The 142,173-nt window shown below is 41.7% G+C and overlaps 2 protein-coding genes and 1 long non-coding RNA gene across 5 annotated transcripts; 1 reads left to right on the forward strand and 2 right to left on the reverse strand.

Annotated features, from left to right (window-relative positions):
* Window positions 1-21,983: 21,983 nt before the first annotated feature.
* Window positions 21,984-24,871, reverse strand: LOC116489272. The gene is made up of 3 exons (XR_004253259.1): window positions 24,780-24,871; window positions 23,270-23,351; window positions 21,984-22,068 (listed from the first exon to the last, which is right to left on the reverse strand). It is a non-coding gene; the product is annotated as an uncharacterized LOC116489272 (long non-coding RNA).
* A 157-nt stretch (window positions 24,872-25,028) lies between these two features.
* Window positions 25,029-30,175, forward strand: PAQR3 (progestin and adipoQ receptor family member 3). 2 transcript variants are annotated; one of them, XM_032187274.1, is made up of 7 exons: window positions 25,029-25,330; window positions 25,452-25,614; window positions 26,075-26,230; window positions 26,977-27,174; window positions 28,404-28,494; window positions 28,814-28,958; window positions 29,847-30,175. In XM_032187274.1, exons 1-6 carry the CDS (start codon window positions 25,146-25,148, stop codon window positions 28,954-28,956), a joined length of 936 nt encoding a protein of 311 aa, XP_032043165.1. In that variant the 5' UTR covers window positions 25,029-25,145; the 3' UTR covers window positions 28,957-28,958; window positions 29,847-30,175. The 2 variants fall into 2 exon arrangements, with proteins under 2 accessions (XP_032043165.1, XP_032043164.1); XM_032187273.1 differs by having other exon boundaries at window positions 25,032-25,330; window positions 28,814-30,175.
* A 1,042-nt stretch (window positions 30,176-31,217) lies between these two features.
* Window positions 31,218-95,340, reverse strand: BMP2K (BMP2 inducible kinase). 2 transcript variants are annotated; one of them, XM_032186518.1, is made up of 16 exons: window positions 95,115-95,340; window positions 72,449-72,567; window positions 71,204-71,309; window positions 69,641-69,783; window positions 69,214-69,335; window positions 68,098-68,179; window positions 67,269-67,401; window positions 65,096-65,199; window positions 62,010-62,089; window positions 60,296-60,456; window positions 58,077-58,255; window positions 56,926-57,021; window positions 56,121-56,308; window positions 54,012-54,169; window positions 49,604-49,717; window positions 31,218-36,840 (listed from the first exon to the last, which is right to left on the reverse strand). In XM_032186518.1, exons 1-16 carry the CDS (start codon window positions 95,308-95,310, stop codon window positions 35,411-35,413), a joined length of 3,411 nt encoding a protein of 1,136 aa, XP_032042409.1. In that variant the 5' UTR covers window positions 95,311-95,340; the 3' UTR covers window positions 31,218-35,410. The 2 variants fall into 2 exon arrangements, with proteins under 2 accessions (XP_032042409.1, XP_032042410.1); XM_032186519.1 differs by lacking the exon at window positions 49,604-49,717.
* Between the last annotated feature and the right edge of the window lie 46,833 nt (window positions 95,341-142,173).

Raw genomic sequence — 142,173 nt, forward strand, 5'->3', positions numbered from 1 at the left:
AAGAGCAATTTATACCAGATCTTCAGAGCTGACCTCTTCTCTCTTGTGCTAGCTGTTTCTTAGTGTCTCATCATCAGTCCATGCAACTGGGCTTTCAGAGTCCAAGAGGATGCAGAACACCATGAAATATGTGAGTGTTTGTCAAAAGCACAGCCTAAATAGTTACAGTGACATAAATACAACATCAACAGCTGCTGTTTCAGTTCAAGGTATGAAAGAACAGCTGATGTAAATTGTACCAGTGTGCTATCAACATAAAACAACAGGGCTCGATATATTGCTGCAGGCCCCAAGCACTCCACATCTGTCTTTACACCAGTGTGAGTTTGACACCCACAAGTTCCAAAAATAAAATACTGTTTGCAAAGGGAATTGTTTTTGCCCTGCATTGGAGAGCTCCTCCCTACAACAGGGCAGAGAGACAGTACTCTCTTTACAGGCAGCCATTAAGAAATTAATGTAAGGAAGCAAGAAGCAAATATGATGATAATCTCTACAGGAAAGTGCCTGTCAGAACAAGCCTCAGTCCAGCTGGGTGTTTATGCCGGCATATAACCTCAAGCACCGATTTGAAGAGAGCTGCTTGCAATCTTCAAGTTATGCACATACTTAAGCTGTACCATATACTAGGGCATGCTAAAACTGATTTACTGGATGCTGCCTCACCACACCATTTCAACTAGACTAAATGATGTTGCTGGCCAGAGCCAGCTTGGGGCTCAGCCTTCACTCCACCACAGATTTCACCACACCTATTACCACCTCGACACAATCACAAACATCACCTCCCCACTCCTACCCTCTTCAGGTCAGTGCTTCAGGGCTTTGCATGACGTGGATCTGAACAGGTACAAAGAATTCAGGGTACATGTTGGCAGAGCACATCACTCCAGGCCAAGCCTGAAGCATGCAAACCACCAGATTGAAGTCTATCCCATACCTAAGCAGCCAGCTGAACTGAGCCCTGAAGTCACACGAGCTGGAAAACAAGATGGGACTATGGTCTACTCCATGTTCATTTTGCAGTGGCACCACCTATTCCGGACACCACTGGCAGGGTCATCGATTTCCAAGGACAGCCCCAGTTGCCTTACTCAGACTCGAACCTTCAGGTGCAAACTTGGCCATAGGGAACGACTGGAGCAGAAGCAGAGCGGGGCCAGGCACAACAAGCATTTGTGGCTATTAGTGAGCACTGCATATTGCCAACCATTATGAAATACAAGCAAATACCAAGTGAGGCTTTAGCCAGTTTAGATAATCCTGCAGGGAATACTCCCAACAGAAACTAATACATATGCAAGCAATAGCAAGCTGCCTGGAAAACTGAGCATTTTGCCTTCAGTGTCAGATAAAATGCAACACTTAAATTGCCTTTGGCCTAGCATAAGTGTATTATTTAACATACATATACCCTAAAAAGTCTGTTCATGAATATCTACACAGGTTTTATCCTCTCTTCAAAGTTTCAGCACAGGAGGTCAATATCGTGCTCGGGGTCTGAATTTAGAGCAACTCCTGCAGCCTATCTGGAAAAAGTCCAGATTTTTCCCTAAGTAACTGGGAGCACAGCTTGCCCACACAGAGACATCTCTCAGCCCCAAGGTTGTCAGCAGTCACTTGGGATTTCTTTGCAATATGCAGAATTTCTGTGTTTAACCATCCTGCATTGTACCGCTGGACTTGCATTGTACTCGATCTGCTCGCTCACCCACTCCTGCTGTTGGTGTCAACTCAATTTGTCTCTCCCGCCACAATCCTCTTCTCCTCTTGCAGGGGGGTGGGCTCGCTCTCCATTGTGTGATCATGCTGCATATGTTTGTAAAACACTAATATCCCAGAGAAAGGGAGCGGGTGAAGGCCCACATGCGACATAATAGCACTGCTATGCCAGGAACAAAACATCCCCAAATGAGGGTGGTCGGCAGTACAAGTGGCTATCAGAAAGTCAGTGCAAAATTCAAGAGGCTGAGCACTTTCAATTACGATTCAAATCTGCCATTTAGTTCATCATGTTTATTTAGGCATTAAAAGCAATTTTCCAAGCACATGTCTGTCACATTTAGACACAATGGACTAGCCTGTAATTAGGAAGTATATGACCTCACTGGCTTTAATTGGGAGAAGCCTGCATCCAATCCGTGTACCAGATGATAGAAGGCAACTGGCATTAGAAGGGAAGTTGAGCGTCAGCTGGTAGAATGCACACAATACCTGCTGTAATGGCTCCCAATTCATCATCACCCCCTCTACCATCAGGACTTTGTCAATGGTTTCTTCATCAATTTGCTCGTGTACCACCTCAAGAGAGCAGGAGACAGATACTGCATGGTGAAGAATGACATTTATCAGGGGCCGGGAGAGGAAAAATAAATAAATACATAAATAGCAGAAATGGCAAATTCTGCTTTGGCGAGGGAGCCACACAGACATGGGGCCAAAGCCAGGTCTAGTTGTGGAGGCTATAACTCTGCTAACTTTATACCTGCTTACCCAAGGCCAGAGTAGAGCCCATACTACTCACCAGGGCATGCTGTAGCTTAAGCATACAAGAAAAAAAAAAAAAAAAGAAAAAAAATTAGGACTGAAGCATCCCCAGCAGAAAGCTCTTATAAGGAAAAGTCCATTTGTTGTAAGAAAATGCAATAACAACAACAAACAACAAAATCAGCCATATATACACCCAATTGCATAAGAAGTACAATTTTGGCCTGGTTAAGAGCTGACAGAACTCTCTCTCTACCTCTATTGTATTTCCAGTTATTTCCATAATGCTGCACAGATGCTCCTGATTACTGGACAGGCCACATAACTATGCTCCCCACTCTCCCCCAAAGCTCAGAGATAAACAGCTATTGAGAGAGAGCAAACCATCACCCTCCAAAGGGATCTACGCTCAGACTCAAGGAGTCCTGACAACTGATTTTTTTTTTTTATTTTTTTATTTTTTCAAAATAGGAAGGACAGAGAGGAAAAGCTATTGTGTGTAAAAACCCTTGTACCACTTGGAGAAGTTCATCAATGAAAAGCCACTGCAAAAGGGTCTGGGTCTCCAGCATGACCACATCCTAAATGAGGCATGCAGACAGTGCTGCATAAACAAGCATCCTTCTAGCCAAGTCTCCTTCTCCTATTGAGGAGAGCTGACTACTTAAAAGATCGAAGAAAAATGCATTCTAGAAGGAAACCCACCTCCTGAAAGCAATCCTCTCCTATCCTCTCTTGAGAGGTTGGTTTCTTTGCCTTTTTTGGTTTTGTTTTTTTTTAAATTATCACTGTGGGTTTTTTTGTTTGTTTATTGTGACAGCAATAGGACCTGCAGCTCTGCTACATTAAGATGCGGACAAGTCCAAGAGACAGAAGCGAAGAACGTACAGAAGAAGCATTACAGAGAAGAGAGACTCACACACACTTAACCAGGAAGAATCTCCATTCACTAAAATCACAACCTCTGAGAGAAATGTTCTGGGGTTGACTTGTCACCTCCATTTGCTTCTACACCTCTAAGAGCAGGTACTAGGTCAGTCAATGCATTTATTTCTCTTGTCTACATTGCTTCATCTCGAAGAAAAAAATCACAGATCTACTCCCTACTCTACAAGCAGCCCTCCTTTTCAGCTAACAGCATTATATCATCAGGAAAGAAGCACAGAAGCTGAAAATTCAGAATTTATGTACCTCAGCATTATCCAATATTAAAAATAAATAAATAAATAAAAATAGATAAACAGATAATCAGAGAGACAGATAGATTTTACCTCGATACACAAGAAAGGAGGGGGGAAAAAAAAGCTGAAAACTCATAACCTTTTGCAGAATGAAATTCTCCTTTGATTCCTTTTTTTTTAAATTTTTTTTATTTTACCAAATTGGGCAGAGTTACCACCTCACGGTCACCCTGGAGGAGGGAAACCAACATCCCATCCTTCTGCAAAGCATAAGAAAATCATAAACCTGCAACTCCAGTAGCTGAGGGAAAAGGAAAGCTCAGGGAGAGGAACATTCTCCAAAAGAACGCATCGCTGAAGCTGGAGGTGGTGTCAGCTTCTTCCCAACACTACTGCATTGAGGGAAAGCCAAACATCCAGCTGGTTCTGGGGGATTTGGCAGCCCCACACATGGGCCATCCTGGCTGCAGATCCTGCATTTTGAGGGAGTAATCCAAAGGATATTCAAACCCAGGGTGGCTGGAAACGAGGTACCTCTGTGTCCAAGCTTTTCCCTTCTCTGATTCTTTTTGTCTCTAATTCTCTGCCCTGCCCAGACCTTCTTCTTGCATAAATTGCCATTGTTCCTCTGACCATACTTGCACAGGATTTACTTCAGAGAAGAAATACTTCTTCAATGGCAGCCAGATGTTTTTAGGCCAGGTGAAATGCTACATGCCTAATGTACTTATCCTCGCACTTCAGCCTTTTGCTTTGCACACTGGCTAACTTTTCAGCACAACAACAAGGCCCAGCATTTAACAGAGGTTTTACGAGGTACAGCAGAATATTTACAAAGATACTTTTGCTTCTGCTCAGGTGGGCATAAAAGGTGCTGACACACATGAACAACTAGCACCTCTTCTTTAAAAAAGTGAATGATTTAAGTGCTACCTACCTGCCACTGCACTGGAAGCTGCTTGTGGTCAACTACAGCACAATGACAGAAGAGGTTGCAGGAATATGGGATAAACACACTTTGTCATTACTTGGAATACAGTGTGGAAATGTGTAAACTGATAGATGAAAATCTCTAGTTTCTACTGGAAACATTCTGTACAGGAAGCAAGGGCATTCCCAGCAGCCTTCCACCTGCTTGCTTGCTGTCAGACCTTCCAACTGCTTGGTCTTTTGAGGCTGACAGTTTTTAACGGGGCAAGAGAGAGAATGTAAGCAAATTAAGACAAATATTCAGGCACAAGGAAATGCACCAGGTAGGAAGAAATACAGGATGAAGCCACCTGGCTCTGCCACGTAACAATCTGATAGTAATTCTTAGCACTATTAATTGGTTCTCATGCTGAAAAACTGGCCTCCAAACAGGCACCCCAGGCCTGCACTGTCTGCAGCAAGGCCTCTTACTTCCATTTGCAGCTCCCTCCTTCATGCCTAAATTGGAATAATGCACTTCTCCACATGCTTTCTGTTTCATTTCTCTCTGCTCTTGGCCTGCTTCAGTTTTCCTCTGGCAACCCAGCTCCCATGCTCCTGTCCCAGTTATCCAGGGGTCGCCCTGAAAGACCAAATGACGAGGGAGAGCCAAGCTGGTTGCTGCAGCGTGCCCGATTTGTACTCGGGGCACAGCCAGGGACAGGCCCCAGCCTAAAACCACAGCTTTAGGGATGCAGATTTAGATTTGGGCCAGTGAGGGAGAGCGAAGCTGCCTCCTCGCCGTTTCCAGCAGACATAAAACACGATTCCCAACGTGTGCTCCTGATAAAGAGGGGCTAGGGAGTGGAATTAACAGCCATCTAGCGTATCGTGTACTAGATTGATGGGCTCAAGAAGTAGCTAGAAAAAAATAATACTGCATGCAAAGCAAAGGTGCAGGAAGAGGCTTATTATGTTATTTGTGTAAGAGGAAGGGAGCAGGCGATGGGCCTCGAGGGCCTGCAGAGCAATTAAGCTCCCGTGCTGTTTTTGGATAGGCAGGGCTGGCCGCGGCTGCGACTTGTGTGCAAGCCCGCGGCCATGGCAAGCTCCTCTCCGGAAGCCGCCGCCGCTGCTGTGACTCGGAGGCATCGCCTGCGAAAGCTGTCAGCACCACAGCCAGTTATTCCACAGCAGAGATGGTGGCGGAGGGGGTGGGGACGGCAGCGGGTGGGCTGTGCCGTGCACGAACGTGTGCCCAGGGGCTGGGGGGCCCAGCAGCGTCGGGAGGGGGTGCCGGTTGCAGGAGACACAGTGCCTGGCATTGCACATGGCTAAAGAGTGGAAGAGTACATCATTTCTTTCAACTCATCTTGCATTCAGCCAGCTGCATATAAATTTCCCTCTATCTCATCAAGCTCTCACTGTTTGGCCTCCTCTGACTGATATTGGCTCATCATACTTAATCTAGGGTGAAATTTCCTCGTCTGAGCTAAATTACTCGCAGCCATCAAGGGAAACGATATTTATTTTTCGTGGGGCTAATGACCTGTCCCCCGGACCCACCCACTGATGGTTATTTACTAGGGCCCAGATGCTTGGGCTCAAAATGAGTGCTAATGTCAGCGGGGGCCATTTCTCATTCAGGTCTCTGATTGAATTGGAGCGATCCCATTGACATTGACTCTGTGACTTTTAAGGCCATTACCCTCAGCAAGAGATGAACCTCTCATCATTGCTCCAACACTGACAGCTGATTAGCGACAAATTACAAGCGAAGATTTCGTTGGGTGAGGGTGGGAAGTGGGGGGAGAAGAGGAGGAGGGATTCGGAGCAGGCAGGGGAAAGCGCACGGTCGGGGAAGGTAGAATAAGTAGCAAAGGAGTAGGAAGGAGTGGGAGGAGAGAGCAGGGCTGAGACGCCGATGCAGCCTGTTGGCACTGGTACTGCTCCGCAGGCTTTCGCTGAATGCAGAACAGGGCTTGCAGCCAAAACTTGGAGCAAGCCAGTGAAGACGCACACTGATCGCAGGGGCTTTGAATGGAAGGGCCGGGAGGAGGAAACTCCGCTTGGGGTTAGTGAGTGAGGAACAGACAGCGGGGCCAAGCCACAGCTGGGTGCCCCAAGTGCCACCCGAGGGGACAGGCAGAGAGCTCAGGGGCTGTGCTCAGACTCTCGCAGGAACCGCGGGTCCCATGAAGAGAGAAAAATCTCCAGGAAGGCAAAAAGCAGTTTCTATGGACTGAGAGCTCTAGGACCAGGTAGGGCTCTGCCACCAGCTCTCACTGCACTCCCTCTGCCCGTCCCCTCACCTTGCTGCCTCAGTTTCCCCACTAAAGAACTGGGTGACACCAACCCAGGCAACATCTGCCTACAGCTATCAGCCACCAATGCTGACACACAAAACACTTGCCAAGCTGACGGAAAAGCTGCCTGACAGCCCCACTACATGTTTCAGTCACGACCCTTGCATTTTCAGTGTTCCTAGTTAGAGGGCAATAAATAGCACAAACACAGCCATAAACAATCATAGCACACCACCATCGTGACATATTTTGCCAAGCACAGCAAGACCCGGGTTTCTTCTTTTACTGTTATTACAGAACCTAAGGATAAAGTTTTGAATAATTCTGGGCTGCACTCACAGTTTTGTTTCTAACCCCAGAAATGGATCCGCTCCTGATGTGAACCACAGCTGCCGGCCAGTAACACGCACCAGCTTTCTGTATCAGCTCCTGCAAGAGAAAGGAGTGGATGTTACGATCAAGCTACCAGAGAAAAATTCTATCCCTTAAAAATGCTACCCACTGTGGATACGGTTCGTCTTGTCTGGCTGATTTGTGATGCAGACTTGGCTCCCCCAGGTAAAAGGGAATATTTTTAGTGACACAATTAATATAAATGGAGCCATCCTGAAAGGCATTACAAGGAGGCTTGTTGCTCTGCAGTCCTGCATAAGCAGGCTCGGAGATGCTTTACAGCTCACAAAACACCGGGCCCATTTAAAAGAACAAGCAGCATGATATACAAACAGAGAAAATGCTTGCGAGGCTGAACTGCTACGGTCACAAGAGCCCTCCCTGAATTAAAAACTGGCTTTGGACACTTGGGCAAACAAATGCAGTATGCCTAAGTACAGCCACGGCATGCCGTGTGAGCAGCTGAGCTGTGATTTCTGGTAGTCGAGATCTGAAAATCCAAATGGAGTTTCAACAGCAGCCACGTATGTCTGAATTTCATCCCTCATCCAAAGACAAGTTGCTCTGAGGGAACATGAGCTTGTGGCCAAACCTCACCTTGCTGCTCCGTGATGGCTGCATCTGGCGAGTCTCTGTCAGTGTTTCTGAGCAAAAACAGCAAAAGCAGTTCCACTCCTCTCCCTTCTCCTATCCTTTCACCCTGCTCTCCACACCATTTCTTTTACTGAGCTCAGGAAAGATACCGCGTACTCAGACACCCTAAAAACCTCCTGGGGACTTGGCAATGCGCAATGTATTGGACCAGTGTACAACTCACTGTGTTTTATGGTGTGCTTAGAACAACTGTGATCTCCGTTATGCTGATGCAAGTCTAGAGCTAATCCATTCACATAGATTGAGCCAACCTGCAGCAGAGCTGCAGGCTCTGCAATCAGATTTGGCTCCTGTTGACAAATGGATGCATGGTTTGTTACAGTGACTGGCTAGCAACCCCAGACAGCGCCCTTTACATGTTACAAGCCCTCTGCCACATTCTGTCATGTGCGTTGAACACTTGGTGGCTCCACAGAGTATCCTACAAGAGAACGCTGGTTGCCATTTTTACTTGAACATCAGCCATCGCAAACACACCAGCGTGAAAGATGTACTAAGGTCTGAGCGTGCATCCTCTTGTCAGCCCAGGTCTGATCCTAATGGAAAGTTTCCTGGAGTACAGCCTGTGTTTTAAGACATCCAGGTAGCAAAATTTCCTAAGGCTGCACCTCCAAGACCTCAGTCCTCACTGAGATTCTCCTCATATTGGGAACCCAAAAATCTAGGATTGTCCCTTCCTCTTACCTAATTTTAATCTATGCACAGCGGCCCATCAGTATGCAAGGAACTCACGTGCCCCTTTAGCACCTGTCAAACTTGTGTTGAGAGAAAGCATTGCCATAAACCCTTTTCCCAGCATTGCACACTTCCCCTCTACTGAGGCAGGATGATGTGTGCCTGGAGCAATCTCCGCAGAAATCAAAACTTTCTCTGAAAAACAGACTGGGTTTTATGAGGTTTTTGTTTGCTCCTCATTGGCTTCTTTTTTTTTTTTTTTTTTTTTTTTTGGTTTCTTCTTTAATGTGAGGACAAAACAGACTGACTAACATTCAGTAAGGTCAGAACATTCAGCTGCTCTGGTGTAGAGGAATGCTTACACCTTCCTATTTAAATCAATCTTTTCTCAAGAATAGGACAGAAACGGAATATCATTTCCCCTGGGAATTCAATTCTTCAACACATGCAGTCCTGTGGAGCTTTTGTCTTCTTTTAGAATTGAAAAGATACCTAAGTAACTGAAACAGACCTAGTTGCCGCTTGACCAACAAAACTCTATCCATTCACTAACTGAAGCATTACATCACTTTGTGGTCAAACTCCACCTCAGAGCATACAAATACTGCAAAAGATCTTGCATCGTACCTTAAAAGAAAAATAAATGAATAAAAAGGAAAAGAAGAGCTTTCTTGTAACACAGTCTGCAAAACCAAAATGAAGCTTGCTAAGTCTTTGATCTTTTGAGCTAAGCTGACAGGTAAAAGCAGCTCTAATTTCCGGCTCCTGAGCAGCAGCAGGAAAGAAAAGCTGATGGAGTGCCTGACTGCCTGCGTGAGCCGCACAGTTGCTGGGGTGGGCCTGTACGACCACGCATCCAAACAGGCTAATGTTCCCCTTACCAGCCTGATTGGTCAATTTGGATGACATATTTTGGGCATCTCTGCTTACTCAGTGACTGCAACTTGTACACCGTCCACAAATCCCCATCTGCATCTACAGATGGTCCACTTTTTTTTTTTTCCTCTTCCTTTCTTCATTGTGTCTAACAGCTCTTCGGGGTTGCAGAAAAGAGAGACAGAGATGTGGTTTTACTGTACCCTGCTTCAGAAGCCAGGTAGACATTAAATTCAACTGACGTAAAGAAAACCGAAATTCTCAATCTGCAATACTGTTTATTCTGCGCTGAAAAAACTATTTCTCCCGTTCCAGCTCCCACACAAAGCACAACGTAGCAGCAGCATCTAAACACTAACAAACATTTGCTGTGGGACAAAACAACCAGAAAAACCTTTCTGAGTTTTTAAGTATGTGACATTCATTTTTACTTTAATATTGCATGTCGTTTATTCCACACTTTGTAAAATGTTCTCTTTTTCTGTGCCTTATGAGGCATGACGAGATCTACTCAAATCTGGGGATACTTGACAAATGCTGAATCATCTGGTGAAGTGCTACAGGGAAACCAGGCTCCAGTTTTATCCGTGCTGCAAAATATCTACCTGTCTTCACATTTCCCCATTCATCTCTTTATTTTCTTCTTCACTGAGAAGAAAATACTGATACACCAAAGATTTAAGAAAAAAAAAGATTAATCATTCATTCTGTTTTATTTTGCTTAAGCTGTAGTGAAATTGTATCAAAAACACAGGAAACAAAACAAATTGGGAAGACTAAAGGAATTTGTTCTCCATAGGCATACACTCACACATACACTGCTTATTTTGAAGTCAGGAGTTAATTTACCTGTATGGCAGTACCTAATGCTGTGCAGTTAGTGCTGTCAACCAAGTTATTTTCAGGACTTGGGGCTTTTCGCCTATGAATTTAGAAAACGCATTTACTAGGACCAACCCATCCTGCCTTGCTACATCCTCACTCCTCTTTCACTCTGGAGGAGGCTGAATTTGCAATGATCTTTGCGCCTACATCCTCCTGCAGGATGCCGCTGTCACTACTGAGGTACGTTTTTCAGCTGTCATACATTACATTCCTTTACACCACAAACATCTTTTCCTCCATCATTTTTCAGTATACACCCTTGGAAGAATTCTGCATTTGTAGGGGACCACCTTGAGCAGCCTCAGTGAAATTTAATTTACACTGATTCAACCCTGGAAACACACCTCATGATATTTTGCCAGCTGGGCCCCAAACTATTATTCCATTTTTAAAATGCAGACCATTTTGCTTTTAATCACACACTTCTATTTTGAGTTGGGTGCACTGTAATCCATGGAGTTCTGTAATTTTCCACTTCATTTATTTTGGATTTAATGAGCTGGTAATAATGTATATTTCCAGCAGACTGCCTGAAATGTGGAGCAGAAAGTCACAAAAGTAAAGAACTTAGGGAGGGAAAATTCCTGCCTGAACTTCTGTGGAAATAAAATAAACGAACACTAAGACATGAAATATTGAAGAGAAATGTGCCAGGTACCACTGCGTGAAAGCTGCGGATAAACGATGATTTGATTTCTTTTAAGTACTAATTAATATTAAAGAAGTCAGACTGCACCTCAATACAGCACCAATTGCAACCACAACATTTAACAGAACAGGAGAAATAGGAGAAATGCCCTCTTCTGCAAAGCCTTTGGCCCAGCTCTCCTTGCAATTGACCTGGAAGGGCTCAGGGGAATGTCCAAAGTCAGGCTCCTATCTTTTACCTGGGCAGCTAGGCAAAGGGTTTGATTGTCAAGGGCTGAGCAAGCAGCAGCTCTCAGTGGGATCTGAAAATTAGGCCATTTAATTAGATTCTAAAATACGTGGCACTACCGCTCATCTTGAAGCATACCCTGAAGTACACATCTATCATTTCTTTCAGGGGTCAAAGATACCAACAGCTTTTCCTCTACTCCAGGAAGGTAACAAAGTTTGATCACAAGTACTAGAAAGAGTTTCCTGTGTTAAATGCTTGTTTCTGTCATGTTTGTGCTCTTCTGCTCCCTCTGGCCATGCACAATCAATGCTATCATGTCATTAAGCCACTAAAATCTTTTGTTTGCTTGTTTGCCAAAGATGGCAAGGATTAAATATCTACGAAGTGGTTATGCCTCATGTGAAAATACATGGCGTACACCCTTGTTTAACTTTAGAACTCAATACGAAAATCTGCATCTTCTGGTACAGCTTTGTTTTAAATTCAGTAACAGGTTAAAAATCAGCTCTGCTCTCTATTCTTTGTCAGTCCCACCAAGAAAAGAGGAAGTATTTACAGCAGCTATGCTAGACAACCATGCTCCCTGCGAGCACGTACAAACCGAATTGTGTGTTTCAGCACAGCTACTCCAGCGAGGATCTGGCCTGTTCAGCTCTGTGTCATCTAGGTTTCAAGAGGAAACTTGGCAAGGAACCTTGCCTGTGTCTTTAACAGTGAAACTGTTTTTAAGGACGATGTGTAAAATACTAGTTTAAATGCTACATTCACAGTCCTGCTCTGCAAACTGTAAACACAAGCTGATTAGCCCAAGACATTTTCCCCAATAATTAGAGTCACTCCTTTGTGGTTAAAAAAAAAAAAAAAAGAAAAAAGAAAAACCCACCACCCAACACACACCACACACACTTAAGGAAAAAAAAGTCATGTGGTATATTTTCAATGCTCTACATAGAGCTCTATGAATAATGTGGCTGTACTAATTGGTACCCATTAGGACACGGAATCAGAATCCCACTGCCCCAAACAGACTGCCTTTTCCTGATAATTATAATGCTAGGAAGCAACCCCCCAACAATTTCAGGACTAATCACAGAGAATATTGTATATAGTGTAACGTTGTATTATTCCAAAAGGTAATGAAATTCCAGGAAACATCAGATGCAGCAGGTACATGAAGATAATTTTGTTTTTATAACCAATTTCAGGCAGATAAATACTAGAATCCTTTCCAATTTTCCCCCCATGAAACTAAAGTGTCACTGAGATTTACAGCCCCCTCAAGTTCTCTTTTCAGAGGAACATTCATTTACATAAACAGATAATCCCAGATAAAAATTTCCATTAGACAAAGGTGAAATGGATCAATTTTCTCTGCCAAGACAAATCTTAAATCTTGAACAGATAGGGTCATTATTACACCAGGCCCATTTCAGAAATAATGTATTAAAAAAAAAAATCATCCGATAGCAGCCATTTCCAGCTTTCCAATTATCTTTAAGAAAAGCTTATTCTGTGGACAATAAAGCACATTACTGCACAATATGATACAGTCCATAAAGATCACAATGTTTTATGAAAGGTTAAAGAAAGCTCAGCACATTTAGGGGAATGTCATAACCCACAAAGTCTTTCAAGACTTAACTGAACCCACGCGCAGGCTGTGCAAATATTGTGCTACGGTTTGCAGTGCTCCTCTCCAGGTATCAAAACAGTGCTCTAGGAAGCATATGCCACCCAGCTTCCTCCCTGGAAATCAGGTATCTGCATGCCATAAAAATAGGAGGTGCTTGCACAGCTCTTCTTCCTCTGGGGACAAAGTTAATTCATCCATCCCCTTTTTACGTGCTGGGGAGGAAAGCACAGTCGCTTAGGAGCACTTACCAAAACGTGGGGTCCTTCTGCTCTTGTCTTCAAGACCACGTGGTTCTCCTCAAACCATTGGGATGTTTGGCCGCGCAAAGGCCACCGTCCGTCTCACCCTGCACATTGCCCTTCCATCTCCACCTCTACCCTCGAGCCAGTTTCGGCATTAACAAGGCAGAGCAAAAGCACAGCCTCTCCCTGGCCTCTGCCTACCCGTTGGACCCCTTGCTCCCATGCAGCCGCAGCCCTCGGTGTGAAGGCAGAGCAGAGTGACCAGAGCCCCTTGCCCAGCGCTGTGGGGACAGAGAGAGGCAAGGCAGTGGGGCAGGAACACCCTCCTGCCGCCGAGACACTGCGCTGCTCTCAAGTGCCACACAAGTTTGTCAGGCCCCCGGGAATGGGGTTTATGAGGGGTGACAGCAGCGAGGAGGAAGTGCCAGAAATCACTGCCTAATAGACACAGCCATCAAAGCAAAAACAAGCAGCAACATAGCCGGCTCCTGTTTTCATCTAAGAGAAATCAGATTTATTTGCCATTTAACTATCTGCTCCTTCCAAACATCACGTGCGCAACGGGGAGAGCAGTTCCAGGGGACTGAATGAAAGCTGGCTAGTGGCAAGAAAAGAAATCCAGGAGAGAACCTGCAGAAGGCTTTGTACCAGCCAGCACCGAATCCAGTCCTACAAAGTGCCAAGTGTTCTCACAAATTAAGGTGATGATGCTGCACAAATCTCTCCAAGACCTTTTGAGACCACCGCGCTTTAGGTCTGTGGATGTTCTGTCACTAACTGTGGAATACAAGAAATGAGAATTACCCCAAATGAAAAGCAAACCAACTTGCATACCTGGACACGCTTTTCCAAACAGTTTTCCACTGTAGCACAGTGCATGGCCAAGTTAATTTCATTTATTCATTAAGGGCAACTCAAGACCTTTGTGTGACCTGAACACTATATGGATATGGCTCTCTCCTGAGAGGGGTCCTCATTCAGTGACTTTGTCTCTCACGTCTTCCACCCTATCTTTCCTTTTCACGTTCTTCTTGGGGTTCTTCTTTTGAACTTGGAGCCCTGATGAACAGTTTGCCTTTACAGCGGCTAGCATTCAGGGTGCCCAGTTTCCTGCCTGCTCATCACCACTTTAGAAAATGCCACATTGGTGGAGTAACTGCAACTGTATTTGTCTCTGAAAGGGAGTCTCTCTCTCTACCACCATCTCTCTCTCTAAATTGCAAGAAAGAGGTGAATCTGCACAAGGAGTTTCCTAGGAGTTTCTGTACAAGGCTCTTCTGTTTTTGCTTCTTTTAGATATATATATTTTTTTTTAAAGACTTTGACCTAAAGGTCAGTTTCTTCACAGGAGCGATTGACTCAAGCAACTGCGATAATAAAGACTGGTCATGGTGCTCCCTCTGGGGCTCCATTTCCCAAAGCTGTTATACAGCGGTCGTATTTTTGAATCCCTCTGGGAGAAAGTTGCCCCATTTGCAAGAGAACAGCTGGAGCTGTAGGAGTATTCAAATGGCTAGCTTGTTGTTCTGTAAGACAACTAACATTCAGAGAGGCAATTTATACTTGTGGCAATAACATCTCTCTATTCAGTCTACAGGTAGCTACCAGAAACAGAGATAGCAAATTGGAAAGGAAAACCTACCTATCTGGAGTGCCTAAAAGCTGCTAAAACAAGTCAATGTATGACCAGTAACCAAAAGTTTCTTCCTACGCTGCCAGAAGTGCAAATACCTTTTACTGACACTGAAAGAAAAACCTGACATTATACAACCACGTAATTGTAGTGTTCGATATAGCTGTGTATCCACTGCATTAGCTAGTTGACAGCACTGATGCTGAATAAAACTACCCATGCTGTAAAAAATTAATGCTACTCTGAAATTAAATCTGGTCAGATTATTCAAGCAAAGTTTGTGCTTCTCTTTCTGTCCTGTATAAACAGGATAGAAAAACTGTTGCTTTCTTTTAGAAGTCAAAAGAAATTGTGAACTATTAAAAGAATCACTTTATGCAAAATATCTGAATGAGTAAAGGGATGCCATCTGTTTTAAAAAAGGTGATGTTCTGTAAACTAAATAAATGCCCCAGCGGTGAATTTAAATAACTACTTTAAATTAAACACAGAAAAGATATCTGTTCTATCCCACTATAAATAGCAAAATGCTCAGAAGCATCAAAGCTCCTTTTCACCTCTCTTAGCCCATGTTGAAAGGATCGTTACAGTTCAAAGAAGATGCAATAAAGTAAAAGATAAATCAGAACCTCACCTCTACCAACTCTTTCGGATATCAAGACTCTGTGGTTTGGGAACATGTAAGCCTTTACAAGAGGTATGCCCTTTTTGAGAAGGACGGAATTTTTACCTTACTAGCAGGTTTCTACAGGGGAGAACAGATCTCAAGAAGGATGTGTGATTTACGGACCACCGCACAAAAGTCACTGTAGAGGAAAGACTTGGGTTGCACAAATAGGGGTCACTGGATCATCTTTCACCTGTATATATGGTCCCAAATGCTTCGGAACAAAGTGCACAATTGCTGTTACTGAGAAATGCAAAACAAACCAAATCACAGGCTTTTCCTGTGATCCAATGCAACTATGGAAGACCAGGTTGGGGTCTACTCTACTTCACGATGCACCATTATCACCTGAATTCAGATTGGCTGAAGATGCAGGAATCACATGGAAAGAAAAATGATTTTCAGTTTTGAAATTGTCAGGCTATGTGACTAAAGCTCTCCAGCACAAAAATCAGCATGGGTTGAATAACCAGACACTTGTGGCTCTCTAGAATACCTGTCTTCATAATTTCACAAAGTTGATTCATTTATAAGGTGGGAAAATCTTCCAAGTAGAGCCATACTTTCTTTAACTGTTATTTGAAACTTTGTTGGTGTGCGGAAATAGTTACTATTGCAATCGCTGCAGTATCAGTCATAACATCTAATGATGTGGAGATTGTTGCCTTATAAAATTCACAGCTGGGTAGCTACATGGCTCAAGGCTAAAACCTATTTTAAAATCCAGTGTTTTAGGAGGGAGAGTGTTTATTAAAACATTTTGCCTATTAAAAATATATGACACATCATCGGTCATTCCATGTGATGTAGTGCCAGCCCTTTTTTAGGCAGTCCACTTGGGACAACTGCTGAAAACCTGGCCAGCCTGTTTGAAAAGTCCACATCCTAATCATTTACTAGTTCATCAAAAAACAAAAACAAACACAAAAAAAGCATTCCAGCAGACTGAAAGAAACTCACCAATGCCCCTCGCACAGCGTGCCCAGAAACTTGCACTCACATACAGCCACAGTGGGTCTCTTCCCACTGATTGACATTCAAAAAGGGAATAACACTTGATCCGCTCGTGTCAGAAGTTACACTGAAATAATGAGGCTGCAGCTCTTTCAGGGGTGGAGTAGTGAACATGATGGAGAGAGAAATACCAAAACACATTCTGTCAGTGATTCCACGATATCTGGCATCTGTTTCCACGAGTTGATGCATGTCTCAAAACTTGGAAAACACAAGGACAAAGACTATGAGGCTAAACAAAGATGAAGACTGCTGTCTCTTCTACCAAGCACCCCTCTGTGTTGTGTAAGGACAGCCTTTAAAACTCCACAGTAAGGGTCCCAGCTTTCACGGGTGAACACCAAGCAAGCAGTCCCGCACAGAGGTCAGTGGGACTACCAGAATGATGGATTCTGTGACAGAGTCCACCACCCGGTCCCACACCAGAAACAGCTACCGTGTCTGCAACCATTTTTGGAGAGAACTATCCAACTAAGAGGACTCGCTCCCTGAACTGCTGACTGGGCTTCTGGGAATGGAAGGGCAGCTGAGGAGCATGAGAGTGAATACAGATTAGCCTGAGTGAATCCAAGGAGGGCGGCATCACCTCAGATCAGAGGAGGCAATGGTGTTCTGTTCCATCCTTGCCATGTCACACTCAGCCACATTTTTAACAGAGGTAGAGTTACCTGCTCTTCCTACCCAGTATGCAGAAGAGAGAGACAAACCCAGAAAAAAAACAACAAACCAGACAGCTGTTAAAATGCTTGCCTGTAGCAGCAGAGGTTTCCTCAGGGAAGCTCAAGGGAGAGATGCACACAAATATATCCTAAGGACCCAACAAAACACAGACCATCCAACAGGCCTTTGGTTTTAAAAGACAGAAGTTAAACCTATGCTTTGGACTAACTGTTCAGCATGAAGAACACAATGTATTATACTTTAAACAAAAATGTCACCACTGCCAATATCCAGGAAAATAACCCCAACCTCATTGCACGTCCTCTTGTATGACAAAGTATGGATGCTGTTATTCATATACTGTACGAGTGTTCCCAAAATGTCAGCCTTTCCTAATGATACTAAAGTGATTGGAAATTAAAGTGCAGTTCTGGGCAGGAAAGCGACTCTATTTAAAAAAGAGAGAGACAGAGAGAGACCGTGGTCATTGCCCATAGCTGTTCCTAACTGTTTTCCAAGTTCTATCTATTAACTAAGCTTATGTACAAAAGCCATTTTTTTAACTACTGTCAGCACTGCAGAGCCGATACAGCAGCAATAGAGCAAGCTGTTCTGCCTCATGCCTCATCAACATTTCTCACAGTCTGTATCAAAGCACGAACATTAGCAAATTCAGCTGCCCTTCAAACTTCCAGCACCAGTCAGGAGAAAGCATCTGTGGCTGTTCAACTCCTTGCGAGGCTGACAAGGGGGTTGAAAAAGATGCTAGCTTGCCAGAAATGCCCATAACATCCAAGCCCAGTTGTTCTCCATGACACATGGCTGTAGGACAAGCAAGAGAGCTGTTGAGCTCTGCTCGCTTTCTAACACTCCATAATATTCATGCTTCACTCCAATTACCAGTCAAAATCCCTCCCCAGCAGCACAGATCAGTGGGTTAGCTGTAAGCTTTCATAACTCACTCATATCATTCAGCATGTCTACGGGAATCAGAAGATGTTAGCGAAGTGGCACACTTGAAATGGTTGCAAGATCTCTTCCTAGAGACACAGCAGAAGCTAACAAAATAGTGGCTTTAGTGATGTGTCTGTTACGGAGTAAAAAGCTTTCAATCTACCAGTCACTCAGAAAAAGGCAGGAAATACCGTCAGAAGGCATCCATCAGTTTTGCAGACTGTAGGAAAACAAGAAACAGAATAAAGATGAGCTTTGGGTGATAGAAGCAGAGTTTAAAAGTCTTATGGCTTAACCGTGTACAGTATGAACAGGGAGTTACATCTCTGCCTCATTTTACCTACATACAGCTTGGGAAGAAGAGACTATTATCTTTAAGATACAGAAAAAGGAGCAAGAATATAACAGAATTCTAAAGGTTGGTCAAATCAGAGTGCTCTGCAATCACTTTTGGGATATGCTTAATGATTCTTGTATGACAGACAAGATACAGCATGAAACATGGTTTATGAAGCAAAGGAAGGATGATGCAACTGAAGAAGAACAGAAAAAAATCAAACAAATTCTTACTAGACTGGAAAGATCTTGCATTGGCCTTGCTTACTGCCTGATAACTACAGGAAAAAAATTAGCAAGCTTAAATACGTAGAACTGATGAAATAAGCAAATTATTTCATGGGGAAAAAGAAAATAACTCACCTAACAAACAGACCAAAAAAAATATTCAAAAATAAAACATTAATGACAATTTCCATATTTTGCAACTTACACAGTACTTCATTCTTCACTGACCTCCCCAAGTTTCCTTAAAAAAATGTCTCCTCCATATATATTTGCACTTAAAAGTCTTGATGACATCAATAAGCGAGACAGGCAATGAGCATGAGAGGGGGATCATTATTTCTGTATCTTCTGGAAGACACACTTTCATGGGATTCCAATTTTAGTAATCAAGCTGACCATGGAAAAACTAAAATCTTCTAAGACCGACTAAGTAGCAATGGGAAAAAGAGTCCTGGCAGATGGGCAATGATACACACAACAGAGCCCACAAAAGCAAGACAATTGTTTCCTCTCTGATTCCCAAATTATTCCACCCAACAGGTTTTTGGAGGCAGGGCAAACGTTTCTTTAACATCTCATATTCTCAAACTACTTAGCAGTGATCTTGGCATTTAGCAACCGTCAGGAAAACATCATGATTTGCATACTCTTGTCTTGGCAGATGAAGGAAAAACAAGACCGAAGTAATGTGCTAAATGATCAACTTAAATCTTACGGCTCTGAAGTGACACTTCTTTCTCTAGGCCTATCCTTCATTTGACCATGAATTTCTGATCAAGTTGAAGCTCCACTACCCTCAATGCTAGTTCATAGAACTGCTGTAAAATAAATTTCAAATTGCCACAAAAGGCCACAAATACCAATTTATGTACAGGACTACTGTACAAAAAGGCTATTTTGATGTGTCACAGGGTCTTAGAAACATGGTTCCCCGCTACAGCGATTTATATCAAGGGTTTGATATAAATTCCATTGATAATAATATATTCCACTGATAATATTTATATTGATATAAGTAACAAATTCAATTGAGAATAATAATATTGATATAAATTCCTCCATCTCAGGGGAGACTAAGGCTTTCATGGGAATGGCCTAGCTCCTAGGAAAGTCAGAAACCTACCCTGTTGTCCAAGAGTGACATGACCGCATCAACCAAAGTCCACTAGCCCACAAGTCCTGGAGTTTCACCCTCACTGTAAATAAGTCACCTAAATCCATGACAACTAGAGAATCAAAACCTCTGTAGTCAAAATAGTTCATCCAGAAATGCCTTCTGTCACAGCATGAATTCCAGCTGTGATAAAATTTTATAGGCAAGCTGGAGTTAGTGAGACCTTTAAACCTGAAAAAACAACATGCACCTAAAATTCAGAACTCCACACAAAGTTTGTTTTCACCACCAGTTTTACCAGGAGCAGGTCATTGCACTAGGAAACATCCAGCTCACATTATTAAGCAGCTTTCCAAACAGTTTCTTCCTTTCCCTAAAAGTCCCCTCATTCCTCAAAATATATATAAAAAAAAAATCCTTTGTTGTGCTCTCACCACTCTCACCTTCAGAACCTACACACAATTAATTCCAGTCCTTCAGGTTCAGGACTCTGTTATGCTGCCCAATTGTTCACATTTGTCTGCTTAACAGGGATGGAAAAGATGCTGCTAAACTGGAGAAAAAATAGCAAGCTGGGCAGAAGAGGTGCCTTCTTCCATTGTGTGCACAGTGCATTTTTGCTGACTGTAAGCTCTCGCATGGCAGGAAAAAGCCCAAATGCCATTCTTGCTCTTGCTATTGGCAGCTGTTCTCTTATCACCAAAGAGAATTTATCGCACCACTGACAGATGCTGAGATTCAGAAGCTGGAACTGAAAGCCAAAGGGATTGAATCAGAAAACAGAAATCAGAAAAAAAAAAAAAAAAAAAAAAAAAAAAAGGAAGAGCCCTACCAAAACAAGTCACTTCACTGCACACATTGCACATGCATCTCTCCACGGGGAGAGGAAAAGAGAGCCTGAACCCCCCACGACAGATGTCAGGCGTGTCACTTCTGGAAGCTGCTCAGGTTCTACGCTGAGGAGTGCGGTACAAGATACCACAGAGAACTTCACCACAAAAATCCTAGCAGATACAGCACACGGAAGATGCATCTCCAGGGAAGAAGGCCTTAAAACCAAGCTTTCTTAGTACGAAGGTCACTCTAATTACTATACACAAGGTACTCACATTCTTCATGCTCTCTTATCGAAGGGAGTGTGTGGATTAGGGGCAGTGCAGTATTTCTATTTTTCCCCACTCTCGCTTTAAACGCCTCTCTGACTTCCACAAACCTATAAACCTTATTTTCTTATTTCCAACTTCCCCACATATCAACATCAAGTACTTAATTTCACAGATGCTCTGGCTACTTGCAAGAGAGGATACATCTGTTTTAGATAACAAGGGGCTTTAAATAACTTTATCTCCTGATGTAGCAGTCAGTAAACATATTCTATACAAGGCCATTTGCAAGTTTTCTTTGCACAGACATACAGAACAGAAAGTGCTTTATGCACATGAATAAATATATGGCCTTTATGGTCATAAACCAGTGCCTGTATTTTATTCACAGGCTCTGCATTGAAATACACTCCTGCACACAGTACTCTGAACTAGATCTACTTCCTTCCAGCCCCAGGGACAGAGGAATAAGAACGTGGCTATACACTGACACAGCAACGACAAGGTCTCTCTGCTGGTAGCATTATGCAAAGGAAGACACGCGATACCTTCAGCCAGTATTCCCAAATGCATTCTCTCAGCTAAGGTCAGACTAATGACAGATTTCATTTCCAGGCACTGATCTGTCTTTTCTGGAGAACGCAGAGCAAGCTGCGCACTCCCACAGCAGCAGATTCCATCAGTGGGAAAAGCAGTCCCAGGGCACCTCCTGTTTCCTTGTTCACAATGAACTAACGAAGGGCCAGGTCCCCATGAACCATAAATCGGGAGGTGTCTTGTTTAGGAATGAGATCAAATGACAAGTCGCACATTTTATTTTATTTTATTCCATTCTAGCACTGCTCTTACACTGATACAGGTCTGCAGCAAACAGCGTGGCCAAGCTGAGAACTCAAGTCACGGTACCAATTCTTTGTTAATTACGAAGTCAATGAAGAGGCACCTAATTGAGCTGGCGAGTATAACGAGCTCCTTCCCACCAGGACGGATGGAAGATACTCAGGCTGATAGCACAGTGCCAGAGCGACACCCTCAGGAAGAGCCAAGAATGAGCTCACTGAGAGGTTTCTAGCGTGGGAGATGGGTGGCCCGGCGTGGTCTCAAGTCACCTGCACCACATAACTGTCTCAGATGCTTTTATCACTCACCTGCTTTTCTGAGTCTCCTATTTTGCAGCCGCCACAGTTTGGAAAGCAGTTTTCTGAAATCTTGAAATCTTGTTCCCAGGGACCTTCTTGCTAGAAACAACCAATAATAAATAAATAAAAAATAAATAAACCAATGACTCAAAAAACAGCACCAAGAATATTTCAGTCGTCTTCATCCCTTCACATTCAAATTTGATTTTTTTAACGTTCCATTTTTCTCACAAGCACTTGAAAAGATCTTTTACCTACATACTTTTTCTAACTCAATTGTCCCGTTTATGCCTCAAAAAAAAAAAAAAAAGTGCAAAATGGAGCAGAACATAAAAAAATACTGTTAGTATTATAGAGCTAATACTAGTTAATTAATTCATATAAACTTGCTGTTCTTTACCTATATTTTCCTTAAACTAGGGGCTGAAGACAGGTTAAGGGGTTATATTTCAGTTATCTAAATACGACGTTATCTGTTTATACTGACAAACACAGAAGAATCAAACTCAGCAGGGAGCTGTCTGGGTTAAGGAGAAACAGTTTAGGTCATTTGTCGCTTCCTCAGCTATCTCTTTAAAAGCCTTCTCTCTCTGCCTACATAGGTCATCTGGGTTTCAACAGAACATTATGGAACCTCTCCCACACATTTATTGTTACTCCCAATTAAGCTTATCTGCCAGTAAAATTAGGGATACAGTATAGGAATTAGGGCAAGCTAGGTAGTTACTGAAGAAGGTCAATTTAGGTCAAAGCTATCTTGCCCAGATGGCTAATTTCAATCACTTACGCATACAACACAATTGTTCAATAAGCTCAAAATAAATAGTGTAAGTAATTAATTTAAAGCTGCCCTAATTGTTTCTCAATTTTCCCTATTAACTTAACCTATAACACTTCTTCTATCAAAGCTTCAAAGCTTTAACTTAACAGCCAATTAAAGCTACTTTTAAAAAAAAAAAAAAAAAAAAAGTGCTGTCAGCTCTGATTCCTTCTGACTGAACTCTTTGAAGCACTCGGGATTTAATTTAAATTGCACAGGGCTTAGAAACAAAGTCTTTTTTTTTTCCAGGTATAATGTTCTCAGTGAGCTAATGATTCAATGGACAATTACAACTAATTACGGTTTTAACCTGGTAACAACTTTCAAAGCAGCATTTGGCTTGACAAAAGAGTGTGTCCACTTGAGCGAGCAATGAATCTCCCCGCTTATCAGCAGGAGCTGGGGAGGACACCGCTGCTTTCCCTGCTTGGTTTCACAGTGGCAATGAAAGACTTCACGGGACGGTTGGGGTTCTCTCACCTGAAGTAACGTGGCAGCTCTGTTCTTATTCCTTTATGTGCATATGTGTGCACAAATACTTATTTCCCTCATTCTCCAGGCACTGCAAAGAGAAGAAGAAGGGTGATACTTCTTAGTAAAAAGATTACCACCACATAGAGATCATTCTCATTAGCAGGATCCCACTATTTTGGTTTAGAGATTTCAGTTTTCACGTGCAAAACATTGACCCAAACAGGATGCTTTCCTATTTTTAGTGCAGCTGATTGAGGTCAACTGGAAAGTGAACTGTTCTTCCATCTCAGAACAGAAACATCTAGCACTGTAGAAACTATTTCCCTTTCAAGCAAGCTGCAACATAACTCCTTCATAACTTCCTAAGACTTTGTTTCCTGGAAACTCTGGCATTTGAATTCTCAGCCCTCCCATGAACCCATTACATGGGAGAGTCACCGAGCCATCTCCTGAGTATCAGCCAACTTAGCACTTCTCTCTGCCAGGTGTTTTCTTACACTGGACTTCCCTGTGCACTTAGTATGACTCTGCTGCCTACAGAAGGGATATCCTGTGCCCCATCCTAAACATAGCCACGTGCGTTATCCCCATCACTCTCCTCCAGTCACAACTATGCCTAGGGATCTTTCCGAATGTGCTTTCTCTGCGCATTCTTAAAGAATTTAATATTAATAGTTTAATATCCAGCTAGGGAAAAACGTGAAGGAGAGAAGCCATATGGAAAAAGAAGACAGAAACAAAGAGGAATGAGCTATTTAAAGGTGTGCTTCTGAGATGTCCCAGAAAGGTGAACACGAGAAAATTAAAGCTAAGTCTGCTGAGTTACTGATATGAATACGCTTCCTCTGGGTACGTCTGCAAAAACCTGCAGTATGTACAGGAGAAAAACATACCCAGCATTCAGACCAGCTAAAGAGGGAGAAGGCACGAGGAACTGTCAGCAGCTCTGCAGAGGTAGGTGGAACAGAATTTCAGAGCATTCATGTGCAGAAATCACAGTGAACAATTATTTGAAATATTCAAGAGCTGTTGGTGACCAGAATGAACGTAACTGGTACAACCAAGTGGTGTAACACGGAGGTTTCTGGGTGATGCAGCAGAGCAGGTTACCAGGCTATTTCTGGGACCCACACACCTGGTCCTCATGGTCATTCTCTCATTTCAAATGCCCCTCAGCCTGTGTCTTTTACTTCACCATACACATCTCTCTGCCATGGGAAAACGCTCTGTTCTTGTCACAGCACCTCAGTGAAATATGTCCACGTTTGGTTTAAACGAGAGAAAAGACCTCTGAAAAATACGGCTTGGTGCAATACCAGAGGGGAGGAACAGCTCAACGAGCAAGGAGCACCACTCAGGACACTTGTTTTTAACTTCCGAGACAGATATGGGGAAAATGGGTCCAGTTAACACCTACTAATAGCATTTTTGAATAAAATAAATAAAACCACCGACTCCGTGTGCTTATTGGCGTGGCGCACCGGGCACAAACCTACGGACACACTCTCTCCCTTACCCACAGCAGCTGTTTTTTTTAAATAAAAACTGGTGAAGCAAATCCTCCGGGAGACTCTTCTTCAGTCCTAATACTTTATATTTCTGTCATTTTACCCCTTCCCTTTACGACCCCGTCACGACAGCAGCGCCGCTCCGCCCTCCCCCTCACGAACCCTCCCTCACGGGGCCCAACGGCCGCCCCGCGCCACGTCATCGCCTCGCGCCGCGTGAGGCGGGCGGGTGCGGGCCGCCGCCAGCCGGGCCCCGGCGGAGGGGCGCTGCTGGGGGCTGAGCGCGGCGGTCGCGATCGTCGCGACAGAGCCGGGGGGCGCGGGGCCGATGAGGCGGCGGCGGCGGCAGCAGCAGCAGCGGCTGGGCGGGCGAGATGCAGCCGAAGCTGCTGCGGAGCTCGCACTACATCGAGCTGGGCGGCTACCAGTACTGGCCCGTGATGGTGCCCCGCGCCATCCGCCTGTACACGTACGAGCAGATCCCCGGCTTCCTGAGGGACAACCCCTACATCACCGACGGGTACCGCGCCTACCTGCCCTCCCGCCTCTGCATCAAGAGGTGAGCGGGGCAGGGCACCTCCGGCACCACATGGGTCGCCCCCCCGGGCTGCCCCCTCCAGCCCCAGCCCCAGCCCTGCTCCCCTTCATCTTCTTCTTCTTCTTCTTCTTCCTCCCCGCAGCCTCTTCATCCTCTCCAACGAGACCGTCAACATCTGGAGCCACCTGCTCGGCTTCCTGCTCTTCCTGGCGCTGGGTGTCTACGACCTGGTGGCCGTCCTGCCGGCAGCGGGTGCCTCCCGAGAGGACTTTGTCATCTGCTTCGTCTGCCTCTTCTGCTTCCAGGTAGCGTGGTGCCGGGAGCCACCTTCGTGGTGGTGCTGCTGCGCGAGGCTTTTACCCAAGATTTTTAAGGGTTAAATCTGTGCTCAGCACCAGTGATATCACTTCGTGTCATGGTTTAAAGCTCTATTAGAAGACACAACCCCTAAAAAAAAGTGTGTACGCCCCCGCTCCCGTGTGTACTGGGACCTTTTTGGCCTCGAGCTCCAGGCCACTGTACCCTTATTGCTGTGCAGCCCATGGTTACCAAGTCTTGCAGAGTTTCCTACTTCTTCTTCAGGCCGCTAGAGAAGGTTGGGTTATTTTCCACTGATTACTGGCAGATATCATGATTGCCTACACCAAGTAGCACTGCAAGACACGTAACAAGTTGTTTTCTGCTCTGAGCTTCAGAGTTGAAGCTTGCTGTAATCCCTGTAAGTTACCAAGAAATTAATGTGTCCCCATTTCAATATGTGTATAGGTCTGTATGCTTTGTTCAGTGGGATATCATCTCTTCTGTTGCCATCGTTCAGAGAAGACCAGCCGGCGATGGATGGCCTTAGATTATGCGGGAATTTCCATTGCTATCCTGGGCTGCTACGTATCAGGCGTGTTTTATGCCTTTTACTGTAATAATGTAAGTCTCATGTTTTCATATGACATTTAATGTCTGCAGTCTCACTGCCATGGCCTGTATGCCTCGGGAAGGGAGTTCATCGCATCGTGTCCAAGTGGCACATTAGTCAGGAGACAGTGATGGGAACTGAAACAGGTTTTGACACTAGCAGAACTTTGTTTGCAGAAGTGACAGGTAAACATGGATATTTCTTTCAAGCCGTCAACTGCACATGTTTCAAGACAGCATTGAAAGTTATAGGAAGTCAGCATAAACTTGACAGTCATGCCTTTGTCAAATGCATGAGGCTGTTTATGGGATGTATCCCCATCAAAACTAATTCAAGTGTTTCCAACTGAGTATCTCACATGGGGCAGAAACAAGCTCTTTTTGCTTTGGAGTCTTAAACCACATCCACCTTTGTACCTCCCAGCTCCCTGTACAAGCAGTGCACTGAAAGCACTAAGCAGGTAGTTGAACCAGCTCTCTTAGGCAGGGTTATGTTTAAAATATGGTTTAGTGAAGGCAGTGTTTGAAATCAATGTTCTACCACCTGTACCTGAGCAATAGAGTTCCTTCCCCTCCCTTCCCATTCCCTTGACTTTATTAATAAGAATATATTCCTTCAGTGCTGTAATTTGTGGTCTCAGAAGTGAGAGGACAGTGATGAATCATTGCACTTAGTAATGTGATCTTTCTACCCAGAATTTGCCTTAACACAAGATGAGAAAATATACAAACTTGCTTTTGTTTCTTTTCTCCCTCAGTACTGGCGTCAGGTATACTTAATCATTATGCTGGCAATGATCCTGGCAGTATTTTTTGCTCAGATTCATCCCAGTTACCTCACACAACAGTGTCACAGACTGCGCTCCGTCATCTTTTGCTCAGTGTCTGGCTATGGAATTATTCCTACCGTCCACTGGGTCGGGCTCAACGGCGGCATTGGTGCATCTATTGTACAGGTAAAAGAAAATAATAGCAAAGGAAAGAAGCATTCCTTTTGCTTTTCACTTGCCATCTTCCCTCAGTCTCTTAGACTGTAGAAGTAGTGAAAATCTCTTAAGAGCATAGAATTCCTTTCGATGTTACAGTCCGAATGCAAATGCTCAGATTTACTGAAAGCCAGTAAACAGATTGAGTAGATTAAATTTTTACAGATTTAAAACGGCGTCGTGAGAAGGCCGACCGGATACCAAGGCAACTGTGTGCTTGCCTGAGGGGCAGAGCAGTCTGTGCAGGTAGGCCAGGGCGAGGCTCGGGAGTCAGCTGGTGCGTAGGAAGTGGTTGGTCAGGCTACACTAGCGCCTGGGGCTCTCTGCCCCCGCAGTTCCAGAGGAGGAAGGAGCCATAAGACCATTTTATTCCTCTTCTGTGCCCTGGGCTTGTGGCAAAATGAGTATTTGCCTACACAGCCCTCTGTCTCGCATGCAAACCTCATTTAACATCGCTGTGAAGTTATAAACTCTTTTCCCATTCTTGTTTTACCACTTAAAATTATGGTTAAAAATTGTCCAACTCTGGAAAAATAGGAAGCACAGCACTGTTAAAAGAGGTGAAGCCTGCCCCAAGGTGTAAACCCCAGGAATAGTTGATTACCCAGGGACCTAATTGTGCTGAAGAAAACCTTTGCTTTTCATAGTAAGCACCACGAGTGCAAGTACTTGGACTACCACTTCAAGAAGACTGGCTTCTAGGGTGGTGGTTTTGCCTGGTCCAGAGCACCTGTTGAATCTGGAAGAGCAGCATTTACAAATAAGTAGCTTTAGAACTGGCACTGAACACTGGCCTTCTAAACATCAGATAAGCAGTAATTGCTTCCCCACCCTCCCCATTTAGTTAGTCCGGGTGTAACAGAATGGTAGATATGGTACTCATTTTGTTTCCATAGCTAACAAAAATGCTCTGCTTCCAGTAATTGAAGTGTTACAAAAACTAAGTCATATGAATGAGTTGCTTTCCAGGGGCTATTTTTTTTTTTTTTCTTTCCGGTCTCCTATGTAGTATTTCTGTGGCCTTCCATTCAGTTTTTTTCAAGTTTTGGCATTAGCTCCTCAACTGGACTCTAGATAACACAGGCAGCCAAGTAAAATTGTTTGGTCTTGCCTTTTGCTTTTTTAAATATAGGTAGAGATTTTTTATTGTTTTATTTCTATCTTGTAACAGAGTAAAAAAGCTTCATTTTCTTTTGCAGGAGTTTGCTCCGCGTGTACTTGTCATGTACTTCATCGCTGCTGTCGCTTTTCTCTTCTATATTTCCAAAGTTCCTGAAAGATACTTCCCAGGTAGGAAATCCTCTGGTGTATTTTTTTTTTTAATGCAGTTCAGCTTCCTACAGTGTCTCAGTCTTGGCTGTGAGTCCCAAATTTATTGAGAGAGCAGGTTGATGATTTTCTACCTTGTGTTCTTACACAGAGTGAAGTTTTATGTGTATTTGCATCAAAAGAAATCAGACAACGTCTGATCAAGTTTGTTAAAGAATTGACACTGCCTCCCAGCCAGCTGAGTGTACATGTATAGCGAGCCTCTGAGGAGACAGCTCACATTGCATGAGTTAATGCTGAACTGAGCAACTTAACAGCTTGCCCTTTTTGTTCCCCGCAGGACAGCTGAACTACCTCGGCTCCAGTCACCAAGTGTGGCATATCCTGGCAGTGGTCATGTTGTACTGGTGGCATCAATCTGTAGTGTACATCATGCAGTACAGACACAGCAAGCCCTGTCCTGAGTATAGCGTGGACTTGTGAAGGTAAAGCAGTTTTTGTACGCATGGGAACACGATATTTTAACAAGCATAGGGTTAAGTAATCTTGTTTTTAACACATCATAAGGTGCAATTAACCTCCCTAATCTAATTAGCTCCCCCAGAAAAAATGCTGAGTGGTGTAATACTTTTTTGTTCGTAAACAAGTAGTTATCTTGATACTCCACTAATCTACGCTGCTGCACTGCAGGAACCTCCAGGAGGCTGCATTGCCCTCAGGCAGAGTTTTGGAGCAGGCTGGACAGATGTTTGCCTGGTCCCTTTCAGCTCTGTTTGACAGCTGCAGTAGTCTCAAGCAGTTACCCATATTTGTTCCTACATAGCAAGAGATTGCACAGCCTAGCCATGGGCTGGGAAAACCTTGGGCAACCCTACGAAAAGCTGCGTGACACACAAACCCTTACTGAACTACCAGCCTCATCTGTGCTGCTCTGTCCTCTCAGTGAGGGTTGACCCTTCATGGGCTTGAGCTTGCTCAGAGTGCTGGAGAGCCTGCCTATCAGCAAAGTGCTCCTGGAGGCTGGCAAGGTGCTGTTCACTCCCACCAAAGCTGCCTCAACTGGGCTCAGCAAGCCCAGCTCCCTCAGCCTTCCTCCCAAGGAACGTGCCAAGGAGATGTGGCCAAGAGCAGAGCAATAGACATTTACCGTCAATTATTTGATCACTTATCAGGGGTGGAGAAGGCAGGATACTACCTTCTTTGCCAGTAGGCAGGAGAGCAGTGCTGTCACTTAATTTCAGTGTTTCTCTCTCCTCCCAACACCAGAAACCATAACTGGAAAGAACTAACTCTGCATTTAAAATTCAAATCCCAGACTTGTGAGCCTTCCCATGTGAATATATTCTTGTGTTGTTTTTTTTTAAACTTGACAGTGAAGCAAGTTTAAAGTGCACTAATGATTACTACTGAAGCCTGACAAGGAACCTTCAATTATAAAAGCCTGTTTCCATTATCATGTGAACAATATTTGAAGAATGTGTGATTGTGTATTGAAAGCGTACTGATTTGATGGTTCTTTTTTTTTTTTTTTTTGTAAACTAACTACTGTAGCAGTTTTCACTGGATAAGAAAACTGATTGTGAAGTTGTACATTTTTATTACCCTGACAAAATTCCATCAAGCTGCATGATGGTCTTTTATGTAAATACTGAACCTGTAAATAAATACTGAACCTGTAAAAATAAAATTTATGAGGAAAGGCTGAGAGACCTGGGTCTGTTGAGCCTGGAGAAAAGAAGACTGAGAGGGGATCTTATCAATGTGTATAAATACCTGAAGTGTGGAAGACAGAGGGATTTGGTCAACCTCTTCTCAGTGGTTTGTGGGGACAGGATAAGGGGGAATGACCACTAAATGGAGCACGGGAAGTTCCGCACCAACATGTGAAAGAACTTCTTCACGGTGAGGGTGATGGAGCACTGGAACAGGCTGCCCACGGAGGTTGTGGAGTCTCCTTCTCTGGAGATGTTCAAGGCCCGTCTGGATGCCTACCTGGGGAGCCTCCTTCTGTGAAATTCTGGTTCACTGAATGTTTGCTTGGGGTGACATTTTTGTTTTGAATACTGTACTCAAGCATCTCCCAACTGCCATACATCAACTGCTTCACCACACATTTGGTACCTCCCCAAGGTTTAAAATAAATGGGGAGGCTGTCCAGGCACAGCATGGACTGGCAGGACATGTACTCTAACTGCACTGCACTAACCGGACTTAAAACTTTAAGGCACAAACTTTTAACAGCTGTGCTTGTTCACTTCTGCTCAAGCTGAAGCTTCCAATTAAAATGTGGAGTTGCTTGTAAGAAAATTAGGCCAAAAAGGGTAATAGATAAAGGACAGAAGAACCAAGACATGAGCTACAATGTAGTATGTGTCCTGCTGCCACTCAGTCTTGTTACACATTTTGTTCTTTTTTCAGCTTCCGTAATAGTGAAATCAGTACAAGCAAGCTCCAAAAAATGCTCTGTCAAACCGTTGGCAGAATAGGTAAATCAAGTGAAAATTATGTCTAGAAGATTAGAAGTGCAGAGCTGAGTCTGAAGTTGAATGGAAAGTACACTGAAAGTTTTGGCCACTTTGAAAAGGGACAAAGCTTCAGTTAGTGCCTAGGAAGCTGAATGCATCCTTTTAAAACCATTCTGCAGGAAGGCTTTAAGGGGTAATACTGAAACTACGAAATAAAAGCAATACATTATCAACAGGTTTTCACAAGTTGAACAAAGATGGTTGTATTACCTGCCCAACTGTCACCTTTAACATGTAAAAAAATACCAACAGTAATCTACAGTTACAAAAAGCAACCAGAAAAAGTAGCATTGCTTATAGTGAATAACTTAAAGCCTAAACATGAATACTTAATCATGCCATGTTTAAGGAGATCTGCAAAGTCACTGTTATCATGTTTGTTTATTTAACAACTGCAGTATTTTATGATGTACATCAGTTTCACAAAAAAGTTAAAAGTTCTCTGTTTAGTGGTACACAAAAAAAAGCTTTAGAAACTTGAAGTCTAACAAGAAATGGAAGTGTAGTTCAGGAAAGTGCACTTAAAAGCTGAATGCCAGCAATTTTAAAATAGTTTTTATGCTCTTTAATAGTAGGTGATGCCTTAGTCACAGACTTCGTTATACACACAATTTCCTTGATTTTCCTTTCAAAAGAAGCAGGAAAAGTAACTCAGCAGCCACCCTTTACATTTTTTCTTTTGCAGATTTCACTCATTCGCTCTTCCTAATTCCATCAAAATGATTGTGGCTGCACTGTTACTAAAAATATAGCATGATGTGTGTGATCACGTGTATATTTTATATATACTTTTCATATATAAAAATACACAATATAGTATAAAATACTCCAGATAAACTCTTATTCTCACAGTAGCAAACATATCAACTTATTTTCACAGTACTTAGTTTTACTAACTGGGACATCCAGAATGATCAGAAGTTACTTCCTTGCAAGTTGGTTTTTGCAGGTCCCACGTTACAAGTCAGCAAAAGCAATTACGCACATCTCAAGGCTATCTGAGAGTCTGCAGAGAAACTCAACTTCTTGTTTTACTTTTCATGACCGTCACCATGAAGGGCTCGTTAGTACCTCTGACAGAACCTCTGTCCTGAGCAGCCAATTCTGAAAGGTCTATGGTGCAGTCATTCAACACGCTGAAAGAACTGTAAAAATTAATTGATATTTTCTGTTGGAAGGGAAGTGTTAGTTCCTTACCTTGCCATCATTGTCTTCACAGACAGTATGGTACAAGTCTGGTCTTTCCAGTACTTCACGTAAGGTCACAATAGACTCCGTGACAAGTGCACAGATGAGCATGCACACACACTCAATACAGACAAAAGTATACCATGTTCCCCAGCAGTACCATGTTTTGTCTCTGTTGAATCTTAGCTCAATTTAAACCCAAGCTGCAAACCAAATACAGCACGCCAAGTCAAGTGAGGCATGCTGATCTCTTCTCAGTCAGAAGAAAAAAACAATCATTTTCACTTCAGAAACATAAAAATTACGTTTATGCAAAAAGCTGTTCCATAAGTAGAGTACAAAGAGCAAGGTTTATTAAGGCCAGAATAAAGTAAGCATCGTTGGCCCTAACTCATATGCAGCCAGAGGCATTCTGCCAGTTTTATGCCAGTTTTAGAGTAACTTGGGTTTACGTTTCGCTTTCATCTCCTCTACCAGTTTGTGTACAACCCAACTCTAGCTTTCCTGTAATGAAACCACTTATGAGCCTTCTGTCAAAAACAAACAAAATAACAAAAAAAGACACAACACCCACCACACAAGGAAAACCTGTTACACTCCTCAGCCTGCATCTCAGGGTCATCAGACAAAAACCAAACCCAACTCCCTCTTCACTGGATTTACCTGAGGAGTTAGACCAACGCTAGGTCTGTCGGCACACTGCCTTTCCCCTCAGCGTTCAAGGGCGAACCACTGCTGCTCTCAGGCAGTGGTGTTAAGCCCAGTCCCGGTGCACATTGCTAACCCACATCTCCAGCACCCAATGGCTGTGCAAACCCTGATGCTGCTCCTCCACCAGCAAAAGCAGCGGGTCAGTTCCTTCTTGTTTTCTTCTTGTTTCCACCTATCTGCCCCATTTGTCATAATACTCTGTTCTAACAAGTGTCTTTAGGCAGGTAAGTAACAGTTCAAAAGGAAACTGTAGGAAGGCAGCTAATAAGCACGCGCATAAAAACAAAATCACAGTTAACCTGAGTATCAGAAAATGCTACAGACTTGGCGTGCGTTTCTTACAGCCTTTGGCATAAAAAAAACCCAACAGGTGAGAACAGTAGTAATAAAGCCTAAGAAACTCCTGTGCAAATAGAGTTGAAACATTTCTACTCACGTATTCCTAAAAGCTTAAGTTCTAAGCCTGAACAAGTCATTCGTAACCAAGCAGAGCTGTAATATTTCTCTTTCACCTTGTCAGAAAAAAAATAAAAATTAATAAAGGAAGATAATCAAAGTGTACAGATATGCATGAGCTAGTTTCAGAATCCAGGACTAAGGGAAACAAACTCACTAGATATGTGAGGCAGCATTTTATCAAACCAGCCCACGAAAGAAAAAAGGGATTTGTTTTTAACGTGCCATCTTTAAACAGATATTTTAAGGGATCTACCCTGATCCTCTCAGATCACAGGGTGACTGTATAACCAGCAGTAGACTTCAGGAAAAAAAAATACACAACCCTAAATATTTCACTTCACCTCCTGCTAAGGGGGAGAAGGGAGGGCAGGGAAAAACAACCTTAAACTTTTATGATCACCATATGTGAATATCTACTTTACATTTACTCTTCAACATTTGGTAGAGCAGGACATAGAGCTGAGACAAGCAGAGGAGCCACCTCCTGCCACCTCCTCTTTCAGACTGCCATGGAAACGGCAAATTGGGCCGTTCTGATTTGTACTCGCTCTGCAGTCGGTGCTAACGGCTTGATGCAGGCCGCGAGGCAGCGGGGTGCAGGCCCACCTGCACACGACGCACGAAGGACATCTCTCCAGCAAGCCTGTTCGTGTCCCCTCCCTTCCCAGCAGCTGCCGGCATGGCTCCAAGCTCTCAGCCACGTCTTATGCACCTAATGTCTCGGAGGTACTGTGCAGCAGGACGGGAGTCCTGCCTGTAAGGCTTCGTGGTGTGAAACGCAGTTTACTGGTACAGTAGCGATCAGCATCTGCAGGCTACCTGCTGCTTACTGCTTCTGGTCTGAAACAAATCCAGTTTCAGATAAGCTTCTTCAAAGCTCAGTGCATTTAGCAAAACTTTCTTATAAAATACACTTAAGTACAATAGCAGATTCATCAGAACTTGAGAACATCAGGTTACAGTCATTTCATAAAATTATTATTGTTTTAAAAAACAACATGAGTTTTGAAAGAATACACGCTTTCTTTGCAATAAAAATCCAAGAGGAAAAGAAAAGGTGTTTTCGGACACAAACCCCAATTTGTAATCAAATAAAACTGATGGTGCATTTCACAGTCAACTGTTCAAGTCATCTGGAATACTCCATCTGTGCCAGATTCTTACTCATGTAAACCAGCCTCTCTTCCCCAGCGTACTGAGTAGTCTTCAAAGTGCTGCAAACACTGGCTGCATCCCTGCCGGTTTACTCCCTACATTCATACTTTCCATTTCACAAACCATTATATTCTCTGTATCTTTAGTTTTAATTCTAGACTTCCAGTTTGCTATTTTACATTAATGGCACTTACTGTAAAAAAATAATAATAATAAAATTGAACATTTAGGCACACAAAAAAATAATCTGCCTCTCAGCTCTGCAGCTGCATAGATGTCTATCAGGTCCCAAGCCATAGCCACGCTCTGGAATTCTGGGCCACAGCCCCTTGAAGACTTGGCTTCTTTATTTTATAATTAATAAAGGTAGTTTTCATCTAGGAAGCAAAGACGACTATTTCCAGCATATCAATCTGGATATTAGTACGTTTAGGTTCTTGGGCCTACTGCGACCGAGACACAAAGAAGAACCACAGTTCCTTTAGCCTACCTGTGTATGTGGAAAACCTTTCCCATGTGATCTCTGCCCGTCCCCCTCCCTCCACCTCAGCACATCACCGAGGGCTGAAAAGGCAATGCGAAAGTGCAGAATGACAACATGTTCCAGGGCCAAGAGTCAGTGACAGACACTGATTCACATCTGATTCCTCTTTATGTTCTGGGAGCCATCTGTCATAACAAAAGGATGCTCCTGTGGTGTTTTGTTTTTTTCTATTTTTCTCCAAAAATAAATGATAACAATTGCTATAATTCTGAATTTCATTGTGCAAGTTGGCCATGCCTTCTTTAACTTGAATAAACTATAACCCAGGTCCCTGTCAACCAGATAAATTACTCCACTAATTAAAACCACTACCAAGTGACTCCGAGAGGTGGAGGGGGGAACCCACTGGAAGCATTTACTGTTTGGAAGGAAACGGAGCTGCTCCAAAGGGATCCAACTCAAGCGCCTGCTGCTGCTGGCTCTGAGCACTCTGCACAACAAGTTCTGTGAAGGGTACTGCACCAAAGTCATCTGTTTTCAGCCCATCGCCACTGTGGACGGCTCCATGCAAGGAGCTCTGCCTAGGCCTACTCGCCACTACTACTGCACCGTGATCCCCGCAGTTGTCACCAAACCCTTGGTGCTGGGGATGCCGCATCAAGTCCGGTGGGTGGAAGGGTTTGGCTCCAAAAGGATCCAGCAGATTCTCGTCTGTCTGCAGAGGGTTGGTTCGATCTTTGCTGTCCGTCAAGGAGACGCTTATGTTCTCTTTGGAGTCCGAGATGGTCAGGAACTCATTGCTACTCTGGGAGTCCCTGCGGCCTGCTTTCTTGTGCCTGCGGGCTCTCTCTGGGGTGCGATAGTTGGGCTTCAAAGGCTTCTTCGTGGTGGTTGGGGTGCCATGGTGGCGCTTGCCGTTGTTCTTGGAGACCTCCTGTTTCATGCGCCTTTGGCGGGACGAAAGTTTCTGCAGGTTTCGCTGCTGCTTCACCTTTTGCTGCTGCTGACTCCCTGTGATCTCTTCAAAAGGAATCAGCCCGAACAGGTCCTCTTTACTCCCGCTCACCCTGGGGAGAAGGGAAGGCTGAAATGGGGTGCAGCCAAAAACATCGACGCCCCGTGGCGAGGTGGGCGAGAGTTGAGTCTCAGCGCCCACCAGCTGACCATCCTGCTGTGACACCTTTTTGCTGAATGGGGCTTTTGTGAAAACATCGAAGTCATCCTGCTCTTGGTTCAGGCTGGGAAAAGCAGTCTGAGAAGAGGTATTTTTGTCACTCTTCTCTCTTGCTTGAGGCTGAAGAGAAAAAAAGGGTACTGCCCCAAACACATCAAATTCTTGGACGGGGCTCGCCTTGATTACAGTAGTTGGCACCTGAGACGTATGCATTAAACTGGGTTCTTTAACTTCACTGATGCCCACGCCACCTCGGAACCTACTGCTCGGGAGCCCTTTCACAGATTTTTGCTTGGTGCGATCAGAATCGGAGTCAGAACTTTGCTTTTCTTCCTCCTCTTCCTCTGCCTCTTCCTCAGAGTCCATGAGGAGAGGCCGGTGGCCTAAGTTCTCCGGTTCCGTATCGTTGTCATCGTTGAAGTCTCCATTCTCACCTTGTAAGACTTCCTCATCCTCCTGCTCTTCTTCTTCCTCGCTGCTCTTTGGAGAGGGAGGATCAGATTCAAAATCACTCTCTGACTCATCGCCACCTTTTGGCACTTGTCCCTCTGCTGTCTTCCTCCCTGCCCGGGGATCTCTAAAAGCATGGCTCAGTTTTCCAGCCTTGGTTGCAGTCCCTAAGTTATTTCCTTGATTGCTGGACGAGTTATCCATTTGTTTTCCAGGGGAACCTGCAGGTCCAAAGAAAAATGCAGAACAAAACTTTAAATAGGCTCCAAAAACCAACACTTATTACACATACACAATAGCCACACATACCAGGAGTCAATGCAAATATACGTTCCGTGAATACTGAGGGAAATGAGCTAAAATCATACATGATGTTTCAAATGACATGAATGAAATGGGTTAATTGTCAGACCTTACAGCTTTCCTTCTCACACACAGGACCTTTAGAAACAATGTTAACAGGTTTTAGCCAGGGACAAACCACTGGGCGAGGTGGTCTGCAGAACCAGCTCGTCAAATACACTCATCACCCAGCCACTCCTCTCCAGGGAAAGAGGAGTCAGTGTGCTTGAAAGAAAGTGTTTTTGTTTTTTAAAACATGAACGTAAAAACATAAAGAAACAGCATGGGAGGCTCCATGCTGCTGTCCTGCTGGTGCAATTTCTGTGCCAGCAAACACACCTTGCTGGCAATCACGTCCCTTCTTAATGCTGCCTTTTGAAAAGGTTCTCCAAGACCGACCCGCTGTCCTAAGGCTCATACCACGCAGCCAGATATGTGGAAAAATACTGATGTACCCAGTACAGTTTCAAATGGGAAACAAGTGCATGACATCCTATTAGTTCTCAGCCTTTCCTCTCCCAAGTTTTCATTGCACTGGACTATCCTACCCAACATCTCCAAGATAATTATCTTTATATATGGCCTATGAAAATGAGCAATTGGGTGACAGAATAAGCTTGTACATGTTCCAGCTGTAGGGAAGACTTCATGAGGTCACCACCTCTCTGTCCTGCCCTCATGGTAGCAACACCTTACAAGAACTTAACAAGCAGGACTTGGAACCTGCCAACAGCCACAATAAAGCCATGGGCTCTGTTCTTTTTCTTTTCCTCAGTAGTACGTTTTGAGGCATATGAGGAGAAAATGGCCAAGACATCAGTATCTATAGGGAAATAGAATCATAGAATCAACTAGGTTGGAAAATACCTCTAAAATGATCTGGCCCATCCTTTAACCTGGCACTGCCAAGTCTACCATTACACCATGTCACCAAGCACCACACCTACACATTTTTTGAAGACCTCCATTCATGATGATTCAACACAAATAGCAAAGCAATCAACAGCATAACAATGAAGAAATAGAAATGAAGGGACAAATGCATTTTCCAGCATTTCCGAACTTGAAATAACTTGAAATAACCCCCCCACACACCCCAATCCTTGAGTTATAACTGTAATTTGGACTCTTAAATCCCACTGAAAATTAAGCTAGATTGTCGTGGCCATTTGTGCATTTGAAGAGGTGTCTCCAGGTGCTTTCTCTGTGTGTCAGCAGAAACAGCCTCTCCCTATTAGGGCCTTTCCCATGATTTATGCCAACAGAATTTGAAATTGTGAAATGCATTGTGAAAGCAACATTGGAGGCTTTTACAAGTTTTGTTTCATTTTGTTTTTAAGCAACACTTGCTTGGTGTTTGCAATCTATGCTTTGAGCATATCTTTCAGTCCCTTCTAACTTCTAGAGCAGCAATTCAGGCAAAAATAAATTATCCAGTTGGCTTAAGTTTCAGAGAAGTGTTTTCTTGTTTGTTTGCAACTAAGATCGATCAGCTCAGTTTCTCCCCAGCAATGGAATCTATTTATTCATTTTGTTCTGACATCTTCATCCCTGATATTTACTAACAACTAGAGCTAAGAGGACTCTTTCATGGGGCAGTTAGCTTTGAAATACTGGGAGCAGCAAAAACTTTGTCAGTATACTAAACAGATGCCAACAGCACACAGACTAGATAAGCTTGCCTAGTGCCACTAGTATGGCACTCATCACACATACAAAACAAGTTTCACTCTGTGATGAAGCCATGCTGCTGCATGGAGAGGTTTTCATGAGCATAAGTGACTTTCAGAAGTCTATCGGAAGAGAATGAGTAGGAGGAAAGGCAAAGCAGTTTCAGCCGGGCAAAGTTTATTTTTGCTCTTGTGACATCCTTTTCTCTCCACCAGATCACACCACAGACAAGTAGGTTTGTAAAATACCTGACACTTAACACTAAGAACAGCAATGCTAATTCACTTCTTTGTGCACAGAGTAACTACCTCAAACTGGAATGCAAGACTTTGAAGTGAGGCTGTATTACAATCAGACCGAGTATTATGTTGGTACCAGCCTTCAGGTGGGGATTAGAACAATGGCAAAACCCAGTTCCTGTTCAATAAGCTACCACAGCTGTGCAGCTTTGTGTCTGCTTTTAATTAAGGAATGACAAATGCAGTGGCAATACTGCCTGTATCACAAGACATCTCTCTTCCCCAGTTCACCTACCTTCATACTTACATTGTACCTGACTTCAGGCTTTTGAATTTGTAGAGGTTTGCTTATCAGTGACCAAACCTCTCAATGCCATGAGACAAAACTGTTGCGTGCTGCAGGATGTTGGTTTGGCATCCAAGAGCAAACACAGCGTGTCGGAGTCTGCTTGTAAGCTTGCAGAGCAGAGAGAACGTTCCTCTCGCTCCTTCGTGAGTTAATATCAGCCAGCACAATCCTTCTGAGGTCCATGAAGACAGTGCCAACAATTCCTTTTCAGTAGTGGGATTGCTTTAGAGGAACGTTAGGTGACACTGCTCATCAATTCCACAACAGAGCCTCTGCTCAGACCAACCTGTGTGCAGTCCGTGCGCTGCAACTGACGCTGGGCACACACACCCAGAGCTTCTTTTTACTTGACCCTAGTGTAGGGCTACCTCTCCTGCATGCAAAGTACTCCCAGCCCTCTGAACAGAGCTGGACTCGTAACTGCTAAAGAGCAGGTATTCAGCAAGCCCTCCAACACATCTCCCAGCGCGCTGGGAAGTTATCCCTAAACCAGGCACGGCTCAGGGGAACACGTGATTGTATGCAGACACACAAGAAAGGTATTATACAGTCATAACTGCCTAACGCGCATATATTGTTGCTTCAAGCTATTTCTGACAACTAAGTAACCTATGTTGTGGAAGGGAAATACTACCCACGTTGCGCTTTGTGGAACCTAAGAAGTTTCCTTTATAACTTCAAGACAAGACATTTATCCTACTCAAAGCTATTTTTGTTGCTACACTCTGTTGCCACACAGTGGGAAAGAAGTTGAGTTCTCAGACTATCGCTTTTGAGGTTTTATAACAAATGAGGCTTTCAATATGCCCTGTGAACACTCTAGGAGGACCCTCTTTAAGATTTCAGCTCGTAGTCAAGTGTAGGAAAGATGCCCATATGTTGACAGCATTTTAAACTTGGAAGCAACATGCTCAGTTCAGAGGTAGCTCTTATCAAATCAAACAATGAAGAAGTATGTTACTTCTCACGTTCCTGTGCAGGAATTAAACTGCTTCATGATGCAGAACTGGAAGAGAGCTGGTGGATGCAAAGAAAAGTGGGTTTGCAGAAGCAGCAGATGAAGCAGGAAGCATCACATCCAGCTGGAATCCCCTCAGAAGGGTTATAATCTCTCCTATGTAGAGATAATACCCATCTACTTAGGAGACCTTCTCCACCTCACCTGTCACTGTCTACTTCCAAGACTAGCCTTAACTGCACATGCATTTCTCCAGGACAGCCAAATCCTCTCTTAAAACTTCAATTTCATAAAGTCTTCAGCCTTCAAGAACCACATGCAGTTGTGCTACTAGCAGCAGGTACAGCCACCTGTAGAAGAATGCAACAACGCCTTCGTGTTCTGCATTCATCTTGCTCCCACAAGTATTTAGTATTATCATTTATTCTAAAAAATGTTTTTTAGAGAGAAAAAGCCTATATAAGATCCTCAGCTCTTATGAGAAACAGGTTTTCCCCAACTGCCAAAACTCATCCAAAACATTACTTACGTAACCTCACTTACACATTACAGAAAACAAGAGAAACGAACAAGTCTAACACCTACTTGGGACAATCTCTACTGCTTTGTGGGTAGGAAAATGTCAGATATAAATTTAACCATCTCTCGTCTACCCAATTCAGTCATAATCCATTTGACCCCTGTTCCCTCAGCACTTCCAGGTTTGGTCCAACATACTGACTGTATTTGATAAAGCCACATGCAATTTTGGAGGCTGTTCAGCTCTTGGAGCTAAAAAAGCATTCTGCTCCATCAATTCATATACCTTTTTTTTTTTTTTCCTGGTGATCCAAATAAATGTTCATATAATGCACCAAGATAAATTCAAACATCAAAGAAGGACTTCACTGACAACCAGCTTATGCTTGCCTGAAGGCCATAGCAAGTTGAATTTACCTATGAAGATGCACATACCCCACTAAGCAGCCTGAACTAATAAGACACTGGGCACCATGAACACAGGACACTGCGTGCTTGGCACTAACTTCTTACGTCTCTAGCATCAATCCTGGGAACAAGGGATGTTCCTCATGAAAGCTGTTATTAACAAGCTCCATGCACATCGAACTAGGTTCCTGGCCTTCTAAGCTAATGAAAAGTAATGCTTCCCATTTAGCATTTATTTTTGTTAAAAAAATGCTGCAGTTTCATCAACTCAGTATGTTCTTAGGATTGAAAAAGCTGAGGGATGGACGTATGCACCACTTCTTCCTCAAAAATAATTCAACCATCTTATTATCTCTTGTTCTTGTAAAACAAAAAGCAATCACATTTCAGGCCATTTCTTCTTTCACAGGGAAATCAGCATACAACTTCCAAGCCAAGTAAGGTTCTCTCTTCCTATGCTTAAATTTAGACTGGAACATTAAGTTTTAGAAGGTAAATTTCTTCCTTTTTTGAGAAGGAATTAATAACCATTTTCTTCATTCAGCAGCCATTTTGCTCGTTTGCAACTGCACCCCAACTCACAATAGGAGTTTGCAGTAATGTATTTCATGTATGGATTTAAAAACAAGCTGACCAAAATGACTAAAAACATCAGGTGATTAGGGGCTGTGAGCTGTTTCTTGTTTGCTTCTGGTGTCAGATTGCTTCTTATCTACTGTAATTTTAAATGCTACGTATTTGCTTTACCACTAAATTAGAATCTGGATTATTTGGCTGCTTGCTCTAGATTTCCCAAAGGTACAGCCTTCACATTGCGCTGTAAAACCCTCTATCTCCCAAATCCCGCTGTTGTCAGTATTTACTGGAACACTAATGTTAACATAAATGCAATTAGATTTAAAAGGGGGAAAAATGAAATATTTCTAGGCTAGATAGCACCAGCATGTACACAACAAAAAACCCTTAATGTTTGTGAATATCTATGTGAGTTTACACTCTATGCTTAGACCTTTACAGATAATTTACATATGCTGAACACTGTTTAAAAAGTAAAGGGTTTTGGGACAAGAAGGGAACACACAATGGATCTTGCAAAAAGGATTTAAATATTATTTGTTAATTGTTGTCACAGTCACACTCGCCGGAAGACAAACTGCAGAAGGACATCAGCAGGACAGAAGAGATGATACCAACAGCTGCTGACATGCTGCACAAATAATTTAAGTCACACTTTTCAGGCTCTCAGCACACCTCTCCAGACAAAACATACATCAGACAGGACTCGACAATGCGTGGTCAGACATGGAAAACAGTTTCACAAAGCATATTCCATGCGCTGGTACCAATATAGGAAGCATTACAGCATCTGTCAGTAGGCACACTTAGGACTGTTACTCTTGCTGACAATATCCAGGTGATTTTGGGAGTCAATCTAGTCTTCAGGGAATCCGTATTAGCATCCTAAATCTCCTTCTTGAATCTAACAGCTACAACCCCTAGAAGTGGGATGAAGTCAGGAACAATTCGTTGAGGGACTGCACTTTCTTGAAACTCCCTTGATAAGCAAATATAAGCAAAGTTCAGTAAGTATAGAGACACTGCCTGCTCACAGTGCATGAAGTCCACATGTTGCTTGAATACTTCCAACTCCAAATCGCTCAAGTGAAACGGTAAGCACATTACTTCCAGACAGATGCAGAGACATCATGGAAGGTGTTTATAGAACTAGCAGCAGTATTGGAGTCTCCAATATTGATTAGTTTCAACAACATCTGCTATCTATCCTGGCACTAGCCATCTTTCTGACTTCTTGTTTTTGTAATGGCACTAGGGCTCAGTCATCATGCACTGCCTGCAGCTTCAACGTCCTTGTTGAGCCATCTTAGGAATGGAGAAACACAAAGGAAGAGGAAGCACAAGCCTGTGCTTATACAAATCCACTGGCCCGCTTAAGAAAACTCCCTAGAAATCCTTTCCAGTTGTACCACCATCACAGCGACAGGCAATTAATTACTTGCCTGGTAGCTCATCAGCTTCACACCCCTCATTTCAATGCCAACAACCTCTGAACAGGCTTTCTCCATTTCTAGGTCTTAAACCCTGAAGTTCCTCACATCCACCTTCTCTCTCCTCCCAGCAGGTATCAATGTTAATGCTTTATCACAGCAAGACACTTAATGCATTTTGTACAGAAACAAAATAGGCAAACAGACAGTGACTTTTACAGGGATTAGCAATGCACACGCTACAGTCACAGCACAACCTTATTAAAAGTTTCAGGATCAGCACCTATGACCCTACGTGCACAGCCTGAACAAGAAAGCAAGTAGCATATGTCAAGTGACACTCCTAGCTGCAGCTCCTCCTACTACAGGCTTTTCAAGAAAAGCCTTGAAAAAGCTTTTCAAGAAAAAGTTGTGAAATATTTCAGAAGTGGTGACCTGACTGCTCCCACATTTATGTTTTTCAGGAAACAGCCAGTATCTTGCTTTCTTCTTCATTTTGTATCAAGGTGATGTAAATCAACAGAGCCACCTGCTCCATGCAGGCTTCAGTTTAAGACACTGCTCTTACACCTCTTCTAGACTGATGCAGCCAAAATTAGAAAATGGTTCTGCACATGCTCTCATCTGCAGTGTCTGTGGCTTACTCCCAGTGACAGGGAGAAAATGGCAGCAGACTGGTGTCAAAACCAGACCAAAGGAACAAAAACATCTTCCATATAGCTGTCAGCTTTAAAGCTAGGATGGGAATGATTTTGTTCTAGTGTTTTCAACAGCATTTCAAAATCTTTCACTCCTCAGGAAGTTAGTAAACTAAATAAATACTAAAAGCACTACAAGTAGAAACTTATTGTGCCAAAATGGAAAAATTTCCCTGTTAATGACAAGTTAATGCTCTGGTCAAATAGATACCAAAAATTAAGTGTTCCGTCATGTTGATTTCATGCAATCTTCTCAAACTGAACTGCTGCAAAGACTGTTCAGATGAATATTTATAGAAAAGCTGAAAAATGTGGAGTAACATCTGTTTGTAATGTACTGTTCAGATTACTACACTTCTAATCAGGTTTGCATCTTGTAGGAGACAATTGTTCTTCGCTCAAATGCAAGCCAGGTGGAACATCTTTAATCATATAAGAAGATCCCAATCTTCAAGGAAATTTTCTGTTCTGATGTTCTTTTTCTAGACATCCGATTATAAGAGGATGAATTCCCTCTAACAACTGAAGTAATTACATGCCTTCTGCTGGTTCATCATTTTAGGGTATTGCGGGAGTGGCAAAAGAGTGGGGCATAAGGGCTTTAAGCTTTCTTTGAATTGGTAACATACTGCCGCCATCATTCCAGAGCAATTTGCCACATGTCAGGCCCAAGGATTACCCATGCGCTGCAACTAAATCTGCACTACTTCTTTGACAACAGCCAGAGCAGCAGCTGCTGAATACTGTAATGGATTTGCACTGCTTACCACCTTTATTTTCAAGAACAACAACAAAAAAGAATAAAACGCTTCTGCCTAGCATCTCTTGCTTAGAAATTCTTTTGAATACTTGCATAGTCTGTGTGTTGAAGCACATAGAGAAAAAAGGGCGACCGTGACTGTTCGAAGATTTGACTAGAAAAAAAATAAATCAGTGAAGCATTTTGGAGAGGAAAAAGCACACCACTGGCACAGACTGCATATACCATTTATTTTTGCCAAGTGTGAATTATTTCAAGCTCCTTTGAAAGTCTTATTGGGAAAAGACATCTGAAGATGATCTTGATACAGGGAAGCACCCTGAATGTGCACTCCGCAAATATTAACCATGTCCGAAAGCCGTACTGAGGAAAGGTTATGCAGTAAAACATCCGTATTTTCAGGAAGTAAAAAAAACGATATGAACCAATTTTAATTGTCAAGTCAACCAAATCTGGAGGACTGCACAAATGCCCAGGCTTGTGCATTTTTAAACACAATTCAAGAATATCAGTTGCCCAAGCAGCGTTAACTGATGACATGAGCTCTTCAGTGTTGTACAGGAAGCTGATACAAGTTACTTGTGTACTCATGGTTGGTATTTCATGCTAAATGACAGCATGTTGTGTCTCATTTAAGCTCCAGACTGCACCGTAGTCCAATGGCTCCAAGGCTATGGTATATAAATTCCTTGTGGTTTGAAATGTCATTAGAAGCAGCATACAAAATAAGTAACCAAATGAGTAGTCTCTGGCAATTCTTCATGCTGGAAGAATGCACTTCCCTGGTGCAAAGCAGTGCACAGTAATCATCAGCTACTGCTGCAGAGTCCATTCAGTGACACGTCCAGAGCTCCAGACTGCTTCCATCATACTGCTATTAGTGTGCAGTTAGCCCGTTTTCTGCCTGATCCATATAGCTGTGACTATGCGAGTTACATACCACACCACGAAATTGCTCTTATTCCAAGACATATACCATAACGACCACATTAATGAGTCTTTGAGTGCAAAGAATCTGGAAATAAAAAGGAAGACACAGAACCATGCTTCCTTTTATTCCTGGTCTCTGCACAGTGAACACACATGCAGTGACTGGAAAGGGATTGCCTATATATGTTTGAAGAAACAATAGTTAGTTCATCAAGAACCGCTACGTATACAGCACAAAAGATGAGCTTTACAGATATTCAGTAGGACAATTAAACAAACCAGAACTGGAGCTTTATCCTAGTAAGAGAAGCCAGCTCACTGAGGTTCTCCACTGGAGCAAAGCACTTAGTAGATGGCTTCAGGTCCACCACACTGGGGTGGAAATCCCAGGTTTTCCAACTTCTCCACTCCTTACACGGTTCACCAGCATCACAGCAACATTTTGAGAGTTAACTTCAAATATTTTATTACTTTTGTGAATTCCAGTATTAAACTGAGGGAAGCAAAAGGCAAGGCAATTTAGCCCATTCTAATCCCAGAAAGAATTAGCACAGCAAACCGTACTGTGTTCAATACATTTGCTTCTTAGAATTTGGTAACTGCAGTAAAGTTACATCTGTTCCGAGTTTCAGAAATGCTCAAGATGTTGATAAAAGACATTACAAGAGATGCTTAACACACGTGTGAACCAAGTTTCCATTCCAAAATGCTGACTACATGACCCAGTTTTTCCACTGCAACCATCCATTGATTCAGGCAGTGTATTCAGGAACTGCAATCTGTTTTCCACATGCTAGGTGTCTGTCCTAACTGACTACTCAGTGGCTATTCAGCTGTGCTTCCTCCCTCTCTTTTTAGTAAAATACTTGCAATGTTTGTTTTGTTTCCATCAGATTGAGTGGTGGAATTCCTTCTCAACATTTTCTACTCCATTCACCTCAAGCTCTAAGTAATTTCACTGAGCAATAAAATAGATTGTACAACAAGTTTACACGTGGTACTTCCAAAAACACTTTTAATGGGACAGAAACCAAGTGTGTATAACACTAAGTGCTTCTACACCACTTTCTTATCAGCCACAATAGAAGGAACCCATCGTGTTTTGGCTAATTTCAGTATCTGCATAGCCTGCCAAGTGACGCACGTGCTGTTGCTGCCTGTCCATTCCCACCTGAGAAGAGTAAGCAGAGGAGCTCTGACAGACAAGCAGCGTGAGACCATCCACTTCCAGGTTCTCCTTCCCGGTGATCCTTGCAGCAGCAGCAGCCTTAAGTCCACTCCCAGCTCCCCAGGGAAAATCCCAGGGACTCACCACTCACAATGCTGCACAGTCTTTTCCAGGTGAGGTGATCAAAGTTTTAATGTTTTAGCCTCTGTACCACCGTTAGCCTTGCACCACCTTCCCAGACACACGTAGATGATAGCACTTGGCTGGAATACCAGCACCTCATATTAAGTTGTTAAGTCAGAAGATGATACATAACCTTTGGCTTCTTTGCAGCTAACTCATAGCAAATAATAGAGATTTAGTCAAATACTTCTTTCAGAAAATCTGTAAGCTTCCAAAACACAGAAAATTGTCTGGGTCATTCTACCCAGCTACAGTCCACATACAGTAACTTATATGAACCTGAGACTGATGTCACAACAACAAGAAAAAAGCAGAAACAGACCACAATTACAACCCAAAGATTAATAGAATAGAACACGTCTTCAATAGCAACTCTTGCTGCTTAATGAAGTCAAATTTTTACTTTGTTTTTAATTTTAAATAACCTGTACTGGTAACATTAACATTCCATCTTATCACAGATCAAAAAGTCAAAAGTCAGTAGTCAAATCTGGGTGAATAGTAAGAAAACACTCCTTATTTGCACTGTAGACACATTACAAAAATAAATGAAACTTTTTCTCTAAATAGATAAAGCCAGCTTCTTCCCCAAATATTGAGGAAGTGTTTGATATATTAATCATGTTTCACTTCCTACTCAGTCACCCTCCCTCTGACTCCCTGAATGAGATACTCATGAAGACTCTCTCTTAGTTAAATCTCTTATAATAACACAGAACAAGACAGAAAAATAACATTTTACAGCAATGGTAAGAACAAGAGAACATACAAATAAGATTGTTTGTCATTTCTTTTCTAGAAAACACCCACCTAGAAAGAAAATATATCTAAGTCAACATCATTCTTCTTTCCTTAGGTGGCTTACAACACATGCTTTAAAGACACTTCCAAGAACAATCCTGTGTGGAATTCTACAATTTAGTTTGTAGAAGACATTTTCAGATTTAAACACCTATCAGATCACATTTGTTGGCTAAGCATAATTCACTGTTAACAGTGAATTAAGAATACCTTCCTTGAAATCAAGCCCGTATGTACTCTAGTTTAAATCCCAGCTCTGAGCCAGTAGACAAAAGCTACTGAAAAACAAGGGTTTCTTTGTTCCCCTTTGTTTGTTTTTAACAAGCATACATATCAGTTCCAAAACAACTCCAGATTTCTCAAGCAGTGTGTTTTTAGTCCATGACTGAACTTTTGTATTGTTTTGCATGTCAAGAATTAAAGCTCAGATTGAATTTAACCAAGGCAAATTCACATGACATAACATATCGACGCCACTGATTGAAGTCTAAGCTGCATTATATGTACCTTCAAAACAGCAACAATTAGATTTCAAAGGCCAAAGGTGAGAAAATAAATAAAAGTAACTCCTATACACGTGGTTATCAGTGTGTAGAAGAGCAGGCACCTGATAGTTGCCATTGAAAGTTAAAGGTAACTATTATTGTTTATTTGGCATGTAAATTTAGGCTCACCCATAAAACAAACCAACCTCTTTCATGAAGACTGTAGGGTAAATGCTTCCAAACTGACTACTATTGGCAGAGCAAGTTCTCTTCACTTCAGAACTGCTTTCAAATTGTATTAAAATACTGCACTCTAACAAGATGACTCAAAACAACCTTGTCCTCACTGAGTGAGCAGAATGAAGAGAAACTAAGAAAACAGCAATAGACTTAATAGAATTAATTGTTCCTGAATTAAGAATTAAATCTTTCTGACAACAGGAGCAGACACTAATACAGAGACTTGGTGGTTTTTATCCCCCGAACAAACTGCCTTCTACAATACAAAAGCATTACCCTGTTAATTCTTCACCATGTATAGTACAAGAGCATTTGTGAGCAATAAACCCTAGCAGATGATCTTTAAGAATGCAAGGTGAAAGCAAAAGTAAACATAGTTTCTAACTCAGGTTGACCCCGAAGTGATTTATTTTAAGGCACTTTACGCTTTTGAAATTAGATAAAAACAGGTAACAGTTATATTAAGGCACCTTTATGCCAACACAGTCTCAACAAAACATAGGGAAGTGTTTAAGTGGCTCCATAAGCAGCTGAAACTCTTCTGACCATTAATTCTTACACAGCTTTTACTTTACCTCAGGTATCAAAATTATGATTCAAGTACTGATCAGAAAAATGTTAAAACATTAAGTTGCAGGATTATGTAGTTTTACTTTCACAATCAGTGGTCACATACAATGTTATTTTTACTTCCATCCAAGTTAAAAAAAAAAAAAAAATCAACTAAAACACAGTGAATCCCACCCACTCCAAATTTACATATGACAAGATATTTCCCTTGTTTTGAACCAACTTTCTCCAAAAAATATTCAATTCAGTGCAGCAAAAACATACATTCCTTACTTGTCTGGAAAACTGAACTAGTGAAACAGAATTATTTAGAAGTAGGCTATAGGAAATAATCAAAATCTGGTCATAGCAAGTAATTTGCTTTCAGCAGAACTACTGGATCTACTTGAGATTCATACCTCAGTTGTTCAATGTATTTTCACTGCCAAGACAACAGTGTCTGTACATTGTTCAAGTACCAGGAATTGGATGCAGAGATATTTTTTTACTTAGAGGTAATCAACTTAAAAAAATACTGTTAAAAATCATCTACTGCAATGAGGCAGCCAACGTCTTTGATCTTTCTTTGGTCATTTAACTGGACACACATACTCAACAGATGCAGATATATAAGTAGACACATAAACATGAGGTAGTGATGTTACAGTTGTAACTTGCCTGGGTGAGAAATGAAAGGAACAGAACCAAAGGGATCTTCGGGAGGATTTTTCTGTGGAGCAGAATGTAGCTCCACATTCTTATCTGAAGATGCTCTCCTGTCCACCAGCCTGTCTGTAAAAAATAAAAATGAAACAGAACAAAAAATAAAATAAAATAAAATAAAATAAAAATGGCAGGTGTTATGCCAACATAAAGATATCTACTCTTCAGGGTGAGGGAGCTATATACTTGATTTTTACTTTCTTGTTTTATTATGTTTTAAAAGATTTTTCACATCTTAAATTCATACTTCTTGACCATTCAGGAAAATTCACTTGCACAAACTTTTGTTTGTTTTTGTTTGTTTGTTTTTTGGTTTGCCTTTTTTTTTTTTTTTTCCTTTTAATAATACCTCTGCCTAACCAGAAGCATATATTTCCTGGCCAAATGTTTAACACGAGGGCATCTTTTACACCTTATATGCAGCCTATGTGTTCAGCAATATAAACAACTAGTCCTCTGTACTTTTCAGCCTTTTAAACCAGAATCATTATCCAAATGCAGCTGAGACTGCAGATATGAGAGAGCTATGATCAGGTACCACTTGCCACAGCTGACTCTTCACAAGTTATTTATCCCATGACATCCAATACCGTATTTATCCAAGACATACAGCTGTTTCCATTTGAATGACAGGCCCAAAACTGTTCACAGATCCATTCTCTGGGGACTGTCTCAAGTACCAGAAGCACATCTGCACAAAGAAAACCTGCTAAGTGCTACAGCTCCTCAGTTCCTTCAGACTACATACACATCCTGCAAAGGGCACAGGCCCAGAGCAGCATGGGCTTTGCATCCACAGGGGTCTTTGCTAAAGCATTGAGATGGTTTTGGGACTAACAACAATCTTTGTGCAGCGTGAAGCATACTGGAGTATTTGTTCCTGGTGAGAATGCTGACTGTCCATAGCTCCCAGTTTCACAGAGCATTAAGTAATTACAGGAGCTCCTTCAGTAACAATCCATAAACCAGACAAACAGTGTACACAGAGACCACAAACTCCATCTTTTGACTACATCAAAGTGCTCCACAATAAGTACTCAGTTCAGAAGTCTTCATGCAACTGCTTATTAATTCATATAGCAATGATCATCTTTTTACTATGGAAATCTTCCCCAAGTCTAAGCAAAGTATTCTGCTCTAGGAGCTAGCTCCCTTCGTAAAGATAAAAAAATGAATCACCAGAGCAATACCCATCACTAAGCACACCAAACATTAACCTGTTATAAATACAAAAAAATCAAATAGCAAAGGTAGCCTGACAAAAACAGTGACGTCTCGATCCTCTGACAAGGGCTGTACATATTCCTGTATTATTGGCATGAGCAACAAATTCAAAAATATTTTGAATTCATGTATAATGAATGCATCAGCTCAACAATACAAGCCAAGCTTTTGCACATGGAAAGAAAGGATTAGCATTCTGAATGCCACACTCAGCACTACGTAACACAACCAAAAAACAGACTTATGCAACACTGTACACGAGTTCTACAGGACAGGACAGCCAGTGGATTTAGTAACAGAAAATAAAACAATCTCTTTGCCAAACCCAAATCTTCAATTCTCCTTCGTCCAGATGGCAAAATGATTCACAGTAAACTCAAAAACTGAACACAATTACTTGGCAGTAAAACATCAACTTTCTCTCACAAGAAATAACCTAAATCTAAAGAGAATTGAGCATTGACCCTTAAGACACATTTGAGAAAATTCCAGAAAGTATTACACAGTTAGTTTTATAGCCACAATTTTTAATTGTACAACAAATCTCCCAATTTCTCATTACTCCAGGTAAATTTGAGCTAGTACAAGTAGACAAAATTCAGCATAAATATTTTGCAGCAGCAGTAACACTGCAAGGGAAGCTCGTAAGATCTTTGGCACAACTCCTGTAATACCAAAAAAAAAAAAAAAAAAAGTTAAAAGGACCTTGAAATCTTTTACTTATGTATCTGTGTGCACACAAACACACAGATTAGAACTAACAACCCCACCAGCTCCACTTAACCTCTAACTGAAATCAAGCCAGAAGCCCGAAGACAATCTCCAGCTCCATCTCATTACGTATAAACAAGCCTGCCACCTAGTGTACTATTGGTCAAGTCAACAATAATGATTTTTGACATTTTCTGTATTCCAGTGACTGAAAAACCCTAGCATTGGTTATTACTGAGCAGAACTATGCCATTATGTTTACATTCCTCATAGAGCATTTGAAAGTATATGGCATATTATCACATCGAGCTCTTGTGTGCACTGATTTATTGTCGCTCAGAGGTGAAGGAAGAGCCAAAAACATGCCTAAATTAGATCTATTCTTTAAAGTGTTTATAGCATTTTAGCACATAGTACAAACATTGGATAAGGGAATTAAAGTAGCAGTTAACTGTCCTATCTGCTACAGATTTAATGGAAGCCGTTAGCAGCATTTAGTTCCAAGTTATTCTTTCTTCTTCTATAAATGCAGTCTAACAGTTCATATCCAGTTCAGCATTTTGGCATATAGAAGGGATTGCACTGTCATGCTCTCACGTTGGTGAGCCAGCTGCAACTGTTAGGAGGCAAGCAGTGACAGCCAGGACCTCTGGACAGCTTTATGACTATCTGAGCCACCCTCTGCTTTGTGTTTGCATGGTTCTGTATCAAATTCTCATAACCCAACTTAAATACAATGTCAGAAGGCCTAACAATGAGGTGTACAGAATGAAATACACATAGCATAGGTGTTCAAGACTGTCATAAAGCTTCCTCACTGAACAGCTTTATAGGAAGCTTATGAGAGCCTACAAGGAAAGTAATCATCCCATTCTTAAAGCCATTGACTTAAATAATTCTTTATTATTCTAGACTTCCATTAAAATTTGTAAACAATCACAACGTGTAAAACAGAATAGTCAAATTCCGTTATTTTGCTTCATGTCTTCCAACAGTTGGTATTTTCCCAGATTACTAGAAGCAGCCTATTCAGCTACACCATGCCAACAATTTCTTATACAGCATCTTCCAGCTTTTCTGTAAAGCCACTTTAAGTATAACCTTGGTTAATATATTCTTCTCTACTTAAATTTGTTTGTAACACATGGCTTAGCCAAACCAAATTCATAAAATTTAACTAAACTATAGTCAGATATCCACCAGTCAGATAAAGATTCTGGAAATGGATAACGTTATACTGACCTTTTGATTCAAGCTAACCTACTTCAGATTCAAAGGTTCATCAATTCAAAGTCTTCTAAGGCTTTCTTTGAAATGAGCAAGCCTAACATATCCAATTCTACTACTTTGAAAAATAATTTCAAATCACAAACTTAGACTTGCAAAGAATCTTTACTCTTCAGCTAGTATGTTATCCATTTCCTCAAAATGATAGCAAGAATGGTTGTTTTACTGCAGAATGCATATAAGGCTCCATCTGCATCTCAAAAATAGGAGTCTTATGAGATCAATGCAGGAAACAAGTGGAAACCATCAGCTATCCCTGGAGACAGACACAAATCATACCAATGACGCTCCTTCAGGATGAATGTGTAACGCGCACATCTCATTCAGCTACATTTAAGCACCCAGAAATCCAAGAAGAAAGACTCAACTGAAAGCACCATTTTTTTCCAATTACCTGAAATTCCACTTTACTATCTTTTTAATTGCAATAGACTTGCTGAGAGTATATATGTTTGTTTTGTTTTTTGACATTGTCACATCTTACAAGTCTTGCAAATAAATCTGACCGTGAAAAATTGTTTTAGGAAGAGCATCTAATGAACATGTGTTAAGTAATTAAAAAAAAAGCAAATAACTCCAAGTAAAAACCATTGAGATAGCTGACTTCAAGAGAGAAAAAAAAGTTTATTCAACTATTGCCATATCAGAACAATAAAGCAGCCCTTACATGTAGCCACTCATCAAAAAGGACATTACAAAACATTAACATAATGTAATAGATCATTTTCTTTCAGGCATTTTCAAAGGACATATCAGACCCACAGAATCTTCTGCTCTCGTGTGCAAGAAAAAAAAGCTGAAGAGGAATGAAGCAAGCAGCCAAACTGTTCTGACAACATACCTCTGCTGTTCAGAGCTTTTTGACAACCAAGGTGACGTAAGCAGTGCTTAAGAGCTAAAATATAGCCATTTCTGCAGTATTTCAGCCAGTAACTACCAGTTATAGACAGTGAGCTCCTATTGCACACATTTTCAAAATGAGGAAGGAAAGAAGACAGGCCCAACTCTGCCCTCAAATGCTCAGAAAGAATTTTCTGTACACAGACCACAGGCCCTTCGATAAGACAGGTGATGGCACTGCTGAGCAACTATGGAGCCCTTATTTACTCTGAAGCAAAATAAGCCTTCAAGCGTCCCTTACTTGATCTTAGCAGGTCAAATTCTCTGTCCAGCAGCTCCTCCTCTGTCAACTTGGAAAAATTGTCCTCTCCAAATGGATTCCAGCCTGACATATCAGGTGGGTTATTGATGCTCTGCTTTGGGTAACTGGTAATTGTCTCAGCATCAGGAATACCTGACCTGTAAAGTCAGTTCATGGAAACAAAAAGTAATGTTATAGGATTGTCTATCTGGGTGAAAATGGATTATATGCTTCATTATGTCAAAATATTATATACAAATAACACACATGCATTAATGGCTTATCTGAAATATATCTGAAAACTAATTAAAGATAAAATGAAACACTTAGAACATGTGGTTTGGCTCCATCATTTCTGTATGCAAACCTTGTACACTTCGTCAATTTATTAATTGTAACAAAAGCACAGAACCTTTTGTCAGAATGGTCTGCAAGACTAAAAACTCTATTTCACCTTGTTCATTCCTATACTGTCATAGCAGTCTTGTTTTCTTAAGAAAAAGAAGAAAACAGCCCATCAGGTACATTCAAAATTTTTATTTACTCTCCTTATTTGCTTGGATACTAGAAAACCTTTGATCAGATGCATTTTCCATTTCAAGCAAGTTTTGGCAAATTAAGTCTATCACTTATCCAGTTGTCTGAATTGAACTAGAAAAGCAATCAAATAACAAGTTACTGCCTCTTAAATGGTTCTCCATCTATGCCTAGACGGGCGCTGCAGGCCACACATGCAGCCAAGCTCCACGAGCAACCATCGCTCCAAGGCAAGAGGAAGGGCAAAGGGCTCCCTCCTCTCAGTTCATGTCCTCTCAGCCCTTCCTACAGGACTACTTGCTCTTTCTACTGAGAGAAGGGCAACACATAATACATCACAATGCAATGCAACACACGTAGTACGTCAAGAGAAAATAAATTGCCCCTTGCTATAAGATAAGCAGTCATATTTTGGGTTAAAAGATCACCCTTAAGCAATGCAAATTGTTGCTATCTCTCTAGTCATTGATTTGAAGCTTAATAGCAGCCATAAATCTTTAGTCATACACACATAAGAATACTATTTACTCTGTCCAAAGGCTTGACCAAAGAACGGGTATTAAGTGGCAGATCTGGGCACAGAAGCACAGGCAAATACTTTCTGCTAGAGATTATACTACCTAATAGGTGTGATGAAGCCAAACAATATAGTGTATCAACCCAGCAGGAAAATATTTTGCCTTTTACTCTTTCAACACACAGCTAGAAGAGACTAAAAATGACAGCAGCAGGTGAAACATGCAGGTTTCAATATTAACTGAAAATCTGTATCGACAAAGACTGTACTATAGACTGCAGGGTTACCATTAAGTACAAAAGGCTTCTATTTCAAATGCAGTAATAGTAGGCAACTACATGTGCATGTGTCTCTACACACACACACACACACACACACACTAACCTAGCTCAGAACATCAGTGAAACTAGGCAAGTGTATGATTTTAAGTTATGAAAAAAACTTTTAGTTGTTACTTTAATTCTACATATTGCTTCCAGTGAGAATTCATGAGAAAGTCATTTTCCATTATACATTACTTAACAAGGGGAAATCCATGGGCTTCTTCAAAGGGACCTTCTCAGTGATACATTCCATCACAGAACAAAGTCAGACCACTGATCAACAGACAGAAGAGTTGAAACCTCTACCAAAACAATCTCAACTATAAAGCCTATCTTAAAGCAGTATCCTCCAAATTGGATTGAAGAACAAGAAATGGTAAAATTATGGTTTGAGATAAGTTTCAAATGCCCACTGCCTCATTAAATATATGCTATGAACACCCATACGTAGCAAGTTGCTCAGCAGTCAGTTTCCTGGGAAAAGCCCATGGACAAGAAAAAACAGAAGATAAGGACTTAAATTAAAGTTCTATCAGGCTCATCTATTGATGAGTTGAGTGTCCCTGTCTCCTCCCCTACAGTGCCCCAAATATCCATTACCACTAAGCAATTAGTTTTAGCAATTCTTTACTACTGAAAAAAGCAATTTGTGCAGAAGGGTAGTAGTGCTTATTACAATCAACAATGTAAGCAATTAGTAATCCTTGGGTACACCTGTGTCAGAATACTTGCCTGTTTGCAGCATAGGGAGAATCTGCCACCATTCCAGCACGTGCTGGAAGTGATGTAGGGTAGGAGATTAAGGCTGGTGAGAAGTCTTGTGGAGAAGTGATAAATTCAGGAGATTGCGGCTGTTGTGACCGCTGCTGCTGCTGAGCAAGCATCTGCTGCTGTATAAGAGCCTGCTGATATTGCTGCGCCTAAATAAGACAGTCACCACATTACTAAAATTCTCATAAGACAATGCAAAGCTTTTTGCTAACTAATAATACTGGCCTCACAGCCAAATGCACCAACAACTATCGAACTCCAGAAAAGGCTGGTAGCTTCACCAGAAACAAGAAACCAGTCTGTCCACTAAATAGGTGAAAAGGAATTGCCTTGTGATTTCTTCCTCTTCCAAAATATTGCTTAGCTTTCTATAATTATTGAAAACTACATACATGCACTAAATTAGTTTGACATACCATGTTCTTACAGATAAAGAATCAGTTTCACAACAATTTCTTTTGACTTCTGAAAACATGTTATGCCAGTTAGCTTTCTTGCTTTATGAATACCTTTTATATGTCTAAATTTACACCATGCTGTAGCTGCATCACATAGAGCATGCAACATTTACATTCTCCTGAAAACACTGAGAAAGTAACTAAAAAGACTTCTCTTCTTGAACCATGAGAAACAATAATAGCCAAAACATTTTTTGAAGTACTTAAAAGGGGTACTCTCAAACTTGTGTTGCTGGAACTTCACAACAGACTTATAAACTGAACATATATTTGAAAACTGTGCCATCTACATTCCGTTCTTGACATACCATAGCAGGATACTGAGATTGGGAAGGTTGCTGCTGGTACACAGACTGCATCAACAGCTGCTGTTGGACCATCTGCTGGTGCATTGCTTGTTGATACTGTATTTGGAAAGAACAAAATATCATTAGGAAACCACAATCCCCATATTTAGAATATACAGATATTTAGAAGAAGCATTGATTAAAATATCAGCTCTGTGTCTCAACAGTGTTCTTCAGTTAAGACACCACATGACTGGGAATCAGCTTATAACTCTGTCAATACATTTTAATGACTGTGCTTGGAGGCTTTTCCACTATGATTTTTTTTTTTTCCCAGCTAACACCAGCCTGATTAACAAAAAAATTACAATACGTATTTTGCACTGCCTTTTCCAAGGCAAGCCATTAAACACCCCGACTTCTGTCATTTTCAGGAGTACTATATCTCTTTGGAAAGCAATTCAGCTGTGCTTTTAATAATAGCACAACTCAACAAGAAAAAATAAAGAAATACCAAGTGTCTTGGACAGACTCTGAAAATTCCCATCTGATCTAGATGCTGTTTGGTTCTTCTTAAGAGTATTTCTGCTGTGCAACTTAAACAACCAGGCTTGAAAGTAAGCAAGGTGGGCAGTGTTATGATATTTAGTATCCATGAAAAATATTGGTTGACATAACTACAAAAAGGAAGCTCTTCATTGACCAAGAGAAAGCAAAAACAGCTACAAAAGTACTTAGATGGTCTACACACCAGAAGCATACCATCTACCACAAGCACAGCATCATCTACATCACTCCTAATATTTCTTTCAAGCATGTTCATGCATACATGAAACCTTAATTTGGGCCACACAGTGTTGATTCAAAGCAAGCAAGGTTTCTGGGTGAAGCAACAAAAGCGAGACAGCACAAAGAACTCAACTTTCCAGGATAAGCATTACAATGCAAAAGACAAATGTGAAAAGCTAAAAAAAAAAAAAAAAAAAAAAAAAAAAAAAAAAAAAAAAAAAAAAAAGAGGAGGGGCAGGAGCTACAGTCCCTTTCTTTATCCTAGCAGAAAGAAGCCAGGTCACAACAGCAGAAGCATTTAACTAGAGCACAATTAAAAATGCTACTAACAGACAGTAACATGCTGCTCTTTTAGCACAATTTGTAACACATTTGACTTGTACCTGCTGAATGTAAGCCTCCTGAATTGAAGGGTGCTGCTGCTGGTGATGTAAATGGTGCAACTGCTGTAGTCTCCAGTCCCCCTGCTGCAGCTGCTGGAGAACTCTGTTCTGCTGCGGATGATGCTGAGTGGTCCCTTGGGACAGCAAGATCTCTTGCCCATTTCCAGGTCTTGGGGTTCCTGTAATATTAAGACAACACTATTAACATACTGACTTCTGAAATTTAATTAAATGTTCATTAACATTTTAAGGTGAAACGTAGTCCCCTTCCTAGTTTGACCAGTGGTACAGTTTGTATATTATGCAATTCGGTTTTTATCTTCTAATAACTCAAACCACGCTTATCTCTTCTGACTCAAAACTGAGACATACCCTTACACTCTATATTCTTAAGACAATTTGATAAATTCATTCTTGAGAGAATGCAATTAAGCCTTTTGCATTTTATATACCTAAAAGTAAAGTACACAAAATACCCGAACATCAGCTTCATACAGCAGTTGTCCAAATACAGACCTGTGCCCCTTAAAATCTTGTTTTTTGTTTTTTGTTTTTTTAACTAGCTGTTGGGTCACGTTTTGTATGACTTAAACAGATCACTGTATGAGCTTCACAATTAAATTATTTTTGCTGCCTTTTAATTAAGCAGTTACTAACACAAATCAATTCATCTTGCATGCTTTATTTATCTTCTGAAGTGCACAGTAATCATCTGATACTTGTCGTATCAGGAAAAGCTTTCTAAGTTGTATATTATTTGGATCCTATCTAGTAGAAGTTGCTTACGCATGGGATGCCAACATTCCCAGTGGCCTTTTGATTGGAAGCTTTCCCAGCTCCATCCCTGAAGCTACTCTTCCATCAATCCCATCTCTGCTTGATAAGGCTAAATCAACAACAGGGCAATATCTTGGCTTTGGAGGAGCAGCACTGACAAGTAGTGGACTGCCAGCAACGTGCAACTCTGGTTCACTTACGTCCTGGTATTCACCGGGATAGAGTTAGCTTTCTTCCTGGTAGCTTGTATGGTGCTGTGTTTTGGACTTAGGATGAGAATAATGCTGACCACACACCAATGTTTTTAGCTGTTACAAAGCAGAGCTTACACTAAGCAAAGGACTTTCCAGCTTCTCATACCGCCCTGCCAGTGAGGAGGCTGGGGGTGCAGCAGGAGCTGTGAGGGGACAGAACCAGGACAGCTGACCCAAAGTGGCCAAGGGGATATTCCACCATATGGTATTGAGCTGAACAATAAAACTGGAGGGACTGCTGCTTGTGGGGTGGCTGGGCACCGGTGGTGAACAATTGTGCTGTGCATCACTTGCTTTGTATATTTTTATCATTATGATTACTATTATTATTTTCCTTTCCTGTCCTATTAAACTGTTTTTTTTATCTCAACCCACAAGTTTTTAACCCTCCTCTCCCCATCCCAGTGCAGAGAGGGAGGGAGTAAAAGGCTGTGTGGTGGTTAGCCACCTGCCAGGATAAACCACAACAACTTAGCAGTCATAACACGTACTGCAGTGCAAAAACACATAAGATCACAGAGTGCAATTAGGAAAGTACTTAAAATTAAATTAAAACTATTTCAGTGATTAGTACAGCCCTACCTCTCTTTGAATGAGGTACAGATCCTCAGAAAGGATTTATTGAAAATGCCACATGATTTTATCTGAATTACATCTCTGTTGCACCAACAGTACAATGTGAAATGCTCTGGTCAATCATTAGAAGAGTCAAGTTTTTACATGGTGCTAGCCTATCAATATCACCACCATTTTATTACTATCTCATAACTTACTGAGGCACAGGAAATGCATTTTTCCTAAGAGAATTAAAGCTTTACGTGATTAACAAAGAGTTCAGTGCTTGCACTGAACTACTTGGAAGTCACAACTGAGTATGAACTTCTATCCTGCAGTCCTCAGCAGGAAAGTTAGTCTAAATAAAATCAGTGTTATGTACACTGAGAAAAAAAAATACCTTGGCTTCTTCACTATTTGCATTTAGTTTTTGTGGCACCTATTCAAACTTACCACTTGCACATTTAGAGTCATCCAGAAGGGATGAAGATTTGTGGTCTTTTTTTTTTTTTTTGACAAACAAAAAAAAGGAAGTGAAATGAAGTTTCGAAGGTTATCCTTATTAGTTTAAGGAGGGAAACAAACTCGATTCTTCATTTGTTTCAGTCAGTCCTTAAGACTTGAGTAAGATACCTTTTTGCCCACGATTACCAAATGCACCAGGAACTTGTACTTTGACTGGAGTTGCTGAGCTGTGGATCGTCAGAACACTGGAAGTGGCAGTGCTTGAATTGGCCTTTGGTCTCTGTCGCGGTGCAATTGAGGTTTCCGTTGGTCCAACAGTATCTGTTATTCTGAAACAAGATTTCCACATAAGAAACTTCATTAAAGATTGCTTCTGCTTCTACCTTTTTCTTTATAGTTCAATTGCATCTCAATCATGTGGTACTGTACTTAAAAACTGCATTTAAATAGCTTAAAATTTGTTTTTACAATTCCTGTCACCACCCACTGCAGCCATAGAAGATAGCACTGCTGCACAACACCTTAAGAAGGAGCCATGCAACAGGATTATTCCCAAGGAGACCAAAGCACTTGATTAAATTTCTCTATGCAAGCTTTCCTTAGTTCACAGTAGTAATTAAAAATTATCTGCAAAGCTCGAGGCAGCAATCCTGTGACTAGAGATACGATTACTGTTCATATATACAGGAAATAAGATTAAGAAAAATCTTATCTGTTAAGTCAATTCATTTCTACTTTCAAAAGAGATTTAACCTCTAGTAGTTATATCACTCAAACTTCTCCAAGTATTTGTGTCTACCTTGCAGTACTTCAGACTTGTGTAATATTCCCCCAAAGGCAAAGAAGACGCTCAAAAAAGGACTTGGGAGCTTAATCTCCCTGTCAGGTTACAGTATAAGCATTTCTTAAAATTGTCCAACTGCTTAAAAACATTAATTCACCAGCTGAGCTCCAGTATCTAACACCTCATTAGTTCCTACCATATTATATTGAGATATCTATCTGCCTTAACCTTCTGTAACTTGAGCCATCAGAAACACATGACTTAGGAAGAACTATAAACTTTCCTACTAGCAGTCAGTTAAAAACATTATGCCATCACTATTCAATGCTGGCGCGCCACTGCATTTTACTAACTGACAGCAGAGCCAGCAAAAGCAATCACTACCTTAAAGCAACACACACATCTACACAGCTCAAAACATGGCTTAAATGAGCCCATTCGTTCGCTTCTCATTCACAATACACTAATGAAGTTGCTGATAATTGTAGCTGAACATCCACGTAATTAAGCTACACATTTGTAGGTTCAGAACTTGAAAAACTTCATTAACAAGGAATGAAAGTGTAAGGAATTCCTACAGTTTTAGTATTAAGCACACAGCATATACCGCTGCAGAATCAAAAAGCATGAATAAACACTCTGTTTTGTTTCTGTTTTTACTTAAAAGTACAAACAAGGCAATGATTTGGTATAGAAATCTGAATTTTCGTATACAAGTCCAGTTACCTTCAAGCAATTAATGAGATGATTGTACCTTTAAGTAACACTCCACAAAACCGTTCAATTGTACCATATTATTCTCACCCCCCACTGACATCTATTTCAAAATTCACTCATGACAATAGAATGAAATTAAGCAAATAAGGAACCGACTGCTAGTACTTACCCATACCATCACAAAATATGATCTCAGTTTCTCTCAGCAGATTCTCAAAACCACGAAAAACGAAGGAATGGAATCCACAAAGAGATCTGAAGCACTTATAAACACAGTTGATCTATTCTAAAGAACTACTCAGATCATTTTTATTAGGAAGCACATAAAAACAAGTTTCAGACAAATAAAGCAAATAAAGTAAAGCCATGTCATCTGCTCACCTTGCTTTTATTTGGCTTTTTCTAGCAGCTGCCTCACTAGCTGTCATGGGTTCAGGAAGAGTTGAAGGGACAGGAGAATTCTTGGGAAAAATAAATTTGAATAAATTAAAAAACCGAAATCCTGAAAGAAAAAAATCATTACAAATTGAAGAGGAATACTTGGTTTCAAGATTTTCATGCTACAAGGTTTCATGCAGAACTCAGTCACATGGCTGTAAATTGAAAGAGATTTCGTTTAATGCTATTTCTATGTCCTGTTATCTGTTACAAAAGTAAAAATTGTAAATATTACTGGTCTGACTTACTATTATGTCAACTACTTCAGTTCACTCACACCTTACCATGAACAATGTACCTACGAACAATGAGGTAAAACATTTTCTCCAAATGTTTTCTTCTAACTGCACAAAATAAAGATTAATTTTATCCTTGAGTCTAAGAATTAAAGCAAAGCCTAAACACAGACAAAATCAACAGTAGGTTTTTTAGCACAAATAGCTCTTCCACTGCAATGCAAAATCCACACAGAACTTAAGTTTCTATGGTCCTTGAACTAACACCCTTTCACAAATCACAGCCTAATCACATAAAAATTCGTTCTGCTTTCTGATACTAGCCCACTTCTCTAGCCAGAGACACCAATACTGCAGATAACATAAAGCAGTTCACTTCGTTCATGCTATGTTTGAATCACACTGAAAAACATTCCTCCACCAATGCAATCTGGAAATGCACCCCCACCTCAGTGACAGCAGGCACAGAGGAATACACTGAGCCCAACAAGAATGATAAGTTCGTCTTCCATGTCCTACCTTCCCCTGCCTCTGCCAAGTGTGCAAAGCCAAGCTTGCCTTTTTCACCTGTTCAAGGTCAAAATTTCCTTCTCCCCAAGTCCCAAATGCTCAATGACAATAGTGGCAGATAAAGGCACTGCAAATCCACAGTACCATCTCCCCTGAGAGTTTACCAGAGCACCAGCAATTTGGTTGATCCTGCTGGTACTTCTGACACCACAGCTTATGAACACCAGAAAATGAAGGACCACATCCTGCAGCTTTCTGCCAGTGAAGTTACAGCCAGCGTGCAATTTCAAGTCATTTCTCCTCTCTGGCCTTCAAGTATCTGTTTCACAATCCTCATCTGTACAGAAAGGGCCTAAATATACCCAGTCAGGAACTGGGATCTTCCCAACAGCTGGTCTCCACTTCACCAGTATATTTGAGCCAATTTCAACACTCCTCTTGCCCTCTGCAGAACCTTTCTTCAGAATATCCTTTCGCAGTTCTCATCTGCCGCTTCAAAGCTTAAAGAACATCTCAGTTTAATTTCTGAATTAATTACTATTCACCAAAGCTGCATTTAACCAAGGAAAATGGCTGTTTTGTGGAAGGGAGACAGAAAATGTGAAATTATACAAGGGTGATCTTCACATACAGTGAGGAAAGTAAATCTAACTCTGGTCACAAACATTATAACCAAGAGTTATCAGTTTTACAATACTGCTTCTGAAGACTACCTCAAGTACCAGAATTAGTCAAGAGATAAATTGGCAAAAGAGCAGCCCACCTCTGACTTCCCCCTGAAAAAACAGGCTGCTGTCACAGACAGCATACTGGACTCACCCCACTTCTGCTCTAACCTACAATGGTGATTCTTACATTCTCATGAACTTTGAGGGTTAAAATTAGGGATGTCCAGGTGCACATTTTTGTGCTTCTTCTCTTTTTGAGACAGCAGTGTGCTGTGCTTCTTCTTTATTTGAGATAGCAGTGGGTGCCAGAGAGGCGAGCACTACCAGAGGAAAACAATAGCAAGAGAAAACAGGGTGTAAACTCCTGCTTTTACTGCTGTCAGAGTAGAGAAGTGTCTTGAGTGTTGGAGGAAAACACACAAATCAGTTTCACTTGGTAAAAATACACCAAGCACTTCTACTTTTACATGTCTGTGACAAGGCAAAAGGCCAAGGAAGGAAGCAATTCCTTCCCAACAGGAAAAAGAATCCAAGAAACTGACATATGAGTCACCTGAAGAAGTTGACACTGCTCTTACAACATGTAACGTAGTAAATTCTCAACTGTATGTTAGATCAAGATAAAGCAATCCACTTGATTTTCTCTCAGTACAAAAGAGAAAGGATAATTATAGCACCACCTAACCGCACTCTGCAACAACCTTACGTAAAACCATTCATAACACTTGAAATTTAGCCTTTGCCTACAAACAGCAATGACTCCAAGGTTTTCTGACTTTTTTTTTTTATTAAAAAAATAAAAATAAAAAAATGCAAAGCCTATGCTAAGTCTCCACAAAGCAACACACACTACTGAACGCCTTCTTCTACAGGACCAAGGATCAGTGGTTTTAGGTTTCAAAGGCATCTCAGTTAAATTCATTCACCTGCCTTGGAAAACAGAGTTCACTGTAATTGACATTTGCTTCAAAATTAATTTTTCCTAACATCCTAATGCCTATCTTGGGAGTCTCTTTATAACATAGAACATTATGTGTCCTCCAATTCTATGGCACAGTACCTTAGTCCATCAATTAGATTGTCTTTGAAAGAAGGCTCAGAGTTTCAAACAGAGCTCAACCTCTCATGCAAAGCAAGGTCAGGAAAGGAGGCAAACCAAGACACTATTCTGTTTTACTTTCAAGTTCACTGTAGCCCTTCCAATTAATATTATGGTTCAGGCTGATTAAAAAGAAAGAAGGGATTATTCAGAACAAACCCAAATCCTCTTGACATGACAAAGATTTTCTACTGTCAATAAGTTCTACAGTGTACTTGATACTAATTGTATTAAACATAAAACTTGTACAAGTTCAAAGCACAAGTCGGGTACTGGTGCAATATCAATGCAATTCATGGAGCTATGCCCTCAAAATTCCCAAGTATTTTGTTTAGAGATATAACATTACATGTACACAGTATCAATGGGAAACATACTTTGCTCCATGTTTTGAATTTAGTAGCAAGGTTAATAAGGAACTGAATCTTCTTTCTCAGCTGATTTGCTATTTTTTTCCCAATGCTACAGAAGAACTACGAAATCCTTTAAAACCAGAAAAAGTCAAAGACTACTTACATTAATATTGGACACTGGACAATCCTTTTTGGCAAGTTTAAAGGCAAAGTGAGATACTTGAAAGATATCAGGTCTCTGATCTTGATCTGGTTCAAGCATATATCCTGTAAAATTGGTAAGACCAAATTGTCATTGTTTGACAGCAAACAGCCTACTGAGTTTACTACCAGCAAGAAGAATTCAGCTATTCTACCAACTAAGCTTTCCCCCAAAGGGATCATTATCTTGTTTCAATGCTTATCCTCAGGTTAAATATAGTTTTGGGGGTCAAATATTATTGATACAGATGCATGCTGTTTGGTATTTTGACTATCAGCTGTGGAAAAGATGCAAATCTTCTAGAAGATATTCAGCTGGGAAGATAAACTTTCATAGGTTTTTAGCTAAATTACCATTTCTGATGAGGAAATAGAAGTTACATTGCCAAAACCGTTCAGTAGTATAGCCAACTGTAAAAAAAGGTTTTGTATAAAATGAAGTAACCACTTTCTGTAATAATATCTTATGATTTTATTCAAAGATCTTATGATTTTATTCAAAGCCATTATCTCATGACCAAAATAGTTCACAGCAAATTCTATTTTTAATGTGTTTTTATAACATAAAGTTGATTTGAATTAACTGTGACACCACCATTACGTGGAAACAGGGCAGTCTGTAAGGTGACTCCTGCCACTTGATGCTGAAGTGCTAGGCTTATAAGGTAAACAATGTCCAGCTCGCCACTGTTGGTTTTTTTTTTTCACTTGTAAACAAAATAAATGAAGTCAGAAGTCCCTGAAATACCTTTTATGATCAGCTGCAGCTTTCTGTAGCTTCCATTCCAAAAGGACAGAAGGGAAGTTTATGTTATGAAATTCTTCCCCACCCACATATATTTCATACCAGGAAGTAATGCTTATCTTTGCACAACAGTTAACTGAAACTTTATAAATCACAGATCATGCTTGTAAGGAGACACACTTCCAACCTATATTCTTCTTAAGGTAACACTGTCTAATACAGAGAAAGCTATTTAATAACATGAAAATTAGCTCATTTTGTCAGTATTTGTGGAAGGCTTGGTACCTGCTATTTCTCACTAATGAATACAACCTCAAAAGCACATTTTGAATTTGCTATTTCATTTTATTTACGAGCATAAACTGTGTGTCCTACACATTGAAGACAAATTTTAAGAGCATCTATTCCAATGGCCTGAATTTTTCATATTGTGCCAGACACACTCTTTCGAGTTAATCTGTTCAAAGTTGACACACACCACTGAAAATACTCCTATTATTCGACCCAATATCCCTATATTCAGGTAACAGACAAACCACTAGAACTTGTTATTCCCCAAAATTTTCCTCCATACCTTCCCATGCTTTCAAAACTTTGCCGAAGATCTTGTCCAACCCTCTGGGTTGCACACAAACCTGATCAGTTTTGTATTCAGTTACAAACCATAAAACTACTATAAAAATCTCTCCAGTACAATTTGTTTCTGTACATACGTGTACCTACACACAGTTTGCACTACAAATTCATCTAGCTAATCCAATTTTCTTTTTTGGATAGAAAATACTATTAATCTGATATCCCATAGATAACATGTACAGAAGAGCAAGAAGAGACCATGAATAAATCAAGAGCTACTCTTTTCATTCCCTTTCTGTGTTTGTGGTTTAAGACCACCCTTGACAAAAAAATCCATGCCTCCCAAAGAGACGGGAAAGCTTTTCTGAGTTGACATATACCATTTAGTTGGCAGATCTCTGAAGTGATTTCCTCTGTTACTTAAATTCTCAGGTAATCAACTCATCCATTCAATGCCTAAAACACAGTAGCTGACTGGAGAATCTTCTCAGGAGAAAGACTAGTTTGTAATTGATTGATTAGGTTCTCTTTTGGTGCATTTTCTAAGAAGCTTGCTCCAGGTTTACCAAGCTCCTTGTAGGCCAGCTTCTCAATTCTGTACCTGGTGGCAGAGCCCTCTGTTACATGAAGGGGTGCTTCATTTAAAGGGCAGGAGTTACAAGACGGACGGTAGCCAAGAGCAACCCCCACAACTCACTCAAGAACCCAGCCAGTCTGCCCCATATATTCAAGCCCCTCATCCACACCAGTAGCATCTTCCATGATTTATTTGATTTACAGAGGAAAGGAATTGTTGTGCTGCCCAGATACTTACTTATCAAACAGTGTATACTATGACTGTATCGGGAATTGTCCGGAATGGTAAAACTTCCATCACAAATAGCAACTTGACTTTCTCCAAAGGGAAGCGAAAAGAAACAAAGTTTATACAGCAAGCAGCCAAGTGCCTGCAAAAACAAATACAGGCACCAAAAAAGGATGAGAGTAAGCCTTTTACACAATAAAGAAGCACCAACAATAAACTAATTGCATCCTAGCTACAGCTGATGCTTACACAGTTATGTAGTAGCTGCATTATGAAACACTGTTGATGTGACAAGCTGATATATAAAGCTGCTCTAAAAAGGCTTTCTTTCCCGCTGACTTGTATGTTAGACAAGAAGCTACCAAAACTAGAACCTATCCCAAGAGCTACATTGACATTCCTGTATCACCCAGAGATACCACTAGGGTTTCTGTTGAATTTTCTCTTTATTTACCTCACTGTAATGGCTCTTAAGCACATCGCCTAATAAAAACACATTTCCTTGTCATGCTGTCAACAGGTTTCCATGAGAAATCACTGGCAACTACCAAGCAGCAGAATGAGCCAACAAAAAAAAAAAACAAAAAAAAAAAAGGGAGGGGGGGGTGAGGAGGTGTCTTAACCACTTCCTATATCCCCAATCTAAATGCTCATCACACATTGCATTAATTTTAATTCCAGAAAACTTGAAGACCAAAGATAGCACTATTATATTCTACATGATATAGTTGCATTATAGATTTCACTTAAAGTAATTAGTTTTTCAATGTCACTTTTAACCATTACACTCCTTAATTAGTTACATATTTCATAATAACTGGTTTTATTTTTTGCTTACCCAGATATCTGCCTTGGTAGTAATTGATTTCCCTCCATAAAGATTGACCATTTCAGGAGCTCTGTATGATAGTGTTGTGTACCTAGCAGCACATAATTAAAAGAGGACGCAGATGAAAAGCATGCCAAACTGAATTGCCTTTCTAGCATCCGCCATGCACACAATGTTTTACACACCTGTTTCCAGTACACACCCAAAATTGTCCTAAGCTATGCAAATCATTTGTTTCATTTATAGCATCACAAAGATTTACAATAGCAATATAATATTTATTATTATGGATGATTATTTGAAGTCAGATGAAATTTGGTTTTCATATTTAGCTCCCCAACACATGTGCCATGGTAACCAACAGTCACACTGTTGTAATACTGCCATAACCAGTCATGTGAAAGGCTGAGCCCCACAAGTGTATTCCCCATCTCCTATTGAAACATACAGTATGTGCGCCTTAAACAACTAACACCTCAAAATAATTACAAAACCAGCAAATTTCTTTGCATTGATTAAAAAAGAACACATGTACCACTTAATAACTTGAGAACACGTAACCTGTGTTTATTCCCCTGCAGCAGTTAGCCTGAAGGAACAAAACTGAACTAATACACGTTTTCAAGAATACTCCTGCAACAGAGTTAAAATATTTTTCTGACCAGTCTTAGGAGAAAAGCCACGAAACAGCACTGCTTAAATAAGACTGCGTAAATCCCTTCTAATGCTTATGTACACTTCTTTTTCCCCATCTCATGTTTTTACAGTTAGCTGTATTAAAATAGCAAAAACTTAAAATATCTAAATCCTAAAATGGCCTGCAGCAACGCATTTATTTTTCCTTTATGTAAATTTCAAAATCATATGCTTCTTTCAAATTTTATTCTACTTGAGTCTCAGTCTTGCAAAAAACATGTAGATAAATAGAAAAAGCAACATTAGCAAATAGTTCCACTGTTTTACTATATCCACATCAACATTTCTTCAGCTCAAACCATTCAATTAATATTGTTATTATGATGTGTGCACAGTGCTCACAGATCTTTTCATCTGATACACAATGATGTACACTGTAACCTCACAGCACAACCACTGCTTATAAAGGCCACTTAAAAGTGAACTTACTTTTTAATTTCTTCTTCAACCACATTAACACCATCCTTTTGAGGATTAAGAAATTTGTTGGTGGCACTGCCAAAATCACAGAGAACATAGTTTCCATTATCATTTAACAATATATTCTCCACCTTGAAAGGAAGTTGACACAGAAACAGCAACATTAGACTGAAATAATGTCTTTAATTTCCAGCTTAATTGTTACTATGCATTCTTTTCCTTGGCATAAACAAGGAAATTACCAGTAAACCAATCCATGAATTTAGCATCAAGCAGTAAGTGGCCCTATCTTTCAGTTTCTCTGGTTCCAATTTTACCCATAGTAAATCCTTCCCTAACTACAAGTCAGTCTTAGTGAAATACTTCCTTTGTTCTCAATCCTTTTTGAGTGTATTGCCAATTTTTACCTAGACATTCCTATTTATTAAGTCCATACCTTTAGATCCCGGTGAACTATAGGGGTTTTGCACTGATGCAATCGAGCAACAGCTTCACAGGTATCACAAAATATTCTCATTACTTCGGATTCAGTGAAGCCTGTCTGCAGGCGCTGATTCATCTGATTTACAACCTGCCCGGCTAAAGAAGCAACGAAGAAGTTTTTATTAAAATAATTCCTATCACGTACAGAAGAAAGAATTTTTCTTACATGCAAAAAGCCAACAAATAAGATGCAACACAGTTTTCCAGTGTCACTGCTGTTTTTAAAGTTGTTTCCGAACTTTCACTCTTATATGGCCCTAGACAGAAAAATCTATGTCTCCAATAAAAAAATCTGACTGAAACTCTTCTAACAAATTGTTGCAGACAGAAGGAATCATCCATCACAAAGATGTTACCCCAAAAGTGCCTCTTGCATTTAGATCCACAGCCAACATGCTGTCAGCCAACTGAGTTCAAAGTAATTCATAATCTAGACAGCCTTCCTTTGTCTTACCGAGAGACTAAGGAGAAAAAGGGACCTGAATCCACCCTTAGAGAAAGACCTTACGTAACCTCTTCAGAAGTTTCTTTTTAAGATTGGCAATCATTATTTCCCGGCTTCTTGAGGTAACTTTACAAGATCATACCGGTCTCTTCCTATCACAATACTCACTTAACACTAACAGATGAAGATCTATGGGGCATTGGAGAGTGTTGCTTCTATCCAAAGATGCTTTGAACAAGGAAAAACTAACAGTGCCCAGTCATCTGATGGTTTACATCCACGTGGCTTCAAAACAATGCAAGCAGAATTCAAACCCAGAAGCAAAGTGTAGGAGTGAGTTTGAACAGAAACTTTACGTGGCAATAAGCTATCCCTAACACAAAGCTCTTCTCTAATTTCTCTAACAATTCTAGGTAAGGAAGGAATGCCACTGATGCAGAGTCTGAAGAGAGCTCCCACACAGGGCAGAGAAATTCACCCACACAACTTCATGGCAGGTTTATTCCAACACACTTGTGAGACTGGGGGGGAAGATAAGTCTATAACAACCTGGTTTTACATATTGTTTCAAACAACTACATTACGAACAAATAGGACAAAGGAATATTATTTTCATGCTCACAATCACCAATACTATGCTCATCTAAAACAAGTCACATGTCAAGTAAAAATAAAGAACCTTTAATATAGCGACCTGAAACAAAAAAATAGGTGAGAGAACAGTTGCCCAAAGTTTTCCAGTCTTTCCTATAAAACTATGTTCTACCTATATGTTTAACCAAACAGTAGAACAGAACTCTTTCAGTTTCTACTTACAGAAGTAGTTTCCCTGCTTCTAATTTTACTTAACAACTAAGCTGTGTGAAACTGGCTTTTGCATTTTCTCAGTGTTCAGCAATTCAATGCCTAACTACCGACACAAATGAGCAAAAACAACTACTGGATTCCAGCTTTGAGATACACAGGCTATCCTTTTAAATTAAAGTAACGACACCACATCAAAATCCCAGGTGATCAAAAACAAATGCTTCTCTTGCATTCCCTCTGAAAACCAGAAAAGCGGTCTCTTACCTCGACAGTACTCCATGAGAATGAGTACCTCCCAAACATTGTCACTTACACAGTTAACAGCACAATCCAAATAGCTGACAATGTTCTTGTGCCCAGATAACTCTTTCTGAAAAAGGAAATGCACATTACACTTGAGCGTAGAAAAGCGTTAGCAAATAGTACAAGCTCTCATTACAACCATTTATGATTTCCAAGTGAGCTCCTGCCCCCCACGCACTGCTGTTTATCAAGTAGCAGAAATAGAACAGAAGCCCACCACTGCCAGCAGAGTTAGTGACTGTTTCATATCAAATACAATGCAACTATAATTCAATAAAGAGCGTTTATGTGCTATTTGTTCAACACTGCCAACACAAACTCGTGCACTCAGAAACATTATCAAGTGGTAATATCTAGAGACTTGACATGTAGGAGGTACAGAAGAATTAGGCTAGTCATGCCCATCCTAAGGTAAATTCCCAATCTCAATATTCTAAACGAAGAATTGTCTACATTGAGGAACAGTCTTCTCAAGTTATTAAAAAACATATCTGGAAGAAGTCACAAATTATAGTCTGAATAGCTACAAAGTTAAAACACAAGCAACTGCAGATGGCCCCAAGGAAAAAAAAAAAAAAAACAAACAAAAAAACAGCAAAACAACTTGAATAATTTTACATTGGAATTCAGGAAATGTATATTTCATATCTGACAATACCAGCGTTGTCAATTTCAACTCATACAAAAACTTAGAGTTAACATAAAAAGACCTCTTATATTAGATAATTAAATAGATGCTTCTGTGATGAGACATCTTTAAACTAGAAGTGTATGGAAATGGAGATAAGTAGCCTTCGTAGTATCTGTCAAAAGGCACTAACTGATTTTCTCTTCCCCTGTCTTTATAAACCTAAGTATGCCTGACAAAACCTTCTAGTTTCTCTTTATTTGCCGGTCATCAGCTTAAAAACAATTGAAGCCGTGACCACACACATGAGTTCAAAGTTTCCAGCTACTGCCATACCAATGACCTCCGCAATGGATGCCAACTGTCAGAACAACATGCTTGTGCGTCCTGAAGATAGCCACCTGTGTGAGTAACCAGTGGTATCATTCAGGTCACAGAACTGTGCACCACAGAGGGTTTGAGAATGTAAGTTATCACTACAGAAATGGCAGTTATTTGCATTTGTCATTAAAGACACAGTTGATGTCTGCATATTATAAATGAACACATTCTCAAGTTACAAATAATGCATTTCTTACCATAATTGTAATTTCTCTCTTGCATATGTTGAGGTCTGGCACATTATTAACATACATTCGTTTCAGTGCACAACGTATTCCACCATGGGCGCGTACCAGGAACACAGTTGAGAAGCCACCTGGAAAAAAAAATGACAAGCCAATGAAGCCACCCAATCTTTTATTAATCTTCTAAGACAACATTCCTACATGCTAAAAATCGATGAGGATGTATGTTGGTCAATGAGTGAGGAGTAACAAACACTACAATGTTAAGATTTTACAACTCCATCTGTTTCACCTACATTAAGTATTCTTGACAACAACATAAGTACCTTACAGTTCTGCTACAACATTAAGCAAAATGTATTTTAAAAGCATTTTCATATTCAAATAAATTTAAAAGACTAGCCTAAACTCTAGGTATTCGGGTATCAAACCTGAAGTATTTTCAGTCATTCAGAAACCTGAACTGAGTGAAGATACTCTCTGCTATCTTCAGTTTCTAAATCCTCTAGTATTTGATAAAGTTTAATATCCATTCCATAAACGTACATTTTATTCTCTATATTTTAAAATAAAAGTAAGAAGTAAAAATAAGAATGAAGTCATTACAGATGTTCACTAAGTCATGCAACTCCTCAGCATAGACTGAAGACACTAAGATCCACCCTGGAATCACCGATGGTTCAAGCAGTAAACCCAAAAGTAGTTCTTTTTTATTTAAATCCACATTAAACAAGCAGTGAAGAACTAAGCATGTTCCCACCACCAGTCCAGTCAGGAGCCTTCTCAGTCCAACAGCAGCACAAACCACAGGGCATTTAATTGAGCCCAGCTTCCCAGTGTTAGGTTCTTCCTTCTCTTCATCAGTAGAGAAGAATCATGCAAACAATAATTATACACAGAAGCAAAGTGAAACAACCTCACAAAGTACTTCCAAACATTCATGCAAGCCAAAGGGAAAAAAAAATAAAATAAAACCACTGTGTTCTTTTATCTGTCTTCTGTTCATCTTAAGTACAGCACAAGCCCTCCAGCAAATTACATGATCACCTCCTCAAGGCTTCTGCACGCGGCTTTCCCATAGATTTAAGCAATCTGCCTCACAGAAGAGCTCATGTCAATCTGTACTTTCCTTAATTGAGTGCTGTCTGATGGTAAGCCAACTATTACCATGAGAACTTTTAACTTGTGCAAAAACTAAGATATACACTCAGGACAGAAATATGCAAATTAAAGCGATTAACTACTCTGATAATCGGGTAGCCAATGGAAATGCATACGCTTCAAGTTTCCTGATAGCATCTGCAAGCAGCATTTGTCAAGTATCAAGCCCATCATTTGACACAGGCTTTGTGTGCTTGAGCAAATGTGCACATTAGAATTCATGACTGAAGAAGCTAAGTTTTATCAGGATGCTTTCTTCAAGATTATTATTATTTTTTTTAATTTAATTGCTCATTTAGCTGAGTGAGATGCTACGCTGTCAAAACAGAATTGCTGCCAATTTTAATACAGCAGCCTAAATTCTCCCATTTATTATGCTCAAGCTAAAGCTAGTTTACATAGTGTATTCCCAGAACATTAACAGGTGCCCTTAGGTTACTCAAGGTCTAAAGCTAAACTCCAGCTGGGGCTGAAGTGATCTTCCAGGGTTCCCCTGCTACCAGCCTGGGGAATAGCATTAACCAACACGCATGCCATGGTTATTGGAAAATTTTTGTACTATCCTCTCTCAAAAAAGAAGACTTCAAGCACAAATACTTGAACAACAGTATAAAACAATACTCTGGTAAAGCACAAAATTCTAACCATTGGAAAACAAACATTTCTTGTCTTTTTAACCAGTTTTATAGCCTTTCTTAAGCTAGTTTTATAGGCTTAAAATTCTCTACAACTTGCAGTAAAGTAGTCAAGAACAAGTAAAAAACAAACAAAAACAAAAAAAAAACAGTATAAAGTAGCGAAGAAAAACCTCAGGCAACTGCTCTTCTTGCCATTAGGTGGCAATATTAACTAATACTTCAACCCTGAAAGAGCCATAAAAGCAGAACTATTCCCCATTTTGCAAAGGAGTGGATACGTGACCTTGAATTGTTTTCCATTAGTAAATACTATCTCCAGTATAAAATGCCACTGGGCTCTCTGATAAATGGACCGATTCTGAACAAAGTATGAATAGGTATAGAAATTCTTATAGGAAAATTGTCACCAATATTCTGGCAATCTTTACCAAGCTCTGCCCTGAACTATTCCACTTTGAACATTTTTAAGGAGTTTCTATTGTCAGACTTCTCACTGAAATTGCCCAAGCAAGCAAACATCAGTGCTGTAAACGTTCAAGAAAAAACCTCTCATTAAGCTGTTATCTGGAGGAGCCACGTACACGTCCTTGTCAGAAGCTATATGGAAACACAACCAGAAGTGATGAGTAGCTGCTTTGCCCTGAGACTTGAGATTGCAGACTGAACACAGGAGCTGGCATTTCATCAGCATTCTTAGAAAGTGGGGGGGGAAAAAAAAAAAGTCCTATTATCAGTAAAGGCAGAAAAACAACTCAATTTTCCATAACACAACATAACATATACAAAAAAAAAAAAAAAAAAAGGAAAGAAAATACACCATGACCATTCTGGTTCCCTTCTTCTCCTTTTAGAAATTAGAAATGCTTTTTTCCCCAGAAGTATTAACACATGCATCCACTTTATCATGTGCTGTAGTGATTGAACCTAAGTACCTCCATCTCTCTTCCCAATTTTGAGACTTGTAGCAGCTCAATCTCTTCCTGTCTTGTATTTCCATCAAACACAACCCAAACTGAAATGTACTAGTACACACTAGAGGCCAATTGCATTGCACAAGTCACTTTTCATTAAAATACTTGCCTCAATGTCCTTTCTATAGCACCTACAGTTATATAAATCAGTAGAAACTTAGCATGACTAAAAACCTAGTGCTTTGAAAAATAAACTCGTTACAAAGCTCAGCAAGTTGAATGACATGTGTCTTTTTTGTCTTGAACAGTCATTTCTTGGATTTTCATCACCCTCTTCAGGGGGTATCTTATTAAGAAGCAAACTAGCAGTGTTTGAAACCACCTAAAATATTTTTAACAGCCAGATTTTCTGGTTTGTTTTTTCTTTCCTCTATGCATATTTAAGGTTTCACAAGTTTCAACTTTCCATTTATGCTTCACCACATCACATTCCTGAAACTCCAACCAGGAAGCAGTGTTGTTGTCAGAATTCAAAGCATCTTATTTGCTTACTCTAGTAAAAAGTAAGGCTGGAGAATTTTCCACTACCTTCATCATCTTTCAGGCTGCTGACAACAGTTTTATGAAGACAAGCTAAAAGAATATCCACAAAGATATTCTCAACAAAGTTATGCACTTTAGAAATACAGACAACAAGACTGAAAAAGGCGTTTTGTTGCTGTTGTTTGTTCTACATATTCAGCTAAAACATAAAAAAGCATCCCAAGCATTGTTCCCCCAACTGGTTAACCACCTAACTAAAAAGTCAAATCTCAGACAAACAGAGCAGTCCACCACCAACAGAAGGGTTGCACATGCACAGGAGCTCCTTACACTCACAAGCACTGAACCAGAAGCAGTAGTTATAGTTACTACAGGCACTCACACAAAACCAGCAAGGGATAAAAACTTTCCTTACAAATGCTTTAAAATCTGGCTGCTACTGAGAGATGGCTATGAGTTCTAATATTAATTTCTACTTCAATACAAATAAATACTCAAAAACTAGTATTTATAAAGCTGATGACTATATAAAAGCTTTTCTCAGACACAGTATTTACATACAATTCTTCTGTACTTTTCACTAACCTAAAATGAATGAAGAAATGTGGGAAGTAATGGACATTTTTCTCATCTGTCCCATCAGGACGATTAGGAACCTAACGTCTCTAATAACTAAATATAGTATTGAGTCTATAGAAAGAGAAATTCTGAAAACCTAGCCCTCAGAGCTGTGAGCCCTGTGATGGGTTGTAAGGCCAGCATCACTGCCTACATTAAGGCACAGTTCCAGAACTGACTTTTTGGTGATTATGTCAAGTTGTTCTTAATGAAGCTGAAACAGCTAAAGGACAGTATTTCTACTTCGAAGCAAGTTTACAAGTTCTGCTTTCAGCTTTGCATGACCTTGCCCTGCAAAGCTGGATAAACAGGTTCAAGTGCAAATTATTTTCCAGTGACCAATCTACCCAGACATATGCTAACCCCTTTTAAAAAACAAAACCCCCCAAAACCTGGCAGCAAAATGGCTAACCAGCCACATGATAGTATTCTTTAAAATAACAGCTCAGGCCTTCTTGCATTTCAGATAAGCTAGCATAAGACAATAAAATAATTTAGGTGCATTTGTTTGTGCTGTGAATTAACTACTCATGCCTTCAGCATTACCTGAGCTAACACACTCAATCACTTGACTCCTGGATCCCTCAGTCAACATGTCTGCTCTCCAATTCTGTCGCTAGCAGCCACCTACATTTCACCAGTATCTACCAAAAGCAGGTTAACTTGCCACCAGAGATGCCCTCCTTCAGAAGTTACATGCCTCCTGGAACTGCAGAGCCTTCTGAGCCCTATGGTTTGGAAGCCCTATGAGCAAACAGGACCCATTTTAGGGGCTACCAAACTACGCAGAATATGGGGTAAGACCAGTCCCCTTCCAAGCAGGGCACAAATGCCCTGCGAGCAGGCTCCAAGCAAGAAAAAATAAAACTTTCTTGCAAATCCATGCCCAAGGACAGCAGTAAGGCCTTGTTCAATGTTCCAAGCACATAGTAAGTGTTAGTAAAAAACAGATCTTTGCCAGGGAAAAAAAAAAATCACTAAAGAACAAAACAACAACCAGCACCCACCAAAATCACAGTCACCACCATCAACAACAACAAAAACAACCCGGAGCTCTATAACCTTCTGCAAGTGCAACAGACACTGAACCCAGTGCCCAGAAAAACAGGACACAAAGCACAAATTAAAATAAAAGGACTCCTTTTCCACAAAAGCAGTATGAAGTAATGAAAGGTCAGCTCTTAACATCCACATGCACATTTGCGTGGAGCAGTGGGAAGGGCCCTTTTTTGCTATGCGTGAAGGAGCACACTGACAACGCTATTTTACCAGAAATTTTGAAGCAACCCTGTCCTGTGACAGAAGAACCACGTCAAAAGCTCTTCCTCGCTGCTCAGTTTGATCCCACCCTCACCATGTTTAAAATAAACCCAGCACATCACTGGAGTTCAGAGAACTTCTGTGACCCTGACAGGCTGCTGCTGCCCCACGCAGGCTCCTTCTCCATCCAGCTCAATTTCTGCTCTCCCCACGTTCTGCTGCCATGCACATTTCACTGGCATCTGATTAGGATAACCACAGGGCACTTCTTGCAAGTATCAGGAACTCCCTCCTTCCTGCAACAAACAAAGTCCTTCCCCTGCAGGAGCACCATCTCCAGGTAGCAGACGCGGAGGTACCAGGCATGCTTTTTGGAGCAGCAGACTAGAAGCAAACGCAAGAAGTACTTTAGTTTATGCAGAGAACACTGTTTAGTTCTTGAAGCTAACAAAATTTATGTCTATTTCTGAAAGAGAAACCTCTAAAATAGCACAGAACTCAAACTTTGGGAATTTTTTCTATCAGACTCCAAACACTTGGTGTTTGTTGAGAAGCTACATGGTAACACAACCTTGTCCTGCAGCTTGCCGGCCTTACGAGGAATTTTTGCTCAAGAACACACTTCTTTTTCCACAACCTCCACAGGGCAAGGTAGCTGCTAAACAAAGCTCTGCACTGCTGCACGAGCCGCCGAAGGGACTTCCCATCCCACAATCTTCCCATTCTCCAGCAATGCGATGAGAACTGCGGCGGTGGCTGGGATACACCTCCACGTGCTCTCAGACAGTAAGCTGAACATCGTCCAGCTTTCACCAGCCCTGCCCACTGCCACCATCCTCCTGACCCCGCAGGAAGGTGTCACAAGGACTGTCTCACTGCGGGGGCTGCATGGCCACCAACTGAAGTCACCTGCGCACGCCCGCTTGCTGAAAGCACTGTCAAGGGGCCTACCTGGTGAATACAGCCAGTAGCAAATGACACTCTTCCTATGCACGTATTTGCATATATAAGTATTTATATACACACATTTGTGTATGTATATGTGCATATATATTCCTAGGAAAACATGTTCCACAAGTCTCAGTCAAAAGCACAAGGCTCTGAGATGCAGCTCCAGCTGGAAGAGCACTTGATGGATGTTGCCTGCAAGCTCAAGAGCTCAACACTCCCAAAATCAAGAGCTCAAATTGCTCCCTCCACTTAAAACAATCCTTTTCTTCTACACACATTTTGGAGTTCAATATTTCTCCACTTCGCATGGACACTACATTCAAAGGGACATTCTCTTGTTCCTTTTTCCACTGCCCACACAAATTCCCTCTGTGCAATACCCTCTGAGTATCACGGGTAGTTTCCACAAGAAGCGCTGCTTTCTTCAAACCACCATCTGTTCTTCGGGCAGCACTGCAAAAATAGCAGCTGTGCATTACCAAGCAGGATGCCTGGGACAACCCCACAGGACATTCCCATGCACCCCGCTACCAGCAGACCCACTGTGCATACCTCGCCCCGAACTGCAGTGTTAGCCCTGCCTCTGAGCTGGCACTCCCAGGTTTCATTTCTCTCACCACCAACTACACTCCAACTGGGCAAAGGGCTTTGAGTTGAGCAGCCAACAGGGTACACCTGAAGCTACGATAGCATCCTAAGAAAGATGAAAAGAGCTCTGCTGAAGTTTTCTGCTAAAAGCTTTCTTATTCTCTAATACCTATGCACCAAATAAGTCTAGGTGCTAACCCCAGAAAAATAACTTCTGGTGTTCTTACTGGAAACGGAAAAGCAGATGAAATGACAAAGCGAAGCAAGCATGCCAAATGTACAAAGAACTTCTACTTTTTACACCTTTTAAAAAATAAAGAGATGAACTGATATGAGCCGTCATAACCAAAACCCACAGATGCTCATGCTTCAAACAGGTACTAGGACTTGTTTGTTTGTTTGTTTTCCTAATCACCAAGCAGCAGTAAAGCCTTATGCCCAGCAAAGTTCTCATACTCACAGACTTCGACATCTCATTTATACTTTCTCTTAATGGCAAGGATCATAAAGGCTTGTTACCATGCAAAAAAATTAACTCTATGCAAATTTAAATGCTACACAACAAGCTATAGCAAAATGCCCAGAAGTCACAAAAGATCCCCTCAGTGCACACCAAAGAATAAGAAAGAAAGCAAAAAGGGTGGAATGCAGAGGAACATCAACAAGACTGGTCCCAGATAGGGATATTTTTCTTCTTTTAAATCCCAAGAAACGTTCCTATGGCACTGACCTGAGCAATTTTTTTCTCGTGTTGCTGACATTACTACTCAGTTAAGCATCGAAAAGCCGTAACAGTAATTTTTAGCCACCACCACTGCCTTCACTCCTGGTGTGTAAGGACAATGAAGGATGTCTGAATCAGTTGAATCAACTGAAAACAAACTACAACTGTGTGGGCAAAGTTTTCTCAAATTTGGAAATCCTACCCTTTTTAAAACCTCCACTTTCTTCCCCTTCCATTAAGCAACATCATTCTCTCAAGAAGAAATCATTTAAGCAAAACGAGTCTAAGGCAAGTGTATGTTTGCATGAGAAAGAAACTAAGACACTGTTAATTGGCCTTTTAATAAGCAAGCCTCCTCAGAGCCCAGTAGATGTCATTTTTCTGGCTGCACCTGGCAGCGTGACGTCTTCATGAGAATGTCCAGGAGAGCAACTTGGAACGAGTCCTCTCCTACACAAAGACTTCCTCCAGACATCTATTCCACCAACCTAGTACTAACTGTATTAAAATGTGTTTAGTTTGATGAGGTGACAAGGACTTCAGATTATTCTTTTTCTGTTTTGAACAAACCTGCTCTAGTTAGCTCAAGTCCCACAGCTCTCTGCTGGATTGTCAACTATGCCTGCTGCAGACAACTTCCCAATTTAAGCACTAACGTTCAAGTTCTAGATTTAAGCACATTTTATCTGACAGCTGGCTGACTGAGATACTCCAGCTTTGATCTAGCCTACAGCAAAGGGAACAAAGCTCAGCACTCCGCATTAAAGATGATCATGCTGCTCATCTGAAACGCTTCTCAGAGTATCCAGGTGACTTGCTATCTATCCAGTCGACTGCTTTAATGAGGACACTGTTTCTGTGCTGTCATCTGACTGCCTCAGCTATTTTTCTAGAGGGGATAAAAAAAAAAAAAAGAAACAGTTACCTAACATAGAAGATTTTGTAAATTATTTTAATTGAACACAGTTACCAAAACAGAAGTACTTACATTTCCTATAATACTCTGTCAAGTTTAAGAAAAATGTAACCACAGAAAATAACTCGCTAAACTGAAGTTCCAAAAAAAAAAAAAAAAAAAGGCAAGCACATGATTCATCACGCAAGTAACACACCACCTTGTTCACCCGAGACAAAACATATTTCTTTGGGCAAACCCCCTGCCCACTCTACTTCTTACTCTCATTACAAGAAATGCAAAAAAATCTCTCTATGCTTCAACTATGAATTAGTCACAAGCACTCTGCTCCTTTCATAATACCATTATCACCTCCTCTTCCTATTCGCTGAAGGAAAATGAATACATTTATGCCTGTATTTAACAGATCCTCATATTTAAGACAACAAATGCTTGCTCTTCTGTTAGTAAAGAAGAGTTCTGTTAGTAAAGAAGAGAGCACAGAACATGACAAGACCACCAACAGTGCAGTTAATTGCTTGTGAAGATATAAATGTTAACCTCTTTTCAGCTACAGATTCTGAAATCACACTGAAATAAAAACAGCTTGACAGTGTTAAATGGCTCCATTATCTATACCAAGAGAAACTGAAAGTAGGAAATAAGAGTAAGATTTGGCAACAAGTCATGACCCATTGAGTTTCATTCATTTCAAAAGTCGGCCTTTACAGCTCTTGGGCTACTTTCAATATTATTTTCTTATCAAAACCAAAAGTAAGCTAAACATAACAAAGGTAGAAGTACTGTAGGGGTCATAGATTTGTGTAGTTTTTTTTCCCCTTCTTACAAAAGATCAGGAGCTTTCCTCTCACAGAAATAATGCAAGTTTTTATGCTTAAATAGACAAATCCAGTCTGCTCCCAGCACGCATGGGGACCAGGAAAAACCTCAGCACAATGCAGAGATAACTGAGAAGGCTCAGCTATTTTATGCAGTTTTGTATACTAAGAAAGTACAAAGGTTTATTTATAGGCACATCACTAAAAAACAAGCCCATTTTCAGTTTGGTATCTTTTAGTTCAGTGTTCATAGGACCAGCTTCCATCCAGGGAACAAGGCTATCTTCAAATGATGCAAGGATCTTCGTGTCATTTTTACTTTTGAGATGCAGTAAAGCAACCACTCCATTTAGTCTTCTCAAACACTTTCCTACTTTGCAAATGCACTTTTTGCACATCCCGATACGCTTAAATAAGCGAATAACCCCTTTACAGATCAGGTTAGCATTTTAAAGCAAGTTTGCACAAGCCTACAAAGTTTTGTCAAGTACTGCTGTTGAATTTCTCATCCACAGTGCACTGCATTACTCATAATTGCATCTTCTATCAGGTTTGCATTTTTAGAATCTCCCCAACTGGTGTAAACCAGCTCTGGAATAAAAAATATAGAAGTTCAAGCAACACAATCCAAGTTTCTGAAGCCAAGAAACACTTGTCACCAGTGACAGCCATTTGCAGGAGCAAGGTTTTTCTTCAAGATATAAAACCTGGTGTCATCGATGCTTCCCTTTCCAAGCAGTAAGCTTAAAGAACAAATATAAACCCACACAACAGAACACTATTAAATAACCTGAACTGTGTTTTATTTGTTCAAGGTCAAGACTGTTGACTAAACATTTATATAAGGGATTATGCTAACTGTGTAATCTAGGCCATTAGAATTAATTCAATTCCCTTTCACGGTGCCAGTAAACCTCAAGTCGCTCGAACCTCAGCAGCCTAGACATATCCTGTTACTCAAGATGTAACCAAGGTGATGCCTTTGGGCAGGATGTGCTTCCTGTCCAACTACTCACAACAAGGCATCAGAAGGTCTCCAAGACATTGATTAAATAATAATCTATAACTAGCAACTGCTACCACTATAAAAATGTCTTGGAACAGCACCTGTCTCCCTGCCTCCTCCCCACACAGAAAGTGTTTCCCCCATTGCTCCTGACTTGGTTGGCTCACTGAATTCAGCTCCATCTCTCGTTACTCTAAACTGGAGGCTGAGCGAGTCTGAAAAGCAGGACGAAGATATCTGTGAATATAGAGTTGACAGGAAAATGAAATTACTCATTCTACAACACTGCGGCTATGATCAATAGAACCCATGAATTACATTCATTTTACAGATTGATTTCAAGTGTCATTTGCTAAGCTTTTTTAATGCACAGAAGTGTTGGTTTAAATTGATTTGAATTCCAAAATAATAAACAAGCATTTGAGTAAACTACAGATAGCAAATGCTTAAATTAGTGGGTACGGATACATTACGTATCTAGTGCATAACCACCCTCACTCTTTGGGAACTAAGTTCTGTTTCCATACCTCATGTTTTAACACCTAATTAAAAACCCTTCTCCAACAAGCTCATGTTCAGTCCGTAGCTCGTCTTTCCTTTTTCCTTGAAACCACTACTTCAACTGTGATTTTAACATGCAAGCGGAAAAAAACAGGGCAGAGTAAGTCAGAGAACGGACCTGTAACCACACGTGAGCAGCTCACCCCCTGAACACCACAGAGCTATCGTGCCACAGAAATGAGGCGAAGCACGAGGCGCAGGGCTGCAGCAGCACAGCTAGATCTGCAGCACGTGGACATGCGCCACCGCTGGCTGCAACAGAAATAAAGGAGTCACTAGGCTGTGCAGAGATCAGCTAAGCAATTCAGGATGCTACAAGCATCTCAGACTAAGGCAGATGTCATATGACTCTCTGGTTTACTATTTTTTCCTATGGTGTCATAAGTACACTAAACCAGCACAAGGAAATTCAGACCTCCTTGCTGCTAGAAGGGGTCTACATACAGCCTCGCACCCATTTTACATCTCAGTCTAACCACCACTGCACTCATTGACCGTCCTTCATCCATAAGCACAGACTAACCAGATGAAATATTAAGAACACCTGATAGAAATATTTAAATCTATCAGTATTATGGTTGCCTGTCAATAGCAGTATGCATTTCAGCTCTCAGCACACCAGGGCCGTGGACACAGACATCTTTGGATTATGAGGACAGGGGACCAACAAAGTTCCTTGACAGCACACTGCCTGGGATTTGGGATGCTTATGCCAAGAAATGCAATTCCGAGGTACTTTGGGTAATGCTTTTCCTTGTCACCTGCACAGGGCAGGCAGTTCTTCAAGCTCTATCCGGTACGTGTTATATATCTTTGAACACCCTAATTTGTGTACAAAACATCTCGTTATTGACACTGCTATCTGAAGTCTTTTACACCACTTTTATGCTTGGGGATCGTTCTGCAACAATACTTCCCAACCCCACGCCATGACATTTGATGATTTAGGAAGAGGCACTGAAACTCCCAGATAGTAGGAGCAGCTGCATCGTTTTAAACCGTCTATGCTACTATGGCTGAGTTCTGACCACCAGAGACAAAATCATCAAAAGCTTTTAACATCTCTCATTTACCTCCTGTGTTTCAAGGGACAGTCAGTCAACAGCACTAACTCTGAACAAGGCAGTTATTCATTAAACAGCCCAGCCTGGAAGCTTGCATGCTTTGGGTTAGTTCCTAAAGATGGAAACTCTACGACCAATCCACTGTCTACACCCAAACATGTCCTTCAACGTAATGTCCTCTTACAAATGCAGCTCTATAATCCAGTGTCAGTTTAACAGCACGATAAGTGAAAACAAGGGAGTAAATCAGGCTGATGGAGACAACCCGGGCACATCCGAAGAAAGCACTAAGCTTTTGGGAAGGTAATACTGCAAGTTTAAACCAAGATTCATGGACCTTCACCAAAGCAGGTGCAACGCAAGTGTTTTTGTTTTGTTGAGCTTTTGTATGGCTATTTGGGTTTTGTTTGTTGGTTTTTACAACTGCCATAATCATATAAATTCTTCTGCCTTCTGAGGTTTAATGAACCTCTGGATGTCTCATTCAGAGAAAAATTAATGATCTCCCTGCTGTGTCATGAATTCTTATGAAGCCAAGCGACAGCTCATCTAAACTGAACTGAAGGTCTCTTCTACAGACACAGACTAAGCTACTGAGCTATATGAAGACAACAGGGCTCCAGAGGATGAAATTAGATTTTATTTTTTTTTTTTCTAAGAAAGCTTGATTTTCTGCATATCATGCACAGAACAGGTCCCATGTCCGGCACAGACATGATGAAAGTCATTCACAGTTGTATTTTTCTCACACAATACAAGTTACAATCAAGTCAGGCCCCTACACAATTGCGTCACTGAGATAATTCAGTGCCTTATATTCTTTAATGATCTATTTTTTACTGTGAGACACAAAGTTCAAAACCACAACACTAAGAAATGGCCTTCTCCTGTGTTTACATCACCGCCATCCAAATGAGCACTTGGCTCTGTCCAAACTCAAATAGCACAGGCCAACCCTGTGTGCATTTAGCAGTTACATTAAGACGAGATCCAAGTTTCATCTGTCCATAGCTTGTCTCTCCAAAGAAACACACATTTAATGTAGTGTCATGCAAGTCTTTTTGTAACTATCCAAAAACTAAAGTGGTTTAGCAACTGTCTTTGTAAATAACGTCAGATGCAGTTTTTCAACCTGAAGGAATTGCAAAACCATATGAACTTGCCTTATTTATCATTGACTTCTGGAACTATTCTTTCTTATATGAAATGCAGCAAAATGCTGCAAGAATGGTTCATTAGACAAGATTCACAGACAGAAATCACAGTCCAAACAACCAGTAAAAACAACGAGAAAAGGTGAAATGAGTCAAGTACAAGAATTAAACCAAGAATCAGACCAATCCTCTAAGCACGCATCTCTTCAGGGCTTGTGTATTAAAGTTTCAAGGCAGCACATGAACAAATCCATCCATTAAAGAAAGTAATCTGCAAGTTTAGAAGGAAGACCAACATTTGTATCATTTGGAATAAAAGCTCCTGAAGTCCTAGAACATCACAGTTGCCTTCATCATTCTGTATACGGCACTCGAGGTGTATTAACGTGTTACAGAAGCAATGAGGAAGAACCCCTCACGGAGCTGGGAAGTTCCAAACCCTGCCCTCAGCTCTTGTACAGACTTGTTTTCACCCCTGGGCAAGTCTCTCCATCTTCTTTCGTTTCCCTATCTGCAGGGTGATGACTTTCCCTAAGGGGATGTGATGTTCTTCAGATCAATACCAGCTTTGACACCTCAGAAAGAGACAGACCAAAAAAAAGGACAGAAGGTTTTGACTCTCACAAGATTCTACATAATCATTTCTTCAGTGTTTTCACCATTTGCATCAGGAGTAGCAGTGTGGACAGAACAAGAATCAAGGCTAAAACAGCTAGCTTTCCAGCCATATCTAGAAGTAAAAAATAACCGACCTAGAGAACTGTGAGCAAGGGAAGCATCAGAGGAGATGAAGGGAAAGGTTCCCACCTTCGTAACCAGCAGACAAACACTCGGGAGACTGAAATCCATTCACAAGACAGTCAGGAAAGCAGATGAGGAATTCATCCTCCTTCCTTGTCAGCAGCTAGACAATGATGATGAGAAAAAACAGAACCTAGCACTTCAAGAGAACAGGGATCTCACTGCATAACGTCTTAGGCCAGAGAGGAAAATCCAGGACAAATACACATCTACTGCAGAAAAAAAAATCATGCTAGAGAGGACGCAAACTGCTGTTTAATATCACTGGGATATGGAAAACAGCCTCAGACTTCCAGCTTACGGTACTGGAAAAGGGCAAGTATTCCAAATATTTCAGGAAGCAGCTGTTCTTCTACTACATTAACAGCTTCTAAGCTAAACCCATAAAAACACCTGAGAAGAAACCTCCATTCCAAAACAGATGTCAGCATTTTCTGAGGAAAAAGACAGCATCCTAAGCAAACCAGTTAAGACGAGGTGACTGACCGGGCCTACCGTCCTGGTGAGTCCCCATTGCAAAATCTATTTTGTTTCCTGGAGCCACCTGCAATCTGACACACTTGCACTTGGTATTTTGGCAGGTGCGACGCATTCATAGTGTCAGTTAGCACTCCTCACAAACTGCAGCTCTTTCTGCTGTGGTAGCCTACTTACCTGTAGTATTATGGAGGCGGAACAGAGCTACAAGAAAATAAATATAGCCTAAGGTTAAGAAATCAAACAGTTTCAAGAACGAGGACTTAAAAACAATGCTTGTAGAATGAGAGACAAGAAATACCTAAACGATTTTATCAAACCTTGTTCCTGTCAGCCCAAAGTGTAATTAATTTAGCAGAGCACAAGACGTTCACCTGACATTATGTTTGCACACATTCACAGCTAAAACAAATAAACATCTACAGCCAGAAAGATATCAAAGTCCACACCATTAACATCTGTATATATTAAAACATGTTCACGTTCTTCATGCTAAAGGAAAGGGAGACCCACTGAACTGCTAGGCTGAGACCAAGTCCCATCTCTGGCATTTACTTGTGCTCTCCACACAGGAAAACTGTACAAATACCTCCCTATGGGTAACATTCTAGCTAATGACTGACTGTTCTCATATTACAGCGACAAAAACCTGTGACAGAAATAAACATACCCTTCCCAGAATCACTAGTTTGGGGTTAACACCCATCTGGAAACTAATTCTACTTTTATTAGCTAGCAAAGCTTTCATTTTCTATGTTGACATACAAAATACTGACATCTAAAACAAAACAAAAAAAACCCTTCAGAGAATCAACAAAAAATGCATACCCAAAATAAGATCATGCTCAGATTCTTTTAAAGCCAGGCCAAGTCTTTAATGGATAAAGCCAATGTATCTTCTATTACTGCATGCTGCTTCACTCTTTAAGGGTGTGCAGGAGATAAACAGCAAAAATCAAAACCTGCACACGCACCCCCCATTATGACTACTGCACCATTAACATGTTTTATCAAAACACATACGCCGGGTAAGAAGCAATTAGAAGGCACATGCGTTTGATCTCTCTTGTCAAAGTCTGGCAAAGGAAAGACAGCTTGAGACCGTGCATCGTATTAACACGATGCTGCTCCAAACCAAGTTGCTCTTCCTGTACGACAATCTGACTCTTGGCTGCTGTCCCAACAACTGAGCTCAGAACTACCAGATTCCAAAGGACTTGCTCAGTATTTAACTGCTTCTGGGCCCGCAGAAGTTAAACTGATAACGTCCTTCTAAAAGAAAAAGGAACAATTATTTGCCGCCAGTACAGGCATAACGCTGCATGTCCACATACAGCACAGTGCTGGAATGAGTATCCTTAAGGGATTCGAAGAGCAGTAACTTGACAACAAGAAGAGTGTTAGACCACGTGTTGGTGAATGCTGAACTGGCTCTGGGCTGCACAACAGATCCCTTTGTCAGGCTACACACATTTCTTAACCAGTTGTGCGAATTTCTGCATCTCTGTACAAGAGGCACATGACAGCTCTGGGGGGCAGACGAGCCACAGCAGGGGCTGAACACTGCAAACTCTCCTCTTCTCCTGCAAACTCTGCTCTTCTCCTGCAGTACCCAGCAAGTTCAGTCAGTACACTAGCTACCTGACAATGCGACCAAAGCTTGTTAAAGCATTACTTTGTGCACTATGTTATGTGAAACAGTATTTTTACCTGCACGTCGATGCAAGACAAGGATCACAACCAACATCCAAACTAATTCCTGGTTTGGCCTCTCTTACTACAGAGAACACAGCTACAAACTGTAAAAGGCAAAACAATGCTCTTGTTTCAGATTGTTATCTGCCTGCAGTAGGCTTGAAAAGACTGAAAAAAAAAAACCACCAAGCACTAAAGCACAGCTTCCCAATCTTTCATTAGAGATCAAAACCTCACTCAGCATCTCACCACCTGCTACACTGGAAATACGGCAGCCATGCTTGTTACTGGGACTGTGTCAGAGCTCTGTACATGTTTTTTTCTATGCTCTCAGCAAAAATTAGTCGGACCATTTCAAGTCTTCATACTGCTTTTTCCCCCCTTTATACCTTCTGAACTTAAACAAACCATTTCTGCTACTCAAATATTAGCAAAGCAGAACTGTGTTTGAGACAGAATGAGTAACAGGTATGACCTTTAAGATGATGTGTGAACATAGATTCAGTGATATTATACTCTGAAAAGTCGACGTGACCGATCCCAGCTCCAACTCCACAAGTTAGATTATGAGCTGGAAGGCTGTCTGGAAATGTATCTGAACAACTGAACTGGGTTCCTACGGAAAATAAAATAGTAGTTACTGCAAGGAGTGGCAATTCACAAGCTACACAAACACTGAGCAAATTAAGAAAACCAGTAATTACAGTTTCAGCTTGCAGCACATGAGATTGCCATGTCACACAGTCATGAGAGAAGTGACACCGCCACAGCTGCCTTCACAACACCTGCCACACAAATCATCTTCCACGCTGCAGAATCAGGATCTCAGAGTCAAGAATTTGGTCCACGCTGCTTTTAATCACTTTCAAGCACTCCAGTTAACAGATTCATTGCAAGGGCACTTCTCCTGTTTGCCTCTTCAGAAGAAACAAGAACAAACAAGCCAAATCTTCCCAAGAGTGAAGGCAGTGCTTGCTGTACATCAGGACACTTAAGAATTTACAGCAACTTCCTGAACTGCACATGCCCAACATCTTACTATAAAAACCTAAAAAATCAGGGTAAGTGAAATAGGGCTTAACAAAACAGAAGGGCGAGAAAAAAATCAAAAGGGCACATTAGAAAGTTTGTCTATTCAGATTACTAATTCAAGTGCTATTGATAATACACATAAGACAGATATACTTTAAAGACGATCCTAATTTGGGAACTAATTTTGAAGAGCTTAGAATGCCTCCTCTCTGGGCATTAGGCAATTCAAACTTCACCACCATTGCGATGCCAGTCCAATCTCAAGATTCCCCTTCTTCCTTAGACAAACTATTTGGGAAAAACAAACAAACAAACATTCCAATAAACGACATTTGCAGTAAAAAAAAAAAAAAAAAAAAAAAAAAAAAAAAAAAAGTCTTAGGACTTGGCCAGGACAATATAAAAATAAAAGACCAACTAAATAACCTATGCCATCAAGTACTTGCAAGGACCACATGTTCAGTTTTAACAGGATGGTTCAGCTTGCACGCTCATTCCTTCAGGAGTTTATCAGTAATGACTCCAGGAGATTGCAGCGTGAGAAGGATTATATAAGAAAGGAGAATGAGTTTCCAGTTTCATGGAGGGATACTTGAGCTTTTCACTCGTCCTCTCTAAATAGAGATGCCTCTTCAGAGAAATCAATGCTTTAACCATCATATTAAATAACTGAAGCAAACACTCTGTGTAATACAAACACTTACCCATTTGAGATACTTTTTCCCCAGCCTGTCTGGTCCCAGATATAATGTCACTCAGAAACACAGAAGCTCCCTGTGAGATAGCACTCACGGGCACTCCGAAAGCACAAAAATACAGCTCCACACTCACCGTTTTATCAGCCAGAAAAACAAAAAACAGAGTAACTGCTTCTCCTCTTCTTCCCACATATCGTAAGGCAAAGGAAATACAGAAAGTTACAGCAGAAGGGCGCTGATACAGCACATATAACTTCTCCTGCCCAAAGGATCAAGGCATATAAGAGCTGGAGGGCAGCCTACCGCTCTTCCCAAACACCACAATGATGCCCACCACTTCCCCACCAGCCTGGGTACCTGTGGAAGCAGCTGTACGTGCCACTGCCTACCTTCTTCTACCTCAGTCACTAATATTTCTGCTTCTAGCAGGGCTTCTAGCTTAACGAACAAGGAGAGGCTGTTCCTGCTGCTTTGGTGGAATACTTCCAAAGGGACAAATGCTTCATGCCTAAAGGGAAAACAGGCTACTGCCTGACATTAAATTGCCCCATTTCTCTGTTGGGCTAAATATATCTTAATTAAGAAATCGGAAAGAGTCCACACATGCTATTAATTGTCCTGGACAGTAGGAGAACCACCAGCCTGAAAAAGACATTGAAACTGTGGTGCTTGAAATACCAGTTCAAGACACATGAGACACTAAATGACAGTTTATGAGCTATACTACAGAAAGAGGAAAAAAAAGCTAAACAGAAGGTTTTTTGTTGTTTTTTTTCTTCCTTTTTTTTTTTCTTTTAAGAAAAATCACACATCTCATGATTGCACTAATCCATTCTAGATAAGAAATGCAATGGAAGCAGGATGGCGAGCATCTTTCTATGCCAATACAAGAGCTTTCAAACTATGCCAGCCAGCACTGTTCAGGACTACAGGTTTGGACTCTATTGCACATCACAGGTACAGCCTTGGGCACCTCTTTACCCCATGGACCCCCTTTCCCCTCCTTTTTTTTTAATTTTTATTTTTTAACACCAAAAGTAACTTTGCTTGCTTTATCTGCACTCAGTAAAACACACCAACATACTGAATTTCCACACACTTACCATGCCTTCCTTTGCCTGCTAACTCTGACGGACAAAGACAAGCTCAAACCTGAAAAAGGCTTTATTTACTCAGTGTAAGCACCTCTAAGACCTACCAAGATATCGAGACAACAACAGAACTGAACTGTAGTTTAAAAATACCTTCCAATGCCAACACTTACAGTCTCCAGGAAAATTAGTTTAATGCAGTTCAATAATAAATTTCTGTTTAAGTCAATGCAAACAGTGAAGTAGGTTTACCCTCGTGTAAAGCCACAACTTCTCCTCCTCCTTCCGTAAACTAAAAACACTTTGGCAAGTGTATGGGGTTTACACAGCAAGGTTTTGATGGTGGTGAGGGGCCACGGGGGTGCCTTCTGTGAGCAGAGCCCAGCAGCTGCCTCATGTCAGAGCAGAGCCAGCTCCAGCCGGCTCCAAAGGGGACCTGCTGCTGGCCAGAGCGACGCTGGCTGGGCCTCTGGGAGAGCAGATTGAATAAAGGGGAAAAATAAAACTGCTGTGCCACAGCAGCTGGGAGAGAGGGGTGGGAAACGCGAGAGAAGCTGCCCTGCTGACACCAAGGCCAGCGTAGAGGAGCTCCAGGCATGGAGCAGAAGTTCCCCTGAGGCCTGTGGAGAGGCCCCTGGTGGAGCAGGGGGTCTGGGGGGGGCCCGTGCTGGAGCAGTTTGCTCCTGGGGGGTGGACCCTGTGGTACGGAGCTGTGTGGGAGCAGTTCCTGAAGCAGTTCCTGTGGGCAGCCCCCCAGGCTCAGTTTGGGAGGGACCCCACGGGGAGCAGGGGCAGAGAGGGACCGTGAGGGAGCGGCGGAGAGGAACAACGACGGAGGACTGAACACAGAGCCCCCCTTCCCCTGCGCGGCTCGGGGGGAGGAGGTGGAAGACAGCGGATGGGAGAAGGTGTTTTTAGTTTGCTTTTAGTCCTCCTACTGCTAGTAACCGGCAGTAAATTACATTAATCTCCCTATGCTGAGTCTGTTTTGGCTGTGACAGTAATTGCTGAGTGATCTCCCTGTCCTTATCTCAACCCTTGAGCCCTTTCCATCGTATTTTCTTCCCTTTCCCTTTGAAGAATGGGAGTGCAAGCACAGTTGTGGCCAAGTTCGGCTGCCCAGCAGCTTATTGCTTGCTGTTACTTTCCTTTTCACTCTTCACAACATACACTATTTTGCATTTGTTTTTTAAGATGGATTTAAAAGGACATTTCATAATTTTCACGTCCAGTCTGCTGCAATTACTGAGCTAGAAAGCCTTTTTCAGTATTAGAGCTACCACAACTAACTTTAGTGTCCCCAGGACATCATCCGTAACTTCAGAGAGACAGACTTCACCATATTTGTGTCAGATTTAATTTTCCAAACTTCTGCTTCACTGCACAAACCCTCGTACAACAAAACAGATATAAAGAAGGCCTTCGCTCTGCCTGGATCCTTCGTTCTTCACAGTCCCACCGTCCCCTCGCTGCTTCTGTCTCACCCTTTGAAATGGATAGATAGCAACTCATTTCGTCCATCAAAGCTTAACCCAAATGTATTGTTTTTCCTCATCTCTGAATAACAAACCTCAGAAACAAACACCCCCATCCAACAACACACCGAGCCTCGGGTTATGAAAGATAAGAACCCATCAAAAACCAGCTTTGTTTAACACAGAAAAAACAATCTAAGAGCCTTCTAACCGCAGCACTTCAACCTTTATACCTACTTTACTACCCAAGTTTACAGCTGCTTTAGATAGTACTACGTCCATTATATATGCAAAAGCATTATGTTATAACGTGATGTAGCTTGGCCTTTAAGCACTGCAATAAAAACGATACTGTCAAAGGCTAGAGAAGTGTTTCAAGGGCAGCATCCGTATCAACACAGGAAATCTACCAAAGATTCATTAGTGCAGCCTAACAATGGATGTAGTTATGACTTGAGCCTTTTGGCATCGCTGCTGCAACTTGCTCTAGTTATAGGAAGCCTTCGGCACTTGCAAAGCCAAGACCTAGCTTTCTAAGACAATTCAGATGTAAAGTTTAGAAGGGGGGGGGGGGGAACACTTTGAACCTGACAGGCATATGCTATTAGTCCTAACAGCTAGTAAAAAAGCCTGTCTATGCCATACCACTGCTAACCGAGCCTTATCCATCTGTTTCTGAAACAGGCTAGTTGTTAAGTTGGTTACGTTCATTAACTTATTACCAGCTTCTTGTTACACGACCTAAAACTCCACTCTGAGCCTCTTAAAGTAACTTGTAAATGGTATTTCATCAGCACTGAATAACTGGAGCTACCTGGCAAGGCTAAGCAGCTCAGTAAAACTGGGTTTCAGCAGAATAAAACCAACACTTTATATGCACAGGGATTAGGAAAAAAAAAAGTCATTGCTCCCTCCCCTCAAGGCGGGGGGATTATAAAGCAGAGAATTTATAAGGAGTGTTAATTCTTAATACTAGATGTTAATATTACCCGTACAACACCACTAACAAACGAGCACTTACTATTAATTGTTACCCCATCGAGGGAAAACCAGCCTGTCAGGAAGTAATTCCTAGACACAAGGAAACTTCTCCATCCACCAGCTCTTGTGACAGGTTGGGAGCAGCAGAGCCGGACCAGAGCTTTGTCACGGGCACCTCCTCAGGAGGCGCACCCGTGCTCCACACACACACAGTTAACCTAACCCAGCCCCTCCCCGGCCACCACATGGGATGCAGCAGCTCCCTCGCTTCTGCCCTGCTTCCTTAACCTTGTCAGTAGGCCACCTGTTGTTTCGTTCTCTTCTAAAGCTTTATAGGGTCCTCCCTACTGCCAAATAGCTCTGGCGTTGGCTTTGAAGACTTTTCTCTAGATGCAACAGATTTACGCTGTCCCGACTCTTATCACTTCTAGTCCTAGTCATCTGCACTTAAGGCATCACATGAAAGCTGTAAAAAAACTTGCTATTTCTGTCTATTAAGAAAGAACGCAAATTTGCACAACACTCAACTACTTAAACACATCCTCCCCCTGCCCTCGTGCCTGTTAAGGGCTATGAATTTGTCGCTGCAATCTATAGGAATAAAAAAAATAGGAATCTACAACTCCAAACAGCGTTTCACGAGAAAAGTTTTAATGAGACAGTGAACCAAACAAAGCACTGTGCTATTTTTCTGGTTTCTGTGTGTGTGCCTCCTCAATTTGTTCAGGACCTCATTTCCTTTTTTTTTTTTTTTTTTTTCTTTTTAAGAAGCCTCTGAGCTGCAAGCAGCCCTGTGCAGAGGAAGCACTTTCTGTGAGGCTGCGGTGACTCCAAAGCAGCTCCCAGGAAGGACTCCTCTTGTCTTTTGGGGCAACCACGGCCACGGGAGGCAATGCCCTAACCTCACATTGATAAGTCAGGTGCAGAACACTGTACTTAGCCTAAGTGTTAAACACCAACTCCGCCGTACTAAAACTTTCTCAGGACGGCAGCAATAACCTACCTCCCGCCACCACATCTTCTAGTTCCAACACTCACGCTACCAGCACGCAGTTGTTAAAACCTCATCCTGGGGACACCGCCAGCACCATCCCCAGCACCCAGGGCAGCGGGGCTGCGGAGCCCAGCACCTCCCCAGCGCCTGGGACCGGCCTGGAGCCTGCTGCCCTGGGACACGAGCCGTGGTGCCAGCAGCACCTACAGCCACCGGCAGCGTGTCAGGACCCACGGCCAGGCCGGCGGCCGTGCAGGCGAGCTGGGTGGGGGGCTCAGGGGGCTGCCACCCCCCCAGACCCTGCTTGGGAGCAGCCACGAGCTGCTGGCGCTGCCAGCTGATGCCTGACCCTGCTGAAAACCTACCGGCGAGGGGTTGATTATTCACTATTGATTATTAATTCTTAATTATCATGATCATTTTGTCTCTTTCGGGGCTGCCAAACGCCCTCCACACGCTTCCACCACCCCAACCCCTAAACGGCACCCCCCGGGGTCCCGTCCCCGTGTCCCCGCCGTTACCCTCTGCCAGCAGCTCCTCGGCGGTGACCTGGTAGCGCCCCACGGCGAACACCTTCCCCAGGGCGGCCCCGCTGCCCCCTCCGCCGCCGCCCGCCGAGCCGCCGCCCGCCGCCCCGCAGCCTCCACCGCCGCCACCGCCTCCTCCCCCGCCGCCGCTGCCGCCCTCCGCCTTGGGCATGCGGGAGAACTTCTTCATGGCGAGCGGCGCCGGGAGCCCCCGGCAGGCACGGAGCGGAGCGGCCGCTGCCCGGCGGCTGCGGCAGGGGGGGGGCGGCCCCGCCCCCGCGGGGACCGGGACGGGACCGGGCGGGGAGGGAGGGAGGGGAGGGAGGTGCGCGGGGGGGGGGGGGGTCCCGCGAGCGCCGCCAGCAGCCGCCCCGCCGGTGCGCGGCGCCACCGCGCATGCGCCGGCCGCCCCTCCCTCCCCGTTCCACCCGACCCCTCCCTCCCTCCTCCGGCGGGCGGCCGGAAGTGAGGTGCGCGGCCCGCCCGCCGCGGGCACGTGCGGCGGGGAGGGGGCGGGGTGAGGGGCGTCGCGCGCTCGCCGCCTCGCGCCGGCCGTTAACGGTCGCCGCGGCGCCTGAGGTGATTGCGCTGTTTCCCCCCCCCCCCCCCCCCCGAAGAACCACGGGGGGGGGAATAAAAGCGGCTCGGAGCGCCCTGCTAAGGGCACCGCTTGGCTCACTACCCTCCCCGGGCTGTATTCTGCTGCCTGTGAGGGAGTTACGTGAGAAAAAAAGGGGGCAGAAAGGGTAAAATGCCTCTGTTGGGCTTCCACCCACAACGAGGTGCAGTGACTGACAGGAAACAGTGAAAAGGGGGATCCAGACAGGAAAAGGTGAGCTCTCAGTTTCCTGCTGTGAAATACAGGTCCTTCGACACCTTCCCTGCAGACACTGATAAGGGAAAGGTGGGAAGGTATCAGCTCAAGCAGCCTTTCACCAGTGAAGCGCTCCAAAAAGCTGTATTTTTAAAATAAAGAAACACACCAAACAGTTTAGTACCAGAAGAAGCTCCATTTTCCACAGACTGTCTCCCAGGTGTGGCAACTCAGTTGCAAAGACTGCAGAGCCACCTCAGAGCATCGTTGGCTATAAGCTGTGTTTTCACCACTATACTCCTATGTGTAACGTACAGCAGTTTAAGGCAGTATTTGTCACAGTTCCCCTAAGACCCGTACATGGGAAACACCCCACGTTTCCAAATACCTCACCACAAATTTCCAATACAAATTGAGACAGAAACCAAATTTCAAATTCTCTGAAATGCCAAACATCCCCTTCTCGTACTGAAACAGTGATTCTACTCATCCAAAATAGGAACCAAACAAGATCAAATGAGAGCAAATTAACAGTCAAATAAGAGTAATTAAAAGGGTAACTTTGTTACCAGCCTGTTTTCCTTTGGTAGTCCCCCTGGGTAAATGCTAATGAGGTATTCCTGCATCTTTTTTTTCACGTAGAGACTGAAATCATGCAATAAAAACAAACCTGATATGGGACCTCACATCCGTCTCTCATGAATGAATGAAGCCACATTTTTGGCATCTATAATGGGAATTCAAAATCGCAGCCTTTCTCAGTGAATGTCAAGGTTTTTGGATGAACTTCAATTGTAGCCATCAGTTCTATAAAACCGCTTTGAGAAGCCAGAAGCTTAAAATCTTTGGGAAAATATTTCAGTAATCAAATTAGTTTTGGCTTAATCATATTGCTGTACATTAGGCTGGTAACAAAATGAGAATATTTCTCTATTGAAGTGACAACTTGCCATACCATGAAAGTACAGAGACAGCTATTTTCATTAGTAGTCCCCTTCCTTCAGTCATTCCCATTCTTTCAATTATTGGAGATCAAGTTTTCAGCAGCATGTACAGACTCTAATTCACAATTTTCCTTACATGTAAAAGGTATTTTGACTGTAGATGAAAGAAACTGAGTACTGTGAGGAGAATGGCATGATCATCAGCATTTTGTTAATGAGGACATTCTTACAGTGATACATGCCTGTGCTCCTTAGAAATACGCTTTTAATTGTCTTGGAAAAAAAAATGTCTTTGAAAAAAAAATCAAAGCTGGGTTTAAAGCACTTAAGGTTAATGCCAGTGATGAATACAACTTTGCTTGTTCTCAAGTTAATATAATGCATTTTCGAACAGGTGCTCTGACAGGGTAGGATTGGCTTTTGGGTTAACTGGTTACTTTTTTTGTTTGTTTGTTTGTTTAGGAGGTCCTCAGCACCAAGATTTGCTCTTTTTAAGGTAAGAGATTAAATTATTGCTCGAGTTATTTATAGGCTGGACAAACGAGCACAGTCATTATGCAGGGATTAGTGTTACTAAGCTCTGTCTTCACATACTAGAGGATGTAGAGGTCAACTACTTAGGCATAGCTGGCAAATAAGCCTATCGCTATTGCACACGGAGTTCTGGTGATTAATGCATGGATGGCCACAGAACTGGCTGGTCTCTTGTGAGTAATCTCAAAGAGCCATAGCACAGATAGCTTCTGATGTTCCACAGCCTGCGTAAAGGGAAACTTGGCACCAAAGTGGTCTTTTTCTATAAAGCACCAGCTTGCTGTGAAGAGTTTTCATGCTAAGGATTACCTTTTATTTAGGTTAAGTCAGTGAAAGTGAATAATAAAGATTATATTGATTTGCCACTTTTTAAAAACAGGCCCAACCCTCCAAGTTGGTAAACAAGTGGTGATTTTGAACATGCGAACAGGTTCTCCGACTTTAATTTCTCACCTGAGCAGAATTGCCTTTTGTTATTTCCAGAAGCTATATAAATATCAAGAAAGGAAGAGAAAACCTTTCAAGAAATCTTTCACTCAAAGTACGAAACCCGAAGTAAACTTTGCCCTTGCTGTTTGAAACCTCCCCTTGTTTCAGGTACAGTTCACTCTTCCACATCTGGAAGGAGTGCCTTAGAACAAACTTCTGTAGTGCAACAGCTTAACACACTGACGGTATGCGAAACCCTTTGCACTAATGCAAAAAAGAAAAAAACAATTTAAAACATTCAAAGTATATACTAGCAGAGTTAACTTCTGGATAGAAGGCAGAGCAGTAAGTGGTCTGAAGAAAAATCTGGGGGCAACAAACAGAAAATCACAAATCTCCTCAAGTGAGGAGAGGTCAACTAAAGAGGTTGATAGGAGAGGGAGGATCTTAGTGCAGAGCCTGGATCACAACTAGGATATCAGTTACCATTATTATTTTTTTTTTTTTTTTTGCTATAAAATGGTTCTTTATTAAACCTTTATGAATCATGAAATCGTAGGAAATACTCAGGCTCAAATATTAGGCTTTCATTATCAAAAACAAAGAATGAAAGTAAGTTTCTGCTTTTTATGAGTGTGGAATTGATAGTAAATTTTCACTACATATAAACAGGGAAGAAAACAAGTCCCAGTCGAATGATGTGTATGTCTTTCTCAATGTTGTCAATATCAGTAGGTCTTGCCCTTTTTTTTTTTTTTTGCCTGGGGTCTAAAATACAGATGCTTTCTAAGTTTTTTTTCAGTAATGGTGTAATAGCACATTAACGGTGTCAACTATTCTACATATTACCTTTATTCAGCTCAAAATATTCATCTTCCAACTTCTCTCAGGTATTTGCACAAAAGCAAACCTTAAGTTTTCTGCCTTTTTTTTTTTTTTTTTTTTTAATAAAACAAACCGTATTTTCAGAGTCAAAGTAAGTCATAGCTTGTCTCAGGTAATATATCCATAGCTGTCTTTCAGAGTGCTTGAAATCTGGGTCCTGCTCCTGACTCTTGGCTGTTAGACAGCCTTAAGTACACGGCTGCACCTCAATATAAAAAAAATCCCATCAATAAAATTAGGATAGCAATTATTGACTGCTGCAAAATGCTTTGAAGATTTAGGGGTTAAAGCACTAGCTGAGAACTGTTTGAGAGTGAAACATCAGATATTGTACACATGCTAATATCAAGCTTAGAGTTTAAGAAGTGATGATTTAATTCTCTTTCAACTCCTGAATGGGTCAAATGCTTTTTACCTTCATTCGTATTTCTTACATGTCTCTCCGTACACCTCTCCCTACTCTCAACTGTTTCCTCTGTGCAATACATAAATTTGTTTTAACTCAATCTCTCGAGAAGTGAAGAGCTTCCTGTAAAAATGTCGAGTGTCCCTTAACGTAGTTAAGGAAAAAGACAAATGGAAATATTTCTTTGTGTAAATGTTTTTTTGGAAACCTCCTGCTGTTTCTGGACAAGCTCTTTAAATGTTAATTACCTGAGGTGAATGGTAGAAATTGAAGAAAATAATTCTAGAAATTTATTCTTTTTATATGAAAACTACCAAAAAATCACTGATTATTCTCCACTTTCATTTGAAACACCTGGGTCCACATCTTTGCAATACGGGTGCCCAACTGTTCAGTCATTACTGCAGTATTATTTTTTTTCCTCTTATTCAGGCATATGAGGGTTATTCTGTTTTGTACTATTTTAGTCTCAACAAAGCACCACCAGAGAGGTTCTCCTAACAAGCACTTGATTCTTACGCACACATCTCCTCCTTGTTGCATATCTGTTATCCTTCTAGTCTTGTGGGAGCCCTGAGAAACATTTTACACAGAAGTAGCTATACAATCTTCCCATCTTAATAAACACCATTTCTCAGTTTCAAACTGCTGACCCTGATGCAATCTGTTTTAGAGACAGTTACTAAAACAGGACAGAAAGGTTAAAATGAGCTAAAAGCACAACTGGTTTGGCTTTGGGTTTGCATTTTTTTTCTAGGACCAAGTCATGTCCCACCTACACATCTGAGGCAGAAGCAGTAGTGAGGCAGAAGCAGTAGGGAGAAGCTTAACATTTGTTTAATTATAGATACAACATAAAAAACTTTGGTATGACATGTTGACTTGGAAAAAAATGAGAGAATCAAATTGCTTGCTGCAGTGGGAAAACATGCAAGCTTGAGAGCAAGCGCTTTGTCTCAAGTCTCATTTTTTCAAGACAGGAGTAGCTCTACAAGCGTTATGTTGAGCTGGTGACTAGAGACATATTTTCCTGTTTCAGTCTATCATCTGTTCTAATCAGGAACTGAACAAAAAGGAGTTGTAGAAAAGAAACAAGCTACCGATTGCTCATGTTTAAATGGAAACAAACTGGGGAGAGAGCAAGTACAGATCTGTGATCTTCTAGAGGGTAAAATTGCCAAGTTCAGCTTTGGTCACATCTGATGCAAAACTCACCGTCAGCAAGGTCAAGAGTTACTGAATGCAGTGTGAGATTTGGTCACTTGTAATATATTTGGACCAAATAAACTACACATCGCTTGCTGATGCGACAACTCTTGGTTGTTTCAAAACAGCAAGAGAAAGCAGGGAAAACAAAGACTCAAATAGCAATGCTAGAGGAAGAGATGTGATGAGGTTATAATGGGCTCAGCATTGCTTGCATCTTGACCTGGTTAATTGTCTCACATTAATAATAATCTGTTTCCTTTCTGGAAAAGAATGGCCTTCTGCATGTTTCCTGATGCTCAGGATCCTGGAGGCTGACTCCTGCTTTGTTGGATAAGAGAACATTTCTGCTCACTTTCTGGATTCTTAGGTCCATAGTTAACCTTTTGTACATAAACTTGTCCCCAGCCCATCCATAGGTTATTTTATTTCATTCTCATTTCCAAGAAAAACCAGATAATATCCATCCTTCCTTTAGTATCTTACTTTTGCAGCCTTTAAGATAAAGACCAAGTTTCTCTTATATGCATCCAGTGTGTTTTATGCAACCTTGCAGCAGTAAGAAGTCTTGGGAAAAGCTACAGCCCTTGAGGTGTGAAAAGTAGTTCCAACTCCCTTTTTACCCTACTTGCAGATAGAGGTTTTGCTTTTCTGTTTGTTCTGTGAAGCATTCAATGCACTTTTATGCCCCATGTATTTTTCACAAAGTAGAGAACTGCAGAAATAACACTGATCATTATGCTAAAAATGCTTCTTTACTTAGTCGTGTCAACTTCAAGGGAGGAAAAAAAATCCTTGGTACTCAGAACCCAGGAAGGAAGAACTCAGGATATGAATTCAAGAAGTAAAAGAGTACAAGAGACCCTATGACTTCTAAAAGGCATGGTATTAGAGAGTAAGTGAAATATTCTCATGCAGTAGAATGATGAGCAGCTTAGTGAGGAAGTGATCTTAACATCTGATATAGAAATTTTAAAGGATTATATAAATGTGAAAGAACTCATGGTAAGGCTACCATTGCCTGTTTGACTGAACTGAGGCACTGCAGTAGCCTCCCCTGGAATGGATTTTATTTGAGATTACTTTTAATTGTCTGCATAGCAGAAGTGTGTACACTTCCAGACTGTCTGGATTGCTCAATACTTGCAAGGAGCTGCAAGTCATCTGGAGGGGAGAAATCAGAATCAGAGAGCTCTTGAGAAATGGTCTGAAAACACACGGATAAAATTCAATATTTTCAAATACATTAAGTACACAAAGAATTAAGTACAAAATTAAACGATCTGACAAAGTGACAAAGAAGCAAAAAGGGTCTGAGGGCTACAGCAGCTCAGCTGGAACAGATGTTAGCAACAGATAAACAAAAGTAGTGTTCAGTTCAGCATATATTAAAAGAAATTACATCTGTAGGACACCAAGGTGATCGATCTGCTAAGGCCTCATCTGAGGTACCACATCCCATTTCGGGTACTATGCTGTAGGACACTTTAGAGCTCAGAGAAGCGCAGTAGGTAAGATAAGTTCATAAAAGATGACCTCTGAGTAAAGGTTAAACAAGTCATATCCTTATGCAAAAGTAAGGGACAGTTAATTTTCCAAGGTGAAAATGCTGAAGTTGATCAACTTGTCTTTTATGTTTACTATTAGGAAGACAAAGTGTTCAAAAAGTTGTCTTAGAATCCTAGAATGGTTTGAGTTGTAAGAGCCCTTAAAGCTCACCCAGTTCCAACCCACCTGACCAGGCTGCCCAAAGCCCATCCAGCCTGGCCTTAAATACACCCAGGGATGTGGCAGCCATAGCTTCTGCGGGCGACTTTAGTAAAAATAAAACGAGAAATACACAGTGGCAAAGGCTTCCTTTTTAAAAGGATAGGGGAAACAATAGGAGACAAATCCCAACATAGTACACCTATTAAAAGAAGTTGTTGGACTTAAAGCTTGAATTTTTATTTCTTAAAAGGTAAATAGCTGTCAGTTCAGAACAGGTTAAACTCAACTTGCTCCTTAATTCATAGTGGTAGAGACCTAAATAGATTCTTCTCAACTCTGTAGTTCTACATATTCTTGCATTCAGGACAAGGAAACATTAGCTTTATCCAATCTGTTGCAGTGCCTGACAAAAGCATGGCAAGTTAAGAACCAGTGGTTCCAGGCTGCAGTGCACCAGCTGCTTTCATTTATTCTTGTGTTCCTCTATTCCTGTTTGGAGGGGCCTGCAGATTTTGACTTCTCTGTATTAGTTGAGAAAGCTACTCAAGTTTTTGTTTGATTTCAAGTAAAGCTGTATAGGTTGGCTTTCCAAGAAACATGAAAACAAGAGCTTTAGCCGCAAAAGGGAAAATAAGTTGTACGACAAATAAAACATAGGCCCGTAAATGACAATTAGTGACAGAATGCGTTTGGAGGGAGAGTGTGAGCTCAACTGAGCAAAAGCATAAAAATGTGTTTCAAGTTCACTTTTTAAGCTGGCTAGCAACTTGAAAAATGATTGAAACAATCTGACTTGCTTTCAGGATATACATTCTTTTCAGGGCATGCATTGGTTTTCCAATGCCAATAAAATGGTGTAATCCATTAAAAAAATCCCTTCTGCATTTTTCCTTCATTTCTTACCCTGCTCAAAATAGCAAAAAAAAAATCTGCAGGATCTTGGCCCTTCACGTATTTCCAGCCTTTTATTAGTCTTTAGGAAATAACTACACCTAGTCATTACTGTTTAATTGGAGTGTCACTGAATAATAGTACTGCTTTTAATCTTTACAAAGCGCAGTGAATTAAGACTTGCAGCGTCCTTGAGAGGAGATGAGTAAAAGCAATCTAACGAGCCATGAACAAAGACCAGGCACTGCCCACATAAACAGTTACTGCTGACAAGAGTAGAAAGAAACAAGAAGCCATGAGCACTCTAGGTTTCAGCTACTGGTGTTTGGCTCTCCAGCAGCAAGTGATTCATCACTCATGAATGATTCCTACTCACCTCCAGACCCTCAAGCAGACCAAGCACAGGTCAAACACTTCAGTCTGCATTTATTTTTGTCCTTTAAATCTTACAGGCAAACTTATCTAAAGCTACTTTGCATTGGAGGAGTCTGTTTTCACTATTCCAAACCTCCTGCATCGGGTTCTCTCTAGAGAATCTTGTCCACAGTGATAGACTATTAACTTCTCCCCATTCATGAAAATGGGGGATCAAAGAGACCAGCTAGCCTATAACATTCATCACCATCATCTGTAATTACATAATCCAGCTAGGACAAAGGGAATGTTCCGCCCTCTGCACTGAAGCTGGTAATCCCAGCAGCAGAAGTGACTTCCACTGGAGAATTCTTCTCATCAATGCAAGTGGGAATGCAATGGAAACAGGATTCAGTGTTGACAGTGCTCCTGAATGCACACACTGTCTTTGAACCATCAGCACTGAGGGCTGGTTGAGCGAGAAGGGATCCAGGTGTGGCACAGCGATTTATCCCACGGAAACAAGACAACTCTTGACTCATGCTTGGTCAGTAGCTTGCTTCTGGGTACAGCCCAGCTGTGCACTTTGCCAAGACCAGGTTTGACTATAACATCCCACAGTGTTAGACACTTGTCACTTAATACAGGCCACCTTTTTCAAACATTTGCCACTGCCTGTAGTGATAGATTTTTGGGGACTCAGTCACTCCCATGTAGCAGCACTGGTTTAGACGTGAGCCTAATTAAATTCACTGCAGCATGTACAGTGCTCTAGCAGTTTCTAAGTTGTTTTAATTAAAAGCAACTGAGGGAAAGTCTTTATTTAAAATTGCTCAAACACTTCACCTGTGATTGAAGAGAACATTTCCCCAGTTCCCTGTGAGCAGCAGGTATACCCAGAGAACAACATGGCATTCATATTTGTAGGTATCCCGCCCTATGTCGAACTCAAGTATGCAGAAAGTAAAGTGCCACACCTAAAGCAGTAACATCACTGGCAGCTGCCTTTACTAACATTAACATCTCTGTAAGAAACCACAGAAATCTCCATGCAAATAAATTTGAGAAAGATTAGACTCTGCAATGTTGACAGGACTATGACCCTGGTCTCGGTCTGTAAAACAATGAATAACTTGAGAATATTAAGTCAAATGCTCTGTATTTATATTCCAAAACTAAGAGGGTAGTCAAAGCAAAAACCAGACAGTTTAAACTGAATGTGGAACAACATATATACAACAGAGATACTTAACTTCATGAATATTATGTATATATAATACTAGACTAACCTGTAGAACTCTGCCACTAAGGGTATGGAGATTAAGAGCTTAGATATATTCAAAGGAAACATCTGTTCTGACTACGAGAGAAGTCCCAATTACCTCAAGCAGCTTGATATATTAATCATTATTGAGCACTATCAGCATTTGTGCTTCATTTTAGATAACTGAAAAAGTCCTTGTTCCCTCCATATATATTGTTCACTTCCTCCCTGTTGGCTTCTGATATGGTTCACTTTCCAAGTCCACAGGAGTCACTGCCAGTTCCATTTTCTCTCACACAACTATATTATAATACTCACCTAAGCTCATCTATCTTCTGAACACATCTGTGTGCTAGAAATAATGAGATGTAAGCATTTTTCAGAAATGACCTATTTAAAACCAAAACCTGCAGGGGGGATATCTTCTACTGAGGGAATTGATTCTTGTTTTTCAAGCTTTGTTGCATTACATACAGTCTGAGAAATGAAAGAGGCAGTTGTGCTTCATTCAGTCAGTTCAGTTTCCAAATTTTTCAAGCCTTCCTCACCTTGTGGAGCCAGACACCTCACTTAGCAGTTAATAACAATAATACATGCAGAAAGCACAAATATACGTAAACATAAAACACAAGCTGCACCCTACAAAAGCAGAATTTTCTACAAGTCCTTTAATTCTCACTGTAACCAAGAGAAAAAAAGACGGGATGCTTACTGACAGCTGCATCAGTACTTGCATATCTCTGGTGAAGTAACATTACAAAAGACAGCAGCAGCAGCCGCCTTGTGGGTGACCAAATCCAGACTCATTTACGATTTGGGCTGTGGGAAGCTCATGGTTGAATCACCAGCTAATGCTGCCTATCAGCCTAGATACAAACAGTTTGAGAACATCCACCGGCCTCTTAAAAGAATCTGGGAAAGGTTTAAGATTTTAAGGGAGGTGTTGCCAAAGCAAAAAGGGCAGTTGAAAACATTGTCCTACGGAGCATTTCTTACATTGCAATGCAAAAGTTCCTGTTTTCTAACAGGAAATGTAGGAAAATAAATTACTCCTTAGATTGGGTCCTTAAATCTCTAGTCGGACTTCAGTCAGCCTTAACTGCTGATGAGATCATTTCAGCATCCATTTGTGTACCAAGTGCTTTCATATAGGAAAGTGGTTTGGGACATGCGTTACAAAGAACACAGCCTAGATTGCTTTAACATAGGCTTGATACTGAAAGCACATACATGCCTACAACAGAAGTGCATTATAGTTTTCACACCCATGTGACAAAAGTCACAGCTTCATGCTACGCTTCTTAGAGAGTTTTACGAAAATGTGAGGCAATCTTTATGCCTGCAGAGCTCATTCATGAAGGCCAAGTGAAAGAAGTGGGATGTTTTCTGCATGTTAGACAGCAATGCAGAGATTTTTTTATTTTTATTTTTTTCCTTTTAGTGCTATTTAACTCCTGTGTAATAGAATACTACTGAGGTTCTTACAGGCAACTTGTCCAGTGATATGAAGTCAGCTTTTCAACAAAGGGGAGAACACAGAACAGCAAGTCATCAACCTAAACATTTCCATATCCATGCTGAAAATACGCACGTTTGAGGCAGTTAGAAGTCAACACCAGCATACAATTAGAAACCTGTGTGACAAGAAGCCATTGAGGACAGTTGCAGCTCATACCCTTTTTCTTTGTAAAAACATCGGAGGTTCAAAGCTACAATCCATTATCAAATAAAACCATTGCTCATCTGCACTGTGAGCCAAGTTGCCTAAGTCACAGACAGATGAACCCACCAATGTGGTTTTGCTGTTCAAAATAAAAATGCCTGTGGCCCATCTGACAAGCCTTATAGTATTTTCTCTCCCACCAAAAAAAAAAAAAAAAAAGAGCACAGGAAGAAGTGTTTGACAAGTTTCACCCTACAATGCAAATACAGCACCAAACTAGTGTTTGTACGCACTGGTGTCATTTAGGTACAGAGAGGAGGGCAAGCATACCCTACAGAGGCAGCTTATGCCCTTTCCAGGCTGCAGCTTATGCTCCAATAGCTCAGCTGATTGTACATATCTACAAAAATTGAAATATTTCTACCCACAAGTGCTACGTGTGGGTGTTCTGAAAGGCACCCAGAGAATAAACAGCAACGTAATTGAGAAACTAAGGGAACCTTGGGAGCCCTCCACACTCCAGGGGCCAGAGCACATACTACACCCACCCACCCCAAGGCACACTATCATCCCACCCTTTGTGTGTCCCTTGGGGGGCGGGGGTTGGAAAGGGAGAACTGAGCATGTAAGGTAGAGTTAAGAAGCAAATGGTCTTTAAATTGTCATCTTAGAGCAAAAGCCTAAGATGCAAAAAAAAACAAAACAAAAAACCAGGCTCCATTAAGTGCCACCCTGGAAAGCAAACAACATAATACCCTGATCTGATAGCAGCATCCATCTTCTGCTCAGCTGTGCTCTGCAGTTCTTCCCTGAACATGCTTTGTCTCTGGAAAAATGTGAGGCATCGTTAAAGCAGGATGCAAGTTTGCCTGTCATGGATGAAGCGCATAAAGAATGGCTTGATATTCTTTGAAGTACGGAATACACAGCATATCTAGAATTGCCCAATATATTTTAGATGAAAAATAATATATTTTTCAAGGTACAGTAATGGACAAAAGAACAGAGTTAAGGTGGCAGACTCAGCTTAGCATTATCATTTAAGCTTACCCCCCCCCCCCTCCAGCTGGCATATAGAATTATATTATCGCTGCAGAAACCTGAGGGAAATACACTCTTGACTTGATGATTTATGGAGTAAAAATCAGTATTGAAGGATTTATTTTTCAAAGAGGGTGAGCTTGAACCATCCTTATCCAATAACTCCATGACTTTGTTTCATTTACTTCCACAATAGCTTGAGCAAGTGGCTGCTTTTCATTGATGGAAAGTTGAAAGTTTCAAGTCTGCAATAAGGCAGACAAACATGCAGCCTGATTTTTAAGACAAATTATTCCTTGACCTCCTGTGAACCGTTTGTACTTGGAAAAATGAAGACTGATGGCTCTGGTGTCTTAGCTAGTATCAACGCACAGGCTAGTTTCTGTTATACTGTTTTTTGTTTCTGATTGCTATCCTAGTAACAAGCAAAGCTGCCTTTGCCCAGCCAAGCTTACAATGATTAAACCAGGCAGCACATCTCAAAGTTCCTGTCTTCCCCCACTGCCTGCTGGACTGGAGAGCTCAGCCATGTTCACAAGTATAATTCCAGCTGTTTGTTTTGTAACCTCATACACTAGCCAATGCTAGGCAACTACAGAAAAAGTGCACAAACAATAAAATAGAAGTACAAAGAATAGCCTAATACTACAGTAAACAAAACAGCTCACTTGCTTTTATCCTTCTTCCAGCTGTCTTTTCTTCATTCCTCAGCAAACATCTATATTCTAAGAAGAAAATTTAACCTTTGTTAGTGTCTAGCAATTAGGTGGAACTTGATAAAGTGGACAAAGATTTTATTTTATTAATTTGTTTCCCCTTTAGAATTCATTAAGGACTGATGTTGATTTGCCCTTCAAGCTACCATGGCATTTGTTTTTAAGTACATTGACACTCAATTTACAGCAGTTAATTCCATACAGGCACTGTGGTACATCACTCGAGTAGGGAACACTCTAGATGTGCATGCAAGAACCCTGCCCTGTCCATTTTTCAATCTCTTAGAAACCAGGACTAGCTTGCTGTAACTTGTCCAACATCCCATTTATTTTTCCCTCTCCTCTAACTTCCATCTTGCAGCCTTTGCCCTTGTTTGGTGAACTCCTTGAAGGAGCAAGATTTCTCATAATGGGCAAGCACATAGCACATTGAGTCATTCTGTAACTGAATCCATGAAAACAGTAGTTACATGTTTGGAAGTCAAAAAGATCATGGGGTTATCAGAGGTTGTTTCTCCACAACTTATTCTCAATTATAAGGATTCAGTTTGAGTTACTTGCACTAAGAATGTGAAATAAAGCAAGGAGACAAAGCAGGGAAAGGGTACTCATTACACACTGTCTCAGAGGAAGATAGGGCTGCTGTTTGGCATTGAGAAAACCTGTGCTCAGGGGGAAGTAGAGATGAGCAGTCTCTGTGCATTCAAGTGTGCGGGAAGCAATGAAGGCAGACAGAGGGACCAGCACCTCCCAGCCAAAGCAGCCTGCGCCATGAGCCTAAGATGGATCCTACTTTAGGGATGACGTTGTTTTCTCACACACATGTACCAAATCCACATAACCGACTGCTGGGAAGAACAGGTATTCCGGTAATGAAAGCTGCATACCTGCCCCGCTGCAGGTCTCTTCCTTCCCTGTGCCAACACACATTGTTATTGCAGATTTCAAAACCCCACTGGCAGGCATGTTGTTTTTTTTTTTGAACAGGCTTTTCTCACTAAACTGATGAAATCCACATGGGGCCATTGACAGCAGAGTATCTGCTTGGTTATACCCACATTTGGTATTAACATACCAATTCTGCTGGCAGTTCCAACTCCTAAGGCACATCTCTGCCTGACTTGTCAGTGAACTCCAGCTGGGAACGCATTACTGTAGTTGCGCTGAGACTCTGAGTGCTGACACAAGCCTAAACATGATTCCCTCGACTCAGGTTGGGTGGAGAGGGAGTGATCGTGTTTCAAAACACACCCACAGATAAATGCTTGAAATATGTTGATTTTCATCTAACTTGCTTTAAAAAAAAAAAAAAAAAGTTACAGACCAGAATCAGCATGTCCCAAAAAAACACCTGTGAGCCTTTGTCCACCCCATGCGCTGGTCCAGTTGCTCCACAAAGCCCCTCCAACACTGAAATGCTGTTGACATCAGCAGGGCATGTAAATGGATGGAGCCAAAGAACAGCTCACCTGAAATCACCCATAAAGCAAATCAGGAAAAGACAGAAGACCAAGTCTCTGTGAATGTGATCTGTAGCTTCCACTGAATTGTTGCCCCACTATGCTGCCCTTGTTTCTTTGGAAATTTACCATGAGGAAGACGTGGACTTAGCATCACGGGGCTGCTTGGCCTTGAGAAAAGAAGTCTGAGAGGTGATCTTATTAATGTTTAGAAATACCTGAAGTGTGGGAGACAGGGATTTGGCCAACTTCCTTTCAGTGGTTTGTGGGGACAGGAGTAGGGGCAATGGTCACAAAACAGAGCACAGGAAGTTCCGCACTGACATGTGAAAGAACTTCATGGTGAGGGAGCACTGGAACAGGCTCTCCAGGGGGGTAGTGGAGTCTCCTTCTCTGCAGGTATTCAAGGCCCATCTGGATGCCTACCTGGGGAACCTTCTCTAGGGAACCTGCTTCGGTAGCAGGGTTGGACCCGATGATCTCTTTAGGTCCCTTCCAACCCCTCCAATTCTGTGATCACAAGATGGAGTACCAGAGAAGCTACTACAGTATTAGTAAGAGCTAGGTTTACTCACACTGTATAAATATCTCTAAATAGGGTTCACAAAATAACCTGGTGTCAAAGGCTGTAAAAGAAATGCATTCTATAGTTGTTTATTCTCAAACAGAGGAACCAAACCTTTCCCTCTGTGCTCTTAACATCCTTTCCAGAACTGAATTCCTGCCATGCCACCTTCTCATCTAAACTTATGTTTTATTTTAAGTGGTATGTTTTAATGTCCATCTCTTCAGCCTCATCGACCTCAGAGTCACCAAGAGGTATTCCGTATGGGATAGCATTGTGGAATTTTTACTCTATGATAAGCACTCGTCTGTAATGTTTCTGTCCAAGATTTCATGAGCTATTTAATTTCAGCTTTTTAAAAATTGAGTGTCCTATAAAAGGAAACTGCATTAGAGGGAAAGCAATAAGGCATTCATTCAGTGTGCTTGTCCAAAATAGCTCACTGAATCTTAGCATAAAAAGATCCTTGTCCCCAACACAGACACAATTACAAGCAGAGACAGGATGGTTTTGCCTAGAAGGAGAAAATGCCTGAACACTGGGGAAGGGGTGGTGGGAATATCTCTTGATGGGTAATAATCAGTTCAATCAGATTAAGTAATTAAGACACTTCTAGCAGGCAGCAGGGAGAAGGGAAGTCTTAAGTACATACAGGCAAGAGTAAAGTGAGCCTCCCATTTTAAGTAAACCACAATCCTGTTTCCATCCTATCTCTCAAGAAAAGTTCAAGTAATTCTTCACCAACAGGATCATCAATTATATTCCTCCCCCTCTACCGTTCTCAGGTCTACCTTCTTGATATCGTGGTATCAGCGCCTCCAACCCTTTTCTACTTCATTCTTCTCTTCAGTTCGTTTTTCTTGTTACTCAGCTGTTCTTTCATTTTTTTTTCTACTTGGTCTTCTGCTTTCATACCTTTATTTTAACTCTCCCTTTTGCCTTTCTGGCCCTAATCTGCAGTTCCCCTTCTTTTTTAATTTGGTATCCAAACTCCCCTCTCCTGAGGGATTCATGCTACAGATCGCAGTGGCAATTGCGAATTGAATTGTGCCTTCAAAGCCTAAGCCACAGGATTTGGACAGTGTTTTGCCATAATATCAGGTAACAGTGTGGGAAGAAGGATCCTAAGGAGATACCTTGTAATGATGATCTGTCAAGCACGCTGCCTGTTTTTATTTGCTAATAAGAACTCCTCAGGCCACTGAAAGTTCAAATTATCTTGAGCACCGTCTTGAACTGCAGAAGCACTCCTTGCCTCCTAGAAAAGGAAGCTTGACTTAGGCTCAGTGCTTCTATTACCTTCACTGCTTCTTGCTTCCCCAAAAGCAACTCAGATTTTAGTCTTGAAGTGGACCAAGCCAGGTTTGTTAACAGTCACACCCAAAATCAAGATTTCATTCAGATAATGAAGTTATGGAAAAAATGTTAGAGGCTTTTGGTGGGGCTGTGTTTATAATACAGTGGCTGTCATACATTATAGGGATTGCTGCTCTGCACACCTACAATTGAATAACTATTGAATAACTTTCCATAAAAGGATCTTTGGGATGTCACAGCAATTCTGTCCCTCCATGCAAAGTTTCTTTCAGTTCTTCCCTTGATCCCATGTTTGACAGGACTTCATTGGACAAAAATTTCCTATATGCAAGCTTTTTTCAGACTATTCTTTTAATGACCAATATCACTAGATGTCTTCTGTGATGAACACAGGCTGCAGGCAACATATTCACCCCACTTAGCAGTACGCAGGAAAGGTAGGGAAGTACATAGAATATTCATCTGTGCATGGGACTTACAGTGAGGAGACCCAGCTGCTTGTCCTGCTTCTGCATACAAGCTGCATGAAGGCTGCATTCATGCCGCTTTACTCAAAAGACACATCTTTTTGCTATCTATGTGTTTGGCCATCATTAAGTCAGCAAATAAAGACAGGTGTCATGTTTTTAGTGAGAGGAGATTACCTCCCATCTCCTGCCACAGGAGCGGAATTTCAGAAGAGACTTTGCTCTCACAGTCCTCTGCTTTTGAGAGTAATAGGATGTGATGTGTTCCAAGGCAAAGTGCTTTCTCAAGAGGCTGTTGCATGCTTTCCAGATGGGCTTTGCACTACCCCTCCATACTGTTAGGATTCACTTAAACAGCACTGCCAGCAACCAACAGGAAGTTGCTGATGTGCTTACTTGCATGTTTTAAGATGTCTTAAGGTGAGCTGCCAGATTTTCAAACAGAGGTTTTTGTTTTGCATGCCAAATATTTCTTAAAGAAAACATACTCCCTTTTCTCCTGTCTGATACCCCTCTTTTGAGCTTATTGCAGGGAAATTATGTTCTAGTCATATTGCAAAGTGTAATTTTTGCTTTTTCCTGAGCAGAGGCTACTAAGTAAACAAACAGCTGGTTAAATCTTCATACACATCTTCATACCAAAGACTTGATTCTCATGTTTTTGTTGATACTCTGTCATCTGCCACAGATCATTATCTATCTGCAAATGTCAGAAGCACTCACTGACTTTGTTTTCAACGGAAGGTTGTCCTGGCACATGCCAACTTAGTGTTACACCGCTGACTACACATAGCCAAAATTCATCTCAGCTTTTACTGATGCTGCTGTGGGAACAGATTAGTCTAATATAGCTTTTCAACTCATCCAACACAGTGCTAAGAAATTTCTCCAGCCTGAACTAAAAATGAACCCAGACAACAGAAGCGCATTACCATCTTGGCCTACCGTTGCTAAGTACAATTATTTTTGCCTTCTCATGTCAAAATGAGAAGCGTGGGACTTGGTTATTATTTTTATATTGTAAATAGAAGTTCGTTCGAGACTAAAAAATGCAAAAAGCCACAGAGTTCCTCAGGGAAAGAGCATTCCCTCCCCCTTTCCCCCAAAAGCCAAAAACCATGAAATTTAGTCATCTAAGTAAATACGCAGCCACTCATACATGTGTATATATATGACTAACCTGAAACATAGCGTCTAAAACACATGAGCTTGATCTTCCATTCCCACCATTTATACAGTCAGATTGCAGTCCCACTAGGTAGAGTATAAATGCAGAGTACCAAGACCTGATTTCTCACCATTGTCAGTGCTTAAAATCATAAGGCCAGGTAGGAAGCTAAGCCTTGAGTTGAATAGCACAAGAACTGCCAAATGCCAACCCAATGTAATATATATATATGTTTGGCTCTGGCTTTGCTATCCTAGATTAATTCTCACATTCTGTAATACCAGTCTTCACCTAAACTAGTTCAACTACTCCGGTAGTTGCACTGAGCTGCTGAACAGAAGTGACAACCAGTCCTAGCCCAAAAACTTCAATAAGAGAACAACCAGCAGCTTAACTGCATTACAAATGGGCTTATTTAAATGCCTGTGACTGAATCAAGACATAATACAAAAGCCTTCTTCACTAGGAAGAAGTTTCTTCCCCCAGGCAAGCTTGCAGCTTTGGATTTGGTAGACATGATGCACGGAATTTTTTTTTTTTGGGGGGGGTGGGGAGAGAGAGGGAGGAAGGCAAGGAGGGGAGATGTATTTCTCTTCCCCTAATACAAAACTACCAATCAACTAAGCGTGATTCACAATATAACCCTCATTTGTCCACTTTCCTTCTTCCATCCCCTCAGCTTAAGTCATTTTTCCTCCCGTTCACTAAAGCCTTTTTAATCAACCAAGCCCATCTCCCATCCAATAGTGAGGGTAAATAAGGACAAAGTAACTAGAAGATGGAGACCGTGGTGCTGCCATCATCTTCTTGTCTTTACCTTCTTGTCTTTATTTTAGAAAACGATTTTCCCAGTGCCTGCCTTGCAGTCTTGTCTTTCAGACAGAAGGTTTCTCTTACTTACTGGTATAATGCTTAGTGCACAGCCCATTTCTTAGCTAGCCTAACTGCATTTTTGTTAAGAAGGCAATTAAGAGGAACGGGAAAAATCAGTTTATTCATGCTAGAGATGAGCTAAACAATTATCCGATCAAATTTCAGTGGAAAGCATACTTCACCTGTTGTGGTTCACCTGTCATATTGGATCCCATCTACTTGACAGAGCAGCTATGCTGTAAGTTACAGTATGGTTGGCCTGCCCAAGGCTTCGGTGTACTTTAAACATGCCTTAGTTTCCCAAAGAATGCACAAGATTATTTTATTTTTAAAGTATGAGACACAGCATTGTAATTAGAGTTTTATCAACCATACCACTCACTTCTTCACAGAAAAATCACATTACAGACAAAAAAAATCTAAGAGTTTCTTTAAGAAAGATCATGAACGTGATTTTTCATTTAATATATGGTGTATTTGTAGTAGAAGTGTGGTTCTGCTTTATTTTGACTTGAATTACCTTTGAGGTTTTTCCTTCCCTCCGGCCTTCAGTTTATTACATGTATATATACGCACACACAGAGCAAAACTCCATTTCTTACATAAGGTGACCACAGAATCTGAAGCTATTACTCAAACCCACACAACATCATGTGCTCAAACAATGCATCTGCATGCAGTGCATGCTATACACAGATCACAGACAGGCTTCAGTTGACCTGGTCTCTACTGCTAGCAGAGATAGGGTGGCACTGCTTAAGTCTGTTCCTCACACAAAGTCATTTCCCTGCTTATAACAGGAAAATGACATGCTTCTCCTGAATCCTGGTTCCATAGGTGTTACATTTGAGTGAGTATAGGATCCACTCCTGTATTAGCCATAAGTGACTTGTAGATCACAGGGTTTTTTTTTTCCAATTCATCAGTTGCTCAGAACGTCTCTTTTGAAACCTTGGAGTGTCCCTTTAAGATCTGATGACATCTGTGTCATTCAGCAGCTCATTTCACCATCTCAGCATTTTCTCTTCCACACTGCACTTCCTGACAGTCCTGATCAGATGGTTCCACAGAAGTACTCTCCTGTACACAGCCACATATGAAGCACTGATTTTAATCTCACCAGCACCAAGCCAGTGAAGTATCACTACGTCAGTAGTTACTCTTGATTTCCATTAGGATGGAAGGGATGAAATGCTAATCCCAATTCATCTGCAGAATGTCTAAACACCATTCCACAAAGGATTAGACTGTCACATTTTAATAAGACAAGAAATCCTGCTATCAAGATAACGAATGGTGTTAACCCAACTGTCAGCTGCACCATCAGAAATCTTGAGAACCTCTCATTGACCACGGAATTACAACAGCAGTGTAAGGAGTGCACACCTTGGACAAACAAAACTAACTAAAGGTTTCTGAAATATCGAAGTCTTTCCCAGCTCCCACTGAGTGGAGGGGAAATAGGTATTTATCATACAAAATTGCAGTTGTACTTTTGCTGAAGCATACCATGCAAGAGGATAGTTATTCTCTCCTGCTGCTGTTCTTAATTTCAGAGGAGCTGTGCCTGTTTTACACCAGCTGAAATGAGAAGAGAGTCAGGCATTCCATCTTTAGTGCTTTTGTTTCCAAGATAAATGACCGTGTTTTGCTGCTTTCCCCATGGCTTATTCCAGAGATCCACTGCCAATTCAGACTGGCTCAGTGTCAAGACTTAACACACAGCAAAAACAGTTGAAAAATAGCAATGCTCCATCTAATCAGCTAATTTAGAAGTTTTGTCCGCTCAAAGCTGGAGCAGTTGGGAAGGTAGCAGGCCCACGGCATGTTTGGATACCCAGTTCTAGTAGTGTTTTGCAAAATTCTGCTCTGCAAGTTTCAAACAGGAAGCAGATGACTTGAGAAGTTGAAGCACTGAAAGGAAAGAAAGGGGGAAGGGAGAATGAAGCGATAAACAGCTAATTGCTGCAGAACATGTGCAAATTTAAGTGTGCATCCAAGCAAAACAATGTCACATTTGCACAGGAGATAAAATGGCAGTCAGCTACAGCAGCGCTGCAAAGAAAAATGACATGCATTTTAAGTCTCCTATAAAGAGCCATCTAGTTGCAGTGTTTGAACCTCTGCAACGATTCACGATTGTTTTATAACTTTTCACAGGAAAGGTATTTGCTTCCTGCCTTAGCTTTAAGACGCTGAAAGACATAGGGCCAGATGCATTTCCTCTGGGGCTTTTTCTAGTCGTCTGTCAGAGAAGCATCTCCATAAACATTTAATACACATCACTTCCTCAGGAATCAAGCCCACATTGGTGAAAACATGAAAAATAAAACAGACTTTTCCATGGAGAAATTATACTTTATGTAAACACCTGAGTGGACAGTACAATTCACTACTTAAGAGAGTATGGACACAGTATAAAGTTCTGGAACAAAGTTTGAATTTACAGCAACCAGTATCTGAACTAACTCCTCAAACTACAACATGTGGGAGGCAAAAGTACTCAGTCCCAGTAAAAAAACAACTTCAGCTGTTCATGTCATGTTGTGATGTGAGTAACATGGAAAAAATGATTTAGGCCACAGACCTGAGTCTAAAACCTGCTTACATGTGAAATCATTTCAATACTTTCCCCAAGTAATTTTGAGTGCAAGCTTCACCCTGAAAAGTGAGTCAGTAAGTAGTTATCTTTTTTTTTTCCTTTCATGTTTCTTTTCTGCAAGCAGCCAGAACCACTGACTAATCAAAAGGAAATTCTCCCACTGCTCTCAGAGTAGAAGAGGAAATATATTAACAGGAATGAGACTTTTCATCTCACATTGTCAAGGAAAGGTATGCAATATGGCTATTCACAGCATGCAGAACTTGATTCCACCATCACCTCACCTGTGAGAAATGCTAATTATTTTTCAGAAAGGTTCTCTCTTCAGGATGTGCCCAAGAAACTAGCTCAAATTTCAGCTTCCACATTTCAATGTTGGCAGTTAGAAAAACAAAAGAAAACTTCCTGCTTGTCAGCTGCTGGGGTTTGCTTCAGGGAGACACAAAGGGAACCGCTTTGATTTTTTTTTTTTTTTTAAAAACTGTCTTTTAGGACTAGAACTGCATTTAAAAATACTTTGAGAATGTGCCTGACTAAAAATAGGCTTTTTGAGACTGTTAAATAAAGTATAGTGCAGAACTCCCGCTCTGAACAAGAAAACCAACATGATGGGGGTCTTAGGCCTGTTTTGACAGACACTTTTCAGCTGCCCCAGCTGCCCATCAGCCTGGAGAAGGCATGGAAATGCCTCTCTACAAGGGACAGCTGGAAGCAACTGTGGGGGAGAGGGTAGCAATGTCACAGATTAATAACCCAGCTCAGAGCCCAGCCTCAGCCAAGTAATTTAGGATGCTCAAATGATCCTGAGGGACAGACAGCATTTTCTGCATTGATGGCTATGGGAGGGCAGAAATGTTACAACCAACAGATGGTTTAATACACTATAGATAAGGGACTTCATAAGCGATGGTTATGGAAACAGCTACCTCTTGTCTTTCAAAACCAATAAATCGTTTACCGTACATGAAGAGCCTTGATGTCATCAGCCACTTCAGAACTAGTTTCATATCTCTGCTTAAAAAAAAAAAGCTCAATTCCATAGACTCACGGGTACCTACTAGAAATGACTCTCAGCAAAAAGATTTGTCTCTGACCACTCTAACATACACAAACCTTCATTTCACCAAAAGAACGGTGCACTCTCATCTGGACTGCACACTGCTGGACTGATCCGAGGGCAAACAGTGGTTCGTATCAGAGGACTTATATCCTGTATTTCCCTCCTCCTTCCCATCTGAGATACCCACATCCTCACATTAATGACTTGAGCATGCTTTTAGAAGTAGCTGTGTATCCAAGTAATTTAAGCTAGGGGCATCCCAATTTCCAAGCCTTAAGTTTTTTCTTTCTTCCCCAAGGAGGAATTTCTTAGCTTCCTGTAGTTTATGCTTCCAGGATTCACTTTTAGCTTGTCTTTACCATTGTCAGAGAACTGTATTTAAAATTCCCCAGAAAACTCCCTTAATTATATGATTTCCAGAGCTACAGTTTCAAACAAGGAACAGCTCACATAATACTTGTGGTTTACAGCAAGTGAGTAACACCAAACTGCCCCACCTTCTCAGTAGTGTCTCATTTCTGCACTGACTAGAGGGTTTTTCCTCTGAAAAGCACAAGATTCTCCAAAAATCACAATGAAAGCTGCATTAGATCTACCACCATCAAAAAGAGGAGACAATTACCACTCAAAGTAACATACCTGCTTGTCTTCCAATTGAAGAACCATTCTCCAGGAGGTGAATACCTTTACCCTTGCACATGTAAAGCATCCAGTAGCCTCCCCTCCTGCTTTACCTTCCCTGCATGCAAAAAACTATGAAGACTATGATAAACCTTACAGGTGGAAAAATCCAGAAGCATCACAAAGGAAACAAAACAGAAGCAGAGCAATATATTTCCTTACAAGATTGGAAGGAACATATGTTTCTGTGGATTTGTTTTGATTCCAGGTTTTGTGCTTCAGACCATAAAGTAATTTTGCAACCAGAACTCCAGCTATGATGAGGTTTACGGACAGCCACAGCCTTACTGGAACTGGAAATGAGTGAAAACAAATGGAACGACCTGAGTGAGGTGCAAAAGGCTGTGGCACATCCACCTTATCTGCTTTAAGACTAATTTGCATTTCTTTTGACTGGCTAAGAATACAGTTCTGATACAGGAAGGAAGGTGGAGAGAAAATACATGCTGCTTCCTCAGCACCAGAGCTCCTGAGGAAAGCTTTCTGCCTAAGTCTGCATGGTAGGGGGAAACCAAAATCATCTCCCTCAGTCAGTTCTTAGTTGCGCGACTCTTGAATGCACATTCACATTTAGCACTGCTTGCATCGCACATTTACCTCACCTTCACCAGCACAAGGGCCAACGTACCATGCAGTGTCAGCTGAACAGAAGTTCATGGTAGTGTGTTGCATGCAAAAGCAAAGTTCTGGTATTAATTTAAATTCCTTAAACTTGATAAACATACCAAGGGGAAGGTCATCTGGGCAGCCATGCACTCATTCTGAGAAGGCATTCAAGGTGTTCCTGAAGGATGTACAAGAGAACTGTTTTTTTTTTTTTTTTTTTTTTTTTTTTTTTTTTTTTTTTTTTTAATAAAAAACAGGTGTTTTAGAGAGTTAGTATATGACCACTTTCCAACTCTACTGGACCTGGAGGGGCCCCCATGCAGACTGGATCTGCCTGTCACACAAACACACGGCAGACCTGGCTAGTGACTACTGGCCAGTTTTATACTGTTGTCTCTGCATCTGCACTAAGGGAAAGTGGAGAATAAGGGAAGGTGGAGAAGAGAAACCCAGGCCAACACACAGCCCTTACACCAAGAGCAGCAGGTAAACACTGAGCTAAGGAGCTTACTCCTCACCACAGATAGTTAGAAATTTCTCCTACCCAACCCTACACAGCCATGCCTGAAGCCTTGGGAAGCTCCAGAATAGGTACTTCCCAGCCATAAGCCTCATACTGGCCAGTTTGTAGATACACATGTGACCATCACTCCTGCTACACAAAACAAAACAAGCATGAAATTGCTCCTCACTACTCTATGGGTGTGGGTAGAAGGTAAAACCCAATTCCTTCTGAGCACAACCACTCTCAGACAAGCTCTGGCCCCAGCAATACAACCCTGTGATACGCTATTGGTAGAAGACACTAGGATTTCATAATGAAGGAATATTTCCCCTGTTCTCAAACCCAGAGCCACTCCAGTGACAAAGGGGACTGGCATGGTGCTCCACCTCACCAGTCCCAAAACATCTCTCATTGACGGACTGATGTGAACAACAAAGTCATTTCTAGAGAAGCCTGAGACACTGGTTAAGAGAAACTCCCAGGATTCTGTGAAATGCTAAGCCTATTACTCAGCAACCATGAAAAGAAACTGGTCTCTGATCCAGCTGCTGGGAGCAAAATGACATCTTCTCATTTAGTTCAGCCAGCCACACAATGATTTTTTGTTCTGCGCCTTGGAGAAAGAATACTAACACCACAGTCCGGGAAGAAGTGCCACAACATCTGTACAAACTCACATCTCTGGAGGAGGAAGAACAGGCCAGCCTGACGCTCTGCATTTTAACAGACCCTCCTTAAAACAAGAGCTCATGCTCATATTGTGCAACACCATTTCCTATTAATTGTCAGGGGTAGGTGCCCTGTGGCCCAGGAAGCACTGTTTCCTAGTCTTCCCTATTTTCTGTGAGCTTTAGCAGGGATATGGAGAGCTAAAAAACAAAAAACATACAAAACCACCATTTTCCTGCCTTTGCACCTCAGGAAAACCCTGACAGGTCAAGGTCTGCAGGCATGTGAGAGTCCATCAACATGGACTGGAAAAGCAGCAGCTGATATCAGTTGTATCCTAGGAACGCCATACGGAAGGTACAGACAAGGACAGGGCAGTATTCCCTTCCTGCCTGGGACCTGGCTGTCTCCTGTTCTTAACAAGCAAAAGGAACAGACTAGGTGAAAATAATTTAATCAAAGTGCAGGAATTACTAGAAAAACAGTTATTAATCCCCTGTCCAGATGGAAAAGCATACTTAACAAGTTGCCAGAAGGGGATCTTACCCTACTCCAGCAGAGTTTAGTACTTGGACAGGAAATCCAGATTATATTTCTTTCATGGATCAGAAATAAAGATCACGCCTCTTAAACCTGACAGTAGGCCAAGAGGCCTGCATGTACCACAGAGACAGGATTAAAACCAAGTATGACATGAGAACACAGGAGCTCAGCTAGGTACTGGCAAGGAAAAGGTACTACATTGTGCTCAAATAAGGGGGACCAGTCACTCCACTATTTTGCAAGAAGTGCTCCAGGGGTTAGAGTATAACTCAGGCTGGACATGAGTCAACTGTTTTGTGTTGTTCTGAGACATTGAGTAGGGCTGTATTTAATAAGAAAGGAAGTTGCAAGAGGTGTGAAGTAACCTTTCCCTTCCACTCCATATCCCCAAGAGTGCTGTGTCCAGTTAACCCATCACACCTTGAAAGGTGTGGACAAACGAATCACAAATCTCAGAATTGTATTGCCTTTGAATAAGGATTGAATGGAGTGTAGTTTAGACCAGAAAATAGACCGGAGTCAGGACCTGGACCTTTAGTTACAAAAAGGGCAAGGGGAAGAGACAGCCTGTGCACCCAGGTTCTCTTTAATCAGGGCAGATCGAGGTGTACCTAAATTACAGCAAATGAAACGTAGGTTAAACATCACAGACAAATTTTGTAGCTGCAAGGATAATTAAGTATCAAATGAAGTGCCTGGGGAGATAGCCATGTTTCCAGCACGGGGAGGCTTTACAACAGGTTAGACTAACAGGTGGAGTTAATCCTGCTCTGGAAAAGAAGCAGGATGAAATTGAGAGAGCCCTTTGAGACTTATCTTGTGGTCTGGAGTGAACACAGAGGATGGCAAGCACCTTCAGTTCCTCCTTTCTTCTAGAAGGGATAAAAGGTGAAATTATGTTTTTAGCATCTTGTTACCAGTCCCATACCCCCCTATCCATGGAGGGTCCAACCTCCCCCTCCCACTGGCTCAAGGGAAAGGATATTAGTTTTAGGTTACCTCACATGATCCAGTCAGTCCCATTTTCCAGTGCTCCCTCTCTCCTTCCCTCAGGATTTACCCACGTCACCACCTACCAGCTAACATGCATCAAACTCCTGGGTGTCTAACAGGTTACAAATCCCATATCCTTGCTAGCAACCTGCTCAGTTTCACAACTCACTGCTTCCATTTCAGGCTGGAGCAAACCATGGTGCCTGACTGTTGGAATATTATATGTCCACTGCTATTAGTTCACAAAGTAAGGATGCAACTTAGTCTACACCAAGTTGCTCAGCTAGATCGGGCCTAGATCCAGCCTATTTGTTGCTCTCCAACTGACACTCAAACTGTAATCTGCTGAAATGCCACACAGCTTTTCACAAGGGCAGGAAAACAGACTTCTGCTTTGGTAGCAAGAGCCAGAGTGCAGAACCTTGCTCAAGGATAGCTTCCTCTTTCCTAAGTGAGTTGCATTTATTATCAGTTGGTGGTTTTCAGTGTTTCTGTTCCTGCTCTGGAAGTTGCCCTTCCTCAACGCTCTGTGGTCAGGCTGTGTTTGGTGCCTGATAACAGCCTTAGAGACAGCTGCTGCAAAGGCAGGGGGAAGCACATATAAACAAAATGGGTGTGCATTTTCAACAGCTGCTTTCTGAGAAGCTTTCTGAAGCCTTATATACAGCAAACACTTTGTATGCAGCTAGAGACTGTCCTTTCTCAGCCACGTTGTCTGACAAAACAGTCATCCCATCTCCATCTGGCTCAACTGTTCCATAACATCAGATGGCACCGCAGCAGAAGCCCTCTCACTTCAAGTGGTAATGGACCAACTCTAAGTGATCCAAGACATAGCACTCCGGACAGCTTCTAGGTCCTTTTTGACCAAGGCCTTACCACCCCCTTGAAGATGGGTGTCTAACCGCCTGCAGTCACCTGTTCTGCCCACCAAGACACATTCAGGCTAACCATGATTCCTTAGTAACATGGCATTTCTGCTTATGCTTTGATTTACATACTGAGGATCATGAGATATTCTTCTAGCAAAAGCCCGTGGCAGTTTATCTTTCTGTCCCCACAGGATTTGCCAGTTTCTTTTGAAGCTAGCTTTAGTGATAGATTACCAATGATCAACCATTCCTATCTCCCAGTCCCACAGAGTAGTTCTGCCAGCTGTTTCTTCTTCCTTCTGGTATTGTTTCTCTTGAGGTGTCCTCATCTGGGAACCCTAATCCTTCAGGAAAAACGTTAGGTTGTCCCTGTAAATAGGTGTATAAAGGTGTGTTAACTTTAAGGCAGACAACACTGCAGAGGCAAAGAAATGACTTGCATTTACAGTGTGAAGCCTGCAAGACAAGTTTTCCTTTATCCTACCACCTGATAAGCAGAGAGCTGTAACACTGCTGTCAGAGATCCCTAAAGCAAGGGCTATAAAGAACTAGGATTTGGCAAGAGCTTCTGTCATCTGCAAGACTGCCTCTTTGATCCTCCTTACGCTTCTGTAAGGATGCCAACATCTCTGCCAAACAGAGCAACAGAGCTGCTGCATCAAGGCAATCTCCTCACTTTTTTCGCCTCTGCTTTTTTTTTTTTTTTTGCTTGGTAACATTTCATTTCATACAGCAAGAAAATCCCCACACCTTCCTCTACTACCTCTGCCTCTTAATTGCAGCATTTCTGTTTAATCTCATGAGAATCCTCACTCAAAGGAGTGAGGACTAGGAGGACAAGACACTCCTTTGCAAGTTGGGCTATGCCCACACAGTCAGCTGCACCTCTGACCAGTCATGAAACTGAGTAAATTATTATTTCCCTTGCTCTGCCTTAGGCTGGGAGCTCAACAAAATCAGACTTGGTTACCATGTATTTGCCTAGCACATCGCCTATTAACATTTCCCTGAAGCAAGTCAATCAAGTAACCCAGACTACTATCTCACTTTAGGGGCTGCACAATCTCCTGGACTCCATGGAAGCAAAAGGTGCTGATGAACTGCGATATTTCATCTCCAATACATGTGCTTCAGTCCAGACAGCAGTTGTTCCATGCCATGTTAAAGGTATTTCCTCTCATTTCTCACTGTATTTTCAGTACCACACCACATTGCACAACTGAAAAATAACTACCAAGTCAAGTAGGAACCTTGTCCTTGAGGAGTCAGCCATCTCCAAGGCTGGACTCTATGTCAAAAGCCCTGGCAAAGCTGACTAGTCTCTGCCAGTGGTTCACATTCGTATACTGCCAATCAGTCTAACAGAAAGCAACAATTAAAGGCACATCAGTGCAAGCAATGTTAATGAAAATAAGTTTTTCCTCTAGTAGCCTTCAGATTTCTGAGCCCTTAAGGAAAGCAGCCGTCACATTTTTTTAAGCCTTTTTAAACTTGTTTCTTTCTAGCAGTAGCTAGAATTTTCCTTTGAGTGTATGAGTGCAGAAGGTTAGTCCAAGAAAAGCACTGAGCACTCAAGGACTATACAATGACATGCAAGTACTTGCAATTATCACTTAAACCATTTCAAGTCCAAGAGCCCCTTAAGTCATGTAACAAAATCAACATACCTATTCCATTGACATACATCCAATACTTTAACTCAGTGTTTTTCAAGTATGTCAATATTGAGAGTATGAAAGTACTGATGGAATACACAGTGAAAAATTATTTCACTTGAGACTTTTTTACATCGTAGATGAAAGCACAGTGGGAAATAAAAATATATGTAGAGCTAGTATGCAAGCTTTCACTTAAAATTATAATCAAATCAGCAAATCCTCTTGCTCCTTATGCTTCAACAGACTTTTTAAAAGGAACAAGCTATACTGAACTATACTTATCTGGAGAGCATGAAATCAGAGCTTCCCAACATGAGCCTTTACAGTTAACATCCACCACATAATTAGTACTTTCTTTGAGAACATGTGTCTTTAAGTGGGAACATCTTGGGAACCTTGAATAGGTATTTTTAGCTTCAAAAAACAGTGTTTGGCTACACTAAGCAATGTCTTTGTTCTGTGTTGGTATAACAGCCAGTACAAAAAAAGAGGAGCTCTGGTAGTGAACCAAGACCCTGTAACTGCCGCAGTATTTGTTTTTAAGCACTTCTAGTGTGTGCAAATGGCATCCCTCCTAGATGATTGGGCATTTTAAATGGCTCTTGATTATTTTCTCAGTAGGGCCAAATGGAGCCCTTTTGTGTAGAGATATTTAACATCAAAAGTGGCCTTCAGGACAGATACAGCGTTAAGCTCCCCTTCACTCAATGCCTGTGGTACACTTTTAGTATTTCAGTGCAGCAGTTGGTAGCATGTTTTTGAAGAGAATTTGAGTGGGAAAGGAAGTTACATATATTTTGACGTGTTGACAACGACCAAGAGAAAGGGCCTGATAGATCATACCAGGTCCAACAGTTCCCAGTTAGCATTTGACCTTAAATTCCAGGTTCCCATGGCTATCTGTATTTAATGGGTTTCTCTCCTATTTGTTTTATTCTTTATATAGTCATTTACACCAGCGCAAAGACACAAAAATCTAAGTGGATCAGAGTGCTAATGTCCTGCATGCACTCACTTAACCCTGCTTTCCCACATAGTCATCTGTCCTGTTCTCATTCTCCACCTGTACCCAAGATAACACTTAAGAACGTCAAGCAAAGGAAAAGCCTTTATTCCCCACAGCACAAGGAAGAGATTGTGTTGCTTTGCATCATGACCAGATCATGCCAGTGGAAAGCATTTGCATAAAGGGAGGACAAAGGACCCCAGCAACATTATACCCCCCCTTTTGAGCAGGATGAAATGACAGCATAAGGTGTTATGGAAGCTCAGGCCTACAGCACATAGTTTGTAGCTGGAAACCAATATCATTGACGGGACTGACTGGGAAGAACCTCACTAAACACAAAAAACAACTTAGGACCCCTAACCTCTATGATACAGTTCTTCCTCAGTCATGATTAGGCTTGGACAGACAGAACATCAGCTTGCTCTGTTTGGTTCAACAGCACTAGCAGGCTCCATCACATACCCAACAGCTCATCTCCCTTGCAACCAAGAAGCAAGTTTCTTGAGGGGCAAGAGAGCTGTTGCTCTTCAGTTTGTACAGGCGTGACCCTCCACTGTCTTTGATTCAGAATACTATTTCAAGCTTACATAAGTAGAAAATTGGGTAAAATGCAGAGTAGATAGACATGGAGAAGGACAGGTGGTCATTACTGAAATAAATGACAATAACTGAGAAGGAAGAGCTACTCTGCTTTCACCCCACGCTTCAAAAACAGTTCAGCTTATATTCAAGTAGCAGGAATTTGTACAGTGAAATTAAAAACCTAATATAGCTTTAATATTGGGATGCTCTTCACGCAGATGTGATAGAGAGAGACAAACCCAAGCTTTCCCTTCACTTTTGAAACACCAAAAAAAATTAAGGGTGATAGAGAGAGAATGAGCATGCAGTGTTTCCCCATTGAGACCCTACACCTCAAATGGAAATCCTAAGTGTTAGACAGGGCCAAATTACTTCTCCTGACAGATCCCATCCAAAAGTCTTTTTGCCCTATGCTTTGGTGCATCTGATAATTTCAGAGTTGCAACTACTCCATTCCATTATGAGAATGAAATGCTTCCTGATACTAAAATTCTAAAAATTGAGGGCAGTAACTTGTCCTACCTCTTCCCTCAAAAGGGAAAGAAAAAAAAAAAAACACAACAGCCTTACTTTTCACCAGCTACTTGCCCTTTCAACACAAGTCATCTGATTCTATTCACTCATTTATCCCTCATTTGTTAAGCAGCCTGCTCTTACAAGCTCAGCTACAGTAAGATATATAGTTGGTTGTCCTCAGACAATAGGACAACATGAAATCCTGCCTGGCTAAGTGCACACAATTTCTACTCATAAAACAACCTTCCAATCCTTTTGTCCCAAAGCAGATTCTTCACTTGGAGCCATTTCAGCATTACAAAACACCTTTCTTTACCCATTGTGGAAACAATGCACACATACTGCACAAGCAGCATATTTCAACCTTTTAATGCATCTAGTAGCATCAACCACGTATTGCCTGTTTTAAGTCCTGGATCCTGGGGATATGAAGCATGTCTCTAGGAGTGCATAAGCCAGCTCACCGTGAGAAAACCTAAGCAGCAGCTTAATGTTAGGCATGTATGTGAACATGGAAAATGGAAGCCTTACTCAGCTCACCAGCACTGGAGCAGCCTTTCAGCAACAACGCTCCCTTGGCACTCTAGAGCAGCTCGTGTCAGTGAAGCGCTGCAAGCTGAATGACACAGGGTTTGTTTTCAGACAGGTGGCAGAGCTGGGAAGCCAGAAATCTTCCAGGCATAACTCTGATTAACTCCTGCACCCATTTCCAAAGTGAACTGTCATTTCCCCGCTGGTAAGTTTTCATCTGGGCTGTTGATGACAAGCCATCAAAGCATCCAGCCAATTCCACTCACATAACCAGTTATATGACCAACAGGGAGAGAACAGCAGCTAGACCTGAAAAGGCTTTTGGTCTCCTGCTGTGCTTAGATTATGATTTAATGCTGAAAAGTTGGCATGGCAACCAAATGCTTGGCAACAAAACATCATGGCCAAGGAACAGGCCCAGAACAGGGCCAAATAAAAGCACTGCCCAACTCTTTGCGGGCAGATCTGTGCCCTACATACACTTGTTGTCAGCGCTTCTGTATGAGTGAGGATTACATCACAAGGAAGCATTATTAATAACCTGGGCAGGTCTGCAGTAAGTGAATAGCAAGAGTTCTCTGAAACACTCAAAACAGACCCTGGCATCTCGTCCAGGCTCCTTTTGCTTCATCCACTGATTGCAAGGTTGCCAGGAGACAGTCTTGCTCCACACCAGGGCTTGCCATGAAGTGCCATTGTACTTCCACTGTCCCCCTCCTCCTCTGTCCTCCTCTTGCTCCCCTCAATGACAGGAGCCTGGCAATGCCCTGGTTCTCCTTTCTGACACAATAACCTCTTTTGATTTAGGAGTACTCAAAAGCTTTTTGCTTTTTCCACAACAACCTACCAAGCAAAACCCCAAAACCACACAAATCCAGATTTGCATGCATAGGCTGGAAAAGGGATGCAAGCACTTTAAAAGATGGGTCTGACCTGAAGGGAAATTAGTGAATTAAACTGAAGGGCCCTGTGTTGGACAGATCAAAGACTCCTCATAGGCTCTGTAAGCACTGTGGCTACATCTTCTGAAATGAACATTTACACACCTCACAAATGCATACAAAGTACATTACCCTTATTTGTTCTGGGAACCTTTTATAGCCCACTAAAGCACATCCTTGGCTATTTAAATGCCCCCACACTTTTGTTTCATCATGCAGGGCTTCAGAAACCCCACTTGCCCTCAGGTATCAGCAAGTCAAGTCCTGAGTGCATCAGAACATAAGCCACTCCTTCTCCAGCCTTCATCAGGTCAAGTGCTTTCCTTATACCTCTGCAAAGGAAGCCTTCTGCACATGGACTCAGGATGAGCCACTGAGTATGGCATCCCCTTTCCCAGCCTGCAGGCGCCAGGGTCATCTCTTAATTCAGAGAGCTGTGCTGTTAAGCAGATAAGAGAAGTTAAAGGCTAATCAGTTCCATAGTTGCTTTGCCAAGTACTGTGAGCCAAGGATCAGTTTGTGCTGCCATTTAGCGTAGCCTTTCATTGTCAGAACAGAAACTGAAAGGTGGCAGCTAAGGAGGAGATCCCTGTGGTAACAGAGACCTTTTCTCAGCAGCAAAAGCTTCTAAAAGAATAGCACGGCTAATACATAGCTAGACAACATAGTGCTTTAGCTTCCTCAAGGGTCTTGAAAAGCTGCCAGAAATTGAGTGAAGATTTTTCGTGCTCCATTTGCAGGGACTTAATCACACAGCCTGTTCCTGCACCTGTGGGGAAAGCATTTCATTTACATGCTATTCTCCCGTGAACCACTCTTTTCCTGAATGAAAATTCCTTCACTTCTTGCAAGTGAACTAAACTGGGTCTGTTATCACCATCAATCCCAATACTTGTGCTCATTCCAGCATTCCTGCTTGCCATTCCACCCTTCACCACTCCCCAACAACTGTTTCCCTCACTCATGTCAGTTTCCCAGATGCTCTTAGGCACACAGGACCTTTTCCCCAGCCACATCATTGAACCTGGACAGAGTGACAGAAGAAAAACACTTTTAACCAAACTGTCAGGCTTATTATACCCATTCTGTGTCATTTTATCAGAGTTTCGTTGTTTTGCTTCCAATTCACTCCTTCACCATGGGACACATTCCCCTTTCTTCTCTCCCATCACTACAAGCAGTGACTAATGAGTTGCAGTGCTACGGTTGTGACTCCACAGTTGAAAATGACATTGAAAAATAAAGCATCAACTTCACTGTTGTCATCTTGCACAATCAGAGTGAAGTAGCTGTGTTGAGAGCAGAGAGGTGTGAGGCAGAAGAGTGGATTTTCTACCAGCAACTCCAGCTCTGAGCCTCACAAGCTGAAGATAAGCTGCTCTCTTACACAAAGCTGAACAGGAATTTCATACAAGTCATGCCACAGGATGAATAACTCCCCGGCGTGCTAGGTGATACAGTCAGCAGCTGAACAGTGCTTGCAGTGCACATCCAAGAGAGGTGCATGAGTATCACCAGGCTTCTCATCACACCCACTCTCACCATGCAGTCATAATGACCGTGTTAGGAAACAAATCACCCATCCTCATAAGCCTCACTGGGATAACTATTTTGTTTGTAGGGACCCACAGGGTAACAGCAGCAGGTCATGGTTAATCTGAATTGATTTGCCAGCTCCTCTTCTCCTCTGAAGCTGTACTACATACAGAAATCATTCAAATGCACCAGAAGTGTACCACAGGCCCAGCATAGACAAACTACACATTTCCCAGTGTATGGAAGGGTTATGTTTGCCTGTCACTGCCTGCCCATCCTTCTCCTTTTGTCTTTGATTCAAGATACAAGCCACACACTGACCAGCACGTGGACAGCCACTAAAGAGAGTACAAGGAGGTTCACAAGCACACAGACATACAGCTGAGGCTTTGTTCTGGTCATGTTTACTTGCAAGGCAAACACTTAAGCATTGTTTCTGTTGGACAAATTCTAACTGTCCAGCAAGGAGAGATCTAGTTCCAGCTGGTTAGAGCTGTTTTTATTTCTTACCTCCTCCCCCGCCCTCTTCAATAACCCATGAATCCAGCTTATCCACAGGAAAATAAGTACAAGCTGCCCATTGGCTTCTTTCCCACTTCAAATTGACACCGAGCTAACCCCAGTCCATACCAATACTTCAAGTAGAGGAAACATACTTTATTAAGTGTAGCTTGAAAGGTCAACCCAAAATTGACTGATTTGTCCAAGACAAAGATCCTGCACTTCTGTTGATATTAGGAGCAGTGAAGAGTGAGATGCCCTTTCATAGTCCCCACTGAAGTGCTCTCAGCTTGTTACACAGCACTGGACACACAAGTTTAATACCACTGAAGCATAGTTACATGAACCTCAGAGCTATTACCTAATAACTTTTTGCCTTGTGTAGCACCTGACACAACAAATAGCAATCATCCACTGTGCAACACCAAATGTCACAAAACCAGTCTCAGGAGATGACTAGGAGAACAGTACCATCAGAACAAAGCCTCTCATTTTCTCTGTTGAATGCATCGCAGAAAAGTAATACAAGAATGCCACTGTTTGATTTCTATATTCTTTCCAACAATTTAAATTTTTAAAGACAACTTATTCCTTTAGAAGGACATTAATACTCAATCACAGCAGAAGAAACACCAATCTCAAGAAGTACAGTCTTCACAGGGAAGAAGCAGCAGAAGCAGACTGGTATAAAGAGACATCAAATGTGTTTCAGGGCTGCAAAGAGAACCCTGTTGTCCAGTAACACAGAGCCAAAGTGACATTTTGAGTTACTTAACCTGAAGCCCTGCTCTTTAAGACATCTGTGTCACATGAAAACCATCCCAAAAGACGCTCATTAGCTTCACTGTTATGTCAAGAAGGTGGTTTCAAAAATCTCTCCCATCAGCCAGTCTTGTAATCTACTACTTCAAGGACTGAACTCAACCATCAGTTCCCATTTGTAGTTTTAGTTGACAAGGACTACAGTTCAGGCCCTCTAAGAGCAGCAAGATCAAATGCAGTGGGGAAAAAAATGCAGTTGCATGGAACATCACCAGGGAAGGTTTTTTCTTAGTATATTTGAGGGTAAGACCTACACACAGAGTCAGCAATTGGTTTCACATATCTGTTAAAGGCAGATGCAGAATCCTGAGGGCACAGAGCCTGTGCCACCAGAGTCAAATCTGAAACCCATTTTTCAAATTATCCTAATTTTGTCATACAACATTTGGTAATGAAAGTACAATTCCCCCCCCACCCCCTTCTCTAATTAGTAACCAGTGTTCCCTTACCATAGTAAGGAAATGCCTTCAAGTAGCCACAGACACAGGGGAGTCTTGCAGAGCGTAGTTAAAGGCAAGATTGCTCTATCATCATGAACCCTGGCCTACAGCTCCTGGCCAAACAGTAGGACTGGCAGCTAAGTGCACAATTCACATACATATAGTTTGTGTTTGTATGTGTGATCAAAGAAGCACATTTCAAGGGCTTACAGAATCCAAAGTAACAAACTGAAAATAAGCCCCAAAGTTCTTCATTTATTAACCCAACCTCCACATCATTATTCAAATCAAGTCAAAGAACACAGACAAAATGCACAGCATTTTATGTGCTTCTTTCAACTTCTTTCCATGACCGTGTAGTACGTGAGAATTCAGAGCTTGCTGACCCAGACATAAGTTTTCCCCTTTAGAGGAAGCCTCTCCTTGTTCTTCTGGGCCCCGAGGAGGGATGGCAAGCTCAACTTCTAGTTGTGTGAGGCTAGCTCATTACAGCAGATCTCATGGCTGTCCCTCTGGCCTGTTCCTCCCTTTATGAAGAATTCTGTAGATAAACTTCACTTTATCAAAAGGGAGGAAGTTACTGCCGGATATGGAGAGTCAGGAAGGACAGCAGCCCACTGCACAGCAAAACAGCTTTAGAGGAACAGTCCTTTTTCCACACAGATAGAAAAACAAGACTTAACCATTTGAGTGCCATGCCACTAATTCATCCTGGACTAGGCTCACCACTCCTGCCATTTTAATTGCAAGGGCCTTCCCTTGCAAGGGGGAACTGAGTAAACAATTTAAGCTTTCTGGTGGCTGGAGATGACAGGAGTGATAATCCCCAAACTTCAAGGCAGGGATTCTGTACTTCGGTGTAGCAGGTACCAAGCCCTTCCCTCTGCCCCGAGCTCCCTGTATAACCTCAGCTGGGCATTATGCTCAGGTATAGCAGTCAGCCAAGAACACAGTGCCCAGGAGAGCTGATAAGTGCTGGTCTGGTCAGGTTATCAAACAGTACAGCAGCAAGGGAGAGCACTGTACACCGCCCAGAAGGAGTCCAACACAGTTGTTTCAAGATTCACTTGGGCTGTCTTTAGAGGGACATTTGCAAAATTAAGCAGATTCACAAGAACATAAATAACTGGGATACTCTTTCCACAAGTGCTCTGCTCAGTCCTCCTGTCTTGTTCAAGTGGAATATCTGTGGGCAAGTGATAACACCTCCCCATCTCAGGCTGCAAAGCCCTGTATAACTTCATCTCAGCTATGGCTGTGACAGCTGGCCAAGCTGTTGCTGCAGAAAGCACACAACTCCTGTCCTAGGCTCAGAGTCATCTGCCCAGAAGGGGGCTTCACACTGATGCAATGTTTCTTCCTGAGGGATGACTTGGCCTAGTTGAGGCACCTTTTTGTGGGCTTTTCCCACAAGGAAAAAGGGAAAAAAATATTAATGCTTTGTAATCATTTATTTAACAATGTATGTCTGAGTACATACGTTCTGTAAAATGGATTTCAACAAAATGTTAATTTTCTTTGACCACGATAACAGTGGAAAAAGATTCCACTGCTATTTCTCCAAAAATAATTTAAATACATAAGAGGTAACACATTGTCTTTTTTGGTTGATTAACACTCTCAAACTGCTGTTGATGTTACAGTACTAGTTTGACATTACAATGTTACTAATATATAGAAAAAACAACAGGCCTTTAACCAAGGCAATGAAACCCCTTTCTGTGGAAAAGCGCTATTTCTGTACTGATAGAAAACAGTGCCCCCTGAGCTTAGATCATGTTCCTGCACATCCAGAGCCTATGACACATAGAACAGAAAGACAAAAAACGGCTTCTCCAAGAAGACCCTAATGCAGATGACAGCAACAGCCAGTGATGGCTGTCACTCCCCACCACCCTTGGCACAGGATTCCCAGGCTCTCTGGGCAGGCCATTAGCTCTAGGCAGGCTGCTTTACCTCTGCAAACTGCTGTACAGAGGCTCAGCCTTGCAAATGTACTATGCAAATGCCCAGTGCACCTAAGCACACTGTACCAGTGCCTAGTGTCTGCATGGTGTCACCTGCCTATCAGAAGCACAGCAGAGAATTTAAGATAACAAATATCAGGAGACCTATGGTGTACAAAGCGCTCTCTCCCCGCTGTCATGGAGAGAAACCACCACAACCTGAGCAGATGCTCATAGCAGAGCACCACAACCCATACACAAAGTGCTGCTGCTCCACGGAGCTTTACATCTCACACAGCCATCCTCAGGGTGGCACAGATGCATCCTGTGGGATATTAAGGGTGGCAACACCACAAAGCCATCAAGGTAGCTAGAACTAAGTTGGTTCAGCTGCTAAGCAAATGACATTGGGGGAAAAAAAAGAGCAAAGCCTTCCAGTGGTCACTGTCGCCTGTTAACCATGTCACTTCTACAGGGGTGAAGGGTTGGAACAAACAAACAATTGCAAGTGCCTCACGGAGTCTGCACACAGCACACCTCCCTGTACTGAAAAGTAGAAAACGGTTTGCTCAAGCCCAGCATACTACAACCCAGGCTCTTCGCTAGCTGTCAGGCATAGAGCTCTGTATTAACAGAAGGCAGGTGGATCAGGATCTTGTTTACAAGGAGCAGCCACCTGAGTGAAGAGCACAACTTAAACCTCAGAAGGTGGGAGCACTTAAATCATCCTGGACAGTACCACACTACATGTCTCCAGCCCAGACCTTAGTCTCATTTACTTATATCTGCTATTTTCTGGGTGAGTGCTGCAGTTCATGGTTTGCCTCTTCATTTTTTGTTTCAGTGCTGTAGGATTAAAGTCCTCTGGGACTGGATCACCTTAAAGGATTAAGCCTGAATGTCTTCACACAACCAACAACTTGCCACCTGGCAAGATGCCTTACATCTGCATATTCTGATAAGATAAGGAGACATCAAAGGTGTAACTAACTGCCAATAGCCTCTCCAGGCTCCTTTAACTCTGTCCCTGAAGCACTGTTACTTTGAAGTACAAGTCATTTACTCCCCACTTATGTAAGTCCTTCAGGGCAATCTCCACCTTGGTTAAGTGTAGTCTATCTGCGCCTCTACCAGAGATAAGTTACAGCACAACCAAGAGTTGGAGCACTGGAAGGAATAGTATGTCACAACAGCTCATCAGCACTGACAGTCACCCTGCTCTGGGGCCCAAGTCACCTCAAGGCTCAGGCATCACATCAGTCATCTCTTGGTGCAATGCTCTTATGAATACAGTGACAGGCTAATCTAGGGCTGTAATAATGCCTAAGCAAACATTTGTGAAAGCTCTTGTTTCTCTAGGATTTGTATCCATTAGTATGTTTTATTACCTCTATGGAAGGCCATCCTTCTCATCCCTTTGTGAGAAACAAAGCACTATCTACAAATAAATATTAATTGCTTCAATATAAAGTCCAACACTTCCTACAGGTTTAACACAGGTCCGTTAAGCCAAACCTCCTGATTCTTCTTTTTAAGAACTTGGGAGTGCATTCCGATGCCCCTCATCAGTTCTGCTGGAAAGACAGCAGATACCATCTAACAACAGTCACAGAACTAGTAATGCTAACTCCTTTTGATCCTGAAAGAAACAAGATCTTCAGAACTGTGTTACAGAGTTACATGCCACAGAGTTACTCTCGCTTGCAGAGCTGCAAATTCAACAGCAGCAGTTTAAAATTAGAGGCACACTCCAAGCAAATATGCTAGTTTAAAAACAACTGCAACAGACATGATACCCAGTCTGAGAACATTATGCAACCTTACATCTACATTCAAAAATAAGCTAGGTTAGGCAAATACCTTGCAGGAGAGCAGCAAAACCAAAGTTGTAAAAATACACCATCACCCATCACTGGAGTCACCACAAGTAAAAACAAACAAAAAACAACAGCAAAGAAATTGCTCATCTTCCTTTGCCCCTTTCATGTTGTATATAGTCAGATGCGATACAGCTGCTGTGAGAACTACTAGGTCCTGATCATTGCTCTGGAGGAAGACAGGCATTTAAAGAGGCACTCACACCATTATACTGACAGTTATTGTAATATTGGCTGCTTGTTTGGTGTGCCAGGTAATAAGGAGCAGAAGCCCATACACATCCCATTTGGAAGCTGAAACCAAGCACTGCCATTTCCATTCCTGTAATCTGTTCCTTACAGACTCCATCTATGGTGAACAGTATTTTTCAATAATGTAGAATAGATCTGGACTGAATCATATCACCAAGCCCTACCTCTTGAGCCACAGATGCAATTTGAGCAGCGGAGTCATTTTGCAACTATAACAAAATCTTCCTTCTAAGTCCTTGATATGCTTTCAGAATAGGACAAGGCTAACAAAGTGAGCTGTCCAAACTCAGCTGGCAGAGCTGTTGGCAGTCTCCTGGTCACGCAGGTTAGCATGTTATGTGTCATCCAATGTTGTGTAAACTTCATTGTTTTAAAAGTCAAGTCACCCGTTTCAGAAGACTGCCTTAAGCAAGGGTGAAGGATGTTTTGTGCTTCCTGAACTCAAAGTCTCCCTATGCAGCTGTACCCAAGAGACTCAGAAACTTCCTAGTCCCAGTGCTCTTTTTATGGATTCCTTTCCCTTATCGAATCCAGGATCTGGAAAAATGGTTTGGCAATGAAATTATTGTAAAATCCACGGGAAGCTACAGGAAAACAAAATGAAACAAAACAAAACAGAAAAAACAGCCTTTGAAACAACCTTGATATTCAGCCATGCAAAGAATTCAATGCTTGAGAGAACTATTTTTGGGTGATGGAGAAGAAGTTGCAATTCTCTTCATGCCCCGAACACGTTGACACTAGAGGTGCAAAAAAGCAAGAGCTGTTCCAGACACGGAAGGGAAAGGAGGGGGACGTGCAAAGCACAGAGACAGACCACGTAGGCAAAACAGGAAGCTCTGGCCAAAAAGGAAATGCTTGAATGCTGTCTTAAAAACATTTTTTCTGTGAAACTCCGGGCAGTTAGAAAGAGGTGAAAGAAAACCAACTTTCTGCTGAATCAGCAACTTAAATCTCATGTTCTGCAGCACATGATCTCTTGTATTTTTCCTCACTGCACAGAACGCAGCTTGCAGCAGCTCGTGCCACCACCAAACCCAGGGAACTCCTGGTAAGAGGCTCTGAGCACACATCCTTTCACTTCACATGCTCAGTCTGCATCTGTCATTTCAGGCGGTTTCTAGAAGTACAGGGACATGCTCAAACCTTCTGTAATACATGCTTTTCCACGTTTGGAAGCAGCTTGTCCAATGATGACAGTGGTTAAATCACACAACGTGATTTTTAGTCTCTGTTCGGCTGCCAGGATGGGGAATACAAAAAGTCATAGCTGATCCTGTGTGTCACCAGGAGGCTGGTTTCCCCAGAAGACTCAGAAAGAGTGAAAATAATGAAAAAAAAAATGAAAGTAACATTAAATTGGCTTACTTTATTTCTGTGCAGGTGTAAGGAAAGAGGAAGCAGGTTCTTTATGTAGAGGTAGGAGACCAAAACTTTGAGAAGTGAAGGAACAGTAGAAGTGGCAAGTGTCTAGAGATAAGAGCCATCGTTATATATCAGGGTCTGACATCAGATGAAGTAAGTCACAGATCTCTCTGACGACTTGGCATAGGCACAGCCACATAGCTCCTTCTTTCTGTGAATTAAAATCATTACAGACATGTAGGTTGCCTCTCTCCAAGCATTCATGCGTACTTCTCATGAATGAATGACAGGGTGAGAATCAATAAGCATGGTTCTTCCTACCTCAGCCATCTTAAGAAATAATTGAAACTTCACAGCCCTCAGTTGCAAGTGCCCATTTAGTTTGTTAAATGCGAGGGGATCTCTTGTACAAAAGCAAGTCAGCTTCTTAAAGCTAATTTAGATTATCCCATGATCCCTGGAGCAACAAACGGGTAACATTTCCAAGTACAAAGATGGCCCTGTAGTCAAAAACTCTAAAGTTGAAAGCCTCTTTGTTTCCTGCAATCAGCATCATCTCCCAAGTTTTCTCAGAGGCCACTGTAAAGAGGACGCCACTCCAGCCTCCATTTTGCAGAGCGTAAACCTTTGTTGCCTAATGTGCAGAGCTTCTCCAGCACAGAGGGTTGTTGTTGTAAGACATACACAAACTCAAACACACACACACAATCCACCCAACCTGCTTTTGTTGCTCTGGGGGTTTGGCGAAGCCCATTATACGTTTTGCTGAGTAGCTTTTTTTTTTTCTAGTAATGGTGAAAGGCAGTTTTCAGACAGCCATCAATGGTGATCTCAAACTGACGGGCCAGCAAAACGTTGCAAAACCCACAAAAGAGTTTGCTTTCCTTGGCAGTACGCCCGATTCTGTCATATTAATGCTCTGCCAACAGCTATTGTCCTTGACAATTGACTCTGCACAGGCAGAACAGGATCCACTGCAAAAAAAAAAATCTTCCCATGTCCTACATTGCTAGCATCTTCTGAGCCTTTAGAAAGGTTAAAATATCTGCCAACGCCAGAAAATTCACGTCCCCTAGAATACAGAACTATGTTACAAAGCTTAGGGACAATGATTTGGCATTGGAATAAACTCTGTCCTTGAGAAATTAGCCGGAAAATGGCGTAAAGTATAATCAGAATAGGCCTAGGCAGACTCCACAGAGCAAAACAAGACACAACAAACTGGTGGATGAGGCCGCGCAGAATTTCTGCTCCTTGCAATGTCTTTTGTTGTTGTTGTTGTTTGCTTGTTTCCACCTAAAACTCAGTTTGGGTGAAGAGGGAGTGATATATTCAGATGGAGGGGCTTGTCTCCTCATTTAGAGCAATTAAGCATGCAGCCATAGTGACTGTATGCACGTCTTCGCTTTTGTCTGTCAGCTGGGAGAGAGCACAGAGATAATGAGGAGAGGGTGTTTACACTGTGCATGGATAGGCAGTTAAGTTAGCAGTTAGTACACAACTGGCTTCTTCAGAGACTGGATTAGGGCAAGAGGATAAAAGCATTTAGGGGAACTGCTAAAATACTGTGTGACACCGAAATACCTTGTCCAGGTTCTAGTTTATTAATAACCTCTCATTTATAATGAATCAAAGTGCAGAAGTGTTCCCAAATCAAAGATCAAAACATCTTCTTTCAATGAAGAGCAGATTCTTCTTCCTCCCATCACAGACACACTCCTGCAGAAAGGTTTCGTTCCATTTAGGTGTGTTTTCTGATGAATATAATGCTTTGTTGCAAAGTTGTCAGCCAGCTTGAGCTAAGTAGGGCACTATCAAACTGCTTAAATATTGACAGGGAGTAATTTCCTTTAAAAAATAAAGGAAGTGAAAGAACATTGTAAGAGGCACAGAAAAATTCCCCTATGTAAAATTAGAGCTGAAGGGGGATTTCTGGGATCCAGTGAGAGCAGAAAGTACAGAACTGACATGTTGATCCATCTGTCCCTCAGTGCTGGTACGGGGCATTTAACTTTTGGATAGCTGTTACCTTCTGTAGAGGGACAGTATCTCAACAACAGCACGATGAAGTCTGTAGGTACTGATTGTCACAAAGGAACACGGCTACCTGAGTGTGCCTAGCTTTGGTTTAACAGAGAGGACTCCACAGCAAGCACAACTGTGGTTACAGCTGCTGCTCCAGAACACGTCAGCTACGAACTGCTGAACCAGGAAGAGGTGCCCCCAGCCAGCAGCCCTGTCGCACTGCACCTTGCGCTGTCTCAGTAGTTACACCCTCCCTGGGAGGGTTTTCCCGTGCTCAAGGAGACATTAATGCTTGCTACTGAGTTAGGATGTATTAATTAGGATGTGTTAAAAGGACACCCATCCATGCTATGCCAGCTGCTTCTGAGGGGAGAGAACTCCCAGCATGCAAAGTCAGACGGTTCAAATCTCCTTTTGCCTTTCAGCTCCACAAGCTTTCTCACACTTTGGCTGATCTAGAGAGAAATCATGCCCCCCATCACCTCTGCTCTGCTTTTAAGGCAGCAGAAATAAAGGACATATATTCCTTTAAAAGAACCTGCAAATCTTGGTGCAGAACATCATGTGTCTGTTTTATTTGTTTTTATTGTTATTACTGTTCTGTTCTTGCTTTGGGACGTTAGGCAAACCTTTCTTTCTCTGATGAAAGAGCAAAAACACCCTCTGCGTACCTGAAGCAAGATGATAAAAGCTCATAAATGTTTTTGCCGTGTTCTTGTGATGGAATCTGTGCACCAGAAGAGGATGTTCATGAATGAGATCTGAATTTTACAGGAACATATTACGCTTGTGGAGTGCAAATAGAGGTCCACAGTTGCTGTGCTCTGATTAGTGCAATTTTTGCTAGTCTTTACCTAGATCTTTTCTTTCACATGAAATTGTGCTTCGTTTCCCACCCCAGGAGATCATGTCTGAGTTTTCAATAGAGTAACTTTTTATAAACTGAGAAAGTGTTACTATTTTTGTAGCTGAGAGTCACCTGTGTGTGAACCATGCATTAAAGATAAAATTTTCAAAGGTAGCTTGGGATTTGACTACTCAATTAAACTTAGAGAAACTGAATGTCCCAGTCCTCTGAGGTGCTTTGGAATAATCTCTCTCTAAATGCAGCAGCCTAATGAAGATCCAAAGGCACATTATGACATTTTCATCTTTTTTTTTTTTTTTTAATTTTATTTTCTTCCAGGAAACCATGGGTTACTAAGAGGAGGTAGAAAGACAACAGGCATTAAAAAATATCTCCGTGTCCCACAGGGAAAAATCTTTTTTTCATTCTGGACTGCAATCCAGTCAGTAATCCGGCTGCTTCTTTCCTGGAGTATGGCTCCGTTACAAGGCAAGGGCAGTCTGCTGCGTTTTGGGGATTCCCTTTCTGAAGGCAGTCGAAGGGCGCGGCACAGCAGCAGCCAGCAGCATACTTTAGAGCTCTTTGGATCACAGCGACTGCGGGCACAGCAGGTGTTCATACTGGTCAGGGTGCTTCATTCAAGCTCACACTTCTGTATTTCAGTTCCTGTGGGTATGTAAAAGACCTTGCACAAAGTGACAGGCGTGAAAGGCATTAGGGTGCTGAGGGTAATGACAGACCCTAATTCCCCTGATCGGCCATATCTGCAGCACCCACCATCCACCCTCTCTCTGCACGTTGGCTCACAAGCCCTTTTTAAGCTCGTACTTGTGTATTTTTTTTTTCTCCTGTATTGTTACACTGGTTGTGTGTGTGGTGTTTGGTCCTCTTTTCCTGATTCTTTGGGTGGGTGCCACAGTTTTGTCATCACTGTAGGGGTTGTTTTAAAGGCTAGGTTGTGACTGCAGCTGTTATCATTGATTTGGTTGTGCTTGTTTTACTTAATAACTGATATTGCCCATTGATGCTGATGGCATGGCCCTGGCTGCTGTGTGGTAGTGAGAAACCCTGGCTTGCCTTCCTTAGAGCAATCTGCTCTTGCTGCTCCTTCAACCTGATGTGTCAGGCTTCAGCCTGTCTTTCATTTGCAGTATGTAACAAGAGTAAAAGGCCTGAGAGACAGATCCTTGCTTGCTACAAAGTGCAAGGTACTACTGTACTTAAAAAAATGACTTTAAATGCTATTGTCAGTGAGGAATTCAATGCTCAATAGATTGTCAGCCCATTTTGTTAGCTAGGATATGCAAAATGAATCTCTAAAGAGTTTACAGCAAGTCTTTATCCCATTACTGCTTAGATGTTGAAAGCTTTTTAATTTGCTGCTTTGTTCAGGGCAGTATCACTGTTTCTATAGTTAGTCCCTTAGCTTATTGCATTGTAAAGCTGTATACGTGAGCTTGGTGAGTCATCTGGTTGAGAAACCTGGTAAGAATTAGAGAACGGACATACATGTGCTGATGGGCTGTTTCACTTAGACTGTATTTTCCCTAGCAAAGGTATAAAAACCAGATGACTTGCTTGAAATAAAATTTTGGGGGAAGATGACCAATATTGTCCATTTAAAAGTTACCTGGGATATTCTCATACAATTCAGAGAATGTTTTGCACAAAAGTCCACTCGGTTTGGGATTGTAAAATGCATCAGTCTGGTAATTGTTTGATGTTTTCCTAGACAGAAACTGTGAAGCTGTCTGGTTTAAGTGATAACTCAATCCAGATGCTAGCCTGCAAAGAGCAAAAGTATTCACTAGGCAGAATAATTCTCTGGTTTTCTGGGTGATAAATTCCCAGATCCCATCTTGCAAGGAAGGAACATACTACCCCAAACAGTAGCAACTTTACCAGAAGTTTTACGTCTTATCAAATGGCTCGCTGAGAACAAGCTGCTGACACCCACCCAACAATGACATCAGGCTTTGTTTTTGCCAAGTATTCATGGTGTGGGAAAGGGGGAATTTGGACTCGTTCGACATTAAAGACCAAAGTTTCCTGCATTCTGGTGTATTCACTAAGCAGGATACATCTTGGGGTAATTTTCTATGAAAGGTCACGCAGTCTGTCAACAGCTGAGTGGTAAAGGGCTGGGGGAGCTCTGGTATTTGTTTACTTACTGTCAAATCTATTTCTTAAGGACAATATTTCTCCTCAAAGTTTGTTAGCTAACTGTGTTTCACACCTGTAAGCTCCCTGCAGAAGCTTGCTCTCTATTGAAGTCATTCCCTGGGTGCGCTGCGGTCATATTTACACAGTTGTTAAGCTCTGTAACACTTAGTGCTAAGTCAATTCAGGAATGAAACAGGGAACGGTACCTTGTTCTCTGATAATCAGGTTAATTGCTTATTTGACATTGCTTTGCAACTGACTGAAAGCAGAGTTTACTGTAGAGAAGGTGAATATAACTATCCATGTTTCTGTTACTGGAAAAACAGTTAAACCTGTTAATGAACAAGGGAGGGAAAGGAGATAAAGAAGCAGGAGTGGAAGATTTTTGAAGTAATCTGAAACTTGCTGTGAACTTTTTTTTAAAAAAGTGGCCATTTGTTTTCTCTGCAGCTGAGCGCAAAGCTCCTCTTCCCATCTCCTTTCTGAGTTTAAAAATCTCGTGTCTGGTTCTCAGATTTGAAGTTAAGTGACAGCGCTGATGGCCAAAGCTGCTGCCCCACAGGGAGAGCACATAGGGAGAAATGCAAATTGCACTCAGTGCAGGTCACAGGGGTGATATAGGCTTAGACTGCAACAAGAAAATGTAGGTGGGTGGTGTAAACCTATTCTCTCCACCTGCTGTCGAGACAAGAAAACTTCAAGTCAGTTGTTTCTTTTAATCTGTTCCTTGAAATGAAGGGTTTTTGTCAAGGTGACGGCCTGACCCATGAAGAGAAACCTATCACTAATTACACAAATGCATGA

The sequence above is a fragment of the Aythya fuligula genome, chromosome 4, assembly GCF_009819795.1.
Source record: "Aythya fuligula isolate bAytFul2 chromosome 4, bAytFul2.pri, whole genome shotgun sequence".
In the NCBI taxonomy this organism is placed as follows: Eukaryota; Metazoa; Chordata; class Aves; order Anseriformes; family Anatidae; genus Aythya; species Aythya fuligula.

What these genes read in the sequence shown, in the direction of transcription:
- PAQR3 (XM_032187274.1), top strand. Translation starts at nt 25,146, where the DNA reads ATGCAGCCGAAGCTGCTGCGGAGCTCGCACTACATCGAGCTGGGCGGC. An exon ending in TCTGCCTCTTCTGCTTCCAG is followed by an intron (nt 25,615 to 26,074) that starts GTAGCGTGGTGC and finishes ATATGTGTATAG; the next exon opens with GTCTGTATGCTTTGTTCAGT. An exon ending in TCCTGAAAGATACTTCCCAG is followed by an intron (nt 28,495 to 28,813) that starts GTAGGAAATCCT and finishes TGTTCCCCGCAG; the next exon opens with GACAGCTGAACTACCTCGGC.
- BMP2K (XM_032186518.1), bottom strand. Translation starts at nt 95,310, where the DNA reads ATGAAGAAGTTCTCCCGCATGCCCAAGGCGGAGGGCGGCAGCGGCGGC. An exon ending in AGAGAGAAATTACAATTATG is followed by an intron (nt 71,310 to 72,448) that starts GTAAGAAATGCA and finishes TTCCTTTTTCAG; the next exon opens with AAAGAGTTATCTGGGCACAA. An exon ending in TCCTTTCATTTCTCACCCAG is followed by an intron (nt 36,841 to 49,603) that starts GCAAGTTACAAC and finishes TTGGACCTGCAG; the next exon opens with GTTCCCCTGGAAAACAAATG.